Source organism: Tribolium castaneum, chromosome 2 (assembly GCF_031307605.1).
Source record: "Tribolium castaneum strain GA2 chromosome 2, icTriCast1.1, whole genome shotgun sequence".
Classification (NCBI taxonomy): Eukaryota; Metazoa; Arthropoda; class Insecta; order Coleoptera; family Tenebrionidae; genus Tribolium; species Tribolium castaneum.
Window position 1 is genome coordinate 4,155,997 of NC_087395.1, and position 113,085 is coordinate 4,269,081.

The window sequence follows — 113,085 nt, forward strand, 5'->3', positions numbered from 1 at the left end:
GAAATATATATCCACAGCCTTTAAATTGTTAAAATACAATCTGTTTTTGAACGTTTTGGAACTTGTAAATTTGTTCATACACTTACAAACACCATTTCTGTTATTATAATACTTTAATCGGTTTATCTGACCTACCCGACCGACGGGAACCAATTCAACCATCCCCGGGAACCAATTCGACTATAATTAGAGAGGATTACCGAATTTGGGAACCAATTCGACTCGTCCCGGGATAACTTTATTTTTGAAAAAAAAATTTTTTTTTTGAAAAATACATTGTTGTAATAAATGTAACTATAGTAATTATACTAGAAATAACTAATAATCGGGGGTTTATCAAAGGTGTAAAATCCACTCTTAGTGAAAATTAGAAGAAGTGGTATTATAAAAATAATGGTAAAAGTTAAACGGTACATTATTTACATCATGTAATACTGACGACTAATAAGAATAACAAAAATCTCAATTCATTCCAGACACTTCAGAAATGTTCCTTGAATTCAATAGCTATTTACCTAACGAGTTTGGAAATTGCTTTACAAACAAGTTAGGTACAATATTTTTTGGAGCGAATATCTTAAAAAAATAATAATTTTATTGCTTTTTGCTGATGGGTTGGTAACAGGTCAAACAATCATCAAATTGACATGAACTGTCACTTATAATAAAAAAGTGTCGTTTCCAACTCAATGGTAGCGATACCAACCTATTAAATGGCTCTAGCCATTGTTGCAAAGTAAAAAACACCGCAGTCCCGGAAAGTCCGTTTCCCACATGCTGGAGCGTATTACTGGAAAAGATTTGTTGGTTGTTGAGGACAGGGAGTACTTGAAGTTTTGTACTCAAAGCGTCATTATTGTAATCATCAATTATTAAATGCCTGACTAGCTGATCACGTGACCAAATTGAATCAATCAGATGATCTTTACGAAATTAGTTTTTAACAGCGCATTAAATTTTAATTGAGCCTTCTATAAACCAGCTCATATTATCCGGCGACTATTAAAGATTGTGTACAAATGATGAGAACATAAATTTGAAAATTTTTGATAAAGTCGAGAGAGAGCATAATTTGGTCCAAAGTAAAAATGTCCAAACTTTTTCTGTGATTTTGTCCATTGTGTGATTTTACGTTGTATTATTTTACATTGGACCATTTTAAATTAAAATTAAGATTTCAAAATTGTCACCAACTTAACAACAACAACACTCCTTAATAGCATAGTCAACCGATATAACTATGCTAAGAAAAAAGTTCGATTTGTCAATAATTTATCATTTCATTAACAGGACTGTCTTTTCATTGTAGTGTCTTTACTTTTGAAAAATCGGACTTATTTCTTGCGCACAAAAATGTTAAGGTGATAATTGAATCTAAAACAGCGACTTTAATTTTAAATACAAAAAAATCAAGGGACTTAGACCCAGTTTTTGGTAACGGAGAGATAAACTTAAACCGCAGTTAAAACATTAGAAAACTACATAACACAATTAAACATCTTTTGCTCAGTTATGAGTTATGACTATGTTTTTTAAATCTTTTCTACTTTTTAGTCTACTTTTTCCTCTTGGTCGGAGCATCAGGAGTAAAAAATGCAGCACAAGAGCAAAAAAAATCGGATTTGTCTTCGGAAATAATTAGTTTATAAATTCTACTGTACCATTGGTGGACATAAAAAACTGGTATTTCCTCACTGTGTTATCAAACATTTCAATTGTCATCGAAGACAAAAATTGTTAGGAATTTAAGGATAGCATCCGGTGCTCCTTGAAGCTAAAGAGTTTCTAGATCAACTGTTATTTATACCGTGCGATTTTCTAAAATTTTCAACTAGTTATTCATGACATGACATTAACCCTATGTCCATTACGAAAATAACAACATGAATTTTCTATGTTCTTCAGTGAACATTTTGGACATATTGACAGATAAAGGGATGCTGAAGCTTTACAGCAATACATTTCACTACTGAGGTAAGTGTCATGGATAACTTAATACAAACATAACACAAATTACATGTTTCGTCCAATAATCAGTTGATAATCTTCAGGCAATGGCAATACTCAATGTCCGACTTATATAATTGCCATGCTTGTACCAGTTTGGTACAACCTTGGTGAACTCTAAGAATTGTTTTAAAGTTTTTATAGTTCGGAATGTATGCACATATTGTAACAGTTTCGAACAAAACAGATTTTGGTGTGTATCTCACATTAGACATTTTCAACTCTTCTAAATGTACTTGACTACTCGGTTTGACAAGGTGACATTAAAAAAATGCCAATCAAGAGTGTTGTTTCTCAGAGTTAACTGGGATTACACATTGATTTGATAACACTTTTGTTGAATATTTATTCAAATATCATTGATAACTGATGACTAAGTACACGGATCTCTTCCACTTTTAAAAGTTCTGCACTTCTGCATAATAGCCGGTTTGAAATTAATTCTTTTCTTATCATCAGTTGATAATAATAAGTCATGGCTGAAATCGGAAGTCTCACGTTCGACCTTGAAGGTCATTAGCAACAACCAAAATACCATAACCAAAACAGAAAAGTGCGAACTGCAAATTCACAAAGAAACACACCAAAACAGTCACGTGACAATCAGCTGTGCTCGAATAAAAGCGCATGCGCGCTCTGTTTCACCAACATTCAATAAGAAAGCGTTTCGACCTCGCGTTCAGCCAGTTTTCTTCAAACACAGTTCAACGAAGGACCGCATTTCACATTTATTTATTTATTTTTTTAACAACACGACGTTTGTATTATATTTTGTACAGGAAGTCTTAAAAAAAACAAAAATTCGATCATATGTTGATGAGGTGTTCAATTTTCGTCAGAGGCCACTTTCACAATTCGTCATGATCGTAGCGGGAGTGAAACCCGTTGTAATGTGACCAATAGTTCGTTTGCAGTGTTTCTGTGTTTGTTTTTCTGTTTTCTGTTGTTGAAAAGTGCAGTGTGAGAAGAACTGTGGGCGTGATTTCAGCCCCGAACTGCATCGTAATCGATAGTGTTTTCAAGCAACGTTGCCACGTCACGCAATTGAACTGACAACGTCGCACAGCTGACCGGGACATCGTACTTTGTTGTAAGTAGACAACCCAGTTTTTACACCTTGTGGAATGTCACGCCATTGATGGTAGCATTGCATTACCATTAAACAAATGTGTCATGATGATGAATGAATCATTATTGATGTGAACACGAGCGACGAGCAAATCGAGCTGCACCCTCATCGGCTCAAGGCCAACCTAGATGTGACAATTTTTCCGACATTCGCTTTACCTCTTTCATAAAAAGTTGAAATAACTGTTCCCAGTGTTGACAACTGTTAAAACTGTCAGAATATATCAGGTGGTTTAAGTTTTACCACCACTTCAAAATTAATTAAACGAAAATTATGTTTTGCTTAAGACAGGAGAAAATTAAAATTTCGTACAATTCTTAAATTCTTTACTTGTATAGGTACGTTTCTTATTTACAATTGAACGTAATTTTAATGTATACAATGAGTTTTGATATTATTTTTTGGTGTCATTTAAAATTGGTTTATTACTTACCAAGAATACCAAGTTGCTTACCAAATACTCTATAAGGGAAAGTCCAACTGTGTATTATTTCTAAGCTTGTTACAGTCGTATCTCTCTATAACGAACGTTTTATTTTTATAACTTAAAATACATAATCGAGTAAGCCAATGTTAAACTTACTAAGCTTATTTTTTGTGTTGAAGTGTATATGAAGTATATGAAGTATATGTGGCAAAAGGAATCGATTAAGTAACAAAAAATGCATAGTTTTTCCAAAAGAAATATTTTGGACGTATGGTCCCAAATGTTGAGAACCGCTGATCTGGGATGATATAACTAAACGACAGACGTAAATTATCCACTTCATAATTCTTGAATATTTGTTTGTGTTTTGTTATTAAATTTTACAAGAAAAAGAAAATCTGCTAGAACGGGGGTTTGAACCTCCCTCCCAAATAAACATGCTAGCAACAATTTTGAAAATTTTTGAAAATGTTCCTGCGCTTCAGCTTTATTTTGTTCATTTTATTTAACGAAACCATTAAAACTGCTGATAAAGTACCATAAGCCACACAGTGGCTCTAAACAATTGGGTACCTAGCCTCATTTCAGAATGTCATTAGAATTAATTAAAGTAAATCAATTTTTAGTCACAATAGTATGATGATATTAAGTACTTAATTAATTTTAATTATATGCAAGTGTATAAAAAAAACTCAAAAAATTTTACATTGAATTCTGTGATTTTCGTGTTTGAGGCACACTTTTAAAAAACTCACTCTGTATATAGTATATGTATCGTTTTGATTCATAAATACAAAGATAACTTGTTTTTTTGTATTGGAAATATGGTTCACATTTTTTCACTTGATATAATATTTTTTCATATCGTTCAAAACTTAAATTTAGGGAACCTCTTATTAGTTCGAATTATGTAGATTTGGTTGTGAAAGGAGAATATATTTCAGGAGTTCTGATTTAGGAGCAGAGTTCTGTGGTATTTATTCAGAAGCATTTCACTGACAAATTTTGTGACGATAATGATAAGAAACTCTAATCATAATTATAAAAATTTAATATTTTTGCCAAATTGACAAAATCATGGGTCTGAAGAGAGGAATATAATATTCTAATCGACCGATTAAAGTACGAGAGTAACAGCAGATTTACAAAACAACCTGAACATAGTTCGGACAGATATAAAATTATTGGAAGAATTGAAGCAAATTGGATAAATTGCATAATGTGCGACCTGTGACAGCAAATTACAATGTAGAAGAAAAGATTGTGAAAAAAAATTAAGTATTATGTATACAAAGTGATTACAATATTCATTGTTGAATTTAATTTCATTGTCATAGGCCACATTGTAACTACATATTTTATAAGTAAATACATAACAACAACAGCACACATTATACAGGATGCACCTAAAGTACCGTCCGTCTTTTATGGCTCCTTCTAAACGGAGCAAAAGCAAAAAGCAAAAGTTCCAATTAAAATGATGTTCTCTACCTTGGAACAGTCAAATAAAAAATTGTGGGACGATTAAAGACGATTAAACACAATAGACCTGCTAAAAACTTTTGGCATCAATTTTAGTAATGGAGGATAGACATCCTGGGACAGTCACTACTAGTAGGTTAGTAAACAGGATGTCTATTAACTTTGGATTATCAAGCTATCCATGTTTTTTGTCAATGTTTGAATAAAACATTTTTTTCTAATACGCTCTCTTCAATTTTAGTTTATTTTATAATAAATATTGTGAAAAAGTTGGCAACACAACATTGAATACAGAGATAATCCCTGGCATCTGATTTATTTAAATGTTAGTAATTTAATTGAATCTAAGGTACTGATTTTTTTGATAGATCGAAGAACTATAATAATGTGTTTTTGACACTTTTCCTGGCCAAATCTCCAATATTGTCAAAAATGGATATTTTAATCTTTCAATTCTTGTCAACTTTGAGATTTATCTTAGTTTGATAAGTAATTTTTCAAGATCAGAAAGCCATTGACAAAACCTTAGATTCGAGCACTTTAATAATTAATTGAACTTAAAATAAGTCCATAAGCGCAAAATGAAGTTTTCCATTTGATTAAGTTGTCTCAGTATATTTGAAATATTTATACCTGTAAAGATTTTTAATCTTTGGTGATCTCTGTATGACAATGGTTTGAAAAGATTAAAGTACAGTTTATTTAGAGATTAAATTTCAGTTCAAATAAAACGGCTAAAGATATGAAACAAATCTTATTTTGCTTTTTTGAACCTGGCCAACTTTATACCCAAACATCTCCATTCTTAATAAGAAAACACAGATTTTTGGTTTATAGCTTACAACTGTTGTTTCGTTAATAAGTTTTGGCATCTTGTCAAACTTCAATATCTGAAAATATGCACAAAATTCCAATTCGATTTCAATCATATTATGAGTGGGTTTAGATTGATAAAATTTTTCTGTTGGAAAATTAATATAAGACTTATGTACGAGTTCTAAAAATTAGTATTTCGTCGTTTTATTAAGGTAATGAGTTTTGAAACAACAATTTTTTATTTTAATAGTAATTTTTGCTATAGACAAAATCGATGCGTAAAATGCGTAATATTAAGTTGAATAATGAAGGCGCACCCTTGTTTCAAGGTCACTGACAAAATCAATGACAGTGTCGGTATGATGTCACAAGTAAATATGTAAATAATTAAAAAACCAAAACATTCGAATGGCTTGCAAATATTTATTTATTTGTACGTTTACAAAGTTCTAAACAAATAAATTGCGGTTCAATGACTTTTTTATTTGTCTTTGGATTTGGAATAAAGATTTTGGACACGTTTTTGCAATTATTATGAAAAGGTCGTGCTGTGAAGGAGAAACATTTCACATTGAAGAAGGTAATCTCGCGGTTTATTTTTTTCGGATAAAATTAAACATTCCCACTTTTTTCTAATTGTTGTTTTATTCATCGAGGAGAAACATTTGCCAATTTATTTGTTATTCTTTAACCCGGTTGTTACCGATACGACTGAATAAATTCCTTGGAAAAATCCGAGACAAAGTCTAAACGTTTCATATTCATATAATCATTTATCACTGACATTCTAAACGATGATTTTCAACTAAGAATTGCAAAACTTTCGGTTTCTTTGTGAGACCTTTCCAGAAATCTAAATATAATGAGGGGATTTTCAGTGTGGGAGGTAATGAAGAAGAGTTGGCAGGTTGGTGTTTTTAATGAAAAAATGTCAGTCTTCCGTGTCTTTCAAGCTATTTTTAAATGTCTGTTTTGGCCCAGGCATGTGAAAGATAGCGACAAAGATAAAGCAGCCTGATATTAGAGAGTCACGTTGTCTAGAGAGAAAATGTAGCAATAGTAGTAATTATGGTTATTATCGCAGATTTTTCCATTGTTAGTTTAGTCTCGTGTCCAGGAGGTGACTCAGAATAGCTCGTGTATTTTTCCATCAAATAGTACAACAGAGAGTAAAGATTCGAAAGTAGAAACATAGGATATAGGAAGTGTAAATTGTGTAATTTCATTCGTTTGCGAATAACTGGACAGTATTAAAAAAATATTTGTGCTATGGAACGAACCTATTTTTAATCAAACGTTACACAATCCTTCAAATCGGGAAATTGTTTTTTTAGTTCGAAACGTCAATCAACCTGCTTATCAGATACAAGTAATTTTAAACGTGATAAGAGATTTTATCGCCCACAAGTGTCAAAAACAATACTCGAAACTATTTATTGGCAATACATCAACTCTTGTCAATAAATTGTTAATAAATGAGGTGACCGTATTAACGAGTAAACATTTTCAACTGCTTTGGGTTCGTTGTACACCTGGCATTTATCCAGCTTTTTAAACTTCACAATCCTTTTTGTTTCGCTTTTTTGCGAACTGAAATCTAATTATGGAAAATTTGATATGCGAATGCTAATTCAAAAGTTGGAATAGGGCTTGGAAATTTAGGAATAACCGGGAATGTAATTTAACTTCTAAAGCGATTAAAAGTTTACAATGAAATGGAAAGCAGGGCAAAATTTTTAATAAATTACGTCCACCTCAAAGATTCAGTAAAAGGATTTATGAATTTTGTTATTCAATTTGCTTACTACTAGAGAATTGCGGAAACATGTCGATGTCCATACTTTATGTCTTGAAACTTAAAACTTACCTAAGTTTTGAAGACGTAGGAACACCAGGACCTCTTATAGCTATTCTTATTCCTATTCCTGTTCCTACTTCTACCTCCATTCCTACTTCTGCACCTATTTCTGTTTCTAATCCTGTTTTTATTCCTCTTATATTACAAAAAAAATCTGAGAAAATGTTAACTTCAGTTCTTTACCTTTTAAAACTTAAAATTTATTTACGTTTGAAGTCGTAAAAACAGCAGGATCTTTTATATTATTCTTATTCTCATATTATTTTTATTCCTATTCCTATTTCTGTACCTATTTTTGTTTCTAATCCTGTTCATATTTCTCTTATACAGGGTGTCCGTTTTTAGAGCTCTACCATGGGGATCTTAGTTATTATAAGAGGTACGAGAGATTAAATTAGGGCATAGTTGCGAATTTTTATGCCGACCAATTATCTAAAAGAAATTTTGATTTTTCGTTTTTGGATTATTAAAAAATCCAAAAATTTGTAATTTTTGTTTTTATTTTTTTAAGCGAAAACCAAACGAACTAGACGTTTTTAAGCTAGACATTCTTCAGGCACTTTTTTACAAACATTTTAAATCTCATTGCCTTTTCCAATACGTTCTTGATCTCAGAGTTACAACATTCAACTTTGGTTTTTCTTATGGAGGCTATAGTGGATCCTTGTATTTTTGATAAGTCTTTTTGTTCCTGATTACAAGGATGAATCACAATGATATCATAGAATATTACATGCTGATTAAAATAAAAAAAGCGTTTTTGCAAAGAGTGCTTTGGAAAAAAATCGCCAAAAATTTTGTTTAGCAAACTAGATTTTGACTGTTCTATTAAATTTAAACCTCCAAAATCTAGTTTGTTTTAAAACAAAATTGGTACTGTATTTTTCCAAGGCACTCTTTGCAAAATTGCTTTTTTCTCCATGTAAGATTCAATTATATCATATGATACCTCGTTGTAAACAGGAATAAAAACACTTTTAAAAAATACAAAAAGCGAATATGGCGTCCATAAGAAAAACTAAAATTAAGTGTAGTTACTCTGACATCAAGAACGCCTTGGAAAATACGGTGACAGATTTAGATTCTTTATTAAAAATGTACCTGAAGAAGGTTCTAGTTAAAAACGTCTAGTTCTTTTGGTTTTTGCTTGAAAAAATAAAAACGAAAATACAAATTTCCGTTTTTTTCAGTAATTCAAAAACTAAAAATTATATTTTAAATTTTCTCTCAGATAATTGTTCAGCATAAAAATGCGCAACTTTGTTTAACTTCCACGGTAGAGCTTGAAAAACGGACAGCTTGTATTACAAAAAAATCTGAGAAAATGTTAACTAAGTTCTTGACCCCTTAAAACTTAAAATTTTGCTAAGTTTTAGATCCAGGGATAGAACCTCTTTATTGTTATTCTGTTCCTATTTCTATCTTCAACTATTCCTTATAGAGTGGACAAAATGTTACATAGAGTTCTAAGTTCAAAGTTTTGAGGACGTCGTAGGAATCTCTCTAGATCTGTCATATTTCTATTCTTATTTTACTAAAGCTATCCTTAATCGTATTCCTATTCATTTTCCTATCCCATCTTATTCCTATTATCCTATACTATCTTAAAAAATATACAATGCTAAAGACAACAAAGCTTTTATATTAACTTTTTTAAGTTTTTACTCTCTTGATCTAAATATCTAATTAAAATATCTACAATGTGTTTTTAAATGATTCTCATCTAGTTAACTTTGAACTCAATATCCTCTGTCAATAAATATCAAATCTGTCAGTTGTGAAATTCAATTATTTTTTTTTATTTCGTTAAAATGCAACTAAATTGTTACACTGTGCAAGAAAACATTTATTATTAAAGTTTATTTCCGAACTGGGGACTTCATAAATGAAGAATGCTAATATTCGATGTCTAAATGCCTAAGCGGCATTTTCTAACTTTACATGTAAAATTCACATACGACTAGATGAGAATCATTTAAAAACACATTGTATAAGCAATGAAGATTTCTTTCTAAATAGTAGGTATTTGGTTCACCTTTGATTTTGTGTGCAATTTTTCCTAAAGAATTTGTAGTCAATTACTAGAAAACAAAAGTTTTGCATATGTTTTTTCGACTCATTTTATTATTGGTTTCACTAACTAAATTTATTATCGCTATTATTAAAAGTGACCTGAATTCTTTGAAAATTTGCGACGTTTTAATAGCAATAATAGTAAATCATTTAAAGGAAACGTCACAAGATGATTATAAGCATGTGTTTTTTTAAGATAACGATTCCAAAAACTGAAATCGAACGTTTGTACTGGGAAGTCCTCAAGGGACTTCCCCTCGCTATCGATTCCATAAATATGGATGACCTTTTCTTCTGACAAGGTTCGCTATTATTTCATTGAAAAATACGTAAAACGATCGATTTGCCCTTTCACACAAGTCATTATCCTCGAACATAGGAACGCTTGAACTTCGATTACTCCAACCTTTTATCATTTGCATTGCATCAAACGATTGCAGATAGCAGCAAACACAAAGAGATCGTACCAACAAGATCAAAGCACGCCTTGTTTTATTTTGGTCTGCCGGAGTTTAACGACTTGTTATTTTCTTGAATTTTTCGTTTTGGGAAGAGCATCATGTGCATGTTTGAGGACTTGCATCATTTTATGAGTTTCAAGGTTTTGCAAACAAATTGCGGTCGGTTAATGAAAGTTTCGCGGTGTGAAAAGGCTGTTATTTTGTGGTTTGGGTGAGAAATATTTTTTTACTTGTGTTGATTAAATTCAACAACATTCTAGAAAACTTTTAGTAGTAATAAAAAATATTAATTCTCTAGAACAAATTTGTCTTTCGCCATTCAGCGACCTATTCCTGTGTAGATTAGGATTATGATTATTTAATCCAATTGTTGTGACACGTGTAAGAATCGATTTACCCTTCCTTCATCATTTCCACTTGATTTTTGTTACTAACCGAACACTGTTTTTTATTGTTTGGAATACTTTTACACACTAATTTATTGTCGTTTGGTTTATTGTTTTATCCTCAAATAAACATGTTTGACTCAACTGCAAATAAGCTCGTGTTTTCTACCTACTTTATTGCTATGGAAAATTCCAATTTATTTAGCCACACCTTCCCAAATTACTTTTTCGCGTGGTTTTGCATCAATTATTCATTGATACAAATCAGTTGAGTAATTTTCTAGAAGCTTATGTATCGATCTCTGTTTAATATTTGACGCAATTTGTATGAAATTCTTGTTTTTCTAATCGTTTTAATAACACAATTTCGAGTCTGTTGAACAGGTCAGTTTAAACTTAGTTGTAGAACATTCCTTCGGCCTTGAATTTAAAAAAAATAAACGAGTCACGTCTTTTGTGACAGTTTTTGATTTGTTCGAAGTACTGACGTCATGCTCCACGTGTTGTTTTCAAATTTGTTTTGGTTGTTGAACAAACAGTGTGACAAACTGCCTTATCTCAATTATTGGATTGTAAAATGGCAAAATAAAAAACGTTATATTGTTTTTGGTCACGAAATCGATTTTATGCACAAAATACATAACACCAATTACTAACAAATTCAAATCTGAAGTAATTAATTAATTAATGGTCCAATTTGGTGTTTTTTTAATTGAAATAATTTTACAATGCGTTTTGATACTAAAGGGATTCTTTTTCTAATAAAAAGATGCTTTAGAAAATTTATAGTTTTATTCTGACCGAAAACGACGATTTAAACAGCAGTTTGTATAAAATCGCTTGATTTCGGAAATTTTCTTGCTTAAAAACTGAAAAACTCGCAGTAGAATTCTGAAATCGCTTTATTCTGACCGAATCCAAAGATTTAAGCACTAGTTTAATTGAAGACATTTGATTTTGAAGCTTTAGAAAATGTGAAATCGCTTTATCCAGACTGAAAACGACGATTTAAACACTAATTCTTTGCTTAAAAACTGAAATTTACAACAAAAAAGCTGAAATCGACTTGCTTTGACTGAATCCAACGATTTAAACACTAGTTTATTTGAAATCGTTAGATTTTTGACGATTCTTTGCTCAAAAACTGAAAAAGTTGCAGTTAAAACGCTGAAATCGCTTTATTTTAGCTGAGTCTGATGATTTTAACATCAGTTTACTTGAAAACATTCGATTTTGAACGATTTCTTTCTTAAAAACGAATCAAATTGCTTTAGAAAATCTGAAATCGCTTTATCCAGACTGAAAACGACGATTTAAACACTAATTTCTTGCCTAAAAACTGAAAAATTTGCCACAAAAACGCTAAAATGGCATTGCTCTGACTGAATCCAACGATTTCAACACTAGTTAATTGAAATCGTTTGACTTCTGACAATTCGTTGCTCAAAAAATGAAAAAGTTGCAGTTAAAATGCTGAAAACGCTTTATTTTAGCTGAGTCTGATGACTTAACATCAGTTTAAAACAAACAAATCGCTTTAGAATGTCTGAAATCGCTTTATTCTTACTGAAAAAGATGATTTGCGCAACAGTTTATTTGAAATTCGCGTGATTTTGGTCAATTTGTTGCTGAAAAACTGAAAAATTTGGAATAGAGAAGATGAAAATGCCTTATTCTGACCGAATCCAACGATTTAATCACCAGTTTATTTGAAATTGATTGATTTCTTATGATTCCTTGCTCAAAAACTGAATAACTCGAAGTAGAAATGCTGTACTTGTTTTATTCTGGCTGAAGCTGACAACTGTGGCATCAGTTTGGTTGAAATCATTTGATTTCGAACGATTCTTTCTTTAAAAACGAAGAAATCGTTTTAGAAAGTCTGAAATCGCTTTATTCAGACCGAAATCGACGATTTAAGCACCAGTTTATTTGAAATCATTTGAATTCGAACGATTTCTTCTTTAAAAACGAAACAAAGCACTTTAGAAAGTCTGAAATCGCTTTATTCAGACCGAAATCGACGATTTAAGCACCAGTTCATTTGAAGTCGCGTGATTTCGGACAATTCCTTGTTTAAAAACTCAAAAATCTGCAATAGAAAAGCTGAAATTGCCTTGTTCTGACCGAATCCAACGATTTAAACACCAGTTTATTTAAAATCGCGTGATTTCTGAAAATCTCTTGCTTAAAAACTGAATAATTTGCAGTAGAAAACCTGCAATTGCCAGGTGTCTAACTGAATCCAACGATTTAAGCACCAGTTTATTTGAAATCGTTTGATTTCGGACGATTCTTTGCTCATAAATTGAAAAAGTGGCAGTTTTGACGACTTTAGCACGAGTTACATTTGATTTCGGACGATTTCTTGCTTAAAAACGAAACGAATCGCTTTAGAAAGTCTGAAATCGCATTATTCAGACTGAAAACGAGGATTTACGCATCATTTTATTTGAAGTCGCGTTATTTCGGACAATTCCTTGTTTAAAAACTGAAAAAATTGCAGTGGAAAAGCTGAAATTGCTTCGTTCTGACCAAATCCAACGATTTAAACACCAGTTTATTTAAAATCGCGTGATTTCTGAAAATCTCTTGCTTAAAAACTGAATAATTTGCAGTAGAAAACCTGCAATTGCCAGGTTCTAACTGAATCCAACGATTTAAGCACCAGTTTACTTGAAATCGTTTGATTTTGGACGATTCTTTGCTCAAAAATTGAAAAAGTGACAGTTTTGACGACCTTAGCACCAGTTACATTTGATTTCGGACAATTTCTTGCTTGAAAACGAAACAAATCGCTTTAGAAAGTCTGAAATCGCATTATTCAGACTGAGAACGAGAAATTACGCACCAGTTTTTTTGAAATCGCGTTATCTCGGACAATTTCGTTGTTTAAAAACTGAAAAATTTGTAGCAGTTAAGATGAAATCGCCTTATTCTGACTGATTCTAACGATTTCTTGCTTAAAACTGGCAAAATTTGCTTGCAGAAAGCTAAAATCGCTTCATTTTGGCTGAAAACTACCATTTAATTTGTCACTAATATCTAATTATTGGTGGTTACTTTTTACATAGATAAAAGCTTATTGAACTGAAAAAAAAAGGATACAAGGGAGGAGATTTCCTACTGGTATGTTAAGAGTATCGACAAGGAGTGGAAAAGTTTATGAAAAGACAATTTTTGGAACGCTTTTGCAAACAAAGAATCTGTGGTCGTTGCTTTACAAATTCCACAAAGCGGCGAAAGTTTGATAATTTTTCTTCTGAGGGGAAAAGGAGACTTGTTCCAATGGAGAAGTTCTGCTCTTAGACTTTTGGAAATGTAACTTTTTGTCATAGCCAGAGAACAGTTGAAAAGTAAAGTTTTATTTAGATTCTGTTTAGATTGATTAATGTATAGTTAATACTTCGCAATGCAGTCTGTGCTAGCAGAGTACTCAAAAGGGGTACTTAGCTACCAGAAATAGCAACTCTACTCAAATGTATTGTTTAATTTAGAACGCCAAGTGATTTTGCACGTGTTTTTTCATTTTGTATTATTTGAATGAAAAGTAAGAGTAAACAGGAATCTCCTCGCTAATAATAGTAATAATAAATTAGTCTTGTGTAGGATGAAGTCCGAGCGGTCATAATTTTTTTTAATTTTATATTTTAATTTAATGGTAATTTGTGGTTTTTTTACTTTTCGTCATAGATTAGCATGTAGATAATTAGGGTAATTAGTCAGTAAAGCTCCGAAAAGACCCCGAGACTTTTATTTCGAGAAACATAAACACTTGAGCCTAATTTATTAGCTAGTCAGGGTGACAAGCAGACCACCCCAAGTCGACCGTGAGAAAGACGCCTTCGAATATGCAATTTTGCATATGAGTTTTTAGTTTTCACCCACACTTTAGAGAGGTAGTGTGAGCTAGAGTCAGTTCCAAGTTAGAGTGACTTAAAGTAATTGCTTAAGTGAATCAAGGTGAGTTATCACTGAGTAATCCCAGTTTGTTGGTGTGTGAGGTTTTTCAATCCAATAAGGTGTAGAGATTTATGATAATTACCATATCAACGGTAGGGTGAGTCGTTCAATCATTATTTTAATTGCTGCGGTGTTGATATTTATAATTGTTGATAACGTTCATCAGAAACCTGCGTGAGTATTGAGTACAATATCAAACTGAAGTTGAATTAATGCGCTATTCATCAGTTGATAGTTTATTTAATTGGTTGATACTAAAGTTGGTGATATTTGATGAGAATGATATTGAATTGAGAGTTGACGAACTATGAATAAGATTGAGTTGAGCCCCGACATGTCGAGCTAAACTTTGTTAGTCTGTCTATCCTTAATTAATCCACGGTTAAGCTTGAGGCGGGGCGGCGCTCGAAAATGCCCATTGCACGCCGAGATTAACCCAACAGGGGACGCTGGAGGGTCGCGGCGTCGCGAGGCCTCCAGGTCTGGTTTATGTTTATTTGTGGACGCGGGGGATCACTAGGCAGCCGCGTTCATTGCACCCCCAGGTCTAGGTTGCAGAATAGGTCGTGGGGAGAGCGCTGGAAGGTGATCATTGCACTTGCTCGTTGGTCCGTGAGACGGCTTCGGCTATGAGGTTAAGGGACTTGTTCGCCACCTGCACTATGAAGAGGGCTTCCATTGCACGCTCAGGGCTATGTGTGATTAGCAGTTGAGCAGGTTAGCCAAAAAGGTGTTCATTGCACTGCCCGGAACCGCCCCTGAGATACGGCTGCGGCCATGAGGTTTATAGGGACTTGTTCACCACCTGCACTATGAAGAGGGCCTCCATTGCACGCTTAGGGCTATGTTTGATTAGCGGCTGAGCAGGTTGGCCAAAAAGGTGATCATTGCACTGCCCGGAACCGCCCCCTTTTTATGTTGGTCATAGGCGAGTACCATGAACATAATATCCATTGCACGCTTGGTGTTGAATGACCTGCGGGTCTCGAAGTAGACGCTGGACGGATATTACCGGGGTACTCATTGCACAACCTAAGACAAGTGGTGGATGACAAGGCAGCGTTGCCTATTGCACGTCAGAACCGCGAGGTGGTCTCTCGATTGCTGCTGATCCAGAGACAAGCGGGCTGGATGGTATCTATGAGCAAAGGGGTAACCCTTTGCCTGGTTTTCCCCTATGCTCCTGGAGTCCTATTGACCAGGACTGCGACTGTTAACCTTTTGAACCCCTTGGACAGAGCTCAACCGATTCTATTCGAATTATATATTTTATTGATGGTAGATTTGCATAATTATTTTGGGTTAACGACTGTTACATTTATTGGTTCACAAATGGCGATTGTGGACGTCTCACTCTGATGGACTGGATTACTCACACCCCCATTTTATTTTTCAGACGTTGTCTTAACTAAAATTGATGACCTGACCCCGACACCTCGGCACCAGCTCTCCTGACAGGATTATTTAAAGTGGTTGAGTACTTTCAAAGTTAGTAAGGTAGTGAGTTGCTAAAATTGCCGCCGGTCCAAAGATTTTCCTGATATTTGATAAGCATATGTTTGTAATTTGCGATAATTACGCTTCTGTACAAAATCGGTTCATCAAAGGCCATTGTGATGGATTTTGCACGTGTTCAAATTAGCTGTTATTTTGCGTTTCAAAAATGGCCCTACACTTGATACGAGCATTTCCTTGTTTTCGTGAATCTATGATTCCCTTGAACCCAAAAATTCAACACTATTCGCTGCTATACCTCCAACACGCTCTTTGCGGTTTCCTCAACCTTCAGTTCGTCGACCTTCCCTTTTCCTCACCTTCCTTTGGCATTGTGGCCAGTCGTTTTCATTCAAAAAAGCGATTCAATTTGCGACCGAAATGAAGCGCTTGACCACTGCGCACCCATTATTTTAATTTTAATTTTAGAATACAAAATAGCTTAGCGCGCAGTTACTGAAACATTTTCGGACAAAACAGTCTACGGAATATGCTAAAGGTGACTAGGTGACAGTTGCTAAACTCATTCTTTTGTGTAATTGCATCTTTCGCAATTGGTGAATGTTTTCGCTTGAGGATGGTTATTGTAGAGAATGGAACTTTCAGAAATTGCGTAAGTTGATGTATTGATAAAAAACCAAATTTGTCAAGTTGACGCTGGCACCAAGTGATATTTGGCAAGCTTTTCGTATCAAAGCGCGAACATTTGGCGTAATTAACACAAAAAATCGAAATCACGTGTCAATGGAGCTGATTTAGAAATAGAGAGATAAAAATGTTTGCACGTGGATCGATTGCGGCCCACGTAGTGAATTTGCATTTTTTATTCACTTGTTGTGTGGAGTACTACAGTGTGACGTGTAAAATGCAAAACCAAAACCAGACAGGTTTCGACCTGTTCTTCCACTGCGTGAAACGGAATTCTATCATCACGACCTGAGTCTGGAAGGCATGTCTTAGCACCTGTTCTGTTGGTAAACAATGAAGGTATGCAGGTGTGCGTTGGTAGACAACGTAAAAACTTTGACAATGTGAAGTACTAATTTCAAAAATCATTTATTACACAAGTTGTCTAAGCAAAGTTTAGGAATCTATTTCTATTGTTGCAATTTTCTGTTATTTTGAGTTGAAATGATCTTTTTTTTTTTCATTAAAATGTGAAGTTTATTTGTTGTATACAGATTGATTCACGTAAATCTGCGAGCCTAACGAACTTCAGCAAGTATTATCTACATTTACCTACATCTATTATTACCTAAATTTTGTTGAATCAGATTTTTGGACATTTTTGTTGTGTAGTTGTAAAGTTCGTCATTTCGTCATCATCGTGTAGTGTGTAATCTATTGTTTTAGATTGTGGGAGGTTGATTATTATTTATTCGTTAATTTTTATACAAAACAATTGTGTAGGTATGGTTTTAAAATTTTGTTTTGTTTTTGTTTTTGAAGTTTTACCAAGCGATTTTTTTTAAATTTTGATCTAGTTATCCATGATAGTTACCTCAATAGTGAAATGTATTGCGTAAATAACTTCTGCATCGCTTTATCTGTCAACATGTCCAAAATGTTCATCGAAGAACATAAAAAAACATTTGTTGGAACTTTATTTTCGTAATGGGCATTGGGTTAACGTAACTCTCATGAATAACTAGATCAAAACTTTAGAAAATCGCTCGGTAGTTTTTAAAATCTTGTCTGAACTAATTTTAAACCAAAAACTTTCTTAAAAATAATTTTCCAAATCGTGATCTCTGCATCTGTAATATGATTTTCACATTATTTGTGGAATAAATTGCTTACAATACTATTTTACAACATTTTGTACATAATTGATATTTTTAGAAAAATCTCAGAGTAGATTATTGTAATTATAAAAACTGCCACCGTCTGAATAAATTGTAAACCCAAAAGATTATTATAATGTGTATTTAGAATGTGGTTTTAGAATTATTTTTGGAAAATTACTTACACTATCGGACAAAAGTAAGGCAACATTTTGAAAAATATAGAAATTAATGTCTATCTAATGTAAATAAATTATGATCGGTCAAACTATGGTATTATTAAAAGAATCAAAGGAAGCTACTGTCATTAATGTCAAGTAATTATTTATTAAGGTTGAAAAAAACCGCTTTGTTGACTTGTAGTGTAAAAAAGGATTATTTTAAGACGACAAAAGTAAGGCAACATTTAGATTTTTTTCAAAAAATGTTGTTATAATGAAAAATTTGTTAGGCCAATATTAACAGTTCGTCTTGTGCAACAAGAGCTATGCCAACGGGTACACCAATTGGTAAAGAGTTGAAAGAAAGAGTGATAGATGCTTTCTTAAACAATGAAAAACAAGCGGATATTGCAAGAAGATTTCAACTGCCTAGATACAACGTGTCTAAAATAATTATTCGCTACAACGAAAGAGGACATTTAAACAATAATCCAAAATCGGGAAGACCACGAAAAACTACTATAAACATGGACAGACGCATTAAAAGAATTTCGGAAAACGATCCATGGAAATCTGCATCTAAAATTATAGCGGAAATACCGGAAGTAGGAGTTAGTACACAAACAATTCAAAGAAGACTGGTTGCAGCAAAGCTTTTTAGTAGACGTCCTGCTAAAAAACCTTTGATTTCCGAAAGAAATAGACGCGCCAGACTTCAATTTGCAAGAGAACATTTGAATTGGACAGTGCAAGATTGGAGGAAAGTTCTGTTTAGTGACGAAACTCGATACAAATTATTTAATTCGGATGGAATGAAACGTGTGAGACGGCCAATCAATACACGATTCAATCCCAAGTATGTTATACCCACTGTTAAACATGGTCATGGTAGCGTTTTTCTGTGGGGGTGTTTTTCGTGGAATGGTGTGGGTCCGTTGAGCTTTATTGAGAGTAATATGGATCGGTTCATCTATAGGGACATACTCCAAGATGTAATGCTGCCGTATGCAGAATGGGAAATGCCTCTTCGTTTTATCTTTCACCAAGATAACGACCCCAAACACACTTCTGCATTGGTCAGTGAGTGGTTCCAAAATAATAATATTCATGTTTTGCAATGGCCTGCCCAATCACCAGACCTCAACCCAATTGAGAACTTATGGGAAGAGGTAGAGCGACGAATCCGGATACAAAGATTTCCCAACAAGCAATCTTTGACAGATAAAATCAAGGAAGTGTGGTCAAATCTGGATGAAAATGTTATTCAAAAATTAATTTCTTCAATGCGCAGACGGTGCCAAAAAATTATACTTAATAACGGCTATGCCATAAATTGTTGAATTTTTCGTTCTATTTATTTAAACTTTAGCGTTGGGTAGTGTTATGTAAATGTTAAATCAAATAAAATTTGAGTTGAAAATATTTTCTGACAATGTTGCCTTACTTTTGTCGCATTAATATCGGGCTTTTTTATATTTCAAGCTAGTAGTATGTCATAATAATTACCCACAGGCTATCCACTTTCAACACGAATAAGAAGATCTTTAAACATTTATTTTAAAATTAAATTGAAGGTAAATACCAACTCTTAAAATTTAAAATACCAATATTTGTATATTTTTCAACATGTTGCCTTACTTTTGTCCGATAGTGTACATATTTTAGTGGAATTTTGACTTGATTGTTATTGCACATAGTCGATCTTAAAAAAAAAATCAAAGTATGTTGTGGTTAAAAATAAATGAAGAATTTGAAAAGAAAAATTTATTTTAAAAAATTTGCATTGTTTTGGAATTTCAAGTACCTACGTGATAGTTTTAATTTGCCATTTATGTTGTAATGGTTTTTTTTTATAAATAAAATAGATTAAACAGAAAATGCGCGCGAAAATAAGTTCTTGATCATTACATATATAGCATATAGTTCGCAATATTTTTTCTGATTTTTTAATAGTGTTTGATTGTCGATTACATTAAAGAATAACATGAAAAAACTAAGAAGTTCACAATTTCAAAGTTCACTTAATAAATGTATTTTTTTAATTAGACTTGTTCTATTATTAGAGCTCCGGATTTGTCAAGATGAATAAAAATAGTTGTGGTATTTTCGGTTACTTGTTAAGTTCTGTATTTTATTATTTCTCTAATTGCAACGTAACTTGATTTTTTTGCAGAGTTGTTTGTTTCATAATTACTGTCTACCATTTAAACAAATTTATTGTTGTGTGTTTTGTTTTCAAAGGTTTTTGAAAAATAATTTCCAAAAATTGTGATCGTGCTTCTTGAAAGATAGTATTTGCATTTGAATGATTTTTGGAAAAAAATTAATAATTTTTTATAATTGCAGAACTAAAAAAAAAACGATTTCGAAAAAAGTTTTTTTTTTTGGAAAATTATATTTTTATTTCTAATTTGATGCCATTCGTAAATTAGTTTTACTAATTTTACTATATTAGTTTAAACAGAAAATGTACAAACTATTCCTTTTCCATATTTAATTATAGGTATTATAATATTGTAGTATTTAAAAACTTGTTTTAAGACCTGTGCACTGCATTATTGCATTCATATGCAATATTTTTTTTCGAAACTTTATTTATTATAAATTTAAAAGAAAACAAATCCACAGCTTTATAATCGAAGATTTTTTAAATAAATGTACACTGTTAATGTCTCCGAACAATTTAACAAAAACAACGATATTTCCATTAGTTTTTTAGTTAGCTTCCAACATCTAAGCTAACTCAAAATATTTTTTAATTGTCATAAAAACCTAAATGACAAGATAAGGTAAAGTATTATTAGTTGCATTCAAAATTTGTTAGTTATATTTTTATATGGTTCACTCTGTAGCCTCATCCATTGATTTCAATCAAGCTTTTAATGACTGAAATGTTAATTTTTAAATAAAAAAGTTTAGTTTTTAAGGAGAGTTAGGGACATTGGTATTTTAATATACAGAGTTATTCACAGACTCCTAGCTTGGCTAGATAGGCAGAAAAAAATGTAACTCGAAATATGTTTTACCAAGCATACGGGCAAATTCTAAATTTGAAAATCAAATCATCGATTCAAATAGATAATAATTAACTATCATTACATGATAACAGCAATCAATTTGTGTTTCATGTTTACTTGGTCATTTTCGTAGTCTTTTTTGAATAACCCTGTATTCTAAGGTATCATTTATATTTTGAGATTATTTGTTTTTGACATCATATTTTTTACTGGAAAATACAAAACTGGGAAAACGATAAAATAAAAATCCTCATAGAAAATAATTTTTTTGCGAAAAATTAAATAAATGGCGTTTTGTTGAAAAATCTAATTTAGAGGTTTTTACAAATGTTTTCTCGTTTTTGTTTTCTTTTGTACTATTAGTGAAGATGTTTTAAATTATTGCTTTTTTTAGTTTTTCTTATTACATTATCAACGAATATGTAGACTGAGATTGTCTTTACGATATTTCATTTCAAACAGTGCAATCTCGAAAAAATTGCCAATAATTCTTCTAATCAAACACTTTTGTACTTTTGAAATTGTCAAAGATCACTAGGTAATAATGTTTATTAATTTTTTTTAAGGAAGTTGTTCCATATTTATGACCGTTTAAAGAAAAAATATTTTCAAAAATATTTTTTATAAATATTCAAAACGGATTTTTTCCTGAATTTTTGGAGAAGAATAATTTTTGAAAAATACTTTTTGCGTTATACAAACACGGGTTGCAATTTAAAATATATAAACAATAGAATTATTAAATCTAGGTTATTTGAAAATTCAATTTTTTTTATTACTGAATTTTACTTCTTTGTTACTTCTTAGTGAATATTTATTAGTCCGTGTAAATTTTTCATGACTTTGTGATCAAAAACACTGATCAAAAAAGATTTTATCTGTTTGCACATTTTTGTAATACAAATTTTTTCTTTAGGAATTCAGGAACAAATGAATTATTTATCACTTAACAAGTGTTACACAATTCTTTTTCTGAACGACAAAAATTTTGGCTTTGAAAATCGTTAAGTTACTCAGAATTTGTGATTTTCCACTTGACAAAGTTGAGACATCTTTCAACTCTAAAAAATCCCCCATGACCGCCCACAACCGGCAACCTTTAAAAATAAAATTGTGCATTAATAAGAAAAACACCTAAATCCGGCTAGCCAGGAACAAAACTAAAAAAATCACCTCGCAGTAGTTTGTTTTAATCGCTTGGGAGGATCCGTAAAAAATCCACAACTGTTGCCAAATTACTCAGTTGGTATTTCGAAACTTCTATCTTTGATTATGACATAACTGGGATACATTCAAGGTAAATCAGTTTATTATTCGTCTGCTGCTGTAGCCTAGGTCAGGGAAATTCCACTGTAATTTGCCACTTTTTACGACAAAAAGATGAAACGTTGGCCCAATTTCTCAATTTTAGAACGCGACTTTTGTCCGCCTCGAAATAAATCGGAGAGAGAGTGAATATAAATTGGAACGGAACCGTTATTTTTTCAAGTGTTGCAATCATTGTTTTCGTGTTGTGAATGAATATTCATTCGTTTGAAATAGAACAATAAAATTGTGGTAAATGCATGGTCATCGCGGTCGTTTCAAATCGTACTTCTTTAATGTCAAGGTAAAAAGAGCAGGAACTTGAATATTTATTTGCATATTTATTTTGCTCGAAAGTTAGCCAGGTCAAGAATTTTGGTGATTTTATTTTTGGGGTTTTTGCCACATTTGACATTGACGCTGTCCAAATTTTTTGTTTATTCCATCACTTCTGTCGTTGTTTCAGATTTGTTGCGAATTTCCTCGGAGAAGAAAGGACACTTCAGAAGTGTGTTTGTGCCAACAAGAAGGGGATGGTGTACTTGTTGGATGACTGGGGTATGGGAGATACTGAAACCCGCAACCGGAAATATGCGGAACCATCTCGGGACCTCCTCAGACGTGACCAACATGTTGATGGCTGTGATGAAGTCGACTTACATCCACTTAGCAATCAAGTGAGTTTTCACACTTTTCGATAATTAAAAATTGGTGTTTTTCACGTTTTTCGACAAAAATTTTAATTAGGAAAACAAGCACTGCTGCCAAATAACTTGCTTCTTTCATCACCTATTATATTAAAAAAACATTAACGTGTTTCTGGGTGGTTCCGTGTTAATAATGAGTTGACAAGAATCGACGCAGTTCAATAAACCGTTCAATTAATTACATCGTGATTTCCATTTCCCACATTTTTATTTTATCCAAAATTTTCTTGTTTTTAAAAGATTTAATTTGTTCTATTTTCTCTATTTTCTATTTGTTCCATATTTTCCGAATTAAATTTAAAAGGGTGTCTGTTGTCCCAATGAGTTGAAATTTTGCATACATACGTAATCTTCGTAACAATACAATGTTGACTTTTCGATGTAACACATACAATTTTCTTATTCACTTGTGGTAATTTTAGTAAAATATATTGTTTGACTTATTTTTGAAAAAAATATTAACTCAGCAAACAAAACGTCTTAGAAACTTTACAAAACATAAAACAGGAACAAAAATTTGGAAATTGAAAAGACCTCTGGTCTCTAATTTTTGACAAAAAAGCAATTAAATAAAGATGTCTAATTAAGTAATTTGCCGCATTTGGGGAATGAATCGAAAATCTAATATAAAATAAAGTAAATCTGAAAAAACATATTAAAATATACATCAACTACATAAAAGCTAATCAAAATTTTTGACAAGCTTCTGAATGCTTGGTGAGGTTAGTGATGGTTAGTACTCCTTGTCAAAATAATACAATTTTGCTATTTTTTGCCTTTTTCGTTAATTTCGCTTATTTTTGCTTTTACAATTTCACAGAAAGGCGGGTTAGTTGTAAGTTATAAAATTATGAAATTCAAATTTTTGTCAGCGAAAAGGTCAATTTTACTTTTATAGAAGTCATTATTTTTATGACTTTTATCTATGACGTCATTCGTTTTTGAATAATAACGTCAAATTTAATTTTATTTAATGGGCAACCTTTATAAAAAGATAATAAAAACATTAACACAAAAAGCATTACCTATCTTTCTGTCTTGCTTTATTTTGTTTGTTTTTATATAATTATTTTCCAATTAAGGATTGTGTTAAATCTTGTCGTTCTAATTAAGTAATTATTATAAGAAAAATACAACACAACAGAAAGATACTTTGTGTGTGAGTATCGATAGCTTTTTTATTTTATCTATTATTTTGTTTATTCAATTTCTTTGAATTTACCAAAAAGAAGAATGGAGTGTCAAAAACGTAAGAAAAGATGTTTTTAAAAGATGGTCTTTCTGATAAATACATGAATATTAAAAATGTTAACGAAGTTGTAAAAAAATTTATCAAATTAAAAAGCAGAGGATAATTAGGTACACAAAAAGAGCTCTATCTTTCTGTTGCTTTATTTTGTTTGGTTTTTATTTTATTAGATAGTTTTTTCCATTTAGTTTTTATGGTGTTATCGTTATCATGGTAATTGTTATTATAAAAAAAAAAACTTCTAAATCATAAGTAAGAAAAGAACTAGAAATACTTTGTGTGAATAGTCATTTATCTTTTTGATAAATACAAAAGTATATTTAATAAAAATATTAATGAAGTTATAGAAAAATGAATTAAACTAAAAAGAACGATAACTAGATGCAAAGCGCTTTATTTTTCAGTTCTTGTCTTATTTTGTTTGTTTTTTTATATTTATGTTTTGTTTTTATGTTTTATAGTAAATGTAATTGTTAGAATAATTATAAAATAGTAACAAACATGATAGGATGTAGTACATATTTACAAAAATAAAATGCGCTTACGTCACATTTTACCAAATTATTTTTTTAAATATGGTTGAAAAAAATGTATATGAGAGAAAATGCGACGTTGGCGTTTACATAGTTTTGAAACAGCTAATAATAACAAATTGCAAAAATATATCAAATAATATTCCTATACTAATACATAATTATGATAAGTCTTAATATTCTGCAAAATTAAAATTTAAACGTGTTTAAAAACTTGTGAACATGCAAATAGACCAAAGGCAAATACAAATAAATAAATAAATACAAATAAAACTCAAACTAACCTAACTTAAAAATCTATAGAGCCAGATTATAAAGTAGATTTTTAAGCCTCATACTGTATTTTGTATAAAAACCGAACGTAAAATCAAAATAACTGGTAAAATGAAACACAACAACGAATTGAAAACCCGATGGATTCATTAAAAGATGAAAACTTTATTAAACCGGAAATCCCACTCAGACTCAAACAAATTTGAACAAAAAAAAACAACTTTTAAAACTGAACATGTTGAATATAAAATATAATAAAACTTGTTGGTTTCGGAACTCTGAGAAATTTAATCAGACGTCCAAAGTTTAAGATTGAATAACTCTGAACTCAAGACAAAAATTTTACCATTAGATGTTTGGTTTTGTGTTTTTGAGATTTTGAATTAAATGGTTATCTCAATTTTTTAATTGTTTTTTATTTTTTCTTATTTTAATCTTTTTATTAGATTCGTACAAAATTATTTTACTTTCGTTTTAAACGAAACTGAATAACAATAATTAATGTGCAAATATACTCGAAATATTGTTATTTTTGCCATTTGTGAGTACCTAAGCACAGTTTTGAAGTGTAAACTATTTTTTTTCAGAAATATTCTTTTAAAAATCAACCACTTGAGCCACATTTTTGAGCAAAAGTGTGTCGGAAATAAACCAAAAACTAGAATATAAATTCAAAGTGTTGTTTTTATTGTTTTAACTTGGCATGTTTTTGTTAGATTAAAGAAAAATATCAATATTTTTAGTATGTTTTTGGTTAAAAATGTAACTGTTTCTTTAAATTTTGTCAAAAAGATCTCAACAATTCTCCAAATTCGACTAAAAATTGTTTTTTTGGAGTGTTTAAACACATTTTCTTTTAGATTATCAAAACTGTCTGAAAAATCACCAATTTTCATTAAAATTGATTTTGTTTTGCAAGACGTCGTCAAAACACCGGATAAAAATAAATCTGAAAACCTGAAAAAGTGCATCAAAATCGATTAGTTTCAATTTTAACAAAATTTCAACCTTTGTTAAACAAATAATGTAAGATAAGATAAATTTTGCTAAATAATTTACACATGGTGTACTGTGTAATTTGGTTGACCCCTGAAATCCCCTAAACTTGACAATTTGAATCTAACTCTAGAATATTTTTCCAATTATTGTATAAATATTTTCTAAAATATTTTGCTCTTCAGCACTGACTAATAAATATATAATTCTACGTAAACTATTTCGTAGTTATTATCTTTTAAAAGAAATTATCGTTACATTAGTTCGTTGCTCAAGGAACACATCTTATTAGATAAAGTGTTTATCAGAGTAGTTGTTTAATTTTGCGTTTTACGCTTTTTCCAGGTCGGAGGCCACACGCGTCTCATGGTGCTGAACCCGAGCACGATCTGTAAGCCCCTGAATTACAGAGAGTTGGATTTTTACCAGAACATTCAGGACCAAGATATCAAAATGTTTGTACCGAAATATAAAGGTAAGCTGAGTAGAATAAGAATTGAAAAAAATTCCAAAATCAGACACAAAACATAGTCAGTGGAAAAGACTGTTTAGTGGGACAATGAGTTTTATTTATTGTTGATAATTATTAAGACTGTCTGATTCCGGAACAGTTCGGCTCCAATAATGTGATAAAATGTTGTAAGTATTGACAGTATCGGAGCCAACGTTCCCGAATTTATTTTATCAGGCCTGGAAATAGTTATATTTACTTATAGGCTAGTGACTGTATTGTAAATGTACAAAGTGTTTAAAATAAACGTTTTTTGAAAAATCTGACAACTATACTGGATTTATGGTGCATGCTTTTGACTTATTATTACTACTACTATTAAGAAGGTCGTTTCGTTAAAACATGATCACCTAACTTATCATCCATGTTTTTTTTAATTTATGCATTAGTGTGATGTACTACGCTTGAAATGTTATTTTTGTTTTTGATTAACATTTTTACAAAGAAGAACGATAATAAACTACTGATGAATTCTTTTTTATTTTTTTCAAAGTGGATAATTGTGTGGTATGAATGGCTAACTCTATCCTTAATCCTCCCGATCTTAGGCTAATGCCAAAATGATGGCATTAACTTAAAAAACTCCAAAAATAAAACAAACACTCGTGGAAACTTTATCATACTTTTATAATTTTTCAAATATGTATATTTATAAAAAATAGAGTAAGTAGTTTGTGATATGGAAGGTAAGTATACGTCATTAAATTGATACTTTTGATATCGGTATGAACTGAATTTTCACCAGAGTTGGCTAGTGTCGTGTACCACTAGGTGTTTTTTGAAAAATATACAGGGTGTCTCAGCAAGTTGGTCAAGCTCGTAGTACCATTAAATGTTAAAATACAAAATTGGTAGATGCAAACACCCTGTATCATCTAAAATTAAAAATTTTTACAAAATTATGTTTTCAAAGTAAATTATCCTTTATTGGGCGATTTTGCTTTGGAATAATTTAACTTATTGAAAGAAAAACTCTAAAAATTCATTACGCCAAAATCAGGAATAATAGAAAATTGGGCTAAGTCAGTTTAAAAGAAGAAAGTATGAGCTTTACCATTTTTTGGGAGTTGCAATCTTGAAGTTAAAAAAATGAAATTTAATTTTGACTCAGTCGAGAACTTCCGATTTTTATTTTTTCTGGTAATGACTTTTTAATTGTCTTTTCTTGTCTGAAAACACAAAAATTAAACTATTCAATTTATTAATCGAAAGATGAAAGTATTTAGAAAATCGGTTTGTACTGTTTGTACAATGTACCTACAGTTGTATAACATTTAAAAAATTTATCTCGTTTTTCGTTTTCCTCAAGCTTGTTTGTTGTTTTTCGTCCGCAAAATTTTGTTAAAAAGAAGCAAAAATTTCAACAAGTTTCAACAAAAATTGTTTTCTTTTATCTCTGATCAGATTTTGCTGATGCAAACCGATATATCACTACTAAACGAGAATAACATTATTTTTTAGCGTTTTAGTATATTTTTTAGCTTAGAAACGCAACTATTTCATTGAATTTTGTCTAAAACAACCCAACAATTTTTCCATTTACCAAAAATTGTGTTTTTTTCCATTTTGAAAATTTGACAATTTTAACTATTAGGTTTATTTTTCAGAAACATTTTCTTAAAAATCAGCAAGCTTTGTTTCGCTCGGTTTAGTTCATCGAAAATAAACCTAAAAACTCAAAAATCATGTCAAGTTTAATTGTTTTTAGACTTTAGTCACGTTTTTGAACTAGATCCTTAATTTTTTTTGTTAGGCGTCGGTAAAACAGGCCGATAATGTATATTTTTCAACTAAAAACGCAGTTATTTTATTAAATTTTGTAAAAACAAGCCAACAACTCTTGAAACATTGGGCCAATTTGTTCAAATTATTCAAAAATTTTGTAAAAATGTGTTATTTTTGCTTTTTTTATCATACCACATTTTCTAAAATGCGAACTAATTTTTTTTAAAACATTTTCCTAATAAATTGCAAACCTTGTTTCACTCAATTTTGACAGAAAGTTTGTCGAAAATTAACCACAAAAAGTTCGAACATTAAGTTTTGCTGTTCTTGTTTTTTTAAGAATTTAATATCAGTTTTTAAACTTAAATTCTCAAGTTTTTTGTTAGATCTCGGTAAAACATAGGTTCACTAAACTAAACGAAAATATCATTATTTTTGTCTTTTTTTTTAGTGTTTTGGTGTATTTTTTACCTAAAAACCATTTTAACAATTTTCAAATTTGGCTAAAAATTCTCCTTCTTAGAGTTCATAAGTATAAGTTTGAGATTAAAAATTTTACTAAACAGGCTGAAAAATCATCACACGTAAACATCTTTTTGGACCAAATTGAATTACTTATGCCTCTTTAAAGTATTTGAGGTGAAGATTTTTTTTTTTTAAATCAAAAAAATTTTTTTTTTTCAAGTGCAAAGAAGCAGAAAAATATTTAATGTTTTTGAACGGTTAGATTTTTTCTATTTTTGTCAAGATTTTGATTGGTTTTCAATACCCGAAGCATTTATCGAGCAATAATTTTGAAATTATTAGAAGAAATCCTATTAATTTTGTTAGATTATTATTCTGCGGTTTATAGATTTCGAGAAAATTGTTAGCAAAAATAGGTTTAGATAACTTGAAGAATATAATGAATTTTGCGTTTTTCTCGACGCCAATAGATCGCTGTATCATTTGACATATTTTTTCGAGAATAAATTTTTTTGTACAAGAACCACTTACTTTCGAAAGTCTAGAAAATCAGTGTTTAGAACTTTCTAAAGCCCTTAACTGTTCTTTTTAAATTTCTGAAAACCTTACTTCGTTAGTATTCTTAGTCCTTGTGTAAGTAATACATTTTTAAAAAGGCTGTTTTCGTCAAAAAAATTGAGCAGAATCGACTAATAAAACTTTATGTCGAATGAATGTATTTAAAGCTACGTCAAAAATTGCAGTTATAAGAGCGATTTTGTTTACCGAGTATAATATTTGCCAAAACGAGTGAGCGCAGCGAATTATGCGAGATAAACAATAGTACGCTTTTCATGACGTATTACGTACAAAATTGAAAATTTATTTATTAATTTAAGGGCCGATAGTGTGTTGGGACACCCTATGTATGATTTTTTTGTATTTCTCTTTGTTTTTGTCGCATTTTGCGAATCTTGCCACCTCTGGTGCCACTCTCTCCTGTGTGAGTGAGCGAATGGCGAATGCTTGGAGCGATCTGGTTATCCCAAAAATCGTTTACTTGTTTTATTGAGGGAACCGCCCCCTGGTGGACTGGCTGACAGACAGACGGCTGCCGCTGCCTGCCCCACCTCTCGAATGCCACTTCGTCCATTCTGCGAGGGTTTGTATGGACGTCCTTCACGATAAAAGGGTTGGAAGCCCATTTTATATACTATTTTTAATCAAGCAAATAGAATCCAGATTCGCTTCATAATCGCAATCTGAATTCTATTCCCAATACTCTTTGATTCAGTCAGTACTTAAAGTAAACGAACGCTCTGTTTTTTGTTTTGTTGTCAATTTTTACGTTTCTCATCACATTATTATTCAACACACAATGTAGCGTCTGATTATTTTTCTCGTGGCATTTTTGCTACACTACTAATTCGTTTGTACTAAAATATTACTAAAACCTAAGTCGGAATTATATAAGTTTAAGGCTTTGGGGTGAGTTTTCGGTGGTAAATGTTGGTGCGAATTGTTGCAGGGGTTATGCAGGCGACGCTTTGTAGCGGAGGCAAAATCGAAAAACGCTACAGTCCCAGTTTTCGAGATGAATCTTCCAGAAGTAAGACTGACCGCAAGAGAAAGCGAGAAGATGTTTTGAAGTAAGTAAAATTTCCTAGTGACGCACCTCACCTTATCTTTGCTTTGTTTTGTATTATCGTGTGTTGATGTTTGAAAACAAATTGAATGCGTTCTTTGTTTGCGAATAATTAATATCACGTTCTTTTGCTCTTAAATCGATTAATTTGCTAGTGTGTGCAAACGAAATCATGTGATGTTAATGTAAAAAATATTGGCGTAATTAAGTTGCGTTGTCATTTAATCTGAAGAGGAAAATTACTTTTTTACGATTACGTCAACGATGCATTAACAAATTGTTTAACAACCGTTAACAACAAATTACCAGTTGCTAGACTGTCTCTACACCCACATTTCCAAAAATGTTTTATAGACCGCCACAAAATTTGAAATTTGTTACGAAATCATTGTATTTATAAGAACTACCTCATAATAAAGGCTGATTAAACCTGTTTCGTAATGTACAGATCCGGAAAACAAATTGATGTATTTATGAGTTTATTCTTTGATTGTTGGTTTATGTGCTTTATTCTATGTAAATTACCCAGGTGTGTATTTTCGGCGAAATCTACGATTTCAAAATTGCAAGAATTGTTGCAAAAATATTGACTACTTAAGTTTTTTCAAAAAATATTGCTTTCACATTTATTAGTTATTACTCACCCAGTATATTATGTCACTACTCGTTTTTAACTGGTGGTATAAATCTATTTTTTGCAAAAATAAAAACGATACGGTAACAGTAGGTAGGTACTTCTCAATAGCGAGAATATTTTTTTTTTGAACCTGCCTTATCTATTTATTTATTTTTGTTTAGCTAAGGTTGATTATTTAAAGTGATACATAATTAAATGAGTGACAAAAAAATTTTCCGCGCTTATCGCGAGCAAACGAGCATCCAATTATTTACTGACTTTCTTGAAGTCTTGGAGTAATTGGTCAATTAAAAGTTTGTAACAAAATGCACAAACTTTAAAACTCTACTTTTGGCTGTGACATGATTGTCTAATGGTTTCTTTTTTTTTGAAAAGTAATTATATATTAGCTGTTTCAAAACTATAAAAAACCCAACTTTCTATTTTACCGAATTATTTTTTTAAATAAATTTATAAAATAGTTATTAATTGAAAGTATAAATTACATTAGCTATTTTTTTGAAGTGTATGAATAATTTATAACAGCTAATTTTGAAAGAAAATGCGACGTCGGCGTTTTTGTAGTTTTGAAACACCTAATAGATACTGTATGTTCGGGTTGGGTGTATCCTTTTACTACGTTCTATTTCAAAAATTAGAAAGTTACTAAGGTTACTAAGCTTGTTGTTTCATTTCTTTGTTTTTGAATTCCGACTTTTGTAGAAAATTGACAAAAATTGATATATACTTTAGCAGATTTTTTGATTTGAAATAATGCATAGCCGTGACGCTGAGTTAAGTTCTAACTAGTTTATGGATTTTTTTATTGATGGACTCCAAGGAATAATCAACAAATCTTGATTATTAGTTTGTCTATTAATGTTTTTTTAATACGTTTTGGTTGTTTGTTAGGATCACTTATTAAGTGAGTTATGTATTTTTATAAGTCATGCAAAAAGTTTTTAATCAAGCTTAATTATATGTATATCTATTTAGAAAAACATTGGTGAATGAAGTTTTTGGAAATCTATTGGTTTGTATGTAAGTTCTGCAGTTTTAAGTACCAATTTACTACAAATTTTTTTCGACAAAAACTAAATTTTGCAAACTACAATTGTGATCAAATTCATCAGGTGGTAATTAGAAGACAAAATTTTTGAAAACAAAACCAAAAAAAAAATTGAAAAAAATATTTTCCGGAAAAACATTTCAATTTGAATAATAATTTTGAAATACGTAAAAGGTTTTATTAGTTCAGGAGCGTATTCATGTTTTTTTTTAATTTCACAGGATGCATTATATTCTACAAATTTTTTGAGTTTCATCTTTTCTTTTTTTTAATGGCTTAATTTAAAAAGCGTGTTTCAATCAGAAACGCAATTACTTTGCAAATCCTTAAAACAAATTGCAAAAGAGAGTGTAACCACGTTCCTGGGGGAAAAACAATCTTTTTGTAAAATTTCGCTAAGAAGACAGGAGCAAAAAATACAAAATTCGGTGGAAAATTTGATTATTTTGAAAATTTTGCGAGTTATGTTGAGAGCAGCAAACTTTTATCTTGGAATGTTAAAGCACTTTTTTGAACTCCAGCCTCAGTGTTTTCAAGATTTTCTCTAAACCGGGCCTAAAAATAAGGAAACATGGTCCAGTTACTTTACTTTTCTAGTGTTGTAGGATGTTTGGGGAATTTTATCAAGATTAAGTTAAAAGACAAAAAAAAAACAAAAATTCAAAAAATTTAAGAAATTGAATCGACAATAATGTTATTTTTGCCAACAATTATTTTCTGGCATTTCAGAGCGTTTTTCGGGTAATAATTTAATTTTTTAAGCTGACATTTTTTCTTTTTTTGAGCAATTGGTACGTTTTCAACTTGAAGCGCTATTAAGTAGCAAAATATTTATTGAAATTAAGTCGAAAAAAGAGGGCAATCAGTCAAAAAATAATTGTTTTCCTAAAATTTTGTTTAAAAATAACTTAACACTGTTGAAAATAAATTTAACCAGAAATGTATAGTTCCGTGAAATTTTTTCATTATATTGATAGTAGTTACTTTTAAGACCCGGTATTAATTTCATTAGTGAGTTAGCTTTAGAGTTACTAAATAACTCTGAGTTACCTAAACGATGCTATCACTTCTGACGCTTATTTTATTCATTTATTTTGTTATTTCGAAGTTGAAAATTGGTATGTTTTTCTTTTTAACTTTAACCTGAAGTTTATATTATTAGGTAACTCGACAATAAAATAAAAGCCCTAAGTCTTTTTCGAATGTCCAATCATTTTTTTTTGGGCTTGGATCTCAGTTTTCTCACAAGATTTCGCTAAGTATGGTCAAAATATACGAAATGTAGTGAAAAAGTTACACTATTTTTTAGTGTTGTGAGACTTCTATCAATCTAAAAGCTTAGTAGTTTCGCAGCTTAGTAGTTACTAAGCGGGTCAGAAAAGTCAATGAAAGAGAAATAGAACGACAAATATCAAAAATAAGTCAAAAAAAAGTAAGGATGTGTTTAAGCCCATTCTTTTATCTTTTGTAAGATTTTGCTAAAAAATGGAATTACCTACATCGCAAGTTTTGAAACGAAACATTTTTTTTGCAGAAACTGTTAAAAAAGTTGCCATTCATTATGTTGTGTTTATCTTTTCAACATCTTATTCACTTTTAGTATTGTTTGTGTTTTAGGGTTTTTTATTTTTATTTATACTTTAATTTTGTATTTATTTTTCTTAATTTGTTATATTTATGTGTTTCTGTGGCATTTCCAGAATGAGGATCCACCACACGGGCAACCCCAAAGACGTCCTGAAAAGCATCTCGCAATCAGACAATACGAACAAGCAATACTTCCTAATGTTAGAAAATATCACGTCCCACTACACGCATCCGTGCATCCTCGACCTGAAGATGGGCACTCGCCAGCACGGCGACGACGCTTCGGCCGAAAAACGTTCCAAACAGATGGCAAAGTGCGCCGCAAGCACTTCGGCATCGTTGGGGGTGCGTTTGTGCGGAATGCAAGTGTATCAAGCGGCGTCCGAAATCTACTACAAAAAGGACAAATATTGGGGAAGAGAGTTGAACGAAGAAGGTTTCAAAAATGCCTTGTGTACGTTTTTCGACAACGGATTCGGACTTAGAGTCTCCGTGATACAACAAGTGATCTCAAAATTGGAGCAGCTGCGAAGGGTTATCGAGAAGCAAAGCTGCTACAGGTTCTATTCGTGGTAAGTTATCGACACAATAAAAATAGATTCGGTTGAAAATTCATCTCTCTTTAAACTTTTGCCAATTTGTTTTTTATAGTGTCGTTGTGACTTTTGTTTAAATTAAAATTAAAATAATTAGTTATTCAATTGTGAAACATTGATAGTCTCGAATGTATTCGATTTTTATAACAGATACAATATAAAAATTATTAACACAAAGATGAATTAACATTAAGGGACAATTCAAACAATAAAAAAAAATTAAAATAGCATAAAATAATACAGAACATGTACAGCGTGACCCCGAGGAGTGTAATCAGTCTATAATTTTTTGGTAATTGAAATATTGCTATGCTGCTTTTATTATCCGATAGATCCGACTTAAAATCCACAAACTAAAAATATTTTTATTATGCACAGGCTGTTGTCTACAGGATGGTGAACCACAGTTATATTTTTTTTAATGAAACACCTTATATATTTTTGCATAATTGGAATCCACACAAAAAAATAATGTAACTTTATATAAACTATTATGGGTCTGGTCTATCTTTTTCGTTTTGAAATTATTTGACTTTTGGTTATAAAAAAGATCAATTTTAGAAAAATTTCTGCGAAGTCGCCTATGAATATTTTCCGGCAAATTTCCAATAGAAAAATTCAGAATACCTTGTAGTTTTAGCAAACAATTAACTTTTAGTTAAAGGAGGCAGATAATAGACAGAGTGTGCCAAAACGCAAAAAGTTGAATAACTCATTTTTTTCAAATGGAACACCCTGTATTTTTTTTCAGGTATCGATAACATTTTTGATAAGCTTTTTCTAACGGTGTGGAGTTTGCATAGCAAATTTAAAATATTTTTCGAGATGATTTTTCAAAAAATTATTTTATTACAAGAAAATTTGTTATCCTTGAATCTGATAAGTCAAATGGTAATTTATTTTTTGATATGTACTAATGTGACTAATTACATTAGTATTCTAATTATTACCTAATACTTCAATGAATTTTGCTCATCAAGAATTAATAACAAAATAAATAAAATAAAAAAAAATTGAACACTTTAATAAATATTTCAAATTTGTTATACAAATCGCATATCATTAGAAAGCTTATGAAAAATTCTATTGATACGTGTAAAGAAATACATACTGTTCCACTTGAAAAAAATTTGTTATTCAACTTTTTGCGTTTTTGCACATCCTGTACATTATCAGCATGTTTCAAGTAACAGTCGACTATTGCTAAAACTACAGGATATTCTGAGTTTTTCTATTGCAGTTTTTTCGGAAAATATTCATAGGCGACTTCGCAGTGATTTTTCAAAAAATGATCATTTTTATAACGAAAAGTTGAATAATTCTGAAACGAAAAGAGATAGACACATAATAGTTTATATAAAGTTACATTATTTTTTTGCGTAAAATCCAATTATGCAAAAATATATAGGGTGTTCCATTTAAAAAAAATTAACTTTGTTTCACCTGTATACAACACCCTGTGTACAATAAAAATATTTTTAGTTTGTGCACTTTAAGCCGATCTATCGGATAGTAAAAACGGCATGGCAATATTTTCAATTATAAAAAAGAGTAAATTAAAAAAGAATGAATATTAAAATTGGAAGAAATACTCGTCCGAGAAAGACATGAAACAAAATAAAAAGTAACACAAAAAACAAAAAATTTGGTTTGAAAATTAGCTCCTACCAAGAAGATAAGAGGCATCAAGAAAAGCAGAAAAAAATTGCATAGAAGATAGTAGTGTAACAAAAAAATAAAAAGAAGCTTAAAACAATTTAAAAGAGTAGTGCAATGTTTTGATTGTGATCTCCGGTGAATAATAGAAAATGCGAATTTCAATCCAACATCTTTGAATAAGTACACTTACTTCAGATAATCAAATACGAGTAATTTAAAAAAATGCGTGCCTGCGAAAGTCTGAATAATAAAGTTACAGAATTTGTTGTTGGCAGCACTTACTGAGGAAAACTCCAAATCTTGGGTTGTTCGTTTAATGTAGGTTGTTTTTTACTGGTTTTAAGCGTTTCTTTTGGCATATTAATAGAAGTAAATGCAAATGTTAAAAGCGGTTTTTTATTTGAAAAAATCAGAGAAGCAACATATTTTTTATTCTTGGATAATTTAAAAATGCGAAAGGTGAAATAAATAACTGTTTTAGTTGAACATCTCCTCTTCGGATGTCCTCAGTATAGTTCAACGTTAAAAGATTGTTGGCAATACTGAATTTTTAATTTTAAAGAATACAGCATTAGTTAATAACAACAATTCATCAGAGCGTCAAATTTTTTTCGAGAAAAATCGTTTTCTCTTGCAGTTTACAAATTAACATAAAATACTTTCAAATTTGTTGCCAATAGATACAGCCTGTTCCTATAAAGATAGAGGCATTAAAGAAGACAAAATTAAAATAGAGACAAAATAACATTAACAAAAAGCAGAACTGAAAAAAAAGAAAAAAGCATGTCACAGAAAATAGAAAACTATGAGACTAGAAATAAAATGGAAATAAATTAATAATTAATTAACGATTAATAAAAAATAATATACAGTGTGATTCAAATGTCCCGGACCATTATCTTTTGAACAGTGTTTGAGAATATCCAACTGATTTATACGTTCCAATGACAAAAATTAGGGCACTTACACAAGCTACTATTTTGTTGTTGCTAAATGGACACACTTATTGTTTGGGAGAACTTAAGAAAAAGGACAGAAAAATACAAAATTTCGGGTTGCTCTGCTCGATTTAAGTCGTTTTTCACGTTTTTTTTTAATTTTGACAAAAACTAATAAAATTGCTGTTTCAATTGCAACTGTTTGATGGTCAAATTTGATACACTTTTTTTCGAAACAATAATAAAACAAGAATTTACTAAAATTGTCGAAACGTATGGTATTTAAAAGCTTTGCTTCTTAATTCATCAGTAGCCCGCATGTCCATAACTACTTTACAATGCACAAAAACAATTTAAAACTTAGTAACAAAAAGTATGAACAGATAATTTTATTGTGAACTTTAAAACCGTGACCCATTACGAACCGGAGTTAACTTTTGCTTGATTTTATAATTGCTCTTGTGGTGTAATTTCTCAATATCATAAAACACACACACACGCCTCTTCATTTTTTACCGACTGCTAAAATATCTATTTTCATGATTATAATTTCAACAATGAAGAATTTTTGCGTTTATCCTTGTTATTGGAGTGGAATTTCCATCAAACCTGAAATACAAATTTCTTATTTTTAGCTGATAACAGTTGTCACGGATATACTTGTAATGGCAAAAGTTAAGGATTTTGAGACAAATTTTATCACCCTTAGGGCCGGTTAAAATTTAATTCGTTGTTATAAATTAACAACGCGAATGGATCAATCAAATTGCTTTAATTTGATCACATGATCAGTTAATCATGCATTTAATTGCAGATTAAATTAATGACGCATTTGTAAACCGGTTCTTTGGGATTGATTTTTCAAAAATCCTGAAACAGGTGTTTCTTAATTTTTAAGTCCAAATGCCAAATTTTAAAGGTACAGCTTGAATATAACTTTAAAAATGACGGTTTTTCATAAATTTAATACCTCGTTTAATCCTCTTAGGGGATGATTTTCTAAAAATTCTTCCTTAGTAGATGCCTGCATTATAAAACCTAACTACTCTGAAAATTTCAAGTTTCTATACCCTGCAGTTTAGGCTATGCGCTGACAGGTCAGTCAGTCACTCAGGACAAGCAATTTTATATCATAAACTAATAACATATCATAGACTAATAACTAATAACAACAAAAAAATAATCGAGAAAGTTATGACCGGGTGCCTGACCTTACAACTTTCCCCAATAGTTCCACATTTGCTCTTTTTGTGTATACTATTTTTTTGTATCAACTGTTCCGTAAAGTAATATAATTTCATTCTTTCCAGCTCTTTACTTATAGTATACGAAGGCAACGGCGGCATTCCGCTCCTAAAGCCCGAACCCTGCCTGGAGCCCCTCTTCTGCGAGAGCGACTGCACTGAAGAAAGCAGTCGGGAAGTCCCCTGTTGCTACGATGCCGACACCAGCAACTCCTCTGCCGACTTCAACCTGAGCCAAGACGAAGTCTCGCAAGACTCCCACCATCGTGGTTTCGGCGAGGCGGCGGCTCGCGGCGCCAAATACGCCAACTTCTACCCCATTTCCGAAGAGACAGTATTCCTGGATTCACCCCCGACTATACCCACCATCACCACAAGCAGCCCCCTCTCCATCGACAGCTGGATGATGTACTCGAACAGCAGCAGTGACGAATATTCGAACTTGAACGGGATGAGCTCGAATGAAGACACGTCCGATTTTGAGCCGTGTCTGAAGACAAGTCTTCAGTTCGGCCCTTTGGAGCTGGACGATGAAGATGAAGAGTTGGCTGCGACGGTGTCGCACAAGAACGCGACCAAGAGGTTAAGGGTGAAGGAAAGGGCAGGGAGGGGGGCGCCGGCCAACGTTGATGTGCGCATGATCGATTTTGCGCACACTTCGTTTATATCGACGAGTGACGAAGGGTCAAGTGGCGTTGTGCACCAAGGGCCAGATGGGGGTTTCCTGACAGGTTTGGACAGTTTAAAGCGGTTATTGTCGCAGATTTTGGCCGAAGGGTGAGATAAAGAATCATCGCAATGCTCTGTATTTAACAATAAAATTTTAAACATCAAAATTTTGATGGTTATTTAGCCTGGTGTTTAGACTTTCCAGATGGTGTAAATAGGACGTTTAGTATTTGTTACGTTTTAATTTATAACAGTATTCTTGTACAAAATTGTAGGATAAAATTGAATGGATATTTTCATATTCCCTAGAGGTATGAAAGTTTTTCATTTTCTCTTTTTTCATTTTATTCTGTGATTCAACTTGTTTTATTTTTTATGGCAGAGTGGGTGAGTGGATGAGCAATTTCTAGACATTCCAGAATTTGTGTAGAGTTAACTTAACACGCTTGTATTCAAAATGAATTTCAGAAATTCATCCATGTTGAACATGACGCTGTTGTAAAAAATGAATTTGTTTCATATTGTTGCTCTTATAATTCCCAAAGTGGGACCATTGGGTATATTTGAATGTTTCTGATGTTATGGTTTTTACAAATTACGGGATATGTTTAGGAATTTGAGCGAATTGTGATGTTTTGTGTTCAAACTTGTACTATTGTTAATTTAAAAATAAAACACAAGTTGCATAAGCGGCTTTTTATTTCTATACTACCCTCGATCCTTTCTATTAAAAAGATGTGAAACTTGTAAAAAAGTTACGTAAACAAAGAGTTTTCAAATTTCAAATGGTGTCCGACTGCGAACTACTATGGAACTACACAAGTTTAACAGAAGAGTAAGAGATTGTTATGAGTACATACACTCAAATTCATCTGACATAGGTATATGTTGCCTCTAAGCCAATTACCATATTTTGATGTGAATTAAAATATGACAAAAAAAAATGAATACTTACATATTTTGATATTAATTCCAATACATACATACAAAAAAGAAATTAATATTTTTGTGAAATCTATCGGAAATTACTTGGGGTTTCCCGTCGAAGTTAATTTTAGTTTGTTAATAAATGAGATAAAGATAATTGCCTGCCTTATTATTGTGTACTTCCTTTATTGAATTAAATACAAATGAGAAAGTCGCTGCTTAAAACAACAATTTTCAAATTTCACAAAAAAAGTATGGGAGAGCGGAGTAAAATTTGTTTATCTTTAACCGAAACCTCAAACATCAATCTTTACAAATTTAAAACAATTACTACTTTGTATACCCTATTTAACCACCCTCCTCCCTTCAGGGTAAAATTTTGAAGAAACCTGAAACCTGAAGAAACCAATATCTTTGAAAATATACTTAATAAAAAGTAATTACTTTTATGTATAATGTAATTGAATAAAGTAATCAGAATACTCTGTAATTAGATGAATCTTTAATTAATTACTCACATTACTTGAGTAATCTGTTAAAGTAATCGAATTACAAATTATAGGTTAATTGTAATTATTAATTAGATTACATTTTGCCCAACACTACTTTAAGTATATTGGTTTCTATAAACTACTGTCAAAGTGCCCTTAGGTTGACATTACCATACATGGTAATTTTTTGAATTAAACTTGTAATTTTTCACCTAACAAATTCAATTTCCAAATTTTTCAAGTAGAAGGGGACGGGAAAAACGATCTCAGTCCAGCTCAACTAAAACCACAAACAATCTTCAAGGCTCTCTAACGTGGACGCATAACTTTTTTTCAGCATAGTGTATTTTATAACAGATTTTGCTTTGTACTGAAGTCGTATTTGCTATTTCTTCTCTTCAATTATCTGACAGTTTTCTCAAAAACTACGAGTACAATATTACAACCCTACCTCATTTTCTTAAACAAGTGAATTGAGGTCGTTTCTCCCCTGTACCCTTCAGTTTTCTTCAACGTACAACACATCGAGTTATTTTAAAGACTAGCTCCGAGGTAAAATGATCCTTTAATTTTCCCGACTATGCCAAAATGCTTATATAAAAGCATACATCTTCTTTTACCAAAGGTCTAAAATTTTAGCATATTATAATAACAATATAATATTGTGGGGAAACTGTGGACATTCCATAAAAATTTTTATACAGAAAAAAATTATGCGCATCATTGCAGGCTATCCTTACAATGCTCACTGTCGGCCAATATTCAAGATGTACCGAGTTCTGCCTCTTCTATGTTTATTTATATAGTTCACAGTTGTAGAAATACATAAACTCAGAAATAAATTTCTTTTACAGTCGGATACACATGATTATAATACTAGATCATCCAATCTAATGAAACTTCCGTATTGTCGTTTGTAAACTAGTAAAAAAAATACACTTGACGTGAAAATTTATGATAAACTTCCCAATAGCATAAAAATTTGACCGCAATGAAATTCAAGTATATTATTAAAAAATGTCTGTTACACTTTTGTTTTTATTCATTAGAATATATGAATACGCCTTTAGAAAATTTTTTCTTACACTGATATTTCCTATCTTGTGTTATGTATTTAAACGTAAATTATTGTTTTATATTCTTTCTATCCCTTTTCTAACGAGCTACACAGTATGTTTATATTTTTGTATTTAAGTAGCAAATAAAGATTATTATTATTATTATTATTACCCTCTTTATGAGGCGTTTTCACTTGGAGGCATAATTTTTTTTCCCCACATCCCCGTTCATTTTAATTCGATAATTTTTCGTAAGACAAAGATAAGAATGAATAATTGGCTGCCTTATGGTAAGTTCATATGATTTAAATACAAATGTGAAACTTGTTTTTTGATGTAAAAAAACAAACGGCCTGAAAATTTTCACATTTAGCAAAATAGTGTAAGTGTCTATCTGTAGAAATATTTGAATACTTTTCCGGAGCTATACAATTTATGACAGGTGGTTAGTAACTTATATTTTTCTGTATTACTTACATCTGAATTGTTTCAGAATTTTCTATAATTCCTTATACGCAAAATTATAATTAACTAATTGATTGATTACTTGATTGGTATTATGTCGATGCACAAACTTTGTTTCTTTGTGCAGAACAGTTGGTGCTAGCTCCAAAAAGTAATTAGCTAATTAGAAACATAATTTTGAGCCCGGCAATATAAAGTCAAAAATAGGAAAGTGTTACGTTGGCGCAAATTTAATTAAGAGTCTATGTATGTTCAAAACATTTTTTCATATCCAAAAAAGCGAATGGTTAAAAAGAATAATTAATAGAAAAATAAATTTCACGCCATCTACCGGCTCAGAAAGTAAGACATGGTCCCCTTTAACCTTAAGCATTGTTTGTTTTAGTTATGGTTTTGGTGACACTAAAAATAATAAAATTTTGATTAATAATAATAATTTATAGTATAATAAATTGTAGAAAAATTCTGAAAACGTTCAGACGTAGAGATAAAAATAAAGTATCATGCCCGGCAATCTAATCGCATATCCAAGAAAATCGCGAATTGAATGAAATAAAATTCTTGAAATTTTACATAGAGTTCCTATATTGGAATAAATAAAGGAACTCTAATTTTACACACCTGACTGTACATTGCTAAGGACCACTCTCAATTTTTATTTTTGTTACTAAATAAAGTCGTACCAGTTTTGTGAGTTTTCGAGCACCAACTCTTAATTTAATTAATAATTATGTACTTATGTAAAGTATTTACACTTAGTGAATCCCTATCTGCTAGCAAATAGAATCCTGCATCCTGGTACCTAGTATCACAAGTACAAATTTTTACTTGGTTGGTTAAAAAATCGCTCTTTTTTATTTAATCGCAAACCGGACGCATGATTTATTTGAAGATAGTATTATAATTTAGCAACAAAGGGATCCTTTATCAGTTGCCGACCTTTTTGAAGCCCCTTATTTACACTTTTGCAGCAAATGCATTCAAATATTCTAACGAAATATTTTACAATGTTACTCTGATTGGTATTTTTTCTCTAATTTCTTAAACAATTAGTTGAAGTGAATACGTGTAGTTAAGCATAAAATTTAGAATTCTTATTTAATTAGAAATCGTGATTTTCTTAGATTAGGTTGCTGGATCTGTTATATAATGCAAAGCTGATTCCTGTTTTATTATTAGTTTTTGGGACATATTTAAGTTTAAACGTGGTCAAGTTCACCTGGCATAAGTATTAGTGGTAATTTTACTTGGATGTGGCTAAAGCCATTTATGATTTAAGTTCATAATCAATATTGTTAGTTACAAAATAAAACTAAAAATGCATATCCAAATTTTATTTCAAGCCCTATAATACAAAAGCCAACACTTATATACAAAATTGTCAAAATCACCTAAACTTTAATACAATATACAACACAAAGAACACAAACAATGAGAAGAAAAATAAATACACGATGTAATAATTATGAGACCCCTTTGACAACCGCAAAACCCTATTCATAGTATTCCCCAAAAACCCCCTAGTCCTGTCCATATCGTCATCCACATCTCGCAACAATTTGTCCTGATATTTCAGCTCGTTTCCTATATCTATCGAAAGGGACTTCAGTGCACCAACCTTGTCCCTTAATTCATTAGCCATTCGGTCATTTTCCTCCTCGACTTCGTTAGAAGTTTGGGGCAGAGGCTCGTAGTAGTTTCCGGCATGGGCCCTTCGCATTTTGAACGATTCCAGCTTTAAGGTTATGCCAAACTCGTCCGGAAATTTCACTTCGGGTCTTCACCCGCTGTTTCACTGTAACTTTACAATTTCACAATGTTTTTGCAAATTTGTTAACAGGTTGACGTGTTCAATTCAATTTTTGAGGTTACTAACGTCAAGTCTAGGGAATTTGCGTCAATACCACCCACCCTCAAATAAATTGATAAACACACGTAAAGGATAAATAATAATGGAAATTGAATTAAATTTGCCTGAGGTTAACAATTTGTTGCATTCTGATTTTGTACAAGTTGGTTAGGGTGGATAATTTCAAAATTCTGGTGTTTTTCGGTGGTGGTTGTTGGTTGTAGTTTCGCGTCAGGCAACCAGTAATACAACAAAGCACACAAGAAGTAATATTTGTGGTGAACACGGGTGTGTCGCTTGCATAGAGAAAGAGGAAACATTATTTAAATTTCGCGCTATGTGCTCACCCTGGACTGTCAACAATGTCAACCCATATAAGGCATAAAGCACAATTAGCATGCGCAGTTTTGTAAAACGGTTGACAACATTGACGGTTTATTTAAAATAATGTTTTTGTGTGTCATGTGTGGTCGTGAGACTGGCTTTAGTCACAGATCAGCATGTTGTCGTTTAGGTTCTTGTGTGAAAATCGCGTTTGCCTCATCACGGAACGCAATTATTCAAGAATGGAAAGAAGTCAGGGTGTATATGCCTTCAAATTCCCCCTGTACCTTCGTAAAGTGCACTTTGAATGTTATGTGAGACTGGAAGTGTTTTATAAAACGGAAAAGTAAAGTGCTAGTTTTGTGTACTGTTAAAATTAAGTTGTGCATGAATTAAGTTGTGCATGAGAAAATTACACAATATGTTTTACTTTCGAATGTATTTTGCACTACTATAATTAATAAAACCGTTTTTTTTAAATAGTGTAAATTTGTTAGTCCCGTGTTTAGTGATAATAATTTTACAGGTTGTATATACAAACTTTGGGTATATTTATTCAATTTTTGTATAAAACCAGTAATGCAAACTAATAAGGGTACATACATAAAATACGCAATGTTCAAATTGCGCGCGGTTTTTCAATTTCCAATATGCTGGATTTAGTTTCTCACCCGACCGCACTTAGCGCTATCAGCATTAATTTGTTTCCTCAAAATAACACGGCGCTGTCACTTCTTAACCTTTATATTCTTTGGTGGTGAAAACGCCAGAATTCACGTTGTTTCGTGCTGTTTATGCTAGTTCGTGTGAAAAACCGTCGAAATAATGTAAATTCAGCCTTTTCCAGGTGAGTTTGGCACAAAAAATGTGTGTATGTTTTTGAGGTTATGTTGGTGTTTTTGTTATGATTTGCAACAACAATGCTGTTTTTTGTTAGAATAAATTAGGCTGGTGCAGCTGTGGAGGCTATAAACCAGTCATAATCTGGCCCAACACCAAAATAATCCGAGCTAAAATAAACACTTCCTGTTTCGAAATGAGAGTTCGATCGGTGGGGCTGTTGTTAGGGGTGGCGCCACTGCGGGGGTGCTTTACAGTCTAGGTCGCGAATTATTGATTCGCTCAGCTGCTCTTTGTGTTTTGCTTCGCCAACATAACATTGAACAGCTGAGGATTGCTTGGCAGTCTTTTCACGTCTTTTGTGTTTGCTGTTTGTGTGGTCGAGGTTTTTCGATTGAAATTGTCGTTTGTTGGCAGTTCGTCGACTCCGGAAGGTGTTGTGCGGACATGTGATTGATCGGGAATTTACACCAAGTCCTGAATGTTTTGTTGCAGTCGGCTGTGAGTATGGGGTGGTGCAAGGGTCACTAGGGGTCAGTAATTATTGGAAGGGGCTGTATTTCGAAAACTTACAATAACTAGATCATAATTTTAAAAATTCGAATTTTGGGAACAAAATTGTCTTCCCAGAATGGGACCTGAGACGGAATATTTTTTTTCTCCTAAATGAATTGCGAATTTCTTAGACCGCATCAAAAAATCACTTGTTGGGGTCTGAAATTACGTTTTCATACGTTGTAGCACAGTTTTAATACATAATTGACAACATTTGTGAGATAAAATAAGCAGTTTTTCTCGCCATATTTTGCACAAAATGAGAACAAAATTCTCATTTCAAAATAGGGTTTGGGCCTGAAAAGGCTGAATGCCTTTTGGCTTAAAAATTAGGTGCATTTGTATTACATTTTTCAATCAACAACGCAACAAATAATTTAAATATCGTTGAAAATAAAATGAAAAATGCTGCAAATTTTGCATTATTTGCGTTTTTGAGTACATTTTCAGGTGAAAGTAGCATTTTTTTTTAAATACACGATGGTTTGGTTAAATGTTTTCAAAAATGATTACAAAAATTTAAGAACTTGTGCATTGTTGAGCGTTTTAAAGCTCTTTTTTTTTTGAAGACAGTAGCAAATTTTTTGGAATATTTTTTGTACTAAGTGAGAACAGAATAATTTCAATCAAAAACCCGAGTGTTTTGTTGGATTCCATCAAAAATACAGCAATTTTTGTCAGGATATTTTACACAAAATGAGGTTTGTGGTTTTTTTCGAAAATGAATTACGATTTTTCTAATTCGTCATAAAAAATCATTGATTTCGGTCAAAAATTTCATTTTTCTTGCGTTTTAGTATATAATACTTTCACCTAAAAACGCAATTGTTTTTTAAAAAATATGGAAATTATTAAATTTAAAACTACAAAAATTCAGCAATTTTTTGCATTTGTGAGCGTTTTAAAGCACATTTTGGAGTTAAAAGAATCAGTTTTTTTAATTATATTTTGCGCAAAATGTGACCAAAATTATGATGAGGTCTGGGTTTGAATGATTTTTTTTCTTAAATGACTTTCTATTTTTTGAAATTGGGTAGAAAACTATTTTTTTTATGCCGTTTAATGCACTTTTAAACTAATTAAGATAAATACACTTATAAAAATACAGTTTTTTACACTTTTTAGGGTTTTTGAAGCACATTTGCGAGAATAAAGGTTAAAATTTAGGTTAAAAACTACATTTTTCATACTTCCAATTAACCCAGAAAGGCCTAATTTTTGTATTTTTGAGCAAAATTAGAACAAAATTCTAATTCCTAGAATCAGGTTTAGGTCTAATGTTTTTTTTAATGAATTGCGATTTTTCCAAATCGCATCAAAAAGTCACTGATTTTGGTCGGAAATTAAATTTTTTGGTACATTTTTCAACCTTAAATGCGAATGTTTAGTTAGATTTCGTCAAAATTAACCAAAAAATTTAGCAATTCTTGCATTTTTGACTATTTAAAGCATATGTTTACGAGGTAATAGTAGCAGTTTTTTTGGCGATAAAATATATACCCAGAAATACGTACATTTCAGCTTTTGCATTTTTTAATATTTTCGAGCGGCAGTTTTGTTCGTAATATTTTTCACAAAATGTAAACAATAGCTTTATTCCTAAAATGTGCTTTAAGTCCGAGTGATTTTTTTTTAAAATGAATTTCCATGTTTCCAAATTGCACCAAAAAAACACCGATTTCGGTTGAAAATTACATTCTTAATACGTTTAAAATGCAATGATTGTTTAAATGTTGTTTAAAATAAACTCAAGAATACAATGTTATGCAGTGTTGAGCATTTTTAACCACATTTTTGAGATACAAACGCATTTTTTTGTGATATTTTGCTAAACCGAACTAAAAATTCACTAAATTTTGTCAAAAATGAAATTATTTTTCAGCTTCTGCGTTTTATTGATTGCTACTTTTATCAACCCAAAATGGAATTTTGTTTTCGCAAAATTTCTTAAAAAGTAAACCGAAAATTGCCTAATTGAATCGGAAAAGTGTCATTTTTACTATTTTTAATTGTTTAAGTAGGCTTTTAATTTGAAAACTCTATTATTTCGGAAACTTTCTTCAAAAATTACTTAAAAAATCGCTAATTGGATATATTGAATATTGAAAATAGTATTTTATGTTACACATTTATTATTTTGTGAAATTTTGTTAAAAATGTCTCGAATTGGTTTGAAAATTGTTTTATTTTTGCTATTTAAATTGGTTCGTTTCGGTTTCGAGTTTAGCGGTTTACGGTTTAAATTGGTATCTTGAAAATGAATTTCATTTCCTATCACACTGTCTATAGTTTAATTTTTATTAAATAAATTTACCTGCTCTTGTTTATTCACCAACATTTAAAAAACATGTCTTTTTGGCATCCTACAAGTTATAAATCAATGAAAATAAATAAGTGGTTACTTTTTTCGTATTAATTTATACAAGTGCGTGCAAAGTGAAATTCGTAAGGTTAAATTTGGATTAAGAACCTTGAAGAGCTATACGTTCGATTGAACTCAGTTTTAAATATAATCACTTTCGGTTAAATGCGATTTGCTTCTCGAAATAATGTTGTAAAACTTGGATAAATATTTATTTGAAACTCCGTGTGCAACTTGCTTGTCGTCATGCTGGTCTTAAAGATAAGAAACAGGGATAAATATTAATCAAAACAAATCAAGTGCTCCAGATGTTTCACATTCACATTTGAATTATGATAGTTACTGCAAATTTTCGTTTGTTTTTCCATTTTTTTCGACTAGTTAATCTAAACAAATGTGGTGCTGATGCTGAAGGATGTTTAAATTAAAATGTAAACTATAATTACGAAGAAAATTACGGAATAGTAGGTTTGTAATAAATCAGGCTGGTAGATGTTGATGTGATAAGTAATTTGAGTAAATTGGTACAACGGATCTAGGCTAAACCGACAAAATGAGATAAATTGGTAAATAAAAACAAAACGTAAGCTTTCTAGTAATAATAAGGCTTAATAAGAGTCGGCACTAAAGTACCAATTATGAATGAAACACGAAAATTATTGCGGTTAGGGGATATCCGTTCTTTTGTGTGTAGTCTCCTCAAAAAAAAAAAAAAGATTTATTAATCTTCGAAATTCAGTTACATCTGTTTATAGTTTATTTGCGATTCAAGTTCAATCTTATGTCATATGGTTTTGTGTATTTTGCTTATTGGCTGCAATTCTCAAATTAATTATAATTTGTCAAAAAATTGTCCTTGTTTTGGGCTATTTCGAAAAAATAAAAATAAATAGAAGAGTGAGGTGATTCAGCCCAAATGGCAATACTGAAAAGTAGAGGTTCATATCCAGATCATTTTTTTACATTTTTAAAACTAGACTATGGAGGACTGTAACTTAGGAGACGAGACGAGATACAGTCGCAGGATTTTCTGTACACAAAAAAATAGTACGGCAAAGTAAAGTTGAGGGCGCTTCGAGCGATATACAATCGACATCAAATCGTTTTAAATTAGTTTAAAATCACTGATTACTTGGAAAAAGGCAGAAAAGTTGAGCTTTGCATTATTAACAGACTGAGAAAAACTGAAGATTAAAATTTTCATAAGAAATATGATAAAAAAATATTTCATGTTTAAAATATTCGCTTTGTCTCAAAACACTGCGAATACGGTTTAATATACCAGAAAAATATTAGGAAGAAAATAGACAATTATTTTTTTTAATCTGCGAGACCATAATTTTATCATGAACGTTTTAGGCCCCAAAGACGCTGAAGCGACGGATTCGTTTCATTTTATCGGTGGTCAAGTAAAGGAAAGTCATTCTTCTAAATTCATTCCCTATAATTTTGTTTCTTACACTTTTTTTTGTATCTTTTTCAATCATATTCCCAGCGTTTTGATAAATGTGCGACGGTGCGCTAAGAATTATCGCTTAGAATTATTAATTTGCGTTCCAACATTTCAATACTTGACCATTGGCAAAATTAAGCAAATCCTGGAATGACTTTGGGGCTTAAATGAATGAAGATACGGATAGGTTGACGTTTTTGTATGGAATTTAATTCTTTACAACCTCCTTCCTAACATTTTTCTTGCATCTGTAACCATATTTGCAAAGTTTTGTAAAATATAGGGCAGTGTGCAAATTGGTAAAAGTTTTGAATTTAAGATTTTTACTACTGAGAATTTGATGCTCAATCTTCCTGAATTTTGTTTGTTTGCCATGTGGTAACCGTTATACAAATACAACCATTTTTTCAAATTCACTGTTCTAAATAATGGAACAACTGCGCTCTCTGGTGACATTAACGGAACTATGGAGGATGGGAATGTTTTATTTGTATGTCGTTTCTTATCCTAACCTTTAGATGACCGTAAACTGGACAAGTAGTAATTTTCCTAACATCAAATTAAAATGTTTTCATCCTCACTCCACGGCAGTAATTTTTGAGCGTCTGCCAAGATTAGGACAATTTACACAAAATGTTTTCTTTTTTATGATGGGTTTATTTTTCCAATGCAGCTTGAATTCTTAGAAGTTTCAAATTATTTCAAAAACTAAACAGTATCAACTAACAAAAGTTTCTGGTTGAAAAACATAGACACTACAATGTGGGAAATGTAAATATTATGTGATTTTTGCATTAAAAATAATTGCTTGCGTTACTGAATAAAAAAATTGTTAAAACGTTCGGAAACGTCAACATAATAAAAAGTTGTTTTTAACCCAATTTAGTAATTGACTAACAAAAATTTCTCCCAGAAGCTAAATTTTTTGTTTAAAATTTCCAAATTAATAGAATTAATGGAAAACGTTCAAAATTAGGTTTGTCGGTCTGGCTTAGCAAAATTTCAAACAAAATTGAGTTTTTAATTCGCAAATGTGCTTATACGTTTAAAAAGTAACAACTTGACGCCACTTTTGATATTTCAATTATTATTATTTCAAAAGTAATTAATTATGTTAACAGAAGTTTTCATTTAGTTTTTTGACGAAATTATGTGTTTAGAATTTTTTTTCTTGGATATTTTAACATTATACCAATATAATATGCAAATATATTACCATTTATTTAAGTTACTAATTACAACACAACATACGGTCTAATTGCATTAATAAGAATGTATAAGACAAGAGAAATGTCCTGACGAAATTAACACGAAAATGGACATACGTGTGACGGAAAAGCTCGGTACATCTGTTAGTTTTTATTTTAATCATTATTCTAGAAAGCAGTCACAAACTTACATGAATTTTAATTTTGTATAATGCTTGGCATAATTGCCTTTTAACCTTTCGAATTGTAGACGATATAGCAGTAACTGTACTTCGCTATGATTCATGGTTATTATTAATAAATAAATTATTTTAATAATCACACGATTGGTTTATTGTTGTTTGTGTGATTTGTTACATGTTTATTTTTAGAATGAAAAAATAAAAAATTATACTAAGGAAATTCTGTTTTTATCAACTCTGTTTTGTCAACAAAGGTGTTTTAAGTATTGAATTAACATGTAGGATGCAGAATCTTGTTTTGTATGTATGTGTGTAACTCTGTGAAAGCTTCTAAGTTTTGTCAAAAGATAAGATAAACTAAGCAAACATTGTAAATCGTGCCTGCAGTAGTTCTGTATAACTCCCCCAAGTTGTTCAAATATAGTCATTGGGTGATGTCATCTGATTCTGTTGTTTAAACAGGTGTGTATGAAAATTTAATTAAGCATTGATTGTCTGAGAAACAATTTTTAATTGGCGTATTGTCCTTCATAATAATCAAATATATTTAAAATTCCTGACGTAAAATAGAAACAGCAACGCGGATATTTTAATCAATAAACACACACAGAGCAACTTAAAAACATTCATTCAATTCCTCTCTTGTTGCGGAAACAATTGGTGCATGAAACAATCATTTTCATTACCAGCCACAAAGTTAATTATTTTTTCGTTGACAGTCAGTTTCTTAAATCAATTCACGTCGCAACCAGGTGGCTTTAACTATTAAGAATGAGTCAACAACTCGCCGCGCGTTATTTGCTTTTATAACGAGCATCAAAAGCTCTCTAAATGGAACTGCGTAACTAAACATTTGCCTTTTTCGTGCTGGAACAACTTCCGTGATTATTTTCTCTCGTAATGGACAGACGCCGACACTCAAGGATTATTTTTTATCACAGTTGATAGTAAATCGTAGCAACTTGTTTCATGCAACGGAGAAAGTTTATTACAGGGGCTGTGGTTCAACATCTTTGACCTGTTAGCATAAACAGAAAGTGTACTGGATGGAGATTGGATTTATTCAGTTTAATCGATTTTTAACAAAATAATATGGTTCTGAGACAAATAGATTTATTACTCAAATTAACTTGTTCAGTTAAATTATCCTTCAAATCAAAATTTTTGAGGATATACACTATCGGACAAAAGTAAGGCAACATGTTGAAAAATATACAAATATTGGTATTTTAAATTTTAAGAGTTGGTATTTACCTTCAATTTAATTTTATAATAAATGTTTAAAGATATTCTTATTCGTGTTGAAAATGGATAGCCTGTGGGTAATTATTATGACATACTACTAGCTTGAAATGTAAAAAAGCCCGATATTAATGCGACAAAAGTAAGGCAACATTGTCAGAAAATATTTTCAACTCAAATTTTATTTGATTCAACATTTACATAACACTACCCAACACTAAAGTTTAAATAAATAGAACGAAAAATTCAATAATTTATGGCATAGCCGTTATTAGGTATAATTTTTTGGCACCGTCTGGGCATTGAAGAAATTAATTTTTGAATAACATTTTCATCCAGATTTGACCACACTTCCTTGATTTTATCTATCAAAGATTACTTGTTGGGAAATCTTTGTATCCGGATTCGTCGCTCTACCTCTTCCCATAAGTTCTCAATTGGGTTGAGGTCTGGTGATTGGGCAGGCCATTGCAAAACATGAATATTATTATTTTGGAACCACTCACTGACCAATGCAGAAGTGTGTTTGGGGTCGTTATCTTGCTGAAAGATAAAACGAAGAGGCATTTTCCATTCTGCATACGGCAGCATTACATCTTGGAGTATGTCCCTATAGATGAACCGATCCATATTACCCTCAATAAAGCTCAACGGACCCACACCATTCCACGAAAAACACCCCCACAGAAAAACGCTACCATGATCATGTTTAACAGTGGGTGTAACATACTTGGGGTTGAATCGTGTATTAATTGGCCGTCTCACACGTTTCATTCCATCCGAATTAAATAATTTGTATCGAGTCTCGTCACTAAACAGAACTTTCCTCCAATCTTGCACTGTCCAATTCAAATGTTCTCTTGCAAATTGAAGTCTGGCGCGTCTATTTCTTTCGGAAATCAAAGTTTTTTTAGCAGGACGTCTACTAAAAAGCTTTGCTGCAACCAGTCTTCTTTGAATCGTTCGTGTACTAACTCCTACTTCCGGTATTTCCGCTGTAATTTTAGATGCAGATTTCCATGGATCGTTTTCCGAAATCCTTTTAATGCGTCTGTCCATGTTTATAGTGGTTTTTCGTGGTCTTTCCGATTTTGGATTATTGTTTAAATGTCCTCTTTCGTTGTAGCGAATAATTATTTTAGACACGCTGTATCTAGGCAGTTGAAATCTTCTTGCAATATCCGCTTGTTTTTCATTGTTTAAGAAAGCATCTATCACTCTTTCTTTCAACTCTTTACCAATTGGAGTACCCGTTGGCATCGCTCTTGTTGCACAAGACGAACTGTTAATATTGGCCTAACAAATTTTTCATTATAACAACATTTTTTGCAAAAAATCTAAATGTTGCCTTACTTTTGTCGTCACAAAATAATACTTTTTTACACTACAAGTCAACAAAGCGGTTTTTTTCAACCTTAATAAATAATTACTTGACATTAATGACAGTAGCTTCCTTTGATTTTTTTAATAATACCATAGTTTGCCCGATCATAATTTATTTACATTAGATAGACATTCAATTTCTATATTTTTCAAAATGTTGCCTTACTTTTGTCCGATAGTGTACCTACTTGAATTTTTTATGTAATTAACAAGTTGAAACAAAACAGTTTTTTAGGTTAAAAAAAAAGAAAGTGTTTTTTAAATTATTCAAAAAATGTAAAAATTTAAATGTTATTGGCCAAAATTGGAAACCTTATAGTTTTGCAAAAATTCTTTGATATTCTCAGATTCTAAGGTATACACAAACATTTTTTGACAAAAGAAAACTAAGAAATGATAGTTGATTGATATCAAAATGTTGGTAATAATATATTCAGACTATTTGATTAAATGAGTTGTTGCTTAGATTATGTTTAAAAACATTGTGCGTCTAATCATCAATTATTATATTAAAATTTTTGTTTGGGAATACGAAACTAAAAATATTTTTAAAGAGTTTTCAAAATTTATTGGGGATGCTTATGGTAAGGTTTTTTAGTGTTTAGTCTTATTTATCGTGTAGATGATTTTGGGAAACAATAATGTAAAACAATTTCTTAAAAAAATTCTTTATTTTAGAGTAAAATTTTTGAAACAGCAAATTACAAAAATTTTAGATTTTTTTACTCCAAAATAAAGCAAAATTTTCAAAAAATAGTTTCAGTACTAAAACACTGAAATTTTATTCTGCATTTAAAGAAATCACAATTCACAGAGTGCACCTTCATATACACCAATGTGTGTTTGTGGGGAAGCTCCGAATTTTTATTTTTTCATAAACTTAGTGCGGGAGATTATCAGCTCTCAGCTTCTGGATCAAGTGAACATTATAGTACCTAGAGCTAACAACCGAAATCCTCTTACATTTTATTTTTCTACCCTTTTGAATCACTGAATTCTCCACTTTTTAATTGCTTTAAAGGTCAAATTTTTAGAACAATTTTTCTTCATAATTTATAATGTTTTGTATAAGTGTGATTGTCTCAAGTTTGCCAGGGTTTTTTCTCTTCTTTTTTGGTATTTCTTTTGACACATATATTTTATTGTATTGTTTACATACTCGTCTATTTATTATATTGTCCACTACAGGCTAATTATGACATTATTATTATTTTTCTCTATATTTTTACTACAGTGCTCTAACCCTGGAATTGGCCAGTTTTGAGACACCCTGTATTTTTAAAGTGACATTAATTGATTTTTTGATTATCTACCATTTTTTTTTGCGTTAGGACTGCAAATATAAATTGCAATAACTAGATGAGTGTTAAAGATATGGAAATGATTCTTGCACCATAAGTTCATTTGAATCAGTAGCGTAATTTCGTCTTGATTATGTAAGGGTCTTATCTTTTTAATTGAAAGTTTTCTTTTATTTCGAAAATTTCTCTTTATAGACACACAACTACGATATGACACATTACAAGAAAACCGCAATTTTTTAATTTTCGTTTGCTAAAAGCAAACCTTGTGTAAATAGGTATATAGGTTAAAATAAGCTTTCCTTGAGGAATTTTTTGCAAGAAAAAAAATAAGATTGTAACTTTAACTCGAAGGAAGTTAGGAGGATTTTTTTTTAGTATTTCAGTATTAAATTAATTTTTGCACACTAAAACGCTGGGAGTACTTTGTATACTGTAATATTTTGCAGTAAAAAATTTAAATGATAAGTAAAGCACGCACAGTATTTTATTAAAATTTGTTCAGTATAAAGTTCCTAATAAGAAAAATGTATATTAACAGCATTCTCGGCATAGTAAAAGTAATAAGAAATTAAATTGACTTAAAATATAAGATATTAATGTGATTCTAAATTTCAAAAATAAATCACCCTTAACTCAAAAATAAAAACACACAATTTTTTTGGTATTAGGTAAGGATTTTCAATATTTTTCCGAAAACGTTTCAAATGAAGGTGTTATTAAAAAATTAAAAAAAAATCGATCTGTTTTTACTTGAAAATACAGGGTGTTTCACATAACTTCACGAGGCTTGCGCCTAATGTTTACACCCAAATAAATAAAGGTCACAAAACACTAGATACAAAAAATACACATTTAATTATTTAATTTTTGGAAACTCATGGCAGTAGTTATCAGACTAATGTTTCATTGATAGTCATAAATTAATGTTTTTTACAAACAATTGTCATGTGTTCTATCCAGAGACGGTATGAATATGATTCTAATTTATTTATCTTAATCTTTTAACTAATTAAAAACGTTTCAATCTTTAGAAAGGGTGAACAAACTAGAGAAATTTGTAATCGAGGTCGTATTGGAATATGTATTGTTGGTGGCACTTTACAGGAACAGGCCTCGTAAAATTATATGAAACACCCTGTACATTAACTTAAATAAATATAAAGTGATGTTCACTTTTTTCTATAATTTCCTAAAGTTGAACATACTACATCATAAAAATAAACTATCAAAGAAAAATTCCATACTTTACAATTGTGATTGGGAAAAATTTTTTTAGCTTTTACCATTTTCGAATAATGTTGAAAGATTTATATTAGTTTTTTAACTTATCTTCAGAGGTTGAAAAAAGGTTTTTTGATTTTAAAGGTAATATGTAGTAACTTCCCAGTAATTCATATCAAAAATTTTGATTTGAAAGCTTATTTGACTACACTATTATTAGTATTTATCAAACAATAAGTTATAACTTTTTTAATCATTGAGATATTTAATAGATGATTTTTATTGTTTCATAATAATTCCCATTATGCTATATTTGCATTTTTGTACAACTCTGGGATGAGTATTGTTAAGTAGGACACAACATTGAAAAGCAACGAATTGAAAACACTCCTTGCTATTGTGTTTACGACCAGTCATGATCACATTACAAAAGTCACATCTTATGTAACCCATGACACTTAAAATGTAATTTTTCTGGCTCCACGACTACAAGGCTCGATGACCCGCCTTCGCATCTTGTCTACAAGCTTACACATTTGCATTTGTGCCGTAACGTAATAGTATAGTTTTTTTCTGGGAACAGGAAGTGTGGGTTTAAATTTGCATTTTGCGACGACATGCCGTCTAGTTTGTCCATCTTGGAACCAACCTGTTTGCGAAAGTGAAATTTTTTAAGTAAATGCTGGAGATTGTATCTTCTCGTATTGTTTATTGATTGTGCAGCCATCGGAGCGTTACATTTCATTGTGTCGAGGGAATGGGATTATGAGTAAAGGTTTCGCGATTCTCGTCTGAAAAATTCGTGTACCGTTCGTTCGTTCACAGGAATTGTGGATGAAATCATGCGAAATTGATGTTTTTGTTTAAATGTGACGATTATAAAACATGAAATATGCCGATGCACATGAAGGAGTATTCAAAGGTGTGACTTGACCTTCTTCAGGATTATTTGTTGAATTTGTGGCGAGACGTGAAGATTTGACGATTTTTTTTTCCAGAAGTAAATAGTACATGGCAACAGTGTATAAATCTAAAGACAAAAAATATTTCTTTATTAATTCAGAGATTTAGATTTTTCTTTTTAGTGAAATTTTTCCTTCATTTCACTTAGTGCTAGAACCAAGTCAGTATTTTTTAACTAACTGAAGAAAGTTTTGTCGAAGAACATTTAATTGATTGCCTATTCGCAACGAAATCTTTAATACGTAGGCACTTTTTGTCTTTTATTCAGTAGTATGCTCATATTACATAATTTAAACAATTTTCTAACCATAAATAACAAACATGTTAAGACATATTCTTAGATTATATTCAATAAAAGTTGAATACAAGTGTTTATTGAATCTAAATCACACTGTTTTCCTATCTGCTAGTTATTTTCCACGTACGTTCGTTATTACTCAGCTTCTCTTTACAAATTGTAGAACTGATTAGTGATTATAGATTTTATATTCCCATACAAAATGTACCAAATTTTTCTTTGAGGAGTTTTTCTAATCACTAAAATCATAAAAAATGATTTACAGAATATTACCATTGCTATATTAAACAATATATGTATGGGAAGAAATATACTCAAGGATATACTGGTTGACCTAACCTAATCTGACCTGACATTTGGACACATTGAATAGCTAGACACTAGACAGACTCTAGCTTCTGAAAATATAATATAATACAAATATAGAATATAATCAATATTCGGTTATTGTTTAGTAGTAAAATTACACGATATTTCTTAAAAAACACTATTTTTTATTTGCTGGAAAATATTGAAATATACTAGACGCTCGAAGTGAGCGATTTTTATAAAATATTAATTAAACCTTGGTCTGCACAGTAAGTAGACCTCGGTCTAAAGATAGAATTCAAAGGATTTAATTCCTTATTACCTATTATGGCTATAATTTTGAAAGTAATTTGTTTTTCCAACAAATTGTCAGTGGATTTCGAAAGAAAAGCCAAAAAGGAATTTAAAGGATTTTTTTTTAATACTAATCGATTTTGTCTAAATGAAAAGTGTGAAATAATAGTCCTTCATAAAAACCAAAATTAATAACGTTTTCGAGTCAATTTGGCGATTTCCGTTGATTTTTATCGAAATTTCCAAATATAACCCCGTTTTCATGGGCAATTTTGAATAGAATTTGCTGAGTAATTGTGTTTTTGGATCAAAAACGCGTACAAATGGTAAAAAATCACTCATTGTTCATTCCTTTTATTGATTTTTGAGTCCAGTTTGCAAAGTATGCGTTTAGGCGTTGTTAATACGGTTAAGTGCTGGAGAGTGCAAAAATTTCTTCATCTTTGAATTAATTTCGAAATTATTTGGTTAACTTTTGGTGAAGTTCGGTACTTGTTTTTGTTTCTTAGGCGGGTATACATTTCTGTATGTTATTTGTTCCAATTTTTAAGTAAATTGCGGAACTTTTTAATCAAAAATTACACATAGAAAAACTGTTTTACTTGTTGAGCTCTGTTACCTGTTAAAATTAACACACGTATTTCTGATGCATCTGGTATATGCGATTTTTAAAAATTTTGATCTAGTTGTTCATGAGAGTTAGTTAAGCATACGGAAATAAGATTCCAATATATTTTTTTATGTTTTTCGATGAACATTTCAGATGTATTGACAGATAAAGTGACTTTGAAGTTATTTACATTTCACTGCTGCGGCAACTGTCATGTATAACTAGATGAGAATTTCAAAAAAAAAACGTTTGGTATTTTCCCAAACTATCTGTCTTCTGTTCTTTTGTAACAAAATTTATTCAAAAAATTGAGTTTTCATGGATGAGATTTTGAGAGTAATTGTTTGTGATTGGAAAATGTGGTAGTATCGCGAAATAGTAAAATTATATTATTTTAGATCCTATTTATTGATGAATTTTAGTCCAGTTAAAAAAAATTGCAAAAATTGCGTTTTTATCTCTAAACGCGTTGAAAAATACAAATATTGCTTCGTTTTTGAACTGATTTTGACATTTTTCGGTTTGTTTTTTGCGAAATTGTATTAAACAAGTACTTTTCCGGCTGAAAAATGTCCGAAATCAGTTTCGATCCAATGTAGTGATTTTTTGGCTGATTTTTGAGAAATTTTACGAAACAATGGCGTTTCTGAAAAACGATATAAAACGACTGCGCTTAAAACATTTTGAGTTTTTGGCTTATTTTGAACGAAATTTCTCAAAATAATTGTCTTTTTTTACAGTTTAGTATCTAACTTTTTGTTACATTATTTTAACAATATCTGAGGTCTTGTACGTATCTTAACAAACTCGCCTAAGCGGTCAAAAAAGCAAAAATAACACCATTTTCGACACAATTCTGCGATTTTTCGACGTACAAATTTTTTAAAATACATCTTGGCCAAATATGCTTTTCTGTTTCTGGTGGAACAATAAATAACATGAGATCGAAAATCTACTGGATTAGAGCAAGCTGTACCTATGGAACTTTGGCCACATTTTAGTTGTTTATTTACGGCCGCACTTTTAAGGTTATGTTGTCTTATGCTAGTTTAAAAGTTTAAAAGATGTGGCTAAAGTTACACTTCACTTTCAAGGCTTGCTCTAATTGAGAACATTTTCGATCTCTTGTTACAATGCTAAAAACCTTAAAAACAAGTAGAAATGTAATCTATTTTTTACCTAATTTTGTGATTTCTCGTTCTGTTCTAACACTTCTAACAAAATTTTGTCAAAAAACCGAGCAACACTATGTGACCATTTTCGACGATTTTTGGACAATTTTGATGCAAATTAAGTGCAAATAAATATAGTTTGGTACAAATATAAATTGAACGATTTGGCAACATTTTTTAAGAACACAAATACCTCCATTGAGGAACAATAAATCCTCTGAAAATTATTCGTCAAGCAAAATTTAAATTTTAGAATCGAAGTTATTGTCGTAAATTTAAAATTCAAGAATGCGTATGTAATTTATTGCATATTAATAAGCACATGTAATCATATTAATGTTCTGTTTACGTTTTTTTTTAGCCGGAAGGCAATGAAACCTGTATAATAATTTTTTCGCCGTTAGACGAAAATACCTCCTACATTCAAATTAACTACAAATTTTCCGCTTTACTAAACGGATTTTATTTCTTTTGGCAAGAACAGCACTTTACTCAGCTTTTGTCTTCGACTTGTTCGACTAAAGCCGAATTATAAACATTGAGATTTATGACGCCGAGTTCAGTGACTAAACATCACTGTTTATTTATTTACTTGTAAATTAACGAGTCTATTGCGGCACGAACGAACTATTTAAAAATTACGAAATGAAATCGTACTATTAATAGATCCATCTCCCAACACGTGGCGAAATAATTAATTAATCTGAAAATTTGGGTCGAGAAGGTGACTGGTTTCGTACTATCAGTCAAAACAAGCTTTATCACACAAATTTAATTATTATTATTATTGTTTCTCATAAGAAACGCATGCGCCCACATTTACCAAACAGCTGACCGGTCGCAGTCGCGTTGTATGTGTTGTAAACGCAAGTTGTTTTTTTATGTAGTCAGAAACGCGATTTTGTAACGAAACGAAATTTATTTTCGAATTTGCGCCTTCTCGGAATGGATTCCTTACAGTACACTATTAGGTATGTTTTTTTCCCAATTTTTGGGCGTTTTTTTTTTCGAAATCGAGATCAGAGACCTTTCGAGTTCAATCTCCGTCGTGCAAAAAACTTGTTATCGTGTGGCTACGATTTCCGGTAACTCGAAAATGCGCAGTTAATTTTTTTTCGCAATGATGAGATACAAGAAAAATATACGAAACGTTGGCTTGCCTCCAGTTGCAGAAATAACAGCTGACGGTTGTTGCATTTCTGTTTTCAAGGTCTGGCCATTGTCTGAGGGTTAACCTCAAGGTTAATCTTGTTTGAACGTTTGTCTGGTGAACCACCTGTTGGCGAGGTTTTTGAACTTTTGAACGCGTTTAGGGGTGAAGATGTGGCGAGTGGAAAATGTAACGGTGATGTAATTATTTCGGGTTAAGTGGGACACACTGTTTTGAAACTGAACCGATCTTCTCACAGAGTAAAAAACAAAACGCTAGGTAATCATATGTGGAAGCAGTTTGTAATCAAGAGATTGTGATTGCTATCACGTTTACAAAACGACATTTGCATAAAAATGTCGCTTGTATTTGTTAACTATTTGTTACTTGACTAAATATAGAAACACATTCCGGAGTGAACTAACCCGATATCGTCGCAGTTATTATGAACTTCATGTTTCTCGATTACGGTTCACGGAATGGTCAAAGCTTTTGAGATTTATGTGACGTCGGTTACAAAGGTTTGCGAAAGAATGTAAACCGGTAAAGTTACATCGTTCGTGGTTTATACTCTCTTTTATCTCTGTGCTAAGATCGTTTATGTCATTCTTTGAGCACAAAGAGCGTAAAAGTTTTATGGTGTAGTAACTACTTCTCTATGCGTTTTACTTTTTAATGCACAAATGTGCAAACCATTTCGTAACAATTAGACGTTTACTTACACTTTTTAGGGAGCAGTATAGGAAAAATGCTGCGAAAATTTGCTTCTTCTAAACATAGTAATTTAGAAGAACAAGAACGGAATTTATCCAAAAAAGCGAATTCTTACAATCCCCATTTGATGGTCCCTTTATAATATAAATTACGCTATTGGGGCGAAAAAGGAAGAGAGAACTATTTAACTAAGTTCTCGAATGAAAATTTTGCAATTAAATTTTTAAGATCAGTAATGAACAGTATCTTTAGAAGTGGGTGTGGGTTTTAAATTAATATTTGTGTGTTTTATCGGGTTCAAAAATGCATTATTAAAAAAGTTATCGCCCAAATCTCATCTAGAAATACCCAAAAAAGTAAATAAAATATTGTAGTATACCATTCAAGAATAAAAAAATAATAATTTGCCATAATTATGTTTTTTTCAATTTATTTTTTTAACAAACAACACAATGCTTTCTTGTTATTTATATATTTTGTTAAACACACATGAAGCTACAATATTTTTTTTTATAAAAAAAATTTTGAATTTTTCGACTCATTAATTATTAATGAAAAATCATTGACATTAACTAATTGTGTAATTTAAGAGCAACTTTATTTGAAAAATTGAATTGATTTTTTAGTTTTGTACATTTTTGTTTTAATACTTCCTCTTTAACATTCCATGTACGGTTTAAATTTAATTAACTAAAGGGGAAAAGTGCAAGCTGAAGAAAAAAGTTAAGGTATTGAAAAAAAATAGGAACGAAGAAAAATTCAGAAAACTGAGATTGCAAATGAAAAAGATGAAACGTCAACAGAAAGGAAATTAAATTTAATTCTGGAAGTATAGCTTCTAATATGCCATTAGTGTTTCTATTATTAGTGATATTCAAGATCCTAACTTAAAGTATCACAAAAAACCTGACAAAAAATATTCCTAATACTTTTCCAGAAGATGAAGTTTAGAAATTACGAAAGTTTGAAATAGAAAAGAAATAAAAGAATAAACTAATTAGACAAGAGAAAAAAAGGAATAGCGTACAGTTAGAAATAAATAATTTGTTTTTTTATAAAAAATATTTTTTTAAATGTGATCATTTGTTTAAGCTGTTTTTGTTTAACCATTTGCAGTAAAGTTTAACCGTAATTCTTCTAAAGGTTGCGAAAGTATCGCCTGAGAGGAGTGTGGATCTGGTTAAAAAATATATAACCATGATGTCAGGTTTATCAGTTTTGATCATTTTAGAGCTTATTTTTGAGATAGAAAATTGCTTATTTTAAATTACTTATTACTAAGATTTTGACGAAGCAGGACAAGATCTTGTCTAACCAGGGGTTTATTTCACCAAAAACCTTTACATTTTGCACTTTTTGCAAAGTAAAAAGTTTTTATGTTTCACAATTATAATAACTATAATAAGAGATATTAAATTTTAGTTTTTATTTTTTTGTTGTAAAGCACTGCAAAATAAAAAATAGCATAACACGTACATTGAGAATTTTTTTTTTATTAGAGTTTTTGTACTCAAAATTTGTCAGTAAAGTATAGATGTAATACAGATTTTTATTCTCATTTTATACAGAAAGAAGTTAGACCAAAATAAGCTTATTAACTGAGGAAATAATTACGAAATCGCAATTACGTACGATTTTTTTCCTAATTGTAGCCAAAGTTTTGCAGTTATTATCTACATACTTTTTTCTCTTTAGGTAAATTAACAGTCAATTTTGCTGCTGTGGTGGGGAATAGATACAAATGTGAGCAGAAGTAAGACGTAAAATTGAAAAATTTTAATAGTTGCACTTTATACTTTTTAATAGTTACACTTTATACTTTATACTTTGATTGTTAAATTTTTTGTAGTGGTAAAACATAAAGGGACGAAAAGGCGAAGTTGAAAAGTTTGTTTATGAATCGCATTCTTAGTTATATTTAGAAAATTGAAATTTGAATGTTTTGGTATTTCAAATCTCTTCAGGAGATTTTTTGCTTTTCAAAAATACTTTGGTCAGCAAAACACGTTCTGAAATTGGTGGTTTTTGTGCTTTGACTTGAGTCTTGGCATTTTTTTAAACTTCTAGTCTTGATTTCGTTGTTACCTTCAGAATATTTACATTAGGGCTTTTGCTTTTTACAACTTCTATATTTTACTGTAACATCAAAGTAATTGCTTACCATGGTAGTAACGGGTTTTGGATAGAAAACTTTGTTTTCTTATTGCCTTACAATCAGTATCATTTTATTTGGGGGTCACAAAACCTTTCTACATTTATATTGTTTTCACAGACTGTTTATGGTTTTTGCTATTAAACAGTTCAAAAAATAGCAGTTATTTTTTTTGTTATTATTTTAAACAAATATTCTATATAAAAGAGATAAGGAAGCGTCTAATTGTTATGAAAATTTCATGTTTCATATATACCTAGAATCCTGACATTTTAAGAGACTTAAGGCTTGTTTAAAACTATTTACCTAATTTTTTCACATTTTGATTCACAAATTTTTGGAATACCACATTACCAATTTGTGTACTTATGGATGGGTTCAATAGGTTTTGTACTGTTTAGTTCGGAAAAAAAGTAAAAATAAACCTATTGGCTCATGTTTCTATGAGAATGTTTTTGACCAAACACCGAGGAAAAGCAGTTCTTGTAGCTTTATTTTTCTTACTATCTCACAAAGATCAAAGAATGCAGAGTATGTCTATGAGTTTACCACATTTCTTCATAGCATAAATGCTTTAAGGCAAGAAAATATTGACAAGTTACGAGATTTCAACAATTATCCTTTTGGTTATTTTAATCCTTGCAAAGTGACAAGTTAACAATACGTCGTGTTGGTTTGATGAGATCACTATCAATGAATTTTGTACAAGTAATCACTCTTAATTACAGAGTGATTAAATGTTTTATTATAAACACATTCACCATCCCATTGTCGACTCATTTTCCCTAACGATACCACGACAATAGGATTTTTTCACGGTAAATGGGCATGAAACAGTCAGGTTTTTTAAACGATAGGAGTTCGTTGACTCCCGAATTGAAAACACACTTGCCTTCACCCTTTTGGCTTTCCCTCAATTTATTTTTGCATTTTAAGCAGTAGATTATAGAGGTCGGGGTCTTTATTTAATCAAATTATTAATTAATTGGATTGCCCTAATTCAACTAAGCTGCTTGTGCGTGACAATTCATAATTAAGATAATTATTGTGTGTTTTGAACCGGACAAATCGGTTAATTTACTTAGACTAGCTGAGTACACACAGAGGAAAAATATTCACTTACAAGGAACTTCATATAGAGTGAGTTTTACTATACAGGGCTGATTTTTAAAAAAGAGCCCCCCATAATAGCTCTGAAAATGAACAAAAAATTAGAAAATCCTGACTCAGGTCAATTTTTATCTTTAGGGGGACACCTTTTAGTGTACTTTTGAAAGTTGTAACACCAACCCTCTTTGTAATACAAACAACTCTTTTAAAATTTTAAATGGCGTGACCCTCTTTATGATAAGTACCTCAAATGAAAGGTTGATTAAAAGTCTTATCTTATTTTTTTAGGTCGAGACTGATTTACTTTGCATGAACTTGTCAAAATACACTTAAAAACAAAAAAAATAATGAAAATTGATGTTAGTTTCTTTTGATTTAGCTCGTTTTTAAGCGAAGTTTTGTGAAAATAAACATTTAGTCGAGAATTATGATTTGTTTTTAAGTAAATTTTAGAGATGAAAAATTTCCAAATTAAGTCAAATATTACATAATTTTTGGTCTTTTTTGGTTTAACACGCTTTTGTTCAATAAATGGAAATATTTCGCATCTAATTGGAGAATCAATAAAAAAATGGCTTAATTCTGGTGCCAAAAACGACGATTACTTTTTTAAAAACGGTATAATGCGCTGTAGAAAAGCTAAAATCACTTTAGACTTGCTGAAAAAGACTATCTAATCACTAGTTTTGTTGAAATAAGTCATTTTAAACCATTTCATCTCAAATCTTAAATTGATTTTTTGGCCTCCAGTACTGTAAAACGTGAATGACAGTTGCCCATTCATGAAAGGTAACTTGACCTTTAAACACGATGCTGTAAACTGGTAGCAAACAATTAGGTAAAGTAACCACAAAACACTGGACGATTAGACATGTTTAAGATACAAATCGTGCTTACCATAATTAAGTTCGTATAACGAAATACTTGTTACCTATAATTATTTATTCAATCGACCATGGTGTATATTTAATTAGTGAAAATATAAATCCCCCGGATCCGCGCCACCTATACATACGTTTGGGAACCACAAATGTCATTGATTCTATGCATTGATTGTTTTATACGCATTGATTCAACCAAACCAATTCGAAATTTTACACAAGTTTATCATTCGGCGTATTATTAAAATATTTGGATAAAATGTCTGTAACATGGTATGTGAGCCTTGCTAGGATATTTAAGCTTCGTTCAGTCATAAAATTTATGAAATTTAATTCGTATGTTCGTGGGTAAGTCAACGTTAACCTCAATATTAACATTAATATTAAAAGCTTGTCGGCCAAAAAGTTTTATACAAATCTCATGCGTTAAGTCATTTTACAGCGCTTCAACTAATCAGGCACTCGCCTTTCAGGCTCGTGCCTCAAACAAAGTTGTCGCGCTGTAAAATATGACTTACCGCATTCGAGTGTAAATAGCTATTTTTAAACAGTAAACACCAGTTTGATTTCGGTCACTTCTGAAAACTTAATTCTATTTAACTCTGACTGATAACAGTGATAACGGCGATTTAAGCACCAGTTTATTTGAAAACTGTGATCTCAGACGATTTTTTCTGAAAAATGTCAAAATTCGCTGTAGAAAACCTGAAATCGCTTTATTCTGGTGCGAAAGAAGAAGTTATTTTTCGTGATTTTAATTAGATAAACTATAGAAAAAAAAAGTAAGGGCACGTGGCAATCCCCAAATAAACTGTACTTAACCTATACGGAAAGAAGTCCAGGATTGCTTCATTAGAAGTTCTGAAGCTATGAAAGATGCAGCTACTTTTTCTCGAAGTGAATAATAAACAAACATGTTTTTGTAATTTACCATTTGCTTAAATCGTATCTTACACTGATTGCTTTAAATTTAGTTAGTACTTAAATTTAAAAAATGTATGTATAGTTTTGAGATTTGTGCTACTAGGAAAAGGATTGTAAATAAGGGTCGATAACAGAATCTAGAGAAGATTTTTGAAAAGCATTTGCAGATAAATTGTAAAAAACAATTTAAACAGAAGATGATTGTGAGAAGAAGTTAAAGAAAAGTCTTGAGAAAAGTATAGAATCTAAAGTACAGAATGGAGATGAATCATGGACAGCGATTTAAAAAACAGTCTAGTCTCGAGAAGACTTTACAAAAGTGTTCAAAGAAGAGACTACAAATGAATATAGACCAAACCTAGAAAAGATTCTAGATGAAAAGAAATAAAAAATACCAAATATTTAAAGAGGGGAAAAAAAATTAAGAGCAACTACATTTGAAAAATTGAATTGATTTTTTATTTTTGTACATTTTTGTTTGAACACTTCCTCTTTAACATTCCGTGTGCAGTTTAAGTTTAATTAACGAAAGGGGAAAAGTGCAAGATAAAGAAAAGTGTCAAACAGAAACAAGTTGAGGCACTCAGAAAAAAAGGAACGAAGAAAAATTCTGAAAACTGAGATTGCAAATTAAAAAGAACGATCCCTAAAAAGTCGAACAGTTTGAAGAAAGGAAATAAAATTCAACTCTGAAAGTATAGCTTCTAATATGCCGAAAGTGTTTCTATTTATTAGTGATATTCTTCAAGATCCTTAATAAAGTATCACAAAAAAAATGACAAATATTGCTAATAATACTTTTCCCGAAGACGAAGAAGAAGGTGTTTAAAAATTGCGAGTGTGAAATAGAAAAGAAATAAGAGAATAAACTAATTAGAAAAGAGGAAAAAACATTTTTTTTTAATTCGATAATAACTTCAGTTTTAGTTTAACAATTTCTAGTAAAGTTTAACCATAATTGTGAAAGGAGTGGATCTGGTTGTGCAAGGAGGTAAAAATCTAAAAAAATATAAAACCAGTTCTTATCATTTTAGAGCTTATGTTTGAGACAGAAAATCGCTTATTTCAATTACATTTTAAATTACTGATTATTAAGATCTTGTCGAAACAGGACAATAACTTTTCTAACCAGAGATTTATTTCACAATAAACCTTTACACTTTGCACTTTTCTACATGAAAAGGACTAAAAAATACCAAATATTTAAAGAAGAATTAAAAAAATAACAAAAATAAAAACTACAAAAAAATTTTGGAAAGGAATTTCGAGAATATTTTTGGCTTTTTAATTTTAAAATTCGACCTAAACAAGTATTTAGAGAAGAGTTTAGAAAGGAATCAGTAAATAATGTGAAGGCCAGAAATTAGACAAGAATCTATAGAAAATGTTGTGTCGTACTTACAAAGTAAACCCGTCAAATTGACATATTGAAAATTCTAGATAAAATTACATAAGGAGCTAAAGAATAGTTTTGAGAAACGTATAGAAAACAATTTGGAAAGAAATCTTGAACACTTTAAAAAAGAGTCTGCAAAAGAATGGTAGGGAACAATTTAAAAAGTATCTAGAGAGGAATTTATAAAAGAATTAAAAGAAGATATAATAATCTTCAAAAATGGAAAAAAAAGTAAGTAGGTATCCTTAAAAAATCGAAGAAGAATTCACAGAGAAATTTGAAAAGACTTAACGATAAGTTAACGAAAGAATTTAGAGTATAATTTTAAAGAAGAATCTAAATATATTTTGAAAGAATCTACTCGAGATGGAGAGTTTACATAAAGAGATCTATTGAAAAATTTTGATAAAATCTAGAGAAGAGTTGTAAAGAACAATTTTAAGAAAAACGTAAAAACTAATCGGAAGCAGGATCTGTATCTTATTAATTGTTACTTTGCACATGACGTACATTAGTAAATTGCGCTTTAATTAAATCAAACAAATTGATACAATTAAACAACACAAGAAATTAATTTTTTCACTGTAATAAAAGCTACTGGTCCGAATCTATAATGGTCTTAACTTAATTTTAAGAAAACGTTTTCTGTGCATGTTTTAATTACAAAAATATGCTTTTCAGAACGAGGCTCGGGGAGAGGATGGTCAGTATGAACTCGACCCTCGTCGAAACGGTCAGCATCAACTATGAAGACTTCAACGAAAGTTTCCTCACTTGCGGCACATGTCTATGTAAGCGTTTTTCCCTTCACGATTTATTCTTCCTCCCACATGCTGTTTAATCAGTCAGACTTTCTTTGGTGTTATGTAGTGTTCTTCGGGCCTGCTGTAGTAAAGCAACATTTCTGTTGTTGCAGATGGCCTCTGGACCGGTGGGTTATTTAAAATAAATTTTCGCGTGATGAATGAATGGGTGGCAGATTGAGGCGTTTTTTCGTTGCAGGCATGTACGACGGCAACGAGCACACACCGAAACTTCTTCAATGTTCACACACTGTTTGTCTTCACTGTTTGACGAAAATCGCCGCTTCACAAACGAGAGACACGGGATCCTTCCGATGTCCCATCTGCAGAGAATTGATAACAATACCACGAGGGGGCGTTTCGGCTTTACCACCCTCGTTTTTAGTCAACCAGTTGCTGGATCTCATGTCGAGACAGAGGAGAGAAGTGATTCCGAAATGCTCGGTGCACATCAACCAGGAACTGCTTTTCTGTGAGACGTGCGATACTGTTTTTTGCACACTCTGCACTGAAGGATCTCACAATGATACGACCAATAGTTGTGAACACACGATCATCCCTTTTTCGATCGCGATCAAGAGGATGTCGGAGATTTTGTTGTATAAGGCCAACGAATGTATTTCAAAGGTTGTGGTGTAGTTGTGGGTGAGATTGTGGAGGTTTATTGTTTTGGTTACAGCTGACGCAAGCACAAGAAGGTGTCAGTTCAGAATTACGTAGGTTGGAAACTGCCAAAGAGAATTGTCTTGATCAGATCAATGCGACATTCCAGAAAGTTCAAGCGTTTTTGGACAATAGGAAACAGGAAATGATCGAGGCGCTGAATTCGACGTGTGCGGAGAAAAGGAGGGTTTTGGAAGAGCAGCATTCGCTGATTGAGTGCGAAAAGAATAAGGTAAAAGGAACACAAACAAGTATAAAAGTATAAAATCTTGCTACAATTTGCAGTTATTTAGAAACAGTTTTAGTAAAAACAATAGCTTTGAAGTCATACAATTTTAAATGATAGGGTCGTATGTGGGTCAAAACACTCAAAATAAAATATCATTACCAATATACAACGTGTCTCAGCTAAGACTTTCGGGTTTAATATCTCCGTTATTTGTCAATGGATTGTTATGAAATTTAGAATGCACATATTTCAATTAGGAGCAAAAAAATGACCTCAAGTTAAAAAATGAAATTTTAAAACACATTTCTTTTATTTAGAATTAAGCCAAATTACCGCTGGATTATTAAACCCCGAAAAATAAATGGCAACACAAAAAATTAACCAAATCGCTCGGCTGATCTAAGAAAAGAATTAAATTTTGTTGTTAAAAACTTAATCCAAATTTTGATAGTAATTTGGGCAGTCACCTTTTGAAACAATTGATGAAGCATTTCTATGCAGAATTTTGTGTACCACTGAAAAAAACTGTCAAAAGTGTGCGCACTGTCAGAAAAGTAAAATTGTTTTAATTTGGTGAAATTACTTCAAAAACCAATGGCTGAAATTTCTGTGTCGTTGAAAAAGGAATCAATATTCGCCTATGGAAAGTGTCCTTGGACTGTTTGTGAAATGTTATTTATGAAATTTAAAGTTCAAAGATTCGTCAATAATTTGAAGACACAGGAAGTGTACCTGAACTAAATCGAGTAAGGACAAAACACGTTACTGGAAACGAAGCAATAGTTGGAGCTGTAATTCAAGCTTTTGAAGAGAATCCAATCAGCTGTGTACGAAACATTTCCAAAGTCCTGAAGGTTCAAGTGTCTAGAATTTTTCAGTTGTTCAGTTTTTTAGTCCTTTTTGAACGAATTAAAGCATCCAGTACCAAAAGTAAGTCAAAAATATTGTTTTTTAACTTTGAATGGGTGAGAGATATTGTGAAATGTCCCTTGCATGACAGTCATAGAATATAGTAGTTATAGAAAATCAAGTAACACGTAATTCACTGGTCGTCAAAATTTCGATAATAGCGCCATATCTTGGTAGTATGAGGAACTAAAATTGGCGGCAAATTTAAATATTTTATTATTTATACAATTTATTTTTTTTATTTTTTTACAATTTAAACACACATAACCGATTTTATTGAAAATCGGTTAAATGTGTTTAATTGCAAAATTTTGTTAGTATTATAAATATAAAGAAAAAATAAATACAATGAATGAAAATAATTTATTAATGAATTAACATTTCACAAATTATGAAAACATTAATTATAAGAAATAAATGTCGTGTTTGGCTTCCACATATTAATTTGGCGATTTCCTCACCCTCAAAAACCGATTATTTAACATTATTTTGAAACTTGGAAAAAAATTAAAGAACTAAATAAGTAAATACGGACTGTAATAAGGTACCATTGGAGTTTTAGACATGTGCCCAATTCAATTTTCACAGAAAAATAGTGCTTTTAATAGTTTGTGCAAACATTTCTTGTATGTTTTCGTGTTGGTTGTAGACTCACGTAGATGACTTAACAACAAATTTACTTATATGAACTTATTATGAGTAAGAGGTATTTCTGATTTAATGTAAGGACTCCTCTTTGGTGGATTCACCAGTCTTGAAACTTAACGGTAAAAAGGAGGGAGTTTAAGATACGTTTTTGTGGATTTTGTACAAATGGATGAATGAACACGTGTATTAAATAAAAAACACTATATGCAAGGTAGAAGTCTTAAACGGTGTCCATCATAGATGTCCACTCAAAAAATGCAATTTGGTTTGAATTCTCGAAGTTATTTTTGGTGCCAAAGTCGATATGTTTCTGGATAGCTCTCACAAGTAAAGAGATGCACTGTTTCCAGAATCATGTGTTCCACCCAGCCAGAAGTTTTTTAATAAACGTTGTAGGTAGTCTTTTAAGTGTATAATAGGTCCACACCAGAGCTGGAGATATGTATTACATAGTATTTTTGGTGGCAAAAAAATCCCGACTTACCAAATTTTAGCCTTCGAAAGTTCAAAACTTAAATGTTTTTGAGATTACTTTAGGAGTAGATAACACCAACAAACGAATTCAAATAACACAACACGTAGCAGAATAATTCAAATTTGAAATTGAAACATTTAAAATTGAAAAAACTTTTTGACACCGTTGAATGTGGTGTGACATTGCGCGCCAAAGGTTGCTTAATATTTTGGATTTTTGAATAAATTCGTGGATTTAATTTGAAATCAACCAAAACTACCAAAAGATGGCATAAGTTGTTTCTATTAACGACCGTGCCACGTACCCCAAATTTACAGAAATCTGCATAGATAACGCACGTGGCGCCGTATGTTGGTAGTATGATTTAATAAACCGTTTCTCCTATGCCGCTTGACTAACCCTGATGACAGTTACGTTTATGTGAGTAGGATTGACCAAAATTCAATGGCATTGCTCATTTGTCTCATAGAGATCTAAGCTTTTGCATCTGTACCGACGTTTAACAGTTTATTTCTCATTTTTCTTGCGAAACAGACGTCTTCCACGAACGAGTTTTTTCTGACAGCATTTTTCACTGCCAATAAATTTTTTAATACAAGTCTTAAAAGGCTTAACATTTTAAAAGGACATGTAAAAATTACCTTTTTAAGACTTGAGTTCTTGCATTAATTGGATTTTAATCTTTATCTTATAAAATATTTGCATTTTAAATTTCATAAAGATCCGTTGACAAATATCTGAGATATCAGGCTCGAAAGTCTTAGCTGAGACACCCTGTATTATTTTATAATTTACACAGGAACTGCTTTGTTTCTTAGAATCTTTGGCTTCTAATTTGTTGTAGCGTTTAGCTTAGTATTGTTCTTTCTACGGAAAAAAAACATTTTTTTGTATTCTATTGACTTTAAAAAAATAGAATTATAATATTGTTGCCGTTTTCTATATATATTTTTTTATTTATTGTTAACGTTAATTAATGAACGATTTTGTCTAAACAAGGGTGTTTTTGTCGTTAAAGAATTCTTCTGATAGTAGTAAAAAGCAAGAGCACATGAATACATTCTAAACTTTCCGTTGAGGTTCGATTCGGTGGCTCCTGGCGACCCGTTTTTGGGCAGTTTTCAGAAAACATTGTCAGTCATTAAAATAATTAATTGCTTTTCACACATTACGCTTTTATCACTTTTAATCTCTTAAAAGTGTTTATTGCTAGTTTTCTTCGTTTCAATCACATTGAATTTTAATAATAGTTGTTACAGTGAAAGATGGTGGGATGAAATTGGTTTTAATCACCTTTATTAACAACAAATTATTTTATGAAATAACTGTTAAATGCCTTATTTGATGCAGTAATCTATCTTTGTTTTTTGAATTCAACAACTTGTCTCTCTGAAAATAAGATTTGTGGTTGTTCTTGAGATACGTGCTCAAAATCCGTGACCGTGACAGTAGTTATGTTATACTGAGCTGAATGATAGAGTTACTACATTCTACTTTGAGGTTTTTTTCTTTCTAAAATTTATTTTATGTTTTTTAACTTCAAGTGAAATGTTTAGGTGCTTTGATAATTTTTTTGGGATTTGCGTCCGCAGCCAGGTTGGTAATTTACTAGTTCGGGAAAATAATATGATTATTTAATAAAACCATTTTGTCTTATTTTTTGTGTCATGCAATAGTACTAGCTGTTTCAAAACTACAAAAACGCCAACGTCGTATTTTCTCTCAAAATTAGATGTTATAAATTATTCATACATTTCAAGAAAATGATAGCAAATAATTTATACTTTTTAATGAGAGATCAAATCATTGATAACCATTTTACAATTTTATCATTCTTAGTTAAATGAATCATTCGGTAAAATGCGACTGTGGCGTTTTTATAGTTTTGAAACAGCTTATATGTAGGTATTAATGTTTTGATAATGATGGAAAATACTTCAATGCTTAATTGTCATTCACACAATTAAAATTTTTTTTTAATTTTTAACATTTTGCAGACAAGTAGTCGAAATTTCCAAAATGTGAATGTCCTTTTTGCTGAACTAATTTTGTGACTTCATTATTTTTGACAATATTTCGTTAAACATGTGTGGGTACAAAATGTGAATTTTTGTATTCTTTTTTTGTTTTTTAACATAATCTTGACGAAATTCCTGGTTTAGAGAAAACACAGGCTGGAGTTCAAAAAAGCTTCAACACTCCAAGATAAAAGTTTGCTGCTCTCAATATAACTCCCTAAATTTTCAAAATAATCAAATTTTCCAGCTAATTTTGTATTTTTCGCTCCTGTCATCTTAGTAAAATTTTACAAAAAGATTGATTTTTTTCCCGGCAACGTGGTTACACACTCTTTTGAGATTTGCAAAGTAATTGCAATTCAAAAAAAAAGAAAACATAAAACTGAAGAAATTTGTAGTAAATTATAAAAAAATAAAAATCAAAAAAACATGAAAACGTTCCTGAAATAATATAATCTTTTACGTATTGCAAAATTATTATTCAAGTAATGATGAATGACAATGTACGACAAATTGGAATGTTTTTCCGGAAAATATTTTTTACAATTTTTTTTGGTTTTCTTTTCAAAAATTTTATCTTCAAACGTTGGCGTTTTTATAGTTTTGAAACAGCTTATATGTAGGTATTAATGTTTTGATAACGATGGTAAATTATTCAATGCTTAATTGTCATTCACGCAATTAATAATTTTTTTAACAGTTTGCAGACAAGTGGTCGAAATTTCCAAAATGTGAATGTGCTTTTTGCTGAACTAATTTTGTGACTTCATTATTTTTGACAATATTTCGTTGAACATGTGTGGGTACAAAATGTGTTTTAACGCTCGAAAACGGTAGAGTAATGTAATTTTTGATTTATTTGATTTAGTAAATTTTTGGTTTCGTTAAACTCTCAAACAAGGGAAAAAGTTACATCATTTTTTATATAATTTAGATTTTTTGCTACATTTTTGAAATATTTGTGTTTCTGGCTGAAAATCATAGTAAAAGGCTCTAATAAAAAGATAAAAATGAGATAATTTTAGAACTTTTCGTGATTTTGGCTTAGCTTTGGCTTCTTCTGAATAGTTGCATTTTTAATTTAGACTAAACAACATGCTGAAACACTCGAAAGAGAAGATTTAACGAAATTTTACACAAAACTGAGTTCGTGATGTATGTATGAATACAGCCTGTTTTAGAACTCACTCCCCACCGGAAAGGTGCGAATAGTTTGGGAAATTCTTAAACTAAAGTTCCTTTACAATTTTTTTTAACTCTTTGCGTTTGGGAGATAAGAACGTTTGAAAATAACCAATCACAAAAGGCCTTGCTCTGGAGGATTAGGGGAATAAAACATGTTGCTAGGAAAACAAAAAATGGGTAGAACCGACAATAAAAGTGGGCACTTGAATTATTTTTCATTTTTTAGTAACGCATCTACTGTATGCACTACACCTAGGAGAGAGCTTCTGGGATTGGTCACTTTAAGATCTACTTTTTTGCATTTTTGCCATCTCTGTTGCTGTTACCACTAGCACTTTTCAGTTGGGAAGTGAGTTCTGATACACCCTGTATATTAACTTGTTGAAAATGACCAATTGGTTCAAAATTGGTGTCTTTACTTCTCCCGTAAAAAATGTCTAAACGGTCGTAAATAGTGAAAAATTAATGTAGTTTTTCTTGTTCCGGTTTAACAAAATTCTGCAAGAAAACTGGCAGGGTGGTCCACGAGTAATAATAAGCCTGGAAAATTTTTAATCGGATGTTCAGAGCATTGTATGAACTTTGGGGCTTCACAATTATTGCATTGCTTACACGGAATAACTATTGTATCTTTAGTGCAAGAACGAATTAGAAGTGACGAGAAAAACACGAATAACGAATGACTTTGTTCACTTACTTTATTGTAAAATTATTAAATAGACGTTGAAAAGTCTACCTTTTGCAACAATTTATGCTTAAATGTATCAGCAGTTGTTAATCGTAATTGCAATTTTATGAAATCACCGAAGTATTTCTTGTTTTTTTTCAGTGTAAAAATTCCTACCTCAAATTTACACATTTCAATAATTTACTGTATTTTTTTGAGCGATCGTTATCCAATATTTATAGTGTTTGATTACGCAATTGTTTTAATAACATTTTGTTATCAAAAATTTTTTTTTCACTTTTTACACTTTCAAATTTCAACAAAGCATACTTTATATTCACGAAAAACCGCATTACTAAAGGCAACGCTAGTATTTACCACCACATAATTTAAACTGACTTTCTCTAAGAAATTAACAGTATACACAGAGAATTGCTAAATAATTCATTAAATGAGGTATTACGAAAATGTCGTTACTGTTTTCGGCAAGTACGATACATCGTCACCAGATGGTGTTTAGTTAATTTTATTCGCGAATATTGTTTTTTCTCAAATTGAACAAAGGGAATAATAGTGAGGATGTGCAGAGTTAAAACAAGTTTTTTTATTATTAGATCAATGCTGTTTGTATATTTTTATTTATTAAAGTCGAATAATAAAATTGATGCGAGAAAAAGGACAATCTATTATTTAACCTAAAATTAATAAAAAATTAAGTATTTTTAAGTGCGCAAAGTATGGGATTTGCCCGTTCAGTTTTTTTATAAAAAATAATCCTTATGTTTTTGTTAAATCCAGTTCTTTTTTTCCATTTTAACACTTGTTTGAGATACCGGATATGGCAAGTTTTGCATTTTGTTTTAATTTTTAAAAACAAATCTATGATGCCTGGTCTGTATTATGTTTCCTATATTGGAACTATAGTCTGCATAATAACATTAATAATTAATAACTATAGGTACTCTTACACTTACAATTCTATAAATTCCCATCAATTTTTTTAGATGAATTATTATAAATTTACTTTTGGTTTGCGCCTCGTTTTGTACTATGATCATCTAGAAGAAATAGTTTCGAAACTTTATAGTTTTTTTCTACTGTAGGTGGAACAGGAATGCCAAGGCCTCCAATACCAAGTAGAAGTCCGCAACATAACCCAACGCATCGAAAGCCTCACCGAGAAACTCGACGCCGCTTCAAACTTAGGCGAACCGCGCGAAAACGCTTTCCTCTCATGCGATTTCACTCAAAACAACTCTCTTGAAATAATCCAAGAACAACTAAACATCCTAGGCCGCGTTCGCACCAGCACCACCTTCCCGAGCCTCTGTTCGGCCACAGTAGAGGGCGATATAATCGCAGGTATCGAAAGTAGCATCACACTCAACACCGTTGACTACCACGGCAATCAACGCAAAACTGGTGGAGACCCGATCGAGGCCGAACTGCTCCCGGTCACACCCGAACAAAACATAAACTCCGTCCCGTTGGAAGTGATAGATAATGAAGACGGCACTTATATGATAAAGTTTAGAGCGCCTAAATCGGGACGATATGGTGTTAGAATTTCGATTTTTGAGCGCTCGATCAAAGATAGTCCGTTGTTTTTCGACGTTTCGGAACATAACAACCCCGTCATGGCTTACGGTTGCCATGGGAGCGGTAAAGATGAGTTCATACAGCCGGTGGCTGTTGTGGTCGACGAGACGGATCAGAGTGTTTACGTTCTGGATACGGGCAATTCGCGAATCAAAGTTTTGAACGAAAATCTTGAGTTTGTCAAACACATTACGAACGAGGGATTGCTTGGTCGGAGCTGTACCGGGATAACATTATCAAGCAATGGTTTGATCGTTGTCAATTGGAGGAATAAGAGTATTACGGAGATGTCCAAAGATGGGGAGACTATTAAGACCTTTACCTATAATGCGTTCCAGGAGCCAATTGATGTGGCGGTTGATAAAAATTACGGGCATATTTTGGTTGCTGATAATGGGATGAATTGTGTGTTTGTATTTGACGCAGATGGGAAGATTTTGTTTCAAGTGGGAAAGAAGGGAACGTTTTGTCAAATTTCCTCGGTTACTGTTGGGCCCAATAGTGAGATTCTTGTCGCTGATTATAGGATTCAAGTGTTTTCGGCGAAAGGAGATTTTATGGAAGTGATAAGGGACGAGGGGAAAGGTATTTATATGTTTTTTTTATTTTGCCTATTTTAACTTTTTTGGCGGAAGTATAGAAAAAAAAGTTTTTGTCCCGAAGAGTCGGTTGCCGAGAAAACTTTAAAATCTTTGATAAAAATGTATTAATTATGAACTTCTTTATTTTATTTTGCAGTTACGGAGAAACTGAGAGAAAATTTATGTTTCTTCGAGAAGTTCGTCTGTAACATATTTGACAAAACGATTGGTGTCAAAGAAACTTTAATATACTCGACGGTTTTGAAGATACCAAGAATGTTTCTTTTCTGATTTTTTAATTCTACTATTGCGGTGAAATTTAGAAATAATACTGATCTTTTTTAAGAAAAAATTAATTTAAATTTTTTTTAAGAATCAACTGTTTCAAGAAAACCCGAATTGTTTTCACTTTTAAAGATACTGAAGAAGGTTTATTTTTTTGTGAAAATCTTAGTTTTACTTATTTTATGAATTTTGACGAAATTGTGAAACAAAATTTTTGTTTTTTGGGCAATACTTATGTAAAATGTTCCGAAGAATCGATTGGTGTCGAAAAATTTGAATGGTTTTGACCGTTTTGGAGATACCGAGAATGTTTTGTGAAAGTTTTTTCTAACATCACGATTGTGGCGAAACTTTGAGACACAATTGATATTTTTGAGCAGTTCGTTTCTAAATTGTTCCAACTGGATTTGAGAAAATTTTAATCTTTGTGACAGTTTTAGAAATATACAAATTTTTAAAGTTTTGCTTCTTATTGCTTAATTGTTTATTATTTTCTGAGGAAATGATTAGCTTTGCAAAAGAAAACTAGAAGATCCTTCACAGTTTTAAAGATATCGTCATTTATTTGTTTTTAGATTTCATTTTTCTTATTAAACTGCGACATAATTAAATTGAGATTTTTAGAGAAATTTAAAATGCTCCAAAGAATCGAACAACGTTGAAAAAAACACAAAATTCTTCACAGTTTTTAAGATTTTAACGGATCTTTGTACTGTTTTTAATGCATTTTTTTGTTAATTTTGGAAAAACTGGGACAAAATTGATATAAGCAATTTGATATCTACATGTGTAAAATATTCAAAAAACTGATTGGTTTCGAGAAAATCAGAAAATTTTTGACTGTTATATCGTCGTATATCATTGATATGGTAATTTGTCTATTTTGACGAAATTATAAAACAATAAATTATTAAATTTTTTTAGAGAAAACCTGAAAATACCTTAAATTGAAGGTTAACGAATGTATGTTTCTACTATTTTGTGAAAACAACAGATTCGAAGATATTGATGAATGTTAATATTTTGTAAAAAATTTTATATTTTTTTATTTTATGAATTTTGATAATTTGAAACAAAATTGACATATTTGAGCAATACATAATATGTAACATATTACTAAGAATGGAACGGCGGTGAAAAAACTACAAATTCAACGGTAGTTTCGAAGTTATCGTTGAATCTTTTTTTTTGAAAATTATATTTGCGAATTTTGCAAAAACTCTAAAACAAAATTTGTATTTTTTGATGCTTCGAAGAATCAATTGACATCGTGAAAACTTTAAATTCCTTAACAGTTTTGTGAAACTGTGATAAAAATTGATAAAATGTGATAAAATGTTTTGAGGAGTTGATTGGCGTCGAGAAAATAACAATTTTCTTTCTAGTACCACTTACCTTTGATATCGTATTTATATTATTATGAAAACTATGAAATCAAATTAATGACTTTTCAACAGTAGTTTTCTTAATTGCTCCGCAGAATTGCTTATCGTCAAGAAAACTTCAAACTCCTTGATTATTTTGGAAGATAATGATGAATTTTTATATTTTTAGAATGGTACATGATGTCGAGAAAACCACAAATTCCTAAACATATGAAAGTGAATTAATTTTATTTGTAGATATCGACGAGTGTTTACGTTTTTTGAAAATTTTAGCTTTCTGTTTTTCTTAAGTTCGGCGAAACGATAGGAACAAAATTGGTGTTAACTTGTGGGATCTTGGAACATTTTACATAAAACTTTTCTTAGTTTAGTTATTGGTCAGACCATAAAAAAACAAAGTTTTTGACCAATACGTAATCTTAAATACGTTATACAGTTTTGTAGGTATTGAACGAATATTTTTTAGTAAAATTTAAGTTTTCTTATTAAATAGAGTCCTGCAAGTTTTTAAAGCTATCTGTACGTAAAATGTACCGGAGGATCGAATGGAAATCATTGACAGTTGAAGATCTATAGTCTAATATTAATACATTTTCGATACATTTTGCAAAATTTTTTTCTTGTTTTGTCAAATTAAAATGTATATTTCTTGATACATAGGTATTTTAAACGTTTTGAAGAATCGATTGACGTCGAGAAAACCAAAGAGTTCTTAATGGTTTTGAAGATGTCGACGATTGTTTATATATATTTTTTGTATATTTGAGTTTTTATTTTTGTTAAATCTCTGAGCTACTCATATGTAAAATGTTTTCAAGAATGGATTGGCCTTAAGAAAAACAAAATTTTTGATAGTTTTAATTTTCTTAATTTTGTCAGTTTCGGTGTGAAATTGACAAAATTTATATTCATTTATCTAAAACGTTGAGAAGAATTGATTGACGTGGAAAAAACACAAAACCTTTAACCGTTGCGAAGATAAATAACCAATATTTAAATTGAAAGAAGTTTGGGAACAAATCGACAATTTGAAAAAATGCTGCTTTTTTTACAGGCAAAGGACGTTACGGAGGCGTCGCCATCGATTCCGAAGGTCGTATTTTGACGAGTCGATCCGAACAAAAGGGTAAAAACTACGTTCAAGTTTTGAGTCTCACAGACACTAACATCAACAATCACATTGATTCGCACGAGAGCAAATTAAAAAGGCCCAGCGGTGTGGCGGTCACTGCAGGCAATCATGTCATAGTCGTAGATTTAGGGAATAACTGTATTAAAAAATATCGATATTGGTGAAAATTTTACCATCATTATACTCTCTCTATTTTTTGACTGCAGTTTGCAGATCTCAGTAGTCACGGATTTGAACACATTTTGTATTTTGTTCCGTGTTGACAGGTCAGTCATTGCTTATCGCCACTAACTTATCTTTAAGCGAAGTGTATTCAAACGTTGCAGCGTTCGATTAGTTTGTTAGTTGCTTCAATTTTTTTTTCTACTTTTATGATAAACCTGAGGAGCGAGTTGAAGAAGGAAAATGTTACTGGTTGTTATAAAGTGATGAATTTTTACGCTGTTTTGCTGAAGCCGTGCACGAACTTGCAGACTTAATAAATTGTCTGTGCTTATAATGGTTTCACCCAGTTTTTGTACTTAAATTAAAAGTAATATTTTAATTTTTTGTACTGTTTTTGGAAGTATACTTTTGTTTTCTAGTCATTCATTGCGCATATTTTTATACTGTGTAGTACAATTATTTTGTACACAATAAATTTCTTGATACATCGTCTTGTTTGTGTATTTAAACCAATTCTTAACCATGTCGAAGATTCAAAGCAGGTAAGTCACGAAATAACTATGATTTCTTTAGTTGCGAAATAGTTATTTACCTAAAGAGTTTGGAAAACTTTGCAGCACTCCGTACGCTCGTGATCTAAACGAATTGGTCATGTGAGAAATTGCTTCCAAATAAGTTACACATGGTTATTCAGGGTGCTCAAAATCTGGGTCGCCCTCGGCTCGAGCCAGAGATATGTTGTCTTTCTCACACTTAGGTCATTTAAAAGAGGCAGGAAACTTTCGCAAGCGCAACTACGTCACCTACCCAAAATATATCAGTGATTCTCAATATGTTCACATAATGCAACAAGCGCAGACAACATGTAAATTTTATTTACAAAAAATATTTACAAATCTACAGACTGATCCAGAAATACTGAGTCTGTTGGCAACACATTTGAAAGTATTTGTGCTCGTAATTTGCAACACTGTAACCGAATTCGATTTCTCTTGACAATTATTTGACGTACAACCCCACAAGAATGTTAAATTGTTGTTAACTGGAAGCGTACTCGATTGGTATCCTTAAAAATTTAAGTCCAGTGTTGCCAACAGACTCAGTATTTCTGGATCAGTCTGTATTTACAATTTAATTTATATTTCAATCTCACTTTCACTAGCTGCATCGTTAAATTCGTTGAAGTCATTTATCACTATCACTATCATTATCTGAATTCACGTTAATTATAATTTCTTTTTGAACCTGGTCAAGACACATTTATTTTTTTTATAACTTCCTCTATTAGTTTGTCGTAATGGTCGACTGTGTTGCTCCAAACTTCTGGTGTAACTTGATTTAAAGCACTTTGCCACATTTGTAAAATAGATTCATCAATTCATCATTCATCGTAAAAAAATAACTAACCATTTTCACCTCAACGATATTAAATATTAATATTATTATATCATATTATTAAATGTCCCTAGCCATTATAAAGTAAAAAACACCGCAGGATGGGAAAGTCGGTCTGAAATAGCTATCTAAACGCTATGAGTACAACAAAAGTCTTACTTAACGCCTAAACAACTTCCCAAATTTTTAAGAGAATAAGATACAATTCTGTTAATAAATTGTTTACATTAAAAAGTCTTTGGGATTTAAAAGACACTTTTAAATTGAAATTCATAATTAACATGTATATGTTTGGTGATAATAGTAAACATTTTGTTTATAGAGTTGACCAGGCAAATAAACAAAAGACATATTAATTTATTTAACAACAATAAACATAACAAATAACGAAGTGGCATCCCATAGTTTGGGAACGACTGGTAGATCCTCCCATTTTCCGCTACGCTTGACGGTTTGTATTTTGATTCACTCATTCGCATAGTAACAACAAAGACAAAATTAGTAGCAGATGAGAATGTATTATTTGATACATGTATACGACATTCGGCCAACATTTATAATTGCGTCGTCATTTTTGACTGGTGAGCTGAATTTGTGCACCAAATACGCGCCAAAATGCTTGCAAATTCGTTGAGTGGAATTTTAAAAACGTAACCAGATTTAATTTCAGTCTGCGCATGAGCGGACTTTCACTAGCGCCCTCTCCCGAGAGCTGTCATACTGTGCAACAAAGATAGTTAAATTCACAGCTTCCTTGATTAGTGAAGGGAGGTACCCTTTACACGGCTTGTCGCATTGAACCATAGAATAGGAGAGAGGAAGAAGCGAATCTCTCTGTCTACTCCTCGTTTTTTCGCGAAAGCGCTACCTAACCCTGAGAGAACGAACTAATTCGATAACAGCGGGAAATTCAAACAGGACATTTTATTTATTTTCCAAATTTAAAGAATTATAAATGTTAAATGTTTCTGTACTTATGCACTGTTACGAGATATTTTAATAAAAAAGCATCTGTAACAGTTGCAATAGCACAAAAACATTTAACATCGCTTAATAAAATGAAACAAAGTCTTTCCAATAAAAATTTATTAAAAAAATAATAACGTGCTGGAATGTATAAGCAAAATTAATTTAACTCGAATTGTTCTTCATAAACATACTCAGATGTAATAATATATGTAAATACATTGTCTAAATATACACAATGATCCAGAGAAACTGAGTATGTTGGCATCAGATTAAATTATTGAATTGTTACCTGAAAGTGTACACTATTGGTATCCTTTAAAATTTAAATTCAGATTGCTAACAGACACAGTATTTCGGGATGAGTCTGTATAAATACATCAGTTTTGTTGGTTTGATTACTTGTCTACAGACTGTTCAGAAAAGCAAAAAAATATCAAAATTTTGCTTCTAACCTTTGACAATAGTCCAATTTTTAAGTCCCTAAGGCTAAATTTTAACAACTATTTTTCGAAATTTATTCGTGGTTATAAGGTTTACGGACGTTTGTAAAAGCGGCCCTAACACGTACTTTAACAGTTTTGTAATATAGATATTTTTATTTGGGGCGTTAATTACATTTCAATAATAATTGAAATCACAAGTCAGGAAGTTCTTTCGTCAGGCCGTTCCAGCGGATAGACCAACCAGCTCAGACTTCATTCTGTAATGAAGTAAAAAGGGTTGTTGAGTATTTATGTCAACAACTACAAGACTTAACATTAAAGGTAAATTAACATTAACTCAAGAATAACTCTTAAGAACCATGTATAGCCAGATCTCTCACACTGAACTGTACAAATCGTGCAATGGTCAGCCCGCTAAACCCCACCTGGTTAGCCTCCACGCCGACCTGATCTTGCAGCTCCTTCAATACTCAATCGTGCAATAGGGTGGAATCCACCATCCCTTGATTAGTATTGGATAACCTCCACCAGATTGTGCAATAGGTCAACTTTACAGTCTCCCTAATCCTGGTCTTCGGATGGCAGTCACTACCCTGACTCCATCCGGGACACACCTCATAACATTACAACCAGATCGTGCAATAGATTGGAATCCACCAATCTGACCCTGGCCTAATGATAACTCAACTCTACCAGATTGTGCAATAGGGGTTGGACGTAACCATCCCTAATCCTGGTTTATGACAACACGTGATCGGAGTTCATGATACATGGCATTGTACGCGTTCTAGTTTTTACTACATTACTAATTATTGACTACAAATACTCTGTGAGAACCACACTCACCAAATTTACGCCTTCGTTCTGCTTTTGTCAGGATTGAAGTTCATATAATTTGTTTATTATAATTTTTATATAGTTACGCACAAACTAATGTGATTCACAAACACAAACACATCATTGGTTAATAAATTTAGTACATGAAATCATGAATCTTAATTTAACAAATTATTTTTATTACAGTTTGATGTCAAAGTTCTTAATAAGTTGTGAAATTTTTTAAAAGTAATCTCGATTGCATCATAGTTATTAGTAAATTACTCAAACACAAGAGAATTACAAGTGTGCTAAAATTATTTTAAGTAAAAAACCACATATCTGATAAACATAACTATAACTGGAAGTTAACTGATTAAAACTACCATTTAAATTTATAATAATAGTAGGCTTTAATATTGATTAACTTGTATGATACTTGTAGAATACGTTTTTTCGCTTAGTTTCTAAATTAAGCAATCACAAAAAGGACAAACCTTGTTTTTTTAACAGGCATAGGCGTTATAACATTGTGTAAAACAACATAAAAGATTAATAAGACATAGAGGGACATGGCGAATTTGAAAACCTTGAACCATAGCAAGTCCTAAACTCCCTGCTTTCACAAAATACTGGCTTCGCAACTACAATAAATTTATTTATTATTATGATATATTAATTACTGCACATTACATTTAACCCCTCTTCATGGGATTTTCAATTACATCCCAAGAACCGTTATCATCTCCAAGGACGGTCTTCATCTCCTAAACATCAAGAAATTTCCTTATTAGAGAAGTTTGTGTGATTCTTCTTGGTGTAATATGATTATATTAATCTCTAGAAATTTGCCCTAAATTGATTCATCCTTCATTAAAAAACTGTAATTCACACTATACACTAGATTCAAATAAAAGATCCATATAAAAGTAGAGATGTTTGATCACAAAAACATCCAAAAAATCACGTTAAATCATTTTCTGAGATCTTTAAAACACATTAAAACAAAATGTCGCCAAAAACCGCACCGACAGCAAAATAATCGTCTGTTTATAAATTAAAAAGAGAAGTGTGCGCACGTCAATTATTTTTAAGTGAACCTCCTTTACTTTTAGCAAAATATGTGACAGATTCCTTTAAATTTACAGAGTTCTTTGCAGCTGGCACGACCTCTAAGCTGGAATGCACGAACTATTTTAGCCGTTTCCCCCCTTTGCCCCACCCCTCCCAGTGAACACATAAATTGTATACACTTTCAGGAGCAACAAAAAAAGTGTTTTTTGACAGTTTACTTTATTGTAGCGATTTGTGTGAAGACAGCTCCCCAAACCAGCTCCTCGAATTTCCGAAGAGACCCGAACATGAAACCACTTTCACACTAGCAAAATAAGTTTCAGTTTGCGTAAATGTATGTTTGGTCGCCAGCTTTAAAACAGTTTAATAAAGTAAAAATCCGAAAAAACACTAAACACCCTCTTAAAAATGACATTTTAAGAAAGTCACTATGCTAATAGCGAAAAACTCAATTATTTACCACAAATTGCTTTTTAATTTTTCCCACTTTTTCACCTAATTTCAATATTTATAGCTCCGCAAATGCATTATTGCAGTTTTCGCCCCATTTCACCCCAAAATCGGTTTTGTCACACAATGCCCTTTTGACCACCAATTCAACAATTAAAAAGACGTTTTTTAAAAAGAAAATTATGGCCTTATAGTTGTCGGAACAATGTTAAAAAAATTTATCTTGTCCAGCTCCGCAAATGCACTATTGCAGTTTTCGCCCCATTTCACCCCGAAATCGGTTTTGTCACACAATGCCCTTTTGACCACCAATTTAACAATAAAAAAGACGTTTTTTAAAAAGAAAATTATGGCCTTTTAGTTGTCGGAACAATGTTAAAAAAATTTATCTTGTCCAGCTCCGCAAATGCACTATTGCAGTTTTCGCCCCATTTCACCCCGAAATCGGTTTTGTCACACAATGCCCTTTTGACCACCAATCAACGATAAAAAAGACGTTTTTTAAAATAAAATTATGACCTTTTAGTTGTCGGAACAATGTTAAAAAAATTTATCTTGTCCAGCTCCGCAAATGCACTATTGCAGTTTTCGCCCCATTTCACCCCGAAATCGGTTTTGTCACACAATGCCCTTTTGACCACCAATCAACGATAAAATAGTAATTTTTGTATTAAGTGCGCGAAATGAGTGTTTTTTTAATGGCGCCTGAGAATGTTATTTTAGTCGAGACCGCCAGGTCGAGACCTAAAAGACATTCGAAGGCGCCATTAAAACATGAATTTCGCCACGAAATACAAACAACGTTTTTTCTACAGCCTCCAGATGAAGAAAAAAGTAACAGAAATTAGTTGGAACAAAATGATCTGAAAAATCGAGTTGCCTGCACAGTTAAAAAATATTATTTTTTCACTGTGAAACCGTGAAAAAATAATATTTTTTCACAGTGAAAAAACGTCAAACTTCGCGCATAGGTAACCATGCATAAATGTCACGATTTTTTGACGGCTGTAGAAAAAAGACGTTTTTTAAAATAAAATTATGACCTTTTAGTTGTCGGAACAATGTTAAAAAAATTTAGCTTGTCCAGCTCCGCAAATGCACTATTGCAGTTTTCGCCCCATTTCACCCCGAAATCGGTTTTGTCACACAATGCCCTTTTGACCACCAATTCAACAATAAAAAAGACGTTTTTTAAAAAGAAAATTATGGCCTTTTAGTTGTCGGAACAATGTTAAAAAAATTTATCTTGTCCAGCTCCGCAAATGCATTATCGCAGTTTTCGCCCCATTTTTTATTTCACAGAATTGTTTGATAGTTGATAGCGATCGTCAGGATGGACCCATATGCCACGATACATAAAAAAATATATCCGAAATTGAATTAAAATAGGAAATAAATCAGGCTGAATTACCGGACCTGCTAACAGATTATCATTTATACTCAATTTATTAGAGCTTTACATGAACAGTCACAGTCAACTTTGTTCATTGTTTTCATTAATTACACAACTGTGTGATAAGTGAAAAGAATTTTCGGTAGAATCGTTTACTACGAGTTCCATATGTCCCAATTTTAAATAATTTTTCATGAACGAAATGTACGTACCCCTCATTTAGTTTATGATCCCTAGCTCTCCTTTTCTCCACCGACAACAAACGGTTTAAAGCTATTTTGCGCATCAGGCGGCGTTTGCTTAAAAGGACCATAAACCATAAACCATTAACCGCCCATCTGGGAATCTCCCATGTGTTTTGTTAAAATGTTTTTCACAAGAATTCTGTGAAGGGTGTCCAGTAAATTATCATTTATTGCATCTTTATTTTCTATATTTCCCAAAATCGGACAATATTATCACCAAAACAGGCGAGTTATGATAACAGGCGTGCATAAATTGGGCACTATTGAATCCCCAAATACCGGGCACCCTCTCTTTACCTGTTCGAGTCCTAGAAATTCGGCACCGCATCTTATCAGGTCAAAACGAATTATTACCTGATCACCCCTTTTCGGACATCACAGAAAAAATAGACGAAAAAGACAACTTTACCAAAAAAATTTATTAAAGGTGTGCACTTTCTAAAAACAAGTTATTTTGTTTTCTTGTAATACAAATTTACGTAGTTTGTGCCATTCTGATACTTACTTACTTACTTAGATGGTACTTGAACTTCCGCAGTGGATAACAACACATTTCAGCTGAAAACCAAATTACACTGACAGAATATTTTTAGTGGATGCAGCATTCTATACATTAATTTCATGGGTATTGTCTACTGAAGTATTATCAAAGAGCAGGAGAGTATGATGCTGTTTTATGCAATGTTTACAGCTCGATACGTTTACATATTTTATACAAATGATTTTGGTTTAAGCAATTAGTCCACCAGTTCAAAGCTTTTATCTTTAAAAAATCGGGGCAACTCTACAAATTATGTGACTTTGAACAAAGAGGACATGACATTGATTGTCTGTTATTAGTTTGACTTCGGGAACAACCGCTAAATCAAAGATCTATTTTATATGGTTATTTATTATCATGCGTTTATTTTCATATCGTCGCTTTAACAATTTTATAGCAATGGGGTGTTGGTGTTCTCAGTTCTTAGCGATTTAGTCGTCTTAGGGTCATCGGTCAAGCACTCTTGGAGGTAGTGTAATTTTTGTACATCGCTCAACCCGGTGTTAGAATTAATTAAACAATTGTACGCATGGCTCTAAAGGAAGACCAAATGAAAACAAGTCAACTAACTAAATAAACAAACAAAAAGTCAATCAAGGGATTCGTCTCGAAGGACCACTTTATGTATTGTAATTGTGGATGGCAGTGGCCGTACTTATGTTATGTGGCGGGTTTTTGAGTTTTTCAGTTTGTATTTATTTTTCTATTTTGAGTTCCAAAAAGGCCTGAGCAGTTTTCCCACTACAGAGCGAATAAATTTATTTGAACGTAGGATTTCCGGCTATGTTGCGGAAACAGTTATGTTCAGGAATAGGAATGCAGTTAATTGAAGACATTGTTAATTTTTAAATAAAAGAGTATAATGTATAAAAGAAAATATCTAAGGTTACAAGTGAACAAAGTGACAATTTAGTTAATACTTTCAATCGGTGATGAACAGAAGCATTTAAATAAACTGATTCAAAAAGGTCATACACAGGGATTTGAAGTATTATACAGAATAATTGAATTTAAGGTTAAACAATAATTACAGCTTTAAATGATTAGAAAAACTTTACAAGATACAGGTAAAGAAATCTGAACAAAAGTTTTGATTTAATCATTGTGTTGATTCTGCATGGATTAACATTTGTTACAAAGTTATGGTAATTATTTAACAAATAAAATGAAACAATTAATTAAAGTTTTACTGGAGGAGAGTGGTATCAGTAGTGTCACAATTTTCGGTAATCTCTTGAGAATAGTCAAAGGTTAAAATAGGTTAAAAAGAGCACAAACCATAATTTCAATTAATCATCAAGGCGGCTTGAAATCACGTAATTTAGATAAGATGTTCGAAAAACGTCTCAATCTTTACACGGTTTATTTTCTTACAAAGTTTGAGTTCATCCCGGTCATTTGTCTAATAAATCTTAAAGTTATTAGTTGGTGATTGATCTTCTTTCATAATTGTATGTTAATAGCCGAAATAATAGGTAATTAATCATTTTGTTGAAACAATCGGATTTAAGAAAAATAACACTTAAAGCTCATTTTCCAAGAGGAACTGGTAGAACCAATTTCACAAGTCTCAACACCCAGAAGTAAAACTTCACCTGAATATGTGGGTATTAAAATCGAGGCGGGCGCCGCTGACCCTAGTGGTCCTCCAGCCCTACCGTCACCTCCCTGACGATTGAGTTCTGGTCGAGGATTTTCACCTTCACGATGATGGTCGTCATCATCGTGAATCGAAGGTTGTGAATCGGACATTTCGTCTTTGTGAATGAACGCAACCCTACCGGATTAATATATTTTTTTTTGAAGTCAATTTGTTTTGCAAACTCATAATTTTCTAAATTTCGCAGTAATTTTATTTGTTTTCGCGATCCAAGAATTTTATGTTATTGTGTCCGTTTGGATACGGCACCTACAAAGGGACGGATGCATTAGATTGTTTTATCTTAATTACAATGATGGATTCGTTACGAGTTCAGCTGTAAAATTCCGTATTTTTCAGCCGTTTTTGATTTGATTTAAATGTAAATATCGTAACGCGAACTTTATAAACTTTTTTTTTTCGCTTTAACCTGTGGACTATAGAATTATTTGAAATTTTCACAATTTTTATCCTCCAGAAAATTATTTTAGTGTCTGATGTAAATATTTCAATAAAAGATAAGGACAATCACGTGACACTACCCTTCCTCCTTCCGACTCTGTGTTCTTCAGTTTTAATTTAGTTCAGTTCCACCAGTCGTTTTAAAAAGAACTAATAATGGGTAAGTACCATCTTATTTTGACTGATAGTGCAGGTGATAGTTTGTGCCTTTTGTTGCATAATATGTTAATATTTATTTTTATTTTTGTTTTTAACTGCTTTTGTAAAAATATTTACTGATTTTATCATTAATTAACTATTTTGTCTCTTTTAGTAGTTTGATTTAATTTTTAAGAATACTTTCCAATTATCTCATATAACTGATTTATTTTGATTCTTATTAGCTTTTCTCTACTTTCAGCTGTCTATGAACCTGGTGGTTTTTGTCGCGATTTCTCGGGGTTAATGGTCCTCGAGCCCCCCACGCTTTCGCTATTATTCGTTGATCGTATACTGATGATGGTTCCGGCCTACGTGGTGGAGGACATGGAGGTGATTTTTGTCACCTTCTCGACCACTCCCCAGCCTTTGGGTCGGCGCTGCTACGTGCGCCGATGGGACTTTATCGTAGCTTGGGACTTGGGCTTAGTCGAGGCATGGGTGGAGGCATGGTACTTCCCCATGTCCATGGCTTTATAGCCAATTTTCAATTTTTATTTTTATTTTTATATTATTAGTTATTATTAATTGTAATTAAATAGAATTTTGTACCAGTTTTCTCGCTTCATTTTCATACCTAATCTGTTACTTTAATTACCTGGATAAATTCAACAGTGTTTCAAAATAAAGCAACTAATAAATTTAATAAATTTCAATTATGTTATTTGGCAAAATTGATAAAAATTTCGACAAGCAAGTGATAACGTATTAATACAATGTTTCCAAATTGGTGGTCAAAAGGGCATTGTGTGACAAAACCGATTTCGGGGTGAAATGGGGCGAAAACTGCAATAGTGCATTTGCGGAGCTGGACAAGATAAATTTTTTTAACATTGTTCCGACAACTAAAAGGCCATAATTTTCTTTTTAAAAAACGTCTTTTTTATTGTTGAATTGGTGGTCAAAAGGGCATTGTGTGACAAAACCGATTTCGGGGTGAAATGGGGCGAAAACTGCAATAGTGCATTTGCGGAGCTGGACAAGATAAATTTTTTTAACATTGTTCCGACAACTAAAAGGCCATAATTTTCTTTTTAAAAAACGTCTTTTTTATTGTTGAATTGGTGGTCAAAAGGGCATTGTGTGACAAAACCGATTTCGGGGTGAAATGGGGCGAAAACTGCAATAGTGCATTTGCGGAGCTGGACAAGCTAAATTTTTTTAACATTGTTTCGACAACTAAAAGACCATAATTTTCTTTTTAAAAAACGTCTTTTTTATTGTTGAATTGGTGGTCAAAAGGGCATTGTGTGACAAAACCGATTTCGGGGTGAAATGGGGCGAAAACTGCAATAGTGCATTTGCGGAGCTGGACAAGCTAAATTTTTTTAACATTGTTCCGACAACTAAAAGGCCATAATTTTCTTTTTAAAAAACGTCTTTTTTATTGTTGAATTGGTGGTCAAAAGGGCATTGTGTGACAAAACCGATTTCGGGGTGAAATGGGGCGAAAACTGCAATAGTGCATTTGCGGAGCTGGACAAGATAAATTTTTTTAACATTGTTCCGACAACTAAAAGGCCATAATTTTCTTTTTAAAAAACGTCTTTTTTATTGTTGAATTGGTGGTCAAAAGGGCATTGTGTGACAAAACCGATTTCGGGGTGAAATGGGGCGAAAACTGCAATAGTGCATTTGCGGAGCTGGACAAGATAAATTTTTTTAACATTGTTCCGACAACTAAAAGGCCATAATTTTCTTTTTAAAAAACGTCTTTTTTATTGTTGAATTGGTGGTCAAAAGGGCATTGTGTGACAAAACCGATTTCGGGGTGAAATGGGGCGAAAACTGCAATAGTGCATTTGCGGAGCTGGACAAGATAAATTTTTTTAACATTGTTCCGACAACTAAAAGGCCATAATTTTCTTTTTAAAAAACGTCTTTTTTATTGTTGAATTGGTGGTCAAAAGGGCATTGTGTGACAAAACCGATTTCGGGGTGAAATGGGGCGAAAACTGCAATAGTGCATTTGCGGAGCTGGACAAGATAAATTTTTTTAACATTGTTCCGACAACTAAAAGGCCATAATTTTCTTTTTAAAAAACGTCTTTTTTATTGTTGAATTGGTGGTCAAAAGGGCATTGTGTGACAAAACCGATTTCGGGGTGAAATGGGACGAAAACTGCAATAGTGCATTTGCGGAGCTGGAGAAGCTAAATTTTTTTAACATTGTTCCGACAACTAAAAGGCCATAATTTTCTTTTTAAAAAACGTCTTTTTTATTGTTGAATTGGTGGTCAAAAGGGCATTGTGTGACAAAACCGATTTCGGGGTGAAATGGGGCGAAAACTGCAATAGTGCATTTGCGGAGCTGGAGAAGCTAAATTTTTTTAACATTGTTCCGACAACTAAAAGGCCATAATTTTCTTTTTAAAAAACGTCTTTTTTATTGTTGAATTGGTGGTCAAAAGGGCATTGTGTGACAAAACCGATTTCGGGGTGAAATGGGACGAAAACTGCAATAGTGCATTTGCGGAGCTGGAGAAGCTAAATTTTTTTAACATTGTTCCGACAACTAAAAGGCCATAATTTTCTTTTTAAAAAACGTCTTTTTTATTGTTGAATTGGTGGTCAAAAGGGCATTGTGTGACAAAACCGATTTCGGGGTGAAATGGGGCGAAAACTGCAATAGTGCATTTGCGGAGCTGGAGAAGCTAAATTTTTTTAACATTGTTCCGACAACTAAAAGGCCATAATTTTCTTTTTAAAAAACGTCTTTTTTATTGTTGAATTGGTGGTCAAAAGGGCATTGTGTGACAAAACCGATTTCGGGGTGAAATGGGACGAAAACTGCAATAGTGCATTTGCGGAGCTGGAGAAGCTAAATTTTTTTAACATTGTTCCGACAACTAAAAGGCCATAATTTTCTTTTTAAAAAACGTCTTTTTTATTGTTGAATTGGTGGTCAAAAGGGCATTGTGTGACAAAACCGATTTCGGGGTGAAATGGGACGAAAACTGCAATAGTGCATTTGCGGAGCTGGAGAAGCTAAATTTTTTTAACATTGTTCCGACAACTAAAAGGCCATAATTTTCTTTTTAAAAAACGTCTTTTTTATTGTTGAATTGGTGGTCAAAAGGGCATTGTGTGACAAAACCGATTTCGGGGTGAAATGGGACGAAAACTGCAATAGTGCATTTGCGGAGCTGGAGAAGCTAAATTTTTTTAACATTGTTCCGACAACTAAAAGGCCATAATTTTCTTTTTAAAAAACGTCTTTTTTATTGTTGAATTGGTGGTCAAAAGGGCATTGTGTGACAAAACCGATTTCGGGGTGAAATGGGACGAAAACTGCAATAGTGCATTTGCGGAGCTGGACAAGCTAAATTTTTTTAACATTGTTCCGACAACTAAAAGGCCATAATTTTCTTTTTAAAAAACGTCTTTTTTATTGTTGAATTGGTGGTCAAAAGGGCATTGTGTGACAAAACCGATTTCGGGGTGAAATGGGGCGAAAACTGCAATAGTGCATTTGCGGAGCTGGACAAGATAAATTTTTTTAACATTGTTCCGACAACTAAAAGGCCATAATTTTCTTTTTAAAAAACGTCTTTTTTATTGTTGAATTGGTGGTCAAAAGGGCATTGTGTGACAAAACCGATTTCGGGGTGAAATGGGACGAAAACTGCAATAGTGCATTTGCGGAGCTGGAGAAGCTAAATTTTTTTAACATTGTTCCGACAACTAAAAGGCCATAATTTTCTTTTTAAAAAACGTCTTTTTTATTGTTGAATTGGTGGTCAAAAGGGCATTGTGTGACAAAACCGATTTCGGGGTGAAATGGGACGAAAACTGCAATAGTGCATTTGCGGAACTGGAGAAGCTAAATTTTTTTAACATTGTTCCGACAACTAAAAGGCCATAATTTTCTTTTTAAAAAACGTCTTTTTTATTGTTGAATTGGTGGTCAAAAGGGCATTGTGTGACAAAACCGATTTCGGGGTGAAATGGGACGAAAACTGCAATAGTGCATTTGCGGAGCTGGAGAAGCTAAATTTTTTTAACATTGTTCCGACAACTAAAAGGCCATAATTTTCTTTTTAAAAAACGTCTTTTTTATTGTTGAATTGGTGGTCAAAAGGGCATTGTGTGACAAAACCGATTTCGGGGTGAAATGGGGCGAAAACTGCAATAGTGCATTTGCGAAGCTGGACAAGATAAATTTTTTTAACATTGTTCCGACAACTAAAAGGCCATAATTTTCTTTTTAAAAACGTCTTTTTTATTGTTGAATTGGTGGTCAAAAGGGCATTGTGTGACAAAACCGATTTCGGGGTGAAATGGGACGAAAACTGCAATAGTGCATTTGCGGAGCTGGAGAAGCTAAATTTTTTTAACATTGTTCCGACAACTAAAAGGCCATAATTTTCTTTTTAAAAAACGTCTTTTTTATTGTTGAATTGGTGGTGAAAAGGGCATTGTGTGACAAAACCGATTTCTGGGTGAAATGGGACGAAAACTGCAATAGTGCATTTGCGAAGCTGGACAAGATAAATTTTTTTAACATTGTTCCGACAACTAAAAGGCCATAATTTTCTTTTTAAAAAACGTCTTTTTTATTGTTGAATTGGTGGTCAAAAGGGCATTGTGTGACAAAACCGATTTCGGGGTGAAATGGGGCGAAAACTGCAATAGTGCATTTGCGAAGCTGGACAAGATAAATTTTTTTAACATTGTTCCGACAACTAAAAGGCCATAATTTTCTTTTTAAAAACGTCTTTTTTATTGTTGAATTGGTGGTCAAAAGGGCATTGTGTGACAAAACCGATTTCGGGGTGAAATGGGACGAAAACTGCAATAGTGCATTTGCGGAGCTGGAGAAGCTAAATTTTTTTAACATTGTTCCGACAACTAAAAGGCCATAATTTTCTTTTTAAAAAACGTCTTTTTTATTGTTGAATTGGTGGTGAAAAGGGCATTGTGTGACAAAACCGATTTCGGGGTGAAATGGGACGAAAACTGCAATAGTGCATTTGCGGAGCTGGAGAAGCTAAATTTTTTTAACATTGTTCCGACAACTAAAAGGCCATAATTTTCTTTTTAAAAAACGTCTTTTTTATTGTTGAATTGGTGGTCAAAAGGGCATTGTGTGACAAAACCGATTTCGGGGTGAAATGGGACGAAAACTGCAATAGTGCATTTGCGGAGCTGGAGAAGCTAAATTTTTTAACATTGTTCCGACAACTAAAAGGCCATAATTTTCTTTTTAAAAAACGTCTTTTTTATTGTTGAATTGGTGGTCAAAAGGGCATTGTGTGACAAAACCGATTTCGGGGTGAAATGGGACGAAAACTGCAATAGTGCATTTGCGGAGCTGGAGAAGCTAAATTTTTTTAACATTGTTCCGACAACTAAAAGGCCATAATTTTCTTTTTAAAAAACGTCTTTTTTATTGTTGAATTGGTGGTCAAAAGGGCATTGTGTGACAAAACCGATTTCGGGGTGAAATGGGGCGAAAACTGCAATAGTGCATTTGCGAAGCTGGACAAGATAAATTTTTTTAACATTGTTCCGACAACTAAAAGGCCATAATTTTCTTTTTAAAAAACGTCTTTTTTATTGTTGAATTGGTGGTCAAAAGGGCATTGTGTGACAAAACCGATTTCGGGGTGAAATGGGGCGAAAACTGCAATAGTGCATTTGCGAAGCTGGACAAGATAAATTTTTTTAACATTGTTCCGACAACTAAAAGGCCATAATTTTCTTTTTAAAAAACGTCTTTTTTATTGTTGAATTGGTGGTCAAAAGGGCATTGTGTGACAAAACCGATTTCGGGGTGAAATGGGACGAAAACTGCAATAGTGCATTTGCGGAGCTGGAGAAGCTAAATTTTTTTAACATTGTTCCGACAACTAAAAGGCCATAATTTTCTTTTTAAAAAACGTCTTTTTTATTGTTGAATTGGTGGTCAAAAGGGCATTGTGTGACAAAACCGATTTCGGGGTGAAATGGGGCGAAAACTGCAATAGTGCATTTGCGGAGCTGGACAAGATAAATTTTTTTAACATTGTTCCGACAACTAAAAGGCCATAATTTTCTTTTTAAAAAACGTCTTTTTTATTGTTGAATTGGTGGTCAAAAGGGCATTGTGTGACAAAACCGATTTCGGGGTGAAATGGGGCGAAAACTGCAATAGTGCATTTGCGGAGCTGGACAAGCTAAATTTTTTTAACATTGTTCCGACAACTAAAAGGCCATAATTTTCTTTTTAAAAAACGTCTTTTTTATTGTTGAATTGGTGGTCAAAAGGGCATTGTGTGACAAAACCGATTTCGGGGTGAAATGGGGCGAAAACTGCAATAGTGCATTTGCGGAGCTGGACAAGATAAATTTTTTTAACATTGTTCCGACAACTAAAAGGCCATAATTTTCTTTTTAAAAAACGTCTTTTTTATTGTTGAATTGGTGGTCAAAAGGGCATTGTGTGACAAAACCGATTTCGGGGTGAAATGGGGCGAAAACTGCAATAGTGCATTTGCGGAGCTGGACAAGCTAAATTTTTTTAACATTGTTCCGACAACTAAAAGGCCATAATTTTCTTTTTAAAAAACGTCTTTTTTATTGTTGAATTGGTGGTCAAAAGGGCATTGTGTGACAAAACCGATTTCGGGGTGAAATGGGGCGAAAACTGCAATAGTGCATTTGCGGAGCTGGACAAGCTAAATTTTTTTAACATTGTTCCGACAACTAAAAGGCCATAATTTTCTTTTTAAAAAACGTCTTTTTTATTGTTGAATTGGTGGTCAAAAGGGCATTGTGTGACAAAACCGATTTCGGGGTGAAATGGGGCGAAAACTGCAATAGTGCATTTGCGGAGCTGGACAAGCTAAATTTTTTTAACATTGTTCCGACAACTAAAAGGCCATAATTTTCTTTTTAAAAAACGTCTTTTTTATTGTTGAATTGGTGGTCAAAAGGGCATTGTGTGACAAAACCGATTTCGGGGTGAAATGGGGCGAAAACTGCAATAGTGCATTTGCGAAGCTGGACAAGATAAATTTTTTTAACATTGTTCCGACAACTAAAAGGCCATAATTTTCTTTTTAAAAAACGTCTTTTTTATTGTTGAATTGGTGGTCAAAAGGGCATTGTGTGACAAAACCGATTTCGGGGTGAAATGGGACGAAAACTGCAATAGTGCATTTGCGGAGCTGGAGAAGCTAAATTTTTTTAACATTGTTCCGACAACTAAAAGGCCATAATTTTCTTTTTAAAAAACGTCTTTTTTATTGTTGAATTGGTGGTCAAAAGGGCATTGTGTGACAAAACCGATTTCGGGGTGAAATGGGGCGAAAACTGCAATAGTGCATTTGCGGAGCTGGACAAGATAAATTTTTTTAACATTGTTCCGACAACTAAAAGGCCATAATTTTCTTTTTAAAAAACGTCTTTTTTATTGTTGAATTGGTGGTCAAAAGGGCATTGTGTGACAAAACCGATTTCGGGGTGAAATGGGACGAAAACTGCAATAGTGCATTTGCGGAGCTGGAGAAGCTAAATTTTTTTAACATTGTTCCGACAACTAAAAGGCCATAATTTTCTTTTTAAAAAACGTCTTTTTTATTGTTGAATTGGTGGTCAAAAGGGCATTGTGTGACAAAACCGATTTCGGGGTGAAATGGGGCGAAAACTGCAATAGTGCATTTGCGAAGCTGGACAAGATAAATTTTTTTAACATTGTTCCGACAACTAAAAGGCCATAATTTTCTTTTTAAAAAACGTCTTTTTTATTGTTGAATTGGTGGTCAAAAGGGCATTGTGTGACAAAACCGATTTCGGGGTGAAATGGGGCGAAAACTGCAATAGTGCATTTGCGAAGCTGGACAAGATAAATTTTTTTAACATTGTTCCGACAACTAAAAGGCCATAATTTTCTTTTTAAAAAACGTCTTTTTTATTGTTGAATTGGTGGTCAAAAGGGCATTGTGTGACAAAACCGATTTCGGGGTGAAATGGGACGAAAACTGCAATAGTGCATTTGCGGAGCTGGAGAAGCTAAATTTTTTTAACATTGTTCCGACAACTAAAAGGCCATAATTTTCTTTTTAAAAAACGTCTTTTTTATTGTTGAATTGGTGGTCAAAAGGGCATTGTGTGACAAAACCGATTTCGGGGTGAAATGGGACGAAAACTGCAATAGTGCATTTGCGGAGCTGGAGAAGCTAAATTTTTTTAACATTGTTCCGACAACTAAAAGGCCATAATTTTCTTTTTAAAAAACGTCTTTTTTATTGTTGAATTGGTGGTCAAAAGGGCATTGTGTGACAAAACCGATTTCGGGGTGAAATGGGACGAAAACTGCAATAGTGCATTTGCGGAGCTGGAGAATCTAAATTTTTTTAACATTGTTCCGACAACTAAAAGGCCATAATTTTCTTTTTAAAAAACGTCTTTTTTATTGTTGAATTGGTGGTCAAAAGGGCATTGTGTGACAAAACCGATTTCGGGGTGAAATGGGACGAAAACTGCAATAGTGCATTTGCGGAGCTGGAGAAGCTAAATTTTTTTAACATTGTTCCGACAACTAAAAGGCCATAATTTTCTTTTTAAAAAACGTCTTTTTTATTGTTGAATTGGTGGTCAAAAGGGCATTGTGTGACAAAACCGATTTCGGGGTGAAATGGGACGAAAACTGCAATAGTGCATTTGCGGAGCTGGAGAAGCTAAATTTTTTTAACATTGTTCCGACAACTAAAAGGCCATAATTTTCTTTTTAAAAAACGTCTTTTTTATTGTTGAATTGGTGGTCAAAAGGGCATTGTGTGACAAAACCGATTTCGGGGTGAAATGGGACGAAAACTGCAATAGTGCATTTGCGGAGCTGGAGAAGCTAAATTTTTTTAACATTGTTCCGACAACTAAAAGGCCATAATTTTCTTTTTAAAAAACGTCTTTTTTATTGTTGAATTGGTGGTCAAAAGGGCATTGTGTGACAAAACCGATTTCGGGGTGAAATGGGGCGAAAACTGCAATAGTGCATTTGCGGAGCTGGACAAGATAAATTTTTTTAACATTGTTCCGACAACTAAAAGGCCATAATTTTCTTTTTAAAAAACGTCTTTTTTATTGTTGAATTGGTGGTCAAAAGGGCATTGTGTGACAAAACCGATTTTGGGGTGAAATGGGGCGAAAACTGCAATAATGCATTTGCGGAGCTATAAATATTGAAATTAGGTGAAAAAGTGGGAAAAATTAAAAAGCAATTTGTGGTAAATAATTGAGTTTTTCGCTATTAGCATAGTGACTTTCTTAAAATGTCATTTTTAAGAGGGTGTTTAGTGTTTTTTCGGATTTTTACTTTATTAAACTGTTTTAAAGCTGACGACCAAACATACATTTACGCAAACTGAAACTTATTTTGCTAGTGTGAAAGTGGTTTCATGTTCGGGTCTCTTCGGAAATTCGAGGAGCTGGTTTGGGGAGCTGTCTTCACACAAATGGTAGAGAGTTGAAGCGATAAAAGTAAAAATTTGCTACGAAGTTGCCTATCTCAATCTCATCTCTGTACGAATTTTGACGAATATTATTAACGAAACGCTTGTAAGTACGTTGAATGAACCAATCAGAGAAGGGGTACTTAAGGGTCAAATTCGCGTACCACTCGTCACTTGCACATGCTGGCTTCTCCGAAGACCCACTGCGCCTCTCTAGACACTGCGCAAGTCTAGAGAGGCGCAGTGAACACCTTTTACTAAATTGGACAGATGCAGACCGGCTAAAAGTGCAAAATGGTGAAATAAAGCTCAACAGGCATCAAACACGTGTTTGTTGTTAGCATGTGATTTGATCGTTGAATTATGGAAAAGTGGAGAACATTTTCAACACTTCTGTGAAAGTGTGAATAGTGTTGTGTTTGAATGAAGCTGGAGCGAGGATCTTGAGTAAGAAAAACTTTCTTCCGAACCGGTGAGTGGATGCATGTTTTTATTTAACCCTCTACTTTTTGCGGTGTTGTGATAAAACCCTTTTGCGTTAAGAAAAAAAAGATGAAATGTTTTTTGAAATTGAAAGTACCGCGGTAGGATCTGGCTCTTGGGTCTAACTATGAAGACATTTTTGGACTTGAAATTTACACCATTTTTTTGGACTCCTAAAAAGCTTACTCCCTAAAGTTCAACCTCCCACCTTAAATGCAACTTTGGACAATAATAATTGCCACTCAACACATTTACAATTTCTAAATCAAGTTTTGACAAGGTAAAAATTCTAATTCAATATTCTAATTTTGAAAACACCGAATTTTTTAATGGATGTCTCAATATAAAGGTCTAAGGGCTGGTTCATAGAAAGTTCAATTTAAGTTAATTGCGCTGTTTAAAAGTTAGTAACGAGAATGAACGAAATAAATTTAAATAACATATAACCGTAATTCACCAAACGTACCATAAAATACAAACAATTCACAAAATCAAATTTCTGTGATCGTTAATTTAAGCAAGTACCATAGAATAAGAGAGAGGGAGAAGCGAATCTCTCTGTCTACCCCTCGTTTTTACCGAAAGCGTTATCTAGCGGGTAGCAAACGAACTAACTCGACAATAGCGGGAATTTCAAACATGACATTGTATTTATTTTCCATATTATTTTAAGAGATTATTAATGTTAAATGTTTTTGTATCTATGCACTGTTATGAGACATTTTAATAAAAAAATATCTGCAACAGTTGCAATAGCACAAAAACATTTAACATCACTTAGCAAAATGAAACAAAGTCCTTCCCATCAAAAATTTATTAAAACAAAAATAACGGCCTGGATTGTATAGGCAAAGTTAATTCAACTCGTATTGTTCTTCATGAACATACTTATATGTAGTAATGTAAATACAATAATCAAATAAATATAAATCCATCATTCGTTCACAGGTTTTAATGTTTAAACATTTATCAGAATTTTGATAGTCGCGTTACGAAATAAACGTTGAAACCACATTACACTCCAAAAATTGAGAGTTGAGTGGCCTAACGGTCTAGCTAATACGGACTGTTTATAAAAGAGTGTAGGATCCCAGGTGGTTCTGGAATTTGAATTTGCCGCATTAAATTATTTTATGTCTATGAAATTTCTGAAAAGTACCAATTTTTATCTACTCAGACAACCAGTAAAACCAAATTTTTCATATAGTAACATTGCGGCAAAGTTTTAATACCTACTACGATCCTACATTCATTTACAGACAGATTATATAATTTCTAGTTTCAGTGGAAGATCTAATCATTAATAACTATTTTACAATTTTGTCAATCTTATTTAAATAAATAATTTGATAAAATTAACCTTAATCCAAGGCAAGTCTTAAATTCCCTGCTTGCACAAAATACTGGTTTCGCACCTACAGTAAATTTGTTTATTATTATTGTATATTAATTACTGCACATTATGTTTAACTCCTCTTCATGGATTTTTCAATTTCATACCAAGAATCATTATCATATCCAAGCACGGTCGTCATCTTCAATCTGTGTCTCCAACATCTCTGGAAATCTCCAGTAGAGAGGTTTGTGTGATCCTCCTCGATGTTATATTATTATATCAACAACTGGAATTCGCAATTAATTGTTGTACACACGTTTCAATAACATTTACCTTCATTAATCCTACTTTCAATTGAAAACTGTCAACTTCCACTATATACTAGATCAAAATAAAGGACCGAAATAAGAAAAGATGTTTGATCATAAAAACACCCTCAAAATTACGTGAAATTGTTTTTTGATGACTAAAACATTTTTAAACAAAATGTCGCCAAAAACCGCCAACGACAGCAAAATCACAAATCACACACTATAGATGGCTAACTGTAATGTATTTGAACGAAACTGAATGTCAGCGCCCTACAACGTTTGTTTGCAGTACTATAGGGTGAAGGGCGCGAATACTTTAATAAATAAACTTTATTCATTGTCTAAAAACTTTAAATGCAAGTGAAAAGGCTAGTAGAAGAAAACAGAATGAATATATTAAAACAAATGTTTTGCAACAATTGCTTTAAAAATATTCATTCCATTAACTTCAAAAAGCCTTTTGCACTGCACCTGCAAGGTTAGAAATTGTGGAAAAAAAAGACACTTCTGAATATGTATGTATTGTTAAATCAATAAAACTTACATGATAAAACAATAAGTTAAATATTCCGTTTTTTTCTTTTAAGGTACATATTGTGGGCATGAACTTTGATAGGGTCCGTCGCACGTGAAGTTTTATTTTTTAAAAATTCGTTTCTGTTCCCTTTTAAAATCAAATTTATTTGTTTCGCCCAAAAAAATAACATAACTCTAATTTGAAATTCAACAACACTATTGCCCAAAGTAGGATGTATGTTACAATTTAAAACATTAAAGTCAAGTTCACTATTTAGAAGTTCCCGTAAAAGGACAGAAATGAACTGTTTATAGCATATTCTAGGAATATAAAATAACAATCTACTGACACATTCTGATGTGACGAAATACAAATAGCTTCCAGGCTTTGTGAGAGTTGACAGGCGGTACTGTCTGGCTTCAATTACTGCCATCGGAACATCACCATCAGAATGTGTCAGCATCTTGACACATTCTTCACATTGGCCATAGTTTTGTAAAAATTTTTTGCCGACATCCAGCTACGTATGCTATTTTCAAACCTAGCGGCTGCAACAACCGAACTAACAGAAATTGTAGTTATCGGTTACGTTCAGTTGGCCACAATTAGCGCCTTCCAACGCATGTTTGCTGAAATTACAACTGGTTTGAATCACAGCTAAATTGTATTCAAGGTCATCTCATTTAAGTTTCCAATCTATAGTGTGTGATTTGTGAGCAAAATAATCCACTGTTTTAAATTCCAAACATTAAAAAGAGAAGTGCGTGCGCGCGACGTTTTTTCCTTATTCATTAGCAAAATGGCTTTACAGACTCCTTTAAATTTACAGATTTCTTTACGCCAGACGCGACCTCGGGCGCGTAGCAATTGAACTATTTTAGCCGTTTCCCCCCTTTGCCCCACCCCTGCCTGTGAACCCATAATCTGTATAGACCTTCAGGGGCCTGGCAAGTACTGTCTACCTACCATTGGTCGAAATTTTAGCGATTCGGTAGCCATCTGCCGACTGTGGGAAAAACTATAAAATTTTTAAAGAAGTTTTAAATGATGGACATTAATTTATCAAAGCTTTTTGTACCTAAACACTCAAAAGCATATGGAATGTATGCATTTTAAATCACCACGTGCTATAGTTATGTTCTTAAAATATATAATTAACGGTTGCGTATATTGTGTTGCCTAAAGTTGTCTTCAATTTTATCAAACAAACACTAACAATCAAAAATAATGTTCAAATGTTCTTACATGACCAAACATAAAAAAATGTATTATCGTATTGTCGATTTGTTCTCAACCAAACTGCTAGTCTCTTTCTTTTTTTTAATTTTTAGGTTTTTCAGATATTGTATTGAGTTCTTATTCTTAATGAAGCAACAATTACAAGAGGTGTTTTCGCCTACGTGCAGTTTTAAAATTGTTGCCCTTTGTACCTGTAATTTTATTTCTTATCTGTTCATTAAAGGTGTACCTATACTCACAAATATTTTTGGAAATTAGGAAGTAATAGAAATTTGGCGTAAATGTGATTAATTGATTACTGAGAAGTTCTAATAAAAATCAACAAATAAATATTTATTATAAAAATTTGAAGTTTGGCACAGAAGGTTGGTAAGTTGGTTGGTTTATAAATTAGCTAAAACATTCATTGTTTTATTTAGTTTATAAACCCGGTCCGGTAATTAAAAACAAAAAAAATCTCATAAATTTATCAGTTTATTTACTAACAAGTTAACCAGGGAGTTGGTTAGTTTACCAACTACCTAAAGAATTGTATATTTTGTGTTACGATGAAGTATAGTTTTCATATTAGCCAGAATACCTTGCAAAATCTATAAGCTATTTACCTAAGTAAATTAGCCAAGATTCTTGGCTAGTTTGTAAACAAGCCGCTATTTTAGTTAAAACTGTGTTTTCTGTTTTCTAAACAGCTAGTTTACAAACTAGCCAAGTTTACACAAAAGCCAGCCGTAACATACGGATTTTCAAAATTGATCGATATCATAAACATTATTTTTTTTATAATATTGTCTTTAATATCACAATTCATAAAATAGCACTTCATTATCGTTTTAATTGTTTTTGGTTTTTGCTTCCAAAATATTTTTATGTTTGATCGATAAAAAATAAAATAAGAGCATTGTACTGGCGTAGTAATCTTTTTGTAATGTGCCGCCATTTTGATGCATCTTAAAGCACACAACTCATCATGTGCGATGTCATAATAGTCATTATTTGACGGAACATTTTATGAAAATTTTTAGGTTGGCAAGAAGTAAATTCGTTGTCCGCGGCCAATTTTTAGATATGTTACGGCTATTTGTCTTCTAAAATCTTTTATAGAAATCGATTTCCTGCCGTGAACGTTTATGTATAATGAAAACGAATTTACAACTGCCATATTTTTCATTCTGGTTACTAGACACCAATACCACTTTTTTCCTCTAATAGCGATGGAATGTTTTGCCAAAAGCCAATCATGTTGGTCTACATCCCCTATAAACTTGTTATAATTAACTTGAAGAGAGATCTGTGATCCAGTCTCAAAGAGGGGTGGTTTAATGATTTATGAAGGAGAGAACCAAACTCGAAGTCGCCCCCCAAGAAATTTATTTATAAAACAGGGACAATTGTTTCGGGGTAACTACCCCATCATCAGCCAACTAACACAGATATTTTCCATAAACAAATAGAAGAACTTTATTTGTCCATGGATTACATGGATTTGTTAATAACGTTAGTAGCCAGTAGCCTGAAAACCCATTTCTTTTAGTTTTTAGAACGAAGAATGGCTACTAAAGAAATTGTTAAAAAATATTTTGTGGCTTTCTGGACTTTCTACAACTTCCAACATCTTGCACACAACTCTGGTTCCCAAAGGTTCTCTAGTGTCTTCAGCCGATTCTTGCTACAATACAAAAAAAAATTGTAGCAATATCCATCCTCGCCACACATTGCCCAAAAGCCTTATGGCCATAATATTTGACAGTCAATTCATCTATGGATAAATTCTCATTTACAAAAATTTGAATTTAATTTTTCTGCAAGTGGACGTATTTTAAAACTTAAAACATTTTTATTTTGATCCGCCAGTGCATTGTTTTGGAAATGCACTAGTTTTTTTTATCTTAAAAACGAATTTCTTCTCATTGCATCTCATGTCCCAAATCTGCATGTTTTCTAAGTCGTAGAATACCAAGAGGAATTTACTGGTGTAATGTAGCATGAATGCCTTACCGGTTTAAGTTTTTTACAACTGACACAAAATTTCGACCCACAAATGTGTGGTTTGTTTTTCTTTACTCAAAACAATGATAAGCAACGATCACATTTTTTTGTCATACAATTTATTCTTTTTATGGTTTGCGAAACATATCTGCTCTTTAAATTCTCGAAAACAAAGATTACAAGACATCCCATTTCATCTAAAATCGCACGGCGGTTTGGAATGAAAAAATGAACTTGTATAAGGACATTTCCGATGGCCATTTGGAGCATCGTACGGGAAACGACATCTCTCATAAAAAAATTTAGTTGTGAAAGCAATTACATTGTAGTGATTATTTTCCATTAATTAATTTAAACACGGTTGTCCATCCGTACGTGGTTCCTCATAATGAATAGAACGACCGTTTCTTAAATTGTAGAACAACTATATTATAAATATTTAGATACTTTTGAAACTGTTCATATGATTATAATTGCCACCATTTGCTAAATCCACGTTGGCGTTCCTACATAACCGCTCAGCTTCTCGGTGAAGTAATTTTTTACCGGTGAGTTTCTTGTAATCTTTTAAAGCCTTTCGATCTAAATTATTATCCGCAAACGTTTTAGCTATGAACAAAGCATACGAGAGACCTAAATTATTACCATTATTCTCAACAAATACATTGTTTTTACTTATACTAAATTCTTCAAAACCTACATGTCTTTTAGATTTGTTTTCATCCGAACCTGTGGGTGGTCGAACTCGATCAAATCGCACGCTTAGCAGCTTATTGGTAAAGAAGGCAGCGTTACTTTGTAAGACCACGCTGATGACATTTAGTAATACAGCCGTTGTGAGTTGTTTGAATTTTCTAAAACTAATGCCTATTGTTTTTTCGGGAAATTCTTGATTTTCCAATACCACACCACCCATATCACTCGGCATACAGTCTCCCCCAACATAATTTAAGCGATTTCTAAAAACGAAAGAAATAAATATGTTCTAAATGTTATTACTTATTACTATTTATTACTTTCATATGATCCAACGGATTCGTATCGTTAGTAAATGATGTAAACGAATATTTAATAATAATAATAATAATAATAAGTTTATTTTCCAACAGGTACATAACCCAATTACAGGAAAAAAAATTAAAATACAATTAAAACTAAAATACAATTAACACTAGTTACAAATGCAAAAACAACCTAACATACACATTTTATACGTAATCTTTATATGCCAAGCAGACAGTATTAATAATAACAGCTAAATTATCACTATGTATATCACGACTACAAATTTTATTAAAGTAAGAAGACATAACAGTAATAGGAGCTTTCAGAGCTATATTAATGCGACTTATACCTATAAAAAAAGTGGGAGTTGAGCGCGAATTAAGCCGTGGAACAGTGAAAGAAAGTTGATTTAGTAATTCACTACAATCAATCTTATTATGGAGTAGATTATATAAAAATTTTATGGCAATACAAATGCGACGAAGCTGTAGGGATTGAACTTGAAACCTATCTAAGAGTATTTGCTCGTCAACACCTTGTATTGGATAAACACCATTAGAGAGAAACGCCAGATATTTTAAGAAACGTCTTTGCACGTTTTCTAGTTGTACAACGTAAGTGTTATAAATGGGGTTCCATATTAATGCCCCGTATTCCAATCGGGATCTAACAAATGCGAAGTAAAGAATACGAAGAATTTTAATGTTGGTGAATTCCCGACCATTTCTGTATATAAACCCATAACTCTTAAGAGCTTTCTCGACAATTTCCCTTACATGGAAATTAAATGAAAATTCGGCGTCGAAAGTAATACCCAGGTCCTTTACAGTGATAACTCGATTCAGTATAGAGTTTGAAATTTCGTATGGATAGTTGATGATATTTTGTTTCTTCGTAAAAGATACCACGCAACATTTGGCTAAATTCAGTTGTAGACGGTTCTTGTCGCACCAGATGTTTAAGGTTTTCAGACATTCTTGCAATATTTCTGAATCTTGGAATGAGTTAATTTCCATGTATAGTTTCAAATCATCCGCAAACAATAGTATGGAACCCTGATTTAATAAATCAGCCAGGTCGTTAATGTATATTTATATTTGATTGAACGGGATGTTAAACCGTATTTCTTAATGTAGTTTTCAGACTCGTCCACTTTATTAAAATATTTCTCGATCTGAGTGTTGCTGTCCTTATCTATTGTTCATAAAAGTTAGTAAGAAAGATTGAAAACTAAAATTAATATGACTTATCCATTAGTCGTGAAGTTGACGGTTGCGGCTCAAGTATTTGTCGCGAAGTCGACGGTTGCGGCTCTTGAACGTTGTTTTGAGCTCCTCCACCATTTTGGACTGTTTCATTTAAGTTCTTTACTTATTCATATGTTATTTATTACTTACATGATATTATGGGTAGGGAATGATCACTATTATTTAAATTGGAGCAATCCTCAACGCTTTCGCGAACTGTAACAAATATATTTTCATAACCAAACAATAACAACAACAAAAATTAATTTTTTTACCTAGCTCATCTATATCAACATCGAGGTTATCTAACAAATTCTCCCTAATAGCTACAGGAGCTTCCGGTAATTGATTGTTTTCTACGGTAACTTAATGATTGTTGTTCGGTTTTACTAAAATATATTTATTTGTAATAACATTGAAAATTGAGTTGAAAAGAAAAACCTTACACTTTTTAATAACGCGCATATCCGTCATTGTTTAGACGCGAGCTTTCCTCGCGAAATTGGTGCAAGACTAGGCATATGCTACGTTGCTCTATAAAATTTATAGTTATATGTAACCATAAACAATATATCTAATATTGAAATAAAAAAATAAAATAGAATAAAAAATACTTACCAAAATAAAGAATCTCTCTCTCGAGAGTTGCTGATAGAACATTTGTAAAAGTGGTGCCAATACAACGCCTTCAAAAATAATTTTTTCGTTCATCACCAATTTCACTATTTTCAATAAATTGTAACTCCGAAACATCCGTTGACTATACATAAACTCCGATCACTTTTGTAATATTAAACAAAATCGCATCAACTTGAAAATTTTGGCATTGTAAGTTGCGTCATTTACCGCGAATTTAGGCTTTCAAAATTAGGTTACGTTATACGTCAGTGTTAGATTGTTAGATTTTTTAAATGGAAATCCTGCAGAGTACGTTAAGTTTTCTGCTAGTAAGTAATTCTTTTTAGGCATTTTAAAGATATATGATTACGTTATTTGCACTTTTAGCCGATAAAAGGAAAATTTAGACGTTCATAAAGCTAATTCACCCAATCTTACTAACAGTCAAAATTAATTAATTAATTAATTAGTTATTGTTCTTCCGAAATGGGAAGAAACCTTGTAAGAAGTAAGCAGAGAAATCTTTTCACTGTGTTTTATCTTAATTTGTGAACCGTAGATTGATTTATACTGTCGTTTCATCACAATGTAAAAAATAACCATTGTCAGTGGTTGTAGAGCATCTTGACGTGCCCCCATGCTAATTCGAGAGAGTTATACAAACAGAAATAGGGGCTAGTTTGTTTGAACCTCAAATTTTTTTTATTGTGAACTAGGTATATTATTTACCGCGAATTTAGGCTTCCAGAATTAGGTTATATTAACTAATATCTTAATAAAAATGGTACAAAGAACAAGGACTATTATTATTAGAGATATGCTTCCTTTTCTCTGTGTTAAGGTCAAGTTTGTCTGTTTAAAGGAAATTCAGGAACACATTGGTTAGCGCCGGTTAAGTTTCTTACTAGTAAAAAGTAGTCGCTTTATGTATTTGGGGTTTCAGCTACATAAAGAAAGAAAAATGCGGACACCCGAAAAACTGCTATGTCAAATCTTAGTTTATAGTCAAAACTATAAACTGTCTATGTATACTATGTATACTATGTCTATGTACCGTAGTCAAAACGTAACGAAAACTCAAATGTAACAAATTTTATTAACTATGAAAATTAATCGATAACCAGTCAATGTGCTGTGTTCTATTCTGTCGAAAATATGTATTTGCATAATACAATCTATAATAGTTAATAATTTACAGGTTGGTAGTTTTCGATAGAGGATTATAACGATTATACTTATAAGGGACGAGTCGAATTGGTTCCCAAATTCTGTAACCCTCTCTAATTATAGTCGAATTTTGGTTCCCGGGAATGGTCGAATTGGTTCCCGTCGGTCAAGTAGGTCAGATAAACAGATTAAAGTATTATGATAACAGAAATGGCGTTTGTAAGTGTATGAACAAATTTACAAGTTCCAAAACGTTCAAAAACAAATCGTATTTTAACAATTTAAAGGCTGTGGATAAATATTTTTTCGAGTATTCAAGTACTTCCAAAACGATGGAGAAGGCGCATAGAACTTAATGGGTACTATGTCGAAAAATGTTAAAATTATATTTGTAATTTGTCTCCATCTTGATGCTTTAATAGTATTAATAGACATATTAACGAACGCAACGTCATCATGTGAGATGTCTTAATAGTCATTACTTGACGAAACATTTTACGAAATTTACAGGTGAGCATTGGGCTTAAAAAATTACATTCTCCTTTTTTTAAATAACTAGTTAGCCATGAATAAATGAAATTTATTGTTGGATTTTGTGCCAAGAAAATAATTATTTGAACATTTCTACCAGCTTTAAATCTAAAATATTAATGTATATTTGCCTTAATCCTTTTTTACCTACCTGCTCATGCGGGCGCCAATTCGACCATCACCCGGGAACCAATTCGACCATCACCTTTTACAGAATTATACTTACAGGGATTATTGGAAACCAATTCGACCAAGACCGATTATAATGGAGCACAGAAGTAGTAAAAACTGAGTAGAGACAAAGAATCTGATGAAGTTGTTTATGCTTCTGGACTTGTTGGCAACATAATTACGTACATAAGTACGTAGTCTTTAAATAGTGAGTTTGTGCAAAACTTTTTGTATGTTTATACCGTTAAAACTTTTTTCTCTTTGGAATGTGTTAATCTAGGCAATACGATATCGAGTAAAAAGCTCATGTAACGAAGTTTGTAACATTTGTGATGCGCAAACTCACTGGTATCACCTAATATGTTTTCAATGGGCTACAAATATAAATAGGATTTAAATGAATAACAAATAAACACAAAATTGAATAAATCAAATTGAATAAATGGATAACTTAAAGTCGAAGCCTAACCAAAGTGGAGATAAAAAGAAGGAATTGGACTAGTTTCGGTATTTATTTATACCATCATCAGCAGTCTATACATGAAAAAAGAGGGTTGTTGTGTAACTAATATTGTGGTTGATAAGAGTACTCACCAAAACATTTTAAAAACACAGAATAAAACTACGTAAGAATTTACATTTACGTGTTTTTTTAAGAACAAAACAATAAAAATGTTACAAATTATTAAAATTTTTTCCAAAAAGAAAGAAGGTTAAATCTTGCCGAGTTGAAAAGTGAAATGTAAAAGGAACTACAAAATGAATGACTTAAAAATTGTTCAATGAAACTCCGCCATCTAACGGAGAAAGTAAAAGGTAAAAGTAAAAGGTTAAAAAGTGCAAACACAAAATGCTGAAAGTAGAATAAAATGCTTCACAACTAACAAACTAATCGTCATCGTCGCTGTCTTTCTAGTCAGAGTCTGAGTCTGAGTTCTCTGCCAAATTTATAATAATTGAAGGTTTGTCCTGAATATCAAAATTGCCCATTAGTTTTGTCCAATCGTCACTAATAATTTTATTACAGTGTTTACAATTTTCTTCTTGTTTTCCTGCTTGTTGTTCTTGTTTTCTTTTTCTTCCGATTTTCTTTCGCTTCTTCTTTCTTCTCTTTGCTCTTTTTGTATTTGATCAAAGGACTTGGTGTGGATTTGTTGTGTTCTCCACGCAATTATTTTCTCCGGGAGTTTCTTCAGTGGTTTTTTGGTGCATTTTATTGAGTTTGCAGGGTGGGGTCCACCGCAATTGGCACATTTTGCGGGGGTGGTTCTTTCCTTGCCACACAAGTGGGTTGAATGACCTTCTCCGCATTTGAGACACTTATAGTCTGCAGTGCAGTTTCGTTGCACATGTCCATATTCTTGGCATCGATGACATTGAATTATGTCTATTCTTCTGCCAAATTTGAGGTGTGCACTGACTTAAACCTTCTCGCCATAATTGTTCTACATTGTCTTTCCCCGTTGTTGCGTCAACGTGTTTATTGTAGAAGGTCTTAGCCTGCCCCCATGCCAACTCTATAGGATTGTACTGGCAGTGATAGGGGGGGGGGTATCCTAAGAACTTCGGTGCCATGTCGTAGGATTTCGTCAATTACGTATGTTTTTGTTGTCAGTCCAAATGTCTATACTGTATTCGGAAATAAAATTAACTAGACGCCCTCTGGTGATGACTTTTGAACTATGTCGAAAACAGTAAAGAAATTTTCGTAATGCCACATTTAACTGACATTTAATGAATTGTTCAACAATTTTGCGTGTATAGTGTTAATTACTTACAATAGAAAGAATTACTTTAAAAGTACGTGGTGGTAAATACTAGCGTTGACTTTGGTTCTGCAGTTTTTCGTGGTATAAAGTGTTTATTGTTGGAACTTGAAAGTGGATAAAAAGTGAAAAATATTTAAATTTTGATTACAAAGTGTTATCAAACAGTTGTCTAATTAAAGATTATAAGTAATGGATCACAGCGAACACAAAGTTTGGCTCAAGAAACCAATAAATTAGTGAAGTGTTATGAATTTTAGGTTAAAATTTTCCACTGAAATAATCATGAAATGCTGCGGTAAATCTACAAAACTACAATAAAGATTAACAACTGCTGATACATTTAAACGTAAATTATGCCAAAAGGTAGGCTTTTCAATGTCTTTGTAATAATTTTCCAATAAAGAAAGTGAACCAAACAGTCATTCGTTATTCGTGTTTTCCTCGTCATCTCTCATTTGTCAACATAAGTTGACATCAAAGATGCAATAATCATTCCGCATAGGCAATGTAATAATTGTGAAGCCCCAAAATTCGTACAACGCTCAAAATATCCGAATAAACATTTTCCCGCCATTTATGGTTACTGTTTTCGACCTAGCTCAGTGGCGCCCCCAACGGTAATTTTACTTCCGAATATTATTGTTTTTTGTCATGTCGTGTCAAAGTTAATGTTACGTCTTTTCAACCATTTCTGCATCTCACTTTTTTTGAAGGAAAATGATGGCTGTTTTTTAACAAGCATGGAATGATGTGGAGCATTGTCCATAATAAGAACGCATTTTCCTCCAATCTCGGTGAGAGCAGGTAATAATTGATTTGTCCTCCAGTTCTTAAAAATGTCGCCGTTCATGGTTTCGTGGTAGTCGATGTCGTTATTATTGGGGTCTAAAAGCAAATCTCATCCATCTAAAAACCCAAATTTTGATCCCGCGTGTAAAATAGTAAAGCGTTTGCCGGGTTGTTTTTTTACTGGCATTTTGTCTTTGTCATTTGTTCACTGTCGTACAGGTGTTCCATTTTGATAAATCCATGTTTTATCGAGGTAAATGAATGTCACGTCCGGTCTGTTAAGGTATTGCAAGTATTTTCTCAAAGATTTAATTTTCTGTGGCAATAAATGGGTTTGCTCACAGAGTGTTTTACGATTATTCATATTTGTAGCCCACTGATTTTAGAATTTTGAGTAAAGTAGTTTTTCCCCCTGTATATTTTGGGTCTGTTCTTGCGTATTCCATTAAGTC

The 113,085-nt window shown here is 32.0% G+C and overlaps 3 protein-coding genes and 2 long non-coding RNA genes across 15 annotated transcripts; 2 read left to right on the forward strand and 3 right to left on the reverse strand.

Annotated features, from left to right (window-relative positions):
• Window positions 1-2,663: 2,663 nt before the first annotated feature.
• Window positions 2,664-39,513, forward strand: Ip6k (Inositol hexakisphosphate kinase). 2 transcript variants are annotated; one of them, XM_964486.5, is made up of 6 exons: window positions 2,664-3,097; window positions 22,830-23,040; window positions 26,467-26,596; window positions 30,330-30,450; window positions 33,832-34,290; window positions 38,222-39,513. In XM_964486.5, exons 2-6 carry the CDS (start codon window positions 22,897-22,899, stop codon window positions 38,934-38,936), a joined length of 1,569 nt encoding a protein of 522 aa, XP_969579.2. In that variant the 5' UTR covers window positions 2,664-3,097; window positions 22,830-22,896; the 3' UTR covers window positions 38,937-39,513. The 2 variants fall into 2 exon arrangements, with proteins under 2 accessions (XP_969579.2, XP_008198599.1); XM_008200377.3 differs by lacking the exon at window positions 2,664-3,097 and adding an exon at window positions 16,559-16,709.
• Window positions 14,378-16,421, reverse strand: LOC135265302 (uncharacterized). Its single transcript, XR_010332904.1, has 2 exons — window positions 15,919-16,421; window positions 14,378-15,853 (listed from the first exon to the last, which is right to left on the reverse strand). It is a non-coding gene; the product is annotated as an uncharacterized LOC135265302 (long non-coding RNA).
• A 3,571-nt stretch (window positions 39,514-43,084) lies between the features above and the next one.
• Window positions 43,085-43,636, reverse strand: Bet1 (Blocked early in transport 1). The gene has a single exon (XM_964568.4). It carries the CDS (start codon window positions 43,483-43,485, stop codon window positions 43,153-43,155), a length of 333 nt encoding a protein of 110 aa, XP_969661.1. The 5' UTR covers window positions 43,486-43,636; the 3' UTR covers window positions 43,085-43,152.
• Window positions 43,637-43,792: 156 nt separating this feature from the next.
• On the forward strand, window positions 43,793-80,893 carry LOC658234 (tripartite motif-containing protein 2). Of its 10 annotated transcripts, none has more exons than XM_008200381.3 (8): window positions 43,793-43,889; window positions 44,693-44,785; window positions 68,343-68,452; window positions 68,578-68,592; window positions 68,664-69,091; window positions 69,144-69,359; window positions 76,362-77,442; window positions 80,163-80,893. In XM_008200381.3, exons 2-8 carry the CDS (start codon window positions 44,733-44,735, stop codon window positions 80,402-80,404), a joined length of 2,145 nt encoding a protein of 714 aa, XP_008198603.2. In that variant the 5' UTR covers window positions 43,793-43,889; window positions 44,693-44,732; the 3' UTR covers window positions 80,405-80,893. The 10 variants fall into 10 exon arrangements, with proteins under 10 accessions (XP_008198603.2, XP_008198604.2, XP_008198606.2 ...); XM_008200384.3 differs by lacking the exon at window positions 43,793-43,889 and adding an exon at window positions 45,196-45,279 and having other exon boundaries at window positions 44,688-44,785; XM_008200382.3 differs by lacking the exon at window positions 68,578-68,592.
• A 1,978-nt stretch (window positions 80,894-82,871) lies between these two features.
• On the reverse strand, window positions 82,872-84,230 carry LOC135265365 (uncharacterized). The gene is made up of 2 exons (XR_010332997.1): window positions 84,059-84,230; window positions 82,872-83,469 (listed from the first exon to the last, which is right to left on the reverse strand). It is a non-coding gene; the product is annotated as an uncharacterized LOC135265365 (long non-coding RNA).
• Window positions 84,231-113,085: the final 28,855 nt, after the last annotated feature.

Excerpts from the sequence above, each read along its gene's own strand:
- Ip6k (XM_008200377.3), top strand. The coding sequence starts at position 16,690 with ATGGAACTTTCAGAAATTGC. Across the intron at positions 26,597-30,329 it reads GTTTGTACCGAAATATAAAG|GGGTTATGCAGGCGACGCTT; the intron begins GTAAGCTGAGTA and ends GAATTGTTGCAG. Across the intron at positions 34,291-38,221 it reads TGCTACAGGTTCTATTCGTG|CTCTTTACTTATAGTATACG; the intron begins GTAAGTTATCGA and ends CATTCTTTCCAG.
- Bet1 (XM_964568.4), bottom strand. The coding sequence starts at position 43,485 with ATGCGAAGGGCCCATGCCGGAAACTACTACGAGCCTCTGCCCCAAACT.
- LOC658234 (XM_008200381.3), top strand. The coding sequence starts at position 44,733 with ATGCTAGTTCGTGTGAAAAACCGTCGAAATAATGTAAATTCAGCCTTT. Across the intron at positions 69,092-69,143 it reads CCAACGAATGTATTTCAAAG|CTGACGCAAGCACAAGAAGG; the intron begins GTTGTGGTGTAG and ends TTTTGGTTACAG. Across the intron at positions 69,360-76,361 it reads TTGAGTGCGAAAAGAATAAG|GTGGAACAGGAATGCCAAGG; the intron begins GTAAAAGGAACA and ends TTTCTACTGTAG.